At 60.5% G+C, this 134,353-nt stretch overlaps 8 protein-coding genes across 15 annotated transcripts; 6 read left to right on the top strand and 2 right to left on the bottom strand.

The window, feature by feature from the left end:
- Positions 1 to 4,170: 4,170 nt before the first annotated feature.
- Positions 4,171 to 6,901, top strand: LOC133753561 (male-specific submandibular salivary gland protein-like). The gene is made up of 6 exons (XM_062184251.1): positions 4,171 to 4,256; positions 4,335 to 4,474; positions 4,796 to 4,866; positions 5,376 to 5,486; positions 6,154 to 6,255; positions 6,466 to 6,901. Exons 1-6 carry the CDS (start codon positions 4,176 to 4,178, stop codon positions 6,480 to 6,482), a joined length of 522 nt encoding a protein of 173 aa, XP_062040235.1. The 5' UTR covers positions 4,171 to 4,175; the 3' UTR covers positions 6,483 to 6,901.
- A 13,242-nt stretch (positions 6,902 to 20,143) lies between these two features.
- Positions 20,144 to 22,294, top strand: LOC133752396 (lipocalin Cav p 2.0101-like). Its single transcript, XM_062182875.1, has 5 exons — positions 20,144 to 20,272; positions 20,594 to 20,664; positions 21,163 to 21,273; positions 21,941 to 22,042; positions 22,176 to 22,294. The coding sequence occupies exons 1-5, from the start codon at positions 20,208 to 20,210 to the stop codon at positions 22,190 to 22,192; spliced, it is 366 nt and encodes a 121-aa protein (XP_062038859.1). The 5' UTR covers positions 20,144 to 20,207; the 3' UTR covers positions 22,193 to 22,294.
- Positions 22,295 to 26,271: 3,977 nt separating this feature from the next.
- On the top strand, positions 26,272 to 29,823 carry LOC133752894 (lipocalin Cav p 2.0101-like). The gene is made up of 8 exons (XM_062183159.1): positions 26,272 to 26,546; positions 27,792 to 27,877; positions 27,981 to 28,105; positions 28,184 to 28,323; positions 28,629 to 28,699; positions 28,918 to 29,028; positions 29,501 to 29,602; positions 29,704 to 29,823. The coding sequence occupies exons 1-8, from the start codon at positions 26,272 to 26,274 to the stop codon at positions 29,718 to 29,720; spliced, it is 927 nt and encodes a 308-aa protein (XP_062039143.1). The 3' UTR covers positions 29,721 to 29,823.
- Positions 29,824 to 36,529: 6,706 nt separating this feature from the next.
- Positions 36,530 to 50,023, bottom strand: ARHGAP6 (Rho GTPase activating protein 6). 4 transcript variants are annotated; one of them, XM_062183445.1, is made up of 12 exons: positions 49,943 to 50,023; positions 43,940 to 44,099; positions 43,404 to 43,472; positions 42,998 to 43,221; positions 42,193 to 42,388; positions 41,232 to 41,287; positions 40,046 to 40,196; positions 39,809 to 39,957; positions 38,774 to 38,953; positions 37,969 to 38,066; positions 37,525 to 37,607; positions 36,530 to 37,436 (listed from the first exon to the last, which is right to left on the bottom strand). In XM_062183445.1, exons 2-12 carry the CDS (start codon positions 44,076 to 44,078, stop codon positions 37,162 to 37,164), a joined length of 1,620 nt encoding a protein of 539 aa, XP_062039429.1. In that variant the 5' UTR covers positions 44,079 to 44,099; positions 49,943 to 50,023; the 3' UTR covers positions 36,530 to 37,161. The 4 variants fall into 4 exon arrangements, with proteins under 4 accessions (XP_062039429.1, XP_062039428.1, XP_062039426.1 ...); XM_062183444.1 differs by lacking the exon at positions 49,943 to 50,023 and adding an exon at positions 49,573 to 49,694; XM_062183442.1 differs by lacking the exon at positions 49,943 to 50,023 and adding an exon at positions 46,303 to 47,724.
- A 9,381-nt stretch (positions 50,024 to 59,404) lies between these two features.
- Positions 59,405 to 79,251, top strand: FRMPD4 (FERM and PDZ domain containing 4). 4 transcript variants are annotated; one of them, XM_062182972.1, is made up of 15 exons: positions 59,411 to 59,477; positions 66,463 to 66,579; positions 67,294 to 67,454; positions 69,432 to 69,534; positions 70,347 to 70,392; positions 71,273 to 71,377; positions 72,468 to 72,575; positions 72,885 to 72,995; positions 73,810 to 73,929; positions 74,711 to 74,847; positions 75,328 to 75,454; positions 75,826 to 75,915; positions 76,086 to 76,268; positions 76,813 to 76,951; positions 77,873 to 79,251. In XM_062182972.1, exons 1-15 carry the CDS (start codon positions 59,419 to 59,421, stop codon positions 79,015 to 79,017), a joined length of 2,751 nt encoding a protein of 916 aa, XP_062038956.1. In that variant the 5' UTR covers positions 59,411 to 59,418; the 3' UTR covers positions 79,018 to 79,251. The 4 variants fall into 4 exon arrangements, with proteins under 4 accessions (XP_062038958.1, XP_062038956.1, XP_062038957.1 ...); XM_062182973.1 differs by having other exon boundaries at positions 72,864 to 72,995; positions 76,086 to 76,235; XM_062182971.1 differs by having other exon boundaries at positions 72,864 to 72,995.
- A 13,968-nt stretch (positions 79,252 to 93,219) lies between these two features.
- RAB9A (RAB9A, member RAS oncogene family) lies at positions 93,220 to 98,082 on the top strand. 2 transcript variants are annotated; one of them, XM_062183230.1, is made up of 3 exons: positions 93,220 to 93,326; positions 95,256 to 95,333; positions 96,742 to 98,082. In XM_062183230.1, the coding sequence occupies exon 3, from the start codon at positions 97,061 to 97,063 to the stop codon at positions 97,664 to 97,666; it is 606 nt and encodes a 201-aa protein (XP_062039214.1). In that variant the 5' UTR covers positions 93,220 to 93,326; positions 95,256 to 95,333; positions 96,742 to 97,060; the 3' UTR covers positions 97,667 to 98,082. The 2 variants fall into 2 exon arrangements, with proteins under 2 accessions (XP_062039214.1, XP_062039215.1); XM_062183231.1 differs by having other exon boundaries at positions 96,668 to 98,082.
- Positions 98,083 to 99,808: 1,726 nt separating this feature from the next.
- TRAPPC2 (trafficking protein particle complex subunit 2) lies at positions 99,809 to 103,288 on the bottom strand. Its single transcript, XM_062183232.1, has 5 exons — positions 103,189 to 103,288; positions 101,794 to 101,952; positions 100,822 to 100,965; positions 100,411 to 100,497; positions 99,809 to 99,984 (listed from the first exon to the last, which is right to left on the bottom strand). Exons 2-5 carry the CDS (start codon positions 101,884 to 101,886, stop codon positions 99,886 to 99,888), a joined length of 423 nt encoding a protein of 140 aa, XP_062039216.1. The 5' UTR covers positions 101,887 to 101,952; positions 103,189 to 103,288; the 3' UTR covers positions 99,809 to 99,885.
- Positions 103,289 to 104,050: 762 nt separating this feature from the next.
- On the top strand, positions 104,051 to 133,164 carry OFD1 (OFD1 centriole and centriolar satellite protein). Its single transcript, XM_062183621.1, is given in 23 exon segments — positions 104,051 to 104,202; positions 106,835 to 107,035; positions 109,890 to 109,958; positions 110,039 to 110,069; positions 111,165 to 111,250; positions 111,252 to 111,273; positions 112,132 to 112,268; positions 112,364 to 112,537; positions 113,212 to 113,318; positions 113,571 to 113,673; positions 113,676 to 113,695; positions 123,531 to 123,604; positions 123,988 to 124,079; positions 124,944 to 125,133; positions 125,651 to 125,781; positions 126,710 to 126,821; positions 127,857 to 128,426; positions 128,813 to 128,939; positions 129,604 to 129,704; positions 130,525 to 130,661; positions 131,247 to 131,399; positions 132,462 to 132,532; positions 133,049 to 133,164. Coding segments are annotated over 23 exon segments (2,844 nt in total). The 5' UTR covers positions 104,051 to 104,109; the 3' UTR covers positions 133,092 to 133,164.
- The last annotated feature ends 1,189 nt before the right edge of the window (positions 133,165 to 134,353 follow it).

The following is a 134,353-nucleotide window of genomic DNA, read 5'->3' as shown; positions in this document are numbered from 1 at the left end:
TCCACTCGGACCCGGGGCCCAGAATCCCCCGCGTCGGCCGGCACGGCGCTGTTCTGGAACGTTCCGGAACATTCCGGAACATCATGGCCGCCACGGAGCGCGTCCTGGGCCGTCAGGGGGCCCTCGGGGACGTGGTCAGAACGGTTTCTAGAAAGTTCCGGCTCCCGGCCAAGGACACAGACCGGCTTGGACCGGTTCCACAGCCTGGAATCCTCTCATCCCGGTCTCTGCTCCGCCCGCCCCAGGGCTCAGGCCGGCTCCGGCCAGAACAAACCGGCCAGGGGGCGAGGGCGGGGCCCCTCCGAGACCACCCGGGGTCGGATCTGGGACGTCCCGGGGCGCCCGGCTGTCTGGAATGTTCCGGAATGTGGGGGAATGTTCTCCCGGGAAATCCGTCTTCCTGACAGAGGCGCTCAGGGAAAAAAAATGTGAATTCCCACACACGTTTCTGTCAGGAAATCGGCCCCGGGACCGAGAGACGACTTTTCTGACAGGGACGCCCGCGGGTTTCTGTCAGAGAAATGTTGCCAGGACCCAAGATGGCGGCCGCTGCTGTCAGAAAAATTTGCCCGGATGGAACCCTGGGGACCAGGATGGAGCCCTGGAGAACAGGATGGAGGCTTAGAGACCCGGATGGAGTCAAGGGGGCGGGGCTCTCCACCAGGGGACAGGTCCCTGTTCCCTGGTTCGAGGAGGGTTCTGAGCCCAGGCGGCTCCTCCCTCCCTCCACTTCCGGGTTACTCAGTAACTTCCGGTCACCTCCAGCCCTTTTATTCCCATTTCCAGTCACTTCCGGACTTTGTATACAAATGTTTGGTACTTCCGGTCCACTTCTGGGTTCCCAGAGTCAGTTCCCAGGGGTCCCTGTTGGTCCCTGGGCGACTCTGGGGGTCCCAGGGACCTCAGCGGTTACACCTATCCGTCACCCATCACCCCTGCCCATTCCCCATCACCCCTGCCCATCCCCCATCACCCCTGTCAATCACTCAGAAAAAAAAATGTGAATTCCCACACAAGTTTCTGTCAGGAAATCGGCCCTGAATCCGAAAGACAAGTTTTCTGACAGGGACGCCCGCGGGTTTCTGTCAGAGAAATGTGGCCAGGACCCAAGATGGCTGCCACTGCCGTCAGAAATATTTCCCCGGATGGAGCCCTGGGGACTAGGATGGAGCCCCTGAGAGACCCGGATGGAGCCCTGGGGACCCTGATGGAGCCTTAGAGACCAGTATTGACCCCTATGAGAACCGGATTCAGTCCTAGGGACCCTGATGAAACCCTAGAGACCCGGATGGAGCCCTGGGGGACCCGGATGCAGCCTTAGAGGACCAGATGGAGACCAAGTGGAGCCCTGGGGACCCGGATGGCACAGGGACTGGCGGAACAAGAGCAATGGAGGCTGGAAATTTCTTTCAGAAAGGAAGGGGGGCTCTCAGCCCAGGTAGGGGGAGATATGAGCTCAGGGGCGTCCTCCCTCCCTCCACTTCCGGGTTCCTAAGTCACTTCCTGTTCACCTCCGGCCCTTTTATGCCCATTTCCAGTCACTTCCGGTCTCTGTATACCCATATCCGGGTACTTCCGGTCCACTTCCGGGTTCTCAGTCACCTCCCAGGGGTCTCTGTTGGTCCCTAGGGGTCTCTGGGGGGTCTCAGGGAACTCAGCAGGAACTCCTGCCCATCCCCCATCACCGCTGTCCATCGCTCAGAACTCCCCCCGCCTGGGCTGAGAGCCCCCCTTCCTTTCTGAAAGAAATTTCCGGCCTCCATGGCTCTTGTGCCCCCAGTCCATGTGCCATCCGAGTCCCAGGGCTCCATCCGGGGAAATATTTCTGACGGCAGCGGCAGCCATCTTGGGTCCTGGCACCATTTCTCTGACAGAAACCCGCGGGCGTCCCTGTCAGAAAAGTTGCCTCTCGGACCCGGGGCCGATTTCCTGACAGAAACGTGTGTGGGAATTCACATTTTTTTTCCCTGGGCGCCTCTGTCAGGAAGACGGATTTCCCGGGAGAACATTCCCCCACATTCCGGAACATTCCGGACAGCCGGGCGCCCCGAGACGTCCCAGATCCGACCCCGGGGGGTCTCGGAGGGGCCCCGCCCGCGCCCCCCTGGCCGGTTTGTTCTGGCCGGAGCCGGCCTGAGCCCTGGGGCGGGTGGAGCAGAGACCGGGATGAGAGGATTCCAGGCTGTGGAACCGGTCCAAGCCGGTCTGTGTCCTTGGCCGGGAGCCGGAACTTTCTAGAAACCGTTCTGACCACGTCCCCGAGGGCCCCCTGACGGCCCAGGACGCGCTCCGTGGCGGCCATGATGTTCCGGAATGTTCCGGAACGTTCCAGAACGGCGCCGAGCCGGCCGACGCGGGGGATTCTGGGCCCCGGGTCCGAGTGGAAATTCCCCGGCCGGGCACCACGGGCGTCCTGGCGCCCGGCCTGGGTGACATTTACCCAACACACACGGCCCGGGCGCCGAGGGGGCGTGGCCGCTGCGGGACGTCCCGTGCCCGTCTCTGGGGGCTGTGGAAACCTCCAGCCGATCGGGTGGGGCTCTGGGAATGGGCATAAAAGGTCCGGAGGTGACCGGAAGTGACCTGGGAACATGGAAGTGGGGGAGGGGAGGGCCCCCCTGAGCTCAGAACTCTCCCCGCCAGGACTGAGAGCCCCGCCCATCTTTCTGAAAGAAATTTCCGGGCTCCATGGCTCTTGTGCCCCCAGTCCATGATGATCCGGGCCTCTAGCATTTCATCCGGGTCCCCAGGGCTCCATCCGGGGAAATATTTCTGACAACCGCGGTAGCCATCTTGGGTCCTGGCAACATTTGTCTGACAGAAACCCACGGGCGTCCCTGTCAGAAAAGTTGTCATTCGAACCCGGGACCGATTTCCTGACAGAAACTTGTGTGGGAATTCACTTTTTTTTTCCTGAGTGATTGACAGGTCTCTGAGTGATGGAGAGGGATGATGGGGGATGGGCAGGGGTGATGGGGGATGGACAGGAGTCCCCGCTGAGGCCCCTGGGACCCCCAGAGACCCCTGGGAAGTGACTGTGAGAACCCGGAAGTGGACCGGAAGTACCCAGACGTTGGTCTAAAAAGACCGGAAGTGACTGTAATGGGTAGAAAAGGGCAGCCAGTGGACCGGAATTGACTTAGGAACCCGGAAGTGGAGGGGGGGAAGGACCTCCTTGAGCTCAGAACTCCCCCCGCCTGGGCTGAGAGTCCCCCTTCCTTTCTGAAAGAAATTTCCGGCCTCAGTGGCTCTTGTATCCCCAGTCCATGTGCCATCCGGGTCCCCAGGACTCCATGCGGGCCTCTAGGGTTTCATCAGGGTCTCTAAGTCTCCATCCGGGTCTCTCAGGGGTCAATCCGGGTCTCTAACGCTCCATCCGGGTCCCCTGGGCTCAATTCGGTTCTCACAGGCTCCATCCGGGTTTCCAGGGCTCCATCCGGGCAAATATTTCTGACGGCAGCGGCAGCCATCTTGGGTCCTGGCACCATGTCTGACAGAAACCCGCGGGTGTCCCTGTCAGAAAAGTCGTCTCTCGGACCCGGGGCCGATTTCCTGACAGAAACGTGTGTGGGAATTCACATTTTTCCCCCTGGGCGCCTCTGTCAGGAAGACGGATTTCCCGGGAGAACATTCCCCCACATTCCGGAACATTGCGGACAGCCGGGCGCCCCGGGACGTCCCAGATCCGACCCCGGGTGGTCTCGGAGGGGCCCCGCCCGCGCCCCCCTGGCCGGTTTGTTCTGGCCGGAGCCGGCCTGAGCCCTGGGGCGGGCGGAGCAGAGACCGGGATGAGAGGATTCCAGGCTGTGGAACCGGTCCAAGCCGGTCTGTGTCCTTGGCCGGGAGCCGGAACTTTCTAGAAACCGTTCTGACCACGTCCCCGAGGGCCCCCGACGGCCCAGGACGCGCTCCGTGGCGGCCATGATGTTCCGGAATGTTCCGGAAGGTTCCGGAACGGCGCCGAGCCGGCCAACGTGGGGGATTCTGGGCCCCGGGTCCGAGTGGAAATTCCCCGGCTGGACGACGTGGGCGAGTTGGCGCGCGGCCCGGCTGACATTTGCACACACACACACACATCACGTGACAACCCGGGCCCCGCCCACCCCGCCCCCCAGCCCCGGCTATAAATAGACGCCCGGTCCCCGCCGGCTCAGACAATGATGAAGACGATGGCGATGAAGATGAGGACGGTGACGAAGGCTCTCCTCCTCGCCCTCGCGGTGGGCGTGGCCTGCGCCGACGTCGACCCCGCCCAGGTATCCTGACTTCACATCACACACTCGCGCTGTGTCTGTGGCCATATCATTCATTCGCGTCATTTCTTCGCCTCCCAGATCTCGGGGCCCTGGCGCACCTTCGCCGTCGCCGCCGACAACCTGGACCAGGTCCAGGAGGGGGGGCCGCACCGCATGCTGCTCCGCCATATTGAGTGCCAGGAGGGCTGCAACGCCCTGAACGTCTTCTTCTATGTCAGGTGAGGGGGCGGGGCCAGGGCAGACAGGAGAGGCCAGAGACAGAGAGCCAGGGGGAGCAATCGAGCCCAGAGAACAGGGAAGCCAGGAGCAGCCGAGCCCAGAGATCCCAGAGAGAGCGAGAGAGCAGACAGGAGTCATCGAGCCCAGAGTCAGAGAGCAGGCGGGCTAGAGGGGAGTCACGGAGCTGGGAGAGAGCAGACAGGGCCAGCCGATCCCAGAGTCAAAGAGCAGGCCAGGGGGGACCAGGCGAGCCCAGAGGGAGAGCAGACAGGAGCAGTGGAGCCCACAGCGAGTGGCCATGTTCCTGGTCTCTTGTTCAGGAAGAACACGGTCTGCACCCCGCACACGGTCCTGGCCCGGAAGGACGCAGACGGCGGCTACATCACTGAGTGTGAGTACGGGGCGTTCCGGAGTGTTCCGTGGTGTTCTAGGACGTCCCGGAGACGCGCTGGAATGTTCTAGAACGTCCCGGACGGCCACGCTCCAGACCATCCCAGGATGTTCCGGAATGTTCCGGAAGGTTCCACGGTGTTCTAGAACGTTCTAGAACGTTCCAGACAACCCCTGGATGTCCCAGAATGCCACAGACTGCACCTCGGTGCTCTAGAATGTTCTAGAATGTCCCAGACGGTCATGCCCCACAGAATCCCAGGATGTTCCGGAAAGGTTCCGGAAGGTTCCATGGTGTTCTAGAATGTTCCAGACAAGCCCAGGTTGTCCCAGAATGCCCCAGGCAGCGCCTCGATGTTCTGGAATGTTCCAGACGGCCATGTTCCAGACAACCCCAGGATGTTCCGGAAGGTTCCATGCTGTTCTACAACGTTCTAGAATGTTCCAGACAACCCCGGAATGTCCCAGCATGCCCCGGCTCATCCCGCACACCCCCCTCTCTCCCTACAGTCGAGGGCCAGAACCACTTCAAGCTCCTGGGCGAGGACCCCGACCGGCTCGTCGTCATCAACAGGAACAGGGGGCCCAACGGCACCGCCACCCGCACCAGCTTCCTCTTTGGTGAGCCCCCCTCACGCACACATGTATACAGCCGGCGCCCACTAGGGACACGCACCGCGACCCGAGAGTCTGACCCCGACTGTATACAGGGAAAGGGGGGCTGCACGGCCATGGGTATACAGTTGGCGCCCACTATGTGGAGCGAGCATATACAGCTGGTGCCCATTATATAGACTGAGCGCATACAGTCGGCGCCCACTAGCTGGGGCAGGCGTATACAGTCGGCATCTACTAGATACAGTGAGTGTATACAGTCAGCGCATACTATATAACTCTAGTGTATACAGTTGGCGCCCACTCTATAAAGCGAGTGTATACAGTTGGCGCCCACTATATAAAAAAAGCATATACAGTCAGCGCCTGCTAGCTGGGGTGGGCGTATACAGTCAGCGTCTACTACATACACTGAGTGTATACAGTCGGCGCCCACTAAACTGTAAAGCGAGCGTATACTGTCGGCGCCTGCTGGCTGGGGCAGGCGTATACAGTCGGCGTCTACTGGATACAGTGAGTGTATACAGTCGGCACCCACTAGAGCAAGCGTATACAGTCAGCGCCCACTAGATAAAGCAAATGTATTCAGTCGACACCCGCTAGACGGGGCGAGCGTATGCAGTCTGTGCCCGCTAGAGCAAGCGTACACAGTCGGCGCCCATTCTGGCCACAGTCAGGTTGCGGGTCATGCACGAGGAGCGGATGGCGGAGTTCGAGAGGCTCACGGAGCAGCACGGGATCCCACGGGAGAACATCCTGCGCGTGGGCGACACGGGTGAGGCTTCCGGGTTGACCCGCACTGACCCTGCGCTGACCCTGGGTTGACCCTGGGTTGACCCCGCGCTGACCCCGCTCTGACCCCGCGCTGACCCTGCGCTGACCAGGCGCTGACCCCGCACTGACCCTGGGCTGACCCTGCGCTGACCCTGTGCTGACTCCATGCTGACCCCGCGCTGACCCGGCGTCTCCCCTCTCTCTCCCACAGACACCTGTCCGCCCTGAGGACGCCCGCCCCCCCCCGGAGAAGGTTCCGGAACATTCTAGAACATTCCGGAATCGAGCGTCCCCGGCTCCCCCTGCCTCCCGCTGATGCAATAAACTCGTCCCCGGCACGGTCCCCAGAATTTTATTATTCAGTCAACAGGCAGAGCGAGCTGGGTGTGTGGGGGGGAGACCCAGGGGACCGTGGGAAAATCCGTGGACCGTGGGAACATGGGTAGGAAACCCCACGCAGGCGCCCTAGGTTGCTAGGCAACGCCACACAGGGCGCTCATGTTTCATGAATTTATTTTTCATTATCTCTGAGGGCAGCGGCAGCCATCTTGGATCCTGGCAAATTTTTTCTGACAGGAGCGGCAGCCATCTTGGGTCCTGGCACCATTTCTCTGACAGAAACCCGCGGGCGTCCCTGTCAGAAAAGTTGTCTGTCGGACCCGGGGCCGATTTCCTGACAGAAACTTGTGTGGGAATTAAAGACTTTTTTTCCTGAGTGATTGACAGGTCTCTGAGCGACGGGCAGGGGTGATGGGGGATGGACAGGAGTCCCCGCTGAGGCCCCTGGGACCCCCCAGAGACCCCTGGGAAGCGACTGTGGGAACCCGGAAGTGGACCGGAAGTACCCAGACATGGGGATACAAAGACCGGAAGTGACTGGAAATGGGCATAAAAGGTCCGGAAGTGGACCGGAAGGGACTTAGGAACCCGGAAGTGGAGGGAGGGAAGGAAATGGGCATAAAAGGGCCGGAATTTGACCGGAAGTGACTTAGAAACCCGGAAGTGGGGGTGGGAAACAACCCCTAAGCTGAGTACTCCCCCCGCCTGGGCTGAGAGCCCCCCTTCCTTTCTGAAAGAAATTTCTGGCCTCCATGGCTCTTGTGCCCCCAGTCACTGTGCCATCCGGGTCTCCCAGGGCTCCATCCAGGTCTCCAGGGCTCCACCTGGTCTCCATCCGGGCCTCTAAGGCTCCATCCGGGTCTCTCAGAGACTCCAGTTGGGTCCCCTGGGCTCAACTCGTTTCTCACAGTGGTCAATCCGGGTCCCAAGGGCTCCATCCGGGTCCCCCAGGTCTCCATCCGGGGAAATATTTTTGACAGCAGCGGCAGCCATCTTGGGTCCTGGCACCATTTCTCTGACAGAAACCCGTGGGCATCCCTGTCAGAAAAGTTGCCTCTCGGACCCGGGGCCGATTTCCTGACAGAAACTTGTGTGGGAATTCACATTTTTTTTTTCTGAGTGATTGACAGGGGTGATGGGGGATGGGCAGGGGTGATGGGGGATGGACAGAAGTCCCCGCTGAGGCCCCTGGGACCCCCAGAGACCCCTGGGAACTGACTCTGGGAACCCGGAAGTGGACCGGAAGTACCCAACATTTGTATACAAAGTCCGGAAGTGACTGAAAATGGGAATAAAAGGGCTGGAGGTGACCGGAAGTTACTTAGTAACCCGGAAGTGGAGGGAGGGAGGAGCCGCCTGGGCTCAGAATCCCCCTCGAACCAGGGCTCTCCCCTGGTGGAGAGCCCCGCCCCCTTGGCTCCATCCGGGTCTCTAAGCCTCCATCCTGGTCTCCAGGGCTCCATCCTGGTCACCAGGGTTCCATCCGGGCAAATATTTTCTGACAGCAGCGGCCGCCATCTTGGATCCTGGCAGCATTTCTCTGACAGAAACCCGCGGGCGTCCCTGTCAGAAAAGTTGCCTCTCGGACCCGGGGCCGATTTTCTGACAGAAACTTGTGTGGGAATTCACATTTGTTTTCTCTGAGTGACGGACAGGGGTGATAGGGAATGGGCAGGGGTGATGGGGGATGGGCAGGGGTGATGGGGGATGGACAGGAGTCCCCGCTGAGGCCCCAGGGACCCCCAGAGACCCCTGGGAAGTGACTGTGAGAACCCGGAAGTGGACCGGAAGTACCCAGACATGGGTATACAAAGACCGGAAGTGACTGGAAATGGGCATAAAAGGGCCGGAAGTGGACCGGAAGTGACTTAGGAACCCGGAAGTGGATGGAGGGTGGATCCTCCTGAGCTCAGAACTCCCCCTACCTGGGCTGAGAGCCCCCCTTCGTTTCTGAAAGAAATTTCCGGCCTCCATGGCTCCTGTGCCCCCAGTCCTGTGCCATCCGGGTCGCCCAGAGGCTCCATCCGGGTCTCTAAGCCTCCATCCTGGTCTCTAGGGTTTCATCCGGGTCTCTAAGGCTCCATCCGGGTCTCTCAGTGGCTCCATCCGGGTCTCCAGGGCTCCACCTGGTCTCCATCCGGGCCTCTAAGGCTCCATCCGGGTCTCCCAGAGACTCCAGTCGGGTCCCCCTGGGCTCAATTCGGTTCTCACAGGGGTCAATCAGGGTCCCCAGGGCTCCATCTTGGCAAATACTTCTACGGCAGCGGCAGCCATCTTGGGTCCTGTCCCATTTCTCTGACAGAAACCCGCGGGCGTCCCTGTCAGAAAAGTTGTCTGTCGGACCCGGGGCCGATTTCCTGACAGAAACGTGTGTGGGAATTACATTTTTTTCCTGAGTGAGGGACAGGAGTGATGGGGGATGGGCAGGTGTGATGGGGGAGGGGCAGGAGTCCCCACCGAGACCCCTGGGACACCCAGAGACCCCTGGGAAGTGACTGTGAGAACCCGGAAGTGGACCGGAAGTACCCAGACATGGGGATACAAAGACCGGAAGTGACTGGAAATGGGCATAAAAGGGCCGGAAGTGGACCGGAAGTGAATTAAGTACCCGGAAGTGGAGGGAGGGAGGACCCTCCTGAGCTCAGAACTCCTCCTGCCTGGGATGAGAGCCCCCCTTCGATTCTGAAAGAAATTTCCGGCCTCCATGTCTCTTGTGCCCCCGGTCCATGTGCCATCCGGGTCCCTAGGGCTCAATCCGTGTCTCCCAGGGGTCAATCCCTGTCTCCCAGGGTTCTATCCGGGTCCTCAGGGCTCCATCTGGGAAAATTTTTCTGACGGCAGTGGCAGCCATCTTGGATCCTGGCACCATTTCTCTGACAGAAACCCGCGGGCGTCCCTGTCAGAAAAGTTGCCTCTCGGACCCGGGGCCGATTTCCTGACAGAAACTTGTGTGGGAATTACATTTTTTTTCTGAGTGACGGACAGGGGTGATGGGGGATGGGCACGGGTGAAGGGGGATGGACAGAAGTCCCTGCTGAGGCCCTTGGGACCCCCAGAGACCCCTGGGAAGTGACTGTGAGAACCCGGAAGTGGACCAGAAGTACCCAGACATGGGTATACAAAGACCGGAAGTGACTGCAAATGGGCATAAAAGGGCCGGAAGTGGACCGGAAGGGACTTAGGAACCCGGAAGTGGACGGAGGGAAGGACCCCCTTGAGCTCAGAACTCCCCCAGCCTGGGCTGAGAGCCCCCCCTTCGTTTCTGAAAGAAATTTCCGGCCTCAAAGGCTCCTGTGCCCCCAGTCCCTGTGCCATCCGGGTCCCCAGGGCTCCATCCCGGTCCCCAGGGCTCCACCTGGTCTCCATCAGGGTCTCTAGGGCTCCATCTGGGTCCCCCAGGGGCTCCTTCTGGGGATTTTTTTCTGACTGCAGCTGCCGCCATCTTGGGTCCTGGCAAATTTTTCTGACAGAAACCCGCGGGCGTCCCTGTCAGAAAAGTTGTCTGTCGGACCCAGGGCCGATTTCCTGACAGAAACTTGTGTGGGAGTTAACTTTTTTTTTCCTGAGTGATTGACAGGGGTGATGGGGGATGGGCAGGAGTCCCCGCTGAGACCCCTGGGACCCCCAGAGACACCTAGGGACCAACAGAGACCCCTGGGAAGTGACTAACCCGGAAGTGGACCGGAAGTACCCAGACATGGGGATACATAGACCGGAAGTGACTGTGAATGGGTATTAAAGGGCTGGAAGTGGACCGGAAGGGACTTAGGAACCCGGAAGTGGAGGGAGGGAAGGACCCCCATGAGCTCAGAACTCCCCCCGCCTGGGCTGAGAGCCCCCCTTCGTTTCTGAAAGAAATTTCTGGCCTCCATGGCTCTTGTGCCCCCAGTCCCTGTGCCATCCGGGTCTCTAGGGCTCCATCCGGGTACCCAGGGCTCCTTCCAGGGAAATTTTTCTGACAGCAGCGGCCGCCATCTTGTATCCTGGCAGCATTTCTCTGACAGAAACCCGCGGGCGTCCCTGTCAGAAAAGTTGTCTCTCGGACCCGGGGCCGATTTCCTGACAGAAACGTGTGTGGGAATTACATTTTTTTCCTGAGTGAGGGACAGGAGTGATGGGGGATGGGCAGGTGTGATGGGGGAGGGGCAGGAGTCCCCACCGAGACCCCTGGGACACCCAGAGACCCCTGGGAAGTGACTGTGAGAACCCGGAAGTGGACCGGAAATACCCAGACATGGGTATACAACAACCGGAAGTGACTGGAAATGGGCATTAAAGGGCCGGAAGTGACTTAGGAACCCGGAAGTGGAGGCAGGAAGGACTCCCCTGAGCTCAGAATTCCCCCCGCCTGGGCTGAGAGCCCCCCTTCATTTCTGAAAGAAATTTCCGGCCTCCATGGTTTTGTGCCCCAGTCCCAGTGCCATCCGGGTCCCCAGTGCTCCATCCGGGTCTCTCAGCGCTCCATCTGGATAAATTTTTCTCACGGCAGCGGCTGCCATCTTGGGTCCTGGCAACATTTCTCTGACAGAAACCCGCGGGCGTCCCTGTCAGAAAAGTTGCCTCTCGGACCCGGGGCCGATTTCCTGACAGAAACTTGTGTGGGAATTAACATTTTTTTTTCCTGAGTGATTGACAGGTATCTGAGTAACGGACGGGGGTGATGGGGGATGGACAGGGGGGATGGGGGATGGGCAGGAGTCCCCGCTGAGGACCCTGGGACCCCCAGAGACCCCTGGGGAGTGACTGTGAGAACCCGGAAGTGGACCGGAAGTACCCAGACATGGGGATACAAACACCGGAAGTGACTGAAATGGGCATAAAAGGGCCGAAAGTGGACCGGAAGTGACTTAGGAAACCGAAAGTTGGGGGGAAGGACCCCCCTGAGCTCAGAACTCCTCCTGCCTGGGATGAGAGCTCCCCCTTTCTGAAAGAAATTTCTGGCCTCCATGGCTCTTGTGCCCCAGTCCACGTGCCATCCGGGTCTCCAGGGCTACATCCGGGTCTCTAAGCCTCCATCCGGGTCCCAGGGCTCCTTCCAGGGAAATATTTCTGACGGCAGCGGCAGCCATCTTGGGTCCTGGCACCATTTCTCTGACAGAAACCCGCGGGCGTCCCTGTCAGAAAAGTCGCCTCTCAGACCCGGGGCCGATTTCCTGACAGAAACGTGTGTGGGAATTCACATTTTTTTTTCCTGAGTGATTGACAGGGGTGATGGGGGATGGACAGGGGTGATGGGGGATCGGCAGGGGTGATGGGGGATGGACAGGAGTCCCCACTGAGACCCCTGGGACACCCAGAGACCCCTGGGAAGTGACTGTGAGAACCCGGAAGTGGACCGGAAGTACCCAGACATGGGTATACAAAGACCGGAAGTGACTGGAAATGGGCATAAAAGGGCCGGAAGTGGACCGGAAGTGAATTAAGTACCCGGAAGTGGAGGAAGGGAGGACCCTCCTGAGCTCAGAACTCCTCCTGCCTGGGCTGAAAGCCCCCCTTCGTTTCTGAAAGAAATTTCCGGCCTCCATGGCTCTTGTGTCCCCAGTCCATGTGCCATTCGGGTCCCTAGGGCTCAATCCGGGTCTCCCAGGGGTCAATCCATGTCTCCCAGGGTTCCATCCGGGTCCTTAGGGCTCCACCCGGGCCTCTAGGGTTTGATCAGGCTTCCTAAGGCTCAAGCCAGTTCTCCCAGGGGTCATTCGGGTCTCCAGGGTGCCATCTTCGAAAATATTTCTGACAGCAGCGGCCGCCATCTTGGTTCCTGGCAACATTTCTCTGAAAGAAACCCGTGGGCGTCCCTGTCAGAAAAGTTGCCTCTCGGACCCGGGGTCGATTTCCTGACAGAAACTTGTGTGGGAATTAACATTTTTTTTCCTGAGTGATTGACAGGTATCTGAGTAACGGACGGGGGTGATGGGGGATGGACAGGGGGGATGGGGGATGGGCAGGAGTCCCCGCTGAGGACCCTGGGACCCCCAGAGACCCCTGGGGAGTGACTGTGAGAACCCGGAAGTGGACCGGAAGTACCCAGACATGGGGATACAAAGACCGGAAGAGACTGGAAATGGGTATGGAATGGCCGGAAGTGGACCGGAAGTGACTTAGGAACCCGAAAGTTGGGGAGGGAAGGACCTCCCTGAGCTCAGAACTCCCCACACCTCGGCTGAGAGCTCCCCCTTTCTTTCTGAAAGAAATTTCCTGCCTCCATGGTTCTTGTGCCCCAGTCCCTGTGCCATCCTGGTCTCTAGGGCTCCATCCGGGTCTCTAAGGCTCCATCCGGGTCCCCCAGGGCTCCATCTGGGCCTCTAGGGTTTCATCAGGGTCCCTAGGGCTCAATTCGGTTCTCACTGGGCTTAATCCGTGTCCCCAGGGCTCCATCCGGGTCCCCAGGGTTCCATCCGGGGAAATTTTTCAGACAGCAGCTGCAGCCATCTTGGTTCCTGGCAACATTTCTGACAGAAACCCACAGGCGTCCCTGTCAGAAAAGTTGCCTCTCGGACCCGGGGCCGATATCCTGACAGAAACTTGTATGGGAATTAACATTTTTTTTTCTGAGTGTTTGACAGGGGTGATGGGGGATGGGCAGGGGTGATGGGGGATGGACAGGGGTGATGGGGGATGGGCAGGAGTCACCGCTGAGGCTCCTGGGACCCCCAGAGACCCCTGGGAAGTGACTGTGAGAACCCGGAAGTGGACCGGAAGTACCCAGACATGGGTATACAAAGACCGGAAGTGACTGGAAATGGGCATAAAAGGGCCGGAAGTGGACCGGAAGTGAATTTAGAACCCGGAAGTGGAGGGGAGGAAGGACCTCCTTGAGCTCAGAACTCCCCCCGCATGGGCTGAGAGTCCCCCTTCCTTTCTGAAAGAAATTTCCGGCCTCAGTGTCTCTTGTGCCCCCAGTCCATGTGGCATCCGGGTCCCCAGTGCCTCATCCGGGCCTCTCAGGCTCCATCCGGGTCCGCAGGTCTCCATCCGGGTCCTTAGGGGCTCCATCCGGGTCCCTAGAACTCCATCCGGGTCTCCCATGGGCTCCATCCGAGTCCCAGGGCTCCTTCCAGGGAAATATTTATGACGGCAGCGGCAGCCATCTTGGGTCCTGGCAGAATTTCTCTGACAGAAACCCGCGGGCCTCCCTGTCAGAAAAGTTGTCTCTCGGACCCGGGGCCGATTTCCTGACAGAAACCTGTGTGGGAATTCAAATTTTTTCCCCCTGGCGCCTCTGTCAGGAAGACGGATTTCCCGGGAGAACATTCCCCCACATTCCGGAACATTCCAGACAGCCGGGGGCCCGGGACATCCCAGATCCGACCCCGGGTGGTCTTGGAGGGGCCCCGCCCGCCCCCCCTGGCCGGTTTGTTCTGGCCGGAGCCGGCCTGAGCCCTGGGGCGGGCGGAGCAGAGACCGGGATGAGAGGATTCCAGGCTGTGGAACCGGTCCAAGCCGGTCTGTGTCCTTGGCCGGGAGCCGGAACTTTCTAGAAACCGTTCTGACCACGTCCCCGAGGGCCCCCTGACGGCCCAGGACGCGCTCCGTGGCGGCCATGATGTTCCGGAATGTTCCGGAACAGCGCTGAGCCGGCCGACGCGGGGGATTCTGGGCCCCGAGTCCAAGTGGAAATTCCCCGGCCGGGCGCTGTGGGCGAGTTGGCGACCGGCCGAGCTGACATTTACCCAGCGCACACGGCCCAGGGGCCGAGGGGGCGTGGCCGCTGCGGGACGTCCCGTGCCCGTCTCCGGGGGCCAGGAAATCTCCAGCCGATCGGGTGGGGCTCTGGGAATGGGCATAAAAGGGCCGGAGGTGACCGGAAGTGACGTTGGAACCGGGAAGTGGGGGAGGGCAGGGCCCCCCTGAGCTCAGAACTCCCCCCGCCTGGGCTGAGAGCCCCCCATCTTTCTGAAAGAAATTTCCTGCCTCCATTGCTCTTTTGCCCAGTCCCTGTGCCATCCGGGTCCCCAGGGCTCCATCTGTGAAAATTTTTCTGACCGCAGCGGCCGCCATCTTGCGTCCTGGCACCATTTCTCTGACAGAAACCCGCGGGCGTCCCTGTCAGAAAAGTTGCCTGTCGGACCCGGGGCCGATTTCCTGACAGAAACTTGTGTGGGAATTAATTTTTTTTTTTTTTACTGAGTGATGGACAGGGGTGATGGAGGATGGACAGGGGTGAAGGGGGATGGACAAGAGTCCCCGCCGAGAACCCTGGGACCCCCCAGAGACCCCTAGGGACCAACAGAGACCCCTGGGAAGTGACTGTGAGAACCCGGAAGTGGACCGGAAGTACCCGGATATAGGTATACAAAGACCGGAAGTGACTGGAAATGGGCATAAAAGGGCCGGAGGTGAACAGGAAGTGACTTAGGAACCCGGAAGTGGAGGGAGGGAGGACTCCCTTGAGCTCATATCTCCCCCTACCTGGGCTGAGAGCCCCCCTTCCTTTCTGAAAGAAATTTCCAGCCTCCATTGCTCTTGTGCCGCCAGTCCCTGTGCCATCCGGGTCCCCAGGGCTCCATCCGGGTCCCCCAGGGCTCCATCTGTGAAAATTTTTCTGACCGCAGCGTCTGCCATCTTGGGTCCTGGCAACATTTCTCTGACAGAAACCCGTGGGCGTCCCTGTCAGAAAAGTTGTCTGTCGGACCCGGGGCCGATTTCCTGACAGAAACGTGTGTGGGAATTCACATTTTTTTTTCCTGAGTGATTGACAGGGGTGATGGGGGATGGGCAGGGGTGATGGGGGATGGTCAGGTGTGATGGGGGAGGGGCAGGAGTCCCCACCGAGACCACTGGGACACCCAGAGACCCCTGGGAAGTGACTGTGAGAACCCGGAAGTGGACCGGAAGTACCCAGACATGGGTATACAAAGACCGGAAGTGACTGGAAATGGGCATAAAAGGGCCGGAAGTGGACCGGAAGTGACTTAGGAACCCGGAAGTGGAGAGAGGGAAGGACCTCCTTGATCTCAGAACTCCCCCCGCCTGGGCTGACAAACCCCTTTCTTTCTGAAAGAAATTTCTGGGCTCCATGGCTCTTGTGCCCCCAGTCCCTGTGCCATCCGGGTCCCCAGGGCTCCATCTGGGGCTCTAAGGCTCCATCCGGGTCCCTAGAACTCCATCCGGGTCCTCAGGGCTCCATCTGGGAAAATATTTCTGACGGCAGCGGCAGCCATCTTGGTTCCTGGCACCATTTCTCTGACAGAAACCCGCGGGCGTCCCTGTCAGAAAAGTTGTCTGTCGGACCCGGGGCCGATTTCCTGACAGAAACGTGTGTGGGAATTCACATTTTTTTTCCCTGGGCGCCTCTGTCAGGAAGACGGATTTCCCGGGAGAACATTCCCCCACATTCTGGAACATTCCGGACCCGGGGCGTCCCAGATCCGACCCCGGGGGGTCTCGGAGGGGCCCCGCCCGTGCCCCCTGGCCGGTTTGTTCTGGCCGGAGCCGGCCTGAGCCCTGGGGCGGGCGGAGCAGAGACCGGGATGAGAGGATTCCAGGCTGTGGAACCGGTCCAAGCCGGTCTGTGTCCTTGGCCGGGAGCCGGAACTTCTAGAAACCGTTCTGACCACGTCCCCGAGGGCCCCCTGACGGCCCAGGACGCGCTCCGTGGTGGCCATGATGTTCCAGAATGTTCCAGAACAGCGCCGAGCCGGCCGACGCGGGGGATTCTGGGCCCCGGGTCCGAGTGGAAATTCCCCGGCCGGGCGCCGTGGGCGAGTGACGCCCGGCCCGGCTGACATTTACCCAGCGCACACGGCCCGGGCGCCGAGGGGGCGTGGCCGCTGCGGGACGTTCCTTGCCCGTCTCCGGGGGCCGGGAAATCTCCAGCCGATCGGGTGGGGGCGCTGGGAATGGGCATAAAAGGGCCGGAGGTGACCGGAAGTGACCTGGGAACCCGGAAGTGGGGGAGGGCAGGACCCCCCCTGAGCGGAGAACTCCCCCCGCCTGGGCTGAGAGCCACATTTCTGTCTGAAATTTGTGGTCTCCAAGGCTCTGGTGCCCCCAGTCCATGTGATCCGGGTCTCCTGGGCTCCATCCGGGTCTTTAGGGCTCCATCTGGGTCCCCAGGGCTCCATCGGGGCAAATATTTCTGACAGCAGCAGCAGCCATCTTGGATCCTGGGAATATTTCTCTGACAGAAACCCGCGGGCGTCCCATCAGAAAAGTTGTCTGTCGGACCCGGGGCCGATTTCCTGACAGAAACTTGTGTGGGAAATAACATGTTTTTTTCCTGAGTGATTGACAGGTCTCTAGTGATGGACAGGGGTGATGGGGGATGGGCAGAGGTGATGGGGGATGGACAGGAGTCCGCGCTGAGGCCCCTGGGACCCACAGAGACCCCTGGGAAGTGACTGTGAGAACCCGGAAGTGGACCGGAAGTACCCAGACATGGGGATACAAAGACCGGAAGTGACTGGAAATTGGTATTAAAGGGCCGGAATTGGACCGGAAGTGACTTAGAAACCCGGAAGTGGGGGTGGGAAGAAACCCCTTAGCTCAGTACTCCCCCCGCCTGGGCTGAGAGCCCCCCTTCCTTTCTGAAAGAAATTTCCAGCCTCTATGGTTTTGTGCCCATGTCCCTGTGCCATCCGGGACCCCAGGGCTCCATCCGGGTCCCCCAGGTCTCCATCTGGGGAAATATTTTTGACAGCAGCTGCCGCCATCTTGGGTCCTGGCAAATTTTCTGACAGAAACCCGCGGGCGTCCCTGTCAGAAAAGTCATCTCTCGGACCCGGGGCCGATTTCCTGACAGAAACTTCTGTGGGAATTCACATTTTTTTTTCCTGAGTGATTGACAGGTCTCTGAGTGATGGACAGGGGTGATGGAGGATGGGCAGGTGTGATGGGGGACGGGCAGGAGTCCCCACTGCGGGCCCTGGGACCCCCAGAGACCCCTGGGCAGTGACTGTGAGAACCCGGAAGTGGACCGGAAGTACCCAGACATGGGTATACAAAGACCGGATTGACTGCAAATGGGCATAAAAGGGCCGGAATTGGACCGGAAGGGACTTAGGACCCCGGAAGTGGGCGGAGGGAAGGACCCCCTTGAGCTTAGAACTCCCCCCGCCTGGGCTGAGAGACCCCCTTCCATTCTGAAACAAATTTCTGGGCTCCATGGCTCTTGTGCCCCCAGTCCCTGTGCCATCCGGGTCCCCAGGGCTCCATCCGGGTCTCTAAGCCTCCATCCGGGTCCCCAGGGCTCCATCCGTGTCCCAAGGGCTCCATCCGGGTCCCCCAGGTCTCCATCCGGGTCTCTAGGGCTCCATCCGGGTCCCCAGGGGCTCCATCCGGGGAAATATTTCTGACAGCAGCGGCAGCCATCTTGGGTCCTGGCACCATTTCTCTGACAGAAACCCGCGAGCGTCCCTGTCAGAAAAGTCTTCTCTCGGACCCGGGGCCGATTTCCTGACAGAAACGTGTGTGGGAATTCACATTTTTTTTTCCTGAGTGATTGACAGGTGTGATGGGGGATCGGCAGGGGTGATGGGGGATGGACAGGAGTCCCCACCGAGACCCCTGGGACACCCAGAGACCCCTGGGAAGTGACTGTGAGAACCCGGAAGTGGACCGGAAGTACCCAGACATGGGTATACAAAGACCGGAAGTGACTGGAAATGGGCATAAAAGGGCCGGAAGTGGACCGGAAGTGAATTAAGTTCCCGGAAGTGGAGGAAGGGAGGACCCTCCTGAGCTCGGAACACCTCCTGCCTGGGCTGAGAGCCCCCCTTCGTTTCTGAAAGAAATTTCCAGCCTCCATGGCTCTTGTGTCCCCGGTCCATGTGCCATCAGGGTCCCTAGGGCTCAATCCGGGTCTCCCAGGGGTCAATCCATGTCTCCCAGGGTTCCACCCGGGCCTCTAGGGTTTGATCAGGCTTCCTAAGGCTCAAGCCAGTTCTCCCAGGGGTCATTCGGGTCTCCAGGGCGCCATCTTCGAAAATATTTCTGACAGCAGCGGTGGCCATCTTGGTTCCTGGCAACATTTCTCTGAAAGAAACCCGCGGGCGTCCCTGTCAGAAAAGTCGTCTTTCGGACCCAGGGTCGATTTATGACAGAAACTTGTATGGGAATTCACATTTTTTTTTTCTGAGTGTTTGACAGGGGTGATGGGGGATGGGCAGGAGTCCCAGCCGAGACTCCTGGGAAACCCAGACACCCCAGGGAAGTGACTGTGAGAACCCGGAAGTGGAACGGAAGTACCCAGACATGGGGATACAAAGACCGGAAGTGACTGGAAATGGGTATGGAATGGCCGGAAGTGGACCGGAAGTGATTTAGGAAACGGATGTGGGGGAGGGAGCACCACCCCTTAGATCAGAACTCACCACGCCTGGGCTGAGAGCCACACATTTTGTTTCTGAAAGAAATTTCCGGCCTCCATGGCTCTTGTGCCCCAGTCCATGTGCCATCCGGGTCCCCCAGGGCTCCATCAGGGTCCCTAGGGCTCAATCCGGGTCTCACAAGGGTCAATCCGGGACTCTAGGGCTCCATCCTGGTCTCCCAGAGGCTCCATCCGGATCCCCAGGGCTCCATCCGGGTCTCCAGGGTCCACCTGGTCTCCATCCGGGCCTCTAAGGCTCCATCCGGGTCTCCCAGAGACTCCAGTCGGGTCCCGCTAGGCTCAATGTGGTTTTCACAGGGCTCCATCCGGGTCCCCAGGGCTCCATCTGGGAAAATATTTCTGCCGGCAGCGGCCGCCATCTTGGGTCCTGGCACCACTTCTCTGACAGAAACCCGCGGGCGTCCCTGTCAGAAAAGTTGCCTCTCGGACCCGGGGCCGATTTCATGACAGAAACGTGTGTGGGAATTCACATTTTTTTTTCCCTGGGCGCCTCTGTCAGGAAGACGGATTTCCCGGGAGGACATTCCCCCACATTCCGGAACATTCCGGACAGCCGGGCGCCCCAGGACGTCCCAGATCCGACCCCGGGTGGTCTCGGAGGGGCCCCGCCCGCGCCCCCAGGCCGGTTTGTTCTGGCCGGAGCCGGCCTGAGCCCTGGGGCGGGCGGAGCAGAGACCGGGATGAGCGGATTCCAGGCTGTGGAACCGGTCCAAGCCGGTCTGTGTCCTTGGCCGGGAGCCGGAACTTTCTAGAAACCGTTCTGACCACGTCCCCGAGGGCCCCCCGACGGCCCAGGACGCGCTCCGTGGCGGCCATGATGTTCCGGAATGTTCCGGAACAGCGCCGAGCCGGCCGACGCGGGGGATTCTGGGCCCCGGGTCCGAGTGGAAATTCCCCGGCTGGACGCCGTGGGCGAGTTGGCGCCCGGCCCGGCTGACATTGGCCCAGCGCGCGCACACACACACGTGACAACCCGGGCCCCGCCCACCCCGCCCCCAGCCCCGGGTATAAATAGACGCCCGGTCCCCGCCGGCTCAGACAATGATGAAGACGATGGCGATGAAGATGAGGACGGTGATGAAGGCTCTCCTGCTCGTCCTCGCGGTGGGCGTGGCCTGCGTCGACCCCGCCCAGGTATCCTGACTTTGCATCCCGCCCGCGCGCTGTGTCGGCGGCCATATCATTCATTCGCGTCATTTCTTCGCCTCCCAGATCTCGGGGCCCTGGCGCACCTTCGCCGTCGCCGCCGACAACCTGGACCAGGTCCAGGAGGGGGGCCGCACCGCATGCTGCTCCGCCATATTGAGTGCCAGGAGGACTGCAACGCCCTGAACGTCTTCTTCTATGTCAGGTGAGGGGGCGGGGCCAGGGCAGACAGGAGAGGCCAGAGACAGAGAGCCAGGGGGAGCAATCGAGCCCAGAGAACAGGGAAGCCAGGAGCAGCCAAGCCCAGAGATCCCAGAGAGAGCGAGAGAGCAGACAGGAGTCATCGAGCCCAGAGTCAGAGAGCAGGCGGGCTAGAGGGGAGTCATGGAGCTGGGAGAGAGCAGACAGGGCCAGCCGATCCCAGAGTCAAAGAGCAGGCCAGGGGGGACCAGGCGAGCCCAGAGGGAGAGCAGACAGGAGCAGTGGAGCCCACAGCGAGCGGCCATGTTCCTGGTCTCTTGTTCAGGAAGAACACGGTCTGCACCCCGCACACGGTCGAGGCCCGGAAGGACGCAGATGGCGTCTACACCGCTGAGTGTGAGTACGGGACGTTCCGGAGTGTTCCGTGGTGTTCTAGAACGTCCCGGAGATGCGCTAGAATGTTCTAGAACGTCCCGGACGGCCACGCTCCAAACCATCCCAGGATGTTCCAGAAGGTTCCACGGTGTTCTAGAACATTCTAGAACGTTCCAGAGAACCCCTGGATGTCCCAGAATGCCCCTGACTGCACCTCGATGCTCTAGAATGTTCTAGAATGTCCCTGACGGTCATGCCCCACAGAATCCCAGGATGTTCCGGAAGGTTCCGGAAGGTTCCATGGTGTTCTAGAATGTTCCAGACAAGCCCAGGTTGTCCCAGAATGCCCCAGGCAGCGCCTCGATGTTCTGGAATGTTCCAGACGGCCATGTTCCAGACAACCCCAGGATGTTCCGGAAGGTTCCATGCTGTTCTACAATGTTCTAGAACGTTCCAGACAACCCCGGAATGTCCCAGCATGCCCCGGCTCATCCCGCACACCCCCCTCTCTCCCTACAGTCGAGGGCCAGAACCACTTCAAGCTCCTGGGCGAGGACCCCGACCGGCTCGTCGTCATCAACAGGAACAGGGGGCCCAACGGCACCGCCACCCGCACCAGCTTCCTCTTTGGTGAGTCCCCCTCACGCACACATGTATACAGCCGGCGCCCACTAGGGACACGCACCGCGACCCGAGAGTCTGACCCCGACTGTATACAGGGAAAGGGGGGCTGCACGGCCATGGGTATACAGTCGGCGCCCACTATGTAGAGCGAGCATATACAGCTGGTGCCCATTATATAGACTGAGCGCATACAGTCGGCGCCCACTAGCTGGGGCAGGCGTATACAGTCGGCATCTACTAGATACAGTGAGTGTATACAGTCAGCGCATACTATATAACTCTAGTGTATACAGTTGGCGCCCACTCTATAAAGCGAGTGTATACAGTTGGCGCCCACTATATAAAAAAAGCATATACAGTCAGCGCCTGCTAGCTGGGGTGGGCGTATACAGTCAGCGTCTACTACATACACTGAGTGTATACAGTCGGCGCCCACTAAACTGTAAAGCGAGCGTATACTGTCGGCGCCTGCTGGCTGGGGCAGGCGTATACAGTCGGCGTCTACTGGATACAGTGAGTGTATACAGTCGGCACCCACTAGAGCAAGCGTATACAGTCAGCGCCCACTAGATAAAGCAAATGTATTCAGTCGACACCCGCTAGACGGGGCGAGCGTATGCAGTCTGTGCCCGCTAGAGCAAGCGTACACAGTCGGCGCCCATTCTGGCCACAGTCAGGTTGCGGGTCATGCACGAGGAGCGGATGGCGGAGTTCGAGAGGCTCACGGAGCAGCACGGGATCCCACGGGAGAACATCCTGCGCGTGGGCGACACGGGTGAGGCTTCCGGGTTGACCCGCACTGACCCTGCGCTGACCCTGGGTTGACCCTGGGTTGACCCTGTGCTGACCCGGCTCTGACCCCGTGCTGACCCCGCGCTGACCCGGCGTCTCCCCTCTCTCTCCCACAGACACCTGTCCGCCCTGAGGACGCCCCCCCCCCCCCGGAGAAGGTTCTGGAACATTCTAGAACATTCCGGAATCGAGCGTCCCCGGCTCCCCCTGCTTCCCGCTGATGCAATAAACTCGTCCCCGGCACGGTCCCCGGATTTTTATTATTCAGTCAACAGGCAGAGCGAGCTGGGTGTGTGGGGGGGAGACCCAGGGGACCGTGGGAAAATCCGTGGACCGTGGGAACATGGGTAGGAAACCCAGCGCAGGAGCCCTCGGTTGCTAGGCAACGCCACACAGGGCGCTCATGTTTCATGAATTTGTTTTTCATTTTCTGTGAGGGCAGCGGCAGCCATCTTGGATACTGGCAAATTTTTGCTGACAGGAGTGGCAGCCATCTTGGGGTCTGGCAGTGTGTTTTGGCCATCAGTGGCCGCCATCTTGCATCTTGGCATTTTTTTTAATGTCAGTGGCCGCCATCTTGGGACCTGGCAACATTTCTCTGACAGAAACCCGCGGGCGTCCCTGTCAGAAAAGTTGCCTCTCGGACCCGGGGCCGATTTCCTGACAGAAACTTGTGTGGGAATTAACATTTTTTTTCTCTGAGTGACGGACAGGGGTGATGGGGGATGGACAGGGGTGATGGGGGATGGGCAGGGGTGATGGGAGATTGGCAGGTGACCCCGCTGAGATCCCTGGGACGCCCAGAGACCCCAGGGAAGTGACTGTGAGAACCCGGAAGTGGACCGGAAGTACCCAAGACATGGGTATACAAAGAACGGAAGTGACTGGAAATGGGTATTAAAGGGCCGGATGTGGACCGGAAGTGAATTAAGAACCCAGAAGTGGAGGGAGGGAGGATTCTCCTGAGCTCAGAACTCCCCTCGCCTGGGCGGAGAGCCCCCCCACATTTTTATGAAAGAATTTTCCATCCTCCATGGCTCTTGTGCCCCAGTCCCTGTGCCATCCGGGTCCCCAGGGCTCCATCCGGGTCTCATGTGTTTCATCAGGGTCCCTAGGACTCAATCCGGGTCTCCCAGAGTCTCCATCCGGGTCCCCAGGGCTCCATCTGGGGAAATATTTCTGACGGCAGTGGCAGCCATCTTGGGTCCTGGCAACATTTCTCTGACAGAAACCCGCGGGCGTCCCTGTCAGAAAAGTCGTCTCTCGGACCCGGGGCCGATTTCCTGACAGAAACGTGTGTGGGAATTCACATTTTTTTCCCTGGGCGCCTCTGTCAGGAAGACGGATTTCCCGGGAGAACATTCCCCCACATTCCGGAACATTCCGGACAGCCGGGCGCCCCGGGACGTCCCAGATCCGACCCCGGGTGGTCTCGGAGGGGCCCCGCCCGCGCCCCCAGGCCGGTTTGTTCTGGCCGGAGCCGGCCTGAGCCCTGGGGCGAGCGGAGCAGAGACCGGGATGAGCGGATTCCAGGCTGTGGAACCGGTCCAAGCCGGTCTGTGTCCTTGGCCGGGAGCCGGAACTTTCTAGAAACCGTTCTGACCACGTCCCCGAGGGCCCCCTGACGGCCCAGGACGCGCTTCGTGGCGGCCATGATGTTCCAGAATGTTCCGGAACAGCGCCGAGCCGGCCGACGCGGGGGATTCTGGGCCCCGGGTCCGAGTGGAAATTCCCCGGCCGGGCGCCATGGGAGGGTTGGCGCCCGGCCCGGCTGACATTTGCACAGACACACACACACATGTGACAACCCGGGCCCCGCCCACCCCGGAAGTGGAGAAGGGCAGGACCCCCCTGAGCTCAAAACTCCCCGCGCCTGGGCTGAGAGCCCCCCTTTCTGTCTGAAAGAAATTTCTGGCCTCAGTGGCTCTTGTGCCCCCAGTCCATGTGGATCCGGGTCTCCCAGAGGCTCCATCCGGCTCCCCCAGGGCTCCATCCGGGTCCCCGAAGGCTCCATCCGGGTCCCCAGGGCTCCATCCGGGTACTCAGGGCTCCATCCGCGTCTCTAGGGTTTCATCCGGGTCCCCAGGGCTCCATCTGGGAAAATTTTTCTGACGGCGTCTGCAGCCATCTTGGGTCCTGGCAACATTTCTCTGACAGAAACGCGCGGGCGTCCCTGTCAGAAAAGTTGCCTCTCAGACCCGGGGCCGATTTCCTGACAGAAACTTGTGTGGGAATTGACATTTTTTTTCCCTGAGTGACGGACAGGGGTGATAGGGGATGGGCAGGATACCCCCTCTGAGGCTCCTGGAATCCCCGGAGACCCCTGGGAAGTGACTGTGAGAACCCGGAAGTGGACCGGAAATACACAGACATGGGTATACAACGACCGGAAGTGACTGGAAATGGGCATTAAAGGGCCGGAAGTGACTTAGGAACCCGGAAGTGGAGGCAGGAAGGACTCCCCTGAGCTCAGAACTCCCCCCGCCTGGGCTGAGAGCCCCCCTTCGTTTCTGAAAGAAATTTCCGGCCTCCATGGCTCTTGTCCCCCGTCTATGTGCCATCCGGGTCCCCAGGGCTCCATCTGGGTATCTCTGCGCTCCATCTGGATAAATTTTTCTCACGGCAGCGGCTGCCATCTTGGGTCCTGGCACCATTTCTCTGACAGAAACCCGCGGGCGTCCCTGTCAGAAAAGTTGCCTCTCGGACCCGGGGCCGATTTCCTGACAGAAACGTGTGTGGGAATTCGCATTTTTTTTGCCTGAGTGATTGACAGGTCTCTGAGCGATGGACAGGGGTGATGGGGGATGGACAGGTGTCACCGCTGATGCCCCTGGGACCCCCAGAGACACCTGGGAAGTGACTGTGGGATCCCGGAAGTGGACTGGAAGTACCAAGAAATGGGTACACAAACACCGGAAGTGACTGAAATGGGCATAAAAGGGCCGGAAGTGGACCGGAAGTCACTTAGGAAACCGAAAGTTGGGGGGAAGGACCCCCCTGAGCTCAGAACTCCCCCCACTTGGGCTGAGAGCCCCCCATTTCTGAAAGAAATTTCTGGCCTCCATGGCTCTTGTGCCCCAGTCCACGTGCCATCCGGGTCTCCAGGGCTACATCCGGGTCTCTAAGCCTCCATCCGGGTCCCAGGGCTCCTTCCAGGGAAATATTTCTGACGGCAGCGGCAGCCATCTTGGGTCCTGGCAGAATTTCTCTGATAGAAACCCGCGGGCGTCCCTGTCAGAAAAGTTGCCTCTCGGACCCGGGGCCAATTTCCTGACAGAAACGTGTGTGGGAATTCACATTTTTTTTTCCTGAGTGATTGACAGGGGTGATGGGGGATGGACAGGGGTGATGGGGGATGGACAGGAGTCCCCACCGAGACCCCTGGGACACCCAGAGACCCCTAGGGTCCCACAGAGACCCCTGGGGAGTGACTGTGAGAACCCGGAAGTGGACCGGAAGTACCCAGACATGGGTATACAAAGACCGGAAGTGACTGGAAATGGGCATAAAAGGGCCGGAAGTGGACCGGAAGTGAATTAAGTACCCGGAAGTGGAGGAAGGGAGGACCCTCCTGAGCTCAGAACTCCTCCTGCCTGGGCTGAGATCCCCCCCTTCGTTTCTGAAAGAAATTTCCGGCCTCCATGGCTCTTGTGCCACAGTCCCTGTGCCATCCGGGTCTCCCAGGGCTCCATCCGGGTCCCCAGGGCTCCATCCGGGCAAATATTTCTGACAGCAGCGGCAGCCATCTTGGGTCCTGGCACCATTTCTCTGACAGAAACCCGCAGGCGTCCCTGTCAGAAAAGTTGTCTGTCGGACCCGGGGCCGATTTCCTGACAGAAACGTGTGTGGGAATTCACATTTTTTTCCCTTGGCGCCTCTGTCAGGAAGACGGATTTCCCGGGAGAACATTCCCCCACATTCCAGAACATTCCGGACAGCCGGGCGCCCCGGGACGTCCCAGATCCGACCCCGGGTGGTCTCGGAGGGGCCCCGCCCGCACCCCCTGGCCGGTTTGTTCTGGCCGGAGCCGGCCTGAGCCCTGGGGCGGGCGGAGCAGAGACCGGGATGAGAGGATTCCAGGCTGTGGAACCGGTCCAAGCCGGTCTGTGTCCTTGGCCGGGAGCCGGAACTTTCTAGAAACCGTTCTGACCACGTCCCCGAGGGCCCCCCGACGGCCCAGGACGTGCTCCGTGGCGGCCATGATGTTCCGGAATGTTCCGGAACAGCGCCGAGCCGGCCGACGCGGGGGATTCTGGGCCCCGGGTCCGAGTGGAATTTCCCCGGCCGGGCGCCGTGGGCGAGTTGGCGCCCGGCCCGGCCGACATTTACCCAGCTCACACGGCCCGGGCACCGAGGGGGCGTGGCCACTGCGGGACGTCCCTTGCCCGTCTCTGGGGGCCGTGGAAACCTCCAGCCAATCGGGTGGGGGCGCTGGGAATGGGCACAAAAGGGCCGGAGGTGACCGGAAGTGACATGGGAACCCGGAAGTGGGGGAGGGCAGGGCCCCCCTGAGCTCAGAACTACCCCCGCCTGGGCTGAGAGCCCCGCCCATCTTTCTGAAAGAAATTTCCGGCCTCCATGGCTCCTGTGCCCACAGTCCCTGTGCCATCCGGGTCTCCCAGGGCTCCATCCGGGCCTCTAAGCCGCCATCCGGATCTCCCAGAGGCTCCAGCCGCGTACCCCAGGGCTCCATCTGGGAAAATATTTCTGACAGCAGCGGCCGCCATCTTGGGTCCTGGCAACATTTCTCTGACAGAAACCCGCGGGCGTCCCTGTCAGAAAAGTCGCCTCTCGGACCCGGGGCCGATTTCCTGACAGAAACTTGTATCGGAATTACATTTTTTTTCCCTGAGTGACGGACAGGGGTGATGGGGCATCGACAGGGGTGAAGGGGGACGGACAGGAGTCCCTGCTGAGGCCCTTGGGACCCCCAGAGACCCCAGGGAAGTGACTGTGAGAACCCGGAAGTGGACCGGAAGTACCCAGACATGGGGATTCAAAGACCGGAAGTGACTGGAAATGGGCATAAAAGGGCCGGAAGTGGACAGGAAGGGACTTAGGAACCCGGAAGTGGACGGAGGGAAGGACCCCCGTGAGCTCACGACTCCCCCAGCCTGGGCTGAGAGCCCCCCCCTTCGTTTCTGAAAGAAATTTCCGGCCTCCATGGCTCTTGTGCCCCCAGTCCCTGTGCCATCCGGGTCTCCCAGGGCTCCATCCGGGTACCCAGGGCTCCTTCCAGGGAAATATTTCTGACGGCAGCGGCAGCCATCTTGGATCCTGGCAACATTTCTGACAGAAACCCGCGGGCGTCCCTGTCAGAAAAGTCTTCTCTCGGACCCGGGGCCGATTTCCTGACAGAAACGTGTGTGGGAATTCACATTTTTTTCCCTGGGCGCGTCTGTCAGGAAGACGGATTTCCCGGGAGAACATTCCCCCACATTCCGGAACATTCCGGACAGCCGGGCGCCCCGGGACGTCCCAGATCCGACCCCGGGTGGTCTCGGAGGGGCCCCGCCCGCGCCCCCAGGCCGGTTTGTTCTGGCCGGAGCCGGCCTGAGCCCTGGGGCGGGCGGAGCAGAGACCGGGATGAGCGGATTCCAGGCTGTGGAACCGGTCCAAGCCGGTCTGTGTCCTTGGCCGGGAGCCGGAACTTTCTAGAAACCGTTCTGACCACGTCCCCGAGGGCCCCCCGACGGCCCAGGACGCGCTCCGTGGCGGCCATGATGTTCCAGAACGTTCCGGAACAGCGCCGAGCCGGCCGACGCGGGGGATTCTGGGCCCCGGGTCCGAGTGGAAATTCCCCGGCTGGACGCCGTGGGCGAGTTGGCGCCCGGCCCGGCTGACATTTGCACACACACACACACACATCACGTGACAACCCGGGTCTCGCCCACCCCGCCCCCAGCCCCGGCTATAAATAGACGCCCGGTCCGCGCCGGCTCAGACAATGATGAAGACGATGGCGATGAAGATGACGACGGTGACGAAGGCTCTCCTCCTCGCCCTCGCGGTGGGCGTGGCCTGCGCCGACGTCGACCCCGCCCAGGTATCCTGACTTCGCATCCCGCACGCGCGCCGTGTCTGCGGCCATATCATTCATTCGCGTCATTTCTTCGCCTCCCAGATCTCGGGGCCCTGGCGCACCTTCGCCGTCGCCGCCGACAACCTGGACCAGGTCCAGGATGGGGGGCCGCACCGCATGCTGCTCCGCCATATTGAGTGCCAGGAGGGCTGCAACGCCCTGAACGTCTTCTTCTATGTCAGGTGAGGGGGCGGGGCCAGGGCAGACAGAGAGCCAGGGGGAGCAATCGAGCCCAGAGAACAGGGAAGCCAGGAGCAGCCAAGCCCAGAGATCCCAGAGAGAGCGAGAGAGCAGACAGGAGTCATCGAGCCCAGAGTCAGAGAGCAGGCGGGCTAGAGGGGAGTCACGGAGCTGGGAGAGAGCAGACAGGGCCAACCGATCCCAGAGTCAAAGAGCAGGCCAGGGGGGACCAGGCGAGCCCAGATGGAGAGCAGACAGGAGCAGTGGAGCCCACAGCGAGCGGCCATGTTCCTGGTCTCTTGTTCAGGAAGAACACGGTCTGCACCCCGCACACGTTCCTGGCCCGGAAGGACGCAGACGGCGGCTACACCGCTGACTGTGAGTACGGGGCGTTCCGGAGTGTTCCGTGGTGTTCTAGAACGTCCCGGAGATGCGCTAGAATGTTCTAGAACGTCCCGGACGGCCACGCTCCAGACCATCCCAGGATGTTCCGGAGTGTTCCACGGTGTTCTAGAACGTTCTAGAACGTTCCTGACAACCCCGGAATGTCCCAGCATGCACCGGCACATCCCGCACACCCCCCTCTCTCCCTACAGTCGAGGGCCAGAATAACTTGCAGCTCTTCGTGCGGGACCCCGACAGCCTCGTCGTCACCAACTATAACGTGGGGCCCGACGACACCGCCACCCGCACCAGCTCCCTCTTTGGTGAGTCCCCGTCACGCACACATGTATACAGCCGGCGCCCACTAGGGACACGCACCGCGACCCGAGAGCCTGACCCCGACTGTATACAGGGAAAGGGGGGCTGCACGGCCAGGTGTATACAGTCGGCGCCCACTACATAAAGCGAGCATATACAGTCAGCGCCCATTATATAGACGGAGCGTATACAGTCGGCGCCCACTAGCTGGGGCGGGCGTATACAGTTGGCATCTACTAGATACACTGAGTGTATACAGTCGGCGCAACTAGATTATCAAGCGAGCGTATACATTCGGCGCCTGGTGGCTGGGGCGGGCATATACAGCCGGCGTCTACTGGATACACTGAGTGTATACAGTCGGCGCCCACTAGATAAAGCAAGTGTATTCAGTCGGCGCCCGCTAGACGGGGCGAGCGTATGCAGTCGGCGCCCGCTAGAGCGAGCGTACACAGTCGGCGCCCACTCTGGCCACAGTCAGGTTGCGGGTCATGAACGACGAGCGGCTGGAGGACTACGCGAGGCTCACGGAGCAGCATGGGATCCCGCGGGAGAACATCCTGCGCGTGGGCGACACGGGTGAGGCTTCTGGGCTGACCCGGCCCTGACCCCGCGCTGACCAGGTGCTGACCCCGCGCTGACCCCGCGCTGACCCGGCGTCTCCCCTCTCTCTCCCACAGACACCTGTCCGCCCTGAGGTCGCCTGCCCCCCCCCCGGGGAAGGTTCCGGAACATTCTAGAACATTCCGGAATCGAGCGTCCCCCATTCCCCCTGCTTCCCGCTGATGCAATAAACTCGTCCCCAGCACGGTCCCCAGATTTTTATTATTCAGTCAACAGGCAGAGCGAGCTGGGTGTGTGGGGGGGAGACCCAGGGGACCGTGGGAAAATCCGTGGACTGTGGGAACATGGGTAGGAAACCCCGCGCAGGCGCCCTAGGTTGCTAGGCAACGCCACACAGGGCGCTCATGTTTCATGAATTTATTTTTCATTATCTCTGAGTGCAGCGGCAGCCATCTTGGATCCTGGCAATTTTTTTATGACAGGAGTGGCAGCCATCTTGGGTCCTGGCAGCATTTCTCTGACAGAAACCCGCGGGCGTCCCTGTCAGAAAAGTTGTCTGTCGGACCCGGGGCCGATTTCCTGACAGAAACTTGTGTGGGAGTTAACATTTTTTTTCCTGATTAACAGGGGTGATGGGGAATGGACAGGGGTGAAGGGGGATGGACAGGAGTCCCCGCTGAGGCCCATGGGACCCCCAGAGTCCCCTAGGGACCAACAGAGACCCCTGGGAAGTGACTGTGAGAACCCGGAAGTGGACCGGAAGTACCCGGATATGGGTATACAAAGACCGGAAGTGACTGGAAATGGGCATAAAAGGGCCGGAGGTGAACAGGAAGTGACTTAGGAACCCGGAAGTGGAGGGAGGGAGGACTCCCCTGAGCTCAGATCTCCCCCTACCTGGGCTGAGAGCCAACCTTCCTTTCTGAAAGAAATTACCAGCCTCCATTGCTCTTGTGCCGCCAGTCCATGTGCCATCCGGGTCCCCAGGGCTCCATCCGGGTCTCTAGGGTTTCATCAGGGTCCCTAGGGCTGAATCCGGTTCTCATAGGGGTCAATACTGGTCTCTAAGGCTCCATCCGGGTCTCCCACGGAGCTCCATCCGGGTCTCCCACGGAGCTCCATCCGGGTCTCTCAGGGGGTCCATCCGGGTCCCCAGGGCTCCATCTGGGAAAATTTTTCAGACAGCAGTGGCCGCCATCTTGGATCCTGGCACCACTTCTCTGACAGAAACCCGCGGGCATCCCTGTCAGAAAAGTCGTCTCTCGGACCCGGGGCCGATTTCCTGACAGAAACGTGTGTGGGAATTCACATTTTTTTTCCTCAGAGATTGACAGGTCTCTGAGTGATGGACAGGGCTGATCGGGGATGGGCAGTAGTTCCCGCTGGGGCTCCCGGGACCCCCAGAGACCCCTAGGGCCCAGCAGAGACCCCTGGGAAGGGACTGTGAGAACCCGGAAGTGTAACGGAAGTACCCAGTAGTGGGTATAAAAGACCGGAAGTGACTGGGAATGGGCATTAAGGGGCCGGAAGTGGACCGGAAGTGACCTGAGAACCCGGAAGTGGGGGAGGGAGGTCCCCTCCTGAGCTCAGAACTGCCGCCCCCTGGGCTGAGAGCCCCGCTTTCTGTCTGAAAGTAATTTCCGGGCTCCATGGCTCTTGTGCCCCCAGTCCCTGTGCCATCCGGGTCCCCAGGGCTCCATCCGGGCAAATATTTCTCACAACAGTGGCAGCCATCTTGGATCCTGGCAACATTTCTGACAGAAACCCACGGGCGTCCCTGTCAGAAAAGTTGTCTGTCGGACCCGGGGCCGATTTCCTGACAGAAACTTCTATGGGAATTAACATTTTTTTTTACTGAGTGATTGACAGGTCTCTGAGTGATGGGCAGGAGTGATGGGGGATGGACAGGGGTGATGGGGGATGGGCAGGAGTCCCCGCTGAGGCCCCTGGGACCCCCAGAGACCCCTAGGGACCAACACAGACCCCTGGGAAGTGACTGTGGGAACCAGGAAGTGGACTGGAATTACCCAGACATGGGGATACAAAGACCGGAAGTAACTGGAAATGGGCATAAAATGGCCGGAAGTGGACCGCAAAGGACTTAGGAACCCGGAAGTGAAGGGAGGAAAGGACCCCCCTGAGCTCAGAACTCCCCCCGCCTGGCCTAGAGCCCCCCGTTTGTTTCTGAAATAAATTTCCAGCCTCCATGGCTCTTGTGTCCCCAGTCCATGTGCCATCCGGGTCCCCAGGGCTCCATCTGGGCCTGTAAGTCTCCATCCGGGTCCCCCAGAGTCTCCAGCCGGGTCTCTAGGGTTTCATCAGGGTCCCTAGGGCTCCATCCGGGTCTCCCAGGGGTCAATCCGGGCAAATTTTTTTCACGGCAGCAGAAGCCATCTTGGGTCCTGGCAACATTTCTCTGACAGAAACCCGCGGGCGTCCCTGTCAGAAAAGTTGTCTCTCGGACCCGGGGCCGATTTCCTGACAGAAACGTGTGTGGGAATTCACATTTTTTCCCCTGGGCGCCTCTGTCAGGAAGACGGATTTCCCGGGAGAACATTCCCCCACATTCCGGAACATTGCGGACAGCCGGGCGCCCCGGGACGTCCCAGATCCGACCCCGGGGGGTCTCGGAGGGGCCCCGCCCACGAGCCCCCTGGCCGGTTTGTTCTGGACGGAGCCGGCCTGAGCCCTGGGGCGAGCGGAGCAGAGACCGGGATGAGAGGATTCCAGGCTGTGGAACCGGTCCAAGCCGGTCTGTGTCCTTGGCCGGGAGCCGGAACTTTCTAGAAACCGTTCTGACCACGTCCCCGAGGGCCCCCTGACGGCCCAGGACGCGCTCCGTGGCGGCCATGATGTTCCGGAATGTTCCAGAACAGCGCCGAGCCGGCCGACGCGAGGGATTCTGGGCCCCGGGTCCGAGTGGAAATTTCCGGCCGGGCACCACGGGCGTCCTGGCGCCCGGCCCGGCTGATATTTACCCAGCGCACACGGCCCGGGCGCCGAGGGGTCGTGGCCGCTGCGGGCCGTCCCATGCCCGTCTCTGGGGGCCGGGGAAATCTCCAGCCGATCGGGTGGGGCTCTGGGAATGGGCATAAAAGGGCCGGAGGTGACCGGAAGTGACCTACGAACCCGGAAGTGGGGGAGGGCAGGACCCCCCTGAGTGGAGAACTCCCCCCTCCTGGGCTGAGAGCCCCCCTTCGTTTCTGAAAGAAATTTCCTGCCTCCATAGCTCTTGTGCCCCAGTCCCTGTGCCATCCGGGTCCCCAGGGCTCCATCCGGGTACCTCAGGGCTCCATCTGGGAAAATTTGACAGCAGCGGCAGCCATGTTGGGTCCTGGCACCATTTCTCTGACAGAAACCCGCGGGCGTCCCTGTCAGAAAAGTTGTCTTTCGGACCCGGGGCCGATTTCCTGACAGAAACGTGTGTGGGAATTCACATTTTTTTTCCCTGAGTGACGGACAGGGGTGATGGGGGATGGGCAGGGGTGATGGGGGATGGACAGGAGTCCCCGCTGAGGCTCCTTGGACCCCCAGAGACCCCTGGGAAGTGACTGTGAAAACCCGGAAGTGGACCGGAAGTACCCAGACATGGGTATACAAAGACCTATGTGACTGGAAATGGGTATAAAAGGACTGGAAGTGGACCGGAAGTGACTTAGGAACCCGGAAGTGGAGGGAGGGAAGGACCCCCCACCGATTCAGAAATCCCGCCGCCTAAGCTGAGAGCCCCCCTTCGTTTCTGAAAGAAATTTCCGGCCTCCATGGTTTTGTACCCCAGTCCCTGTGCACGGGTCCCCATTGCTCCATCCGGGTCTCCAGTGTTTCATCAGGTTCCCTAGGGATCAATCCGGGTCTCTAGGACTCCATCCGGGTCCCCAGGGCTCCATCTGGATAAATTTTTCTCACAGCAGCGGCAGCCATCTTGGGTCCTGGCAACATTTCTCTGACAGAAACCCGCGGGCGTCCCTGTCAGAAAAGTTGTCTTTCGGACCCGGGGCCGATTTCCTGACAGAAACTGTGTGGGAATTCACATTTTTTCTCCTGATTGATTGACAGGAGTGATGGGGGATGGGCAGGGGTGATGGGGGATGGGCAGGAGTCCCCGCTGAGGCTCCTGGGACCCCCAGAGACCCTTGGGAAGTGACTGAGAACCCGGAAGTGGACTGGAAGTACCAAGACATGGGTATACAAGGACCGGAAGTGACTGGAAATGGGTATAAAAGGGCCGGAAGTAGACCGGAAGTGACGTAGAAACCCGGAATTCGGGGAGGGAAGGACCCCCGTGAGCTCAGAACTCCCCCCACCTGGGCTGAGAGCCCCCCATTTCTGAAATAAATTTCCGGTCTCCATGGCTCTTGTGCCCCCAGTCAATGTGCCATCCTGGTACCCAGGGCTCCATCCGGGTCTCTAGGGCTCCATCAGGGTCCCTAGGGCTCAATCTGGTTCTCACAGGGGTAAATCCGGGTCTCTAGTGCTCCATCCTGGTCTCCCAGAGGCTCCATCCGGGTCTCCCAGAGGCTCCATCCGGGTCCCCAGGGCTCCATCCGGGTCTCCAGGGTCAACCTGGTCTCCATCCGGGCCTCTAAGGCTCCATCCGGGTCCCTAGAACTCCATCCGGGTCTCCCATGGTCTCCATCCGAGTCCCAGGGCTTCTTCCAGGGAAATATTTCTGACGGCAGCGGCAGCCATCTTGGGTCCTGGCAACATTTCTCTGACAGAAACCCGCGGGCGTCCCTGTCAGAAAAGTTGTCTGTCGGACCCGGGGCCGATTTCCTGACAGAAACGTGTGTGGGAATTACATTTTTTTTTCTGAGTGATGGACAGGGGTGATAGGGGATGGACAGGGGGGATGGGGGAGGGGCAGGAGTCCCCGCTGAGGCCCCTGGGACCCCCAGAGACCCCTGGGAAGTGACTGTGAGAACCCGGAAGTGGACCGTAAGTACCCAGACATGGGTATACAAAGACCGGAAGTGACTGGAAATGGGCATAAAAGGGCCGGAAGTGGACCGGAAGTGACTTAGGAACCCGGAAGTGGATGGAGGGAGGATCCTCCTGAGCTCAGAACTCCCCCTACCTGGGCTGAGAGCCCCCCTTCGTTTCTGAAAGAAATTTCCGGCCTCCATGGCTCCTGTGCCCCCAGTCCTGTGCCATCCGGGTCGCCCAGAGGCTCCATCCGGGTCTCTAAGCCTCCATCCTGGTCTCTAGGGTTTCATCCGGGTCTCTAAGGCTCCATCCGGGTCTCTCAGTGGCTCCATCCGGGTCTCCAGGGCTCCACCTGGTCTCCATCCGGGCCTCTAAGGCTCCATCCGGGTCTCCCAGAGACTCCAGTCGGGTCCCCCTGGGCTCAATTCGGTTCTCACAGGGGTCAATCCGGGTCCCCAGGGCTCCATCTTGGCAAATACTTCTACGGCAGCGGCAGCCATCTTGGGTCCTGTCCCATTTCTCTGACAGAAACCCGCGGGCGTCCATGTCAGAAAAGTTGTCTGTCGGACCCGGGGCCGATTTCCTGACAGAAACGTGTGTGGGAATTACATTTTTTTCCTGAGTGAGGGACAGGAGTGATGGGGGATGGGCAGGTGTGATGGGGGATTGGCAGGAGTCCCCACCGAGACCCCTGGGACACCCAGAGACCCCTGGGAAGTGACTGTGAGAACCCGGAAGTGGACCGGAAGTACCCAGACATGGGGATACAAAGACCGGAAGTGACTGGAAATGGGCATAAAAGGGCCGGAAGTGGACCGGAAGTGACTTAGGAACCCGGAAGTGGAGGGAGGGAAGGACCCCCCTGAGTTCAGAACTCCCCCAGCCTGGACTGAGAGCCCCCCCTTTGTTTCTGAAAGAAATTTCCGGCCTCCATGGTTCTTGTGCCCCCAGTCCCTGTGCCATCCGGGTCTCCAGGGCTCCATCCGGGCCTCTAGGGTTTCATCAGGGTCCCTAGGGCTGAATCCGGTTCTCACAGGGGTCAATACTGGTCCCCAGGGCTCCATCCGGGCAAATATTTCTGACAGCTGTGGCAGCCATCTTGGATCCTGGCACCATTTCTCTGACAGAAACCCGCGGGCGTCCCTGTCAGAAAAGTCGTCTCTCGGACCCGGGGCCGATTTCCTGACAGAAACGTGTGTGGGAATTCACATTTTTTTTTCCTGAGTGATTGACAGGTCTCTGAGTGATGGACAGGGGTGATGGGGGATGGGCCAGGGTGATGGGGGATGGGCCGGAGTCCCTGCTGTGGCCCTTGGGACCCCCAGAGGCCCCTGGGAAGTGAATGTGAGAACCCGGAAGTGGACCGGAAGTACCCAGACATGGGTCTACAAAGACCGGAAGTGACTGGGAATGGGTATAAAATGGCCAGAAGTGAATAGGAACCCGGAAGCAGGAAGGAGGAGCCCCCTGAGCTCAGAACCCCTTTGTACTGGGGCTCAGGGCCCTGTCCCTGGAGGAGGGCCCCGCCCCCTTGGCTCCATTTTTGTCCCCAGGGCTCATTCGGGTCTTTAGGGTCCCATCTGGGTCCCCAGGACTCCATCCGGGCAAATATTTCTGACAGCAGCATCCGCCATCTTGGGTCCTGGCACCATTTCTCTGACAGAAATCCGCGGGCGTCCCTGTCAGAAAAGTCTCTCGGACCCGGGGCCGATTTCCTGACAGAAACTTGTGTGGGAATAAGCATGTTTTTTCCCTGAGTGATTGACAGGGGTGATGGGGGATGGGCAGGTGTGATGGGGGATGGGCAGGAGTCCCCGCTGAGGCCCCTGGGACCCCCACAGACCCCTGGGAGGTGACTATGAGAACCCGGAAGTGGACCGGAAGTACCCAGACATGGGGATACAAAGACCGGAAGTGACTGGGAATGGGTATAAAAGGGCCGGAAGTGGACCGGAAGTGACTTCAGAACCCGGAAGTGGGGCAGGGAGGGCGCTCCCCCTCACACTGAGAGCCTGGGGACACGGCCAGTGCGTGAGCGTTTATTCCCGAGGGCGCGAGATTCCAACCTGGGGACGCAGAACGTCCCCACGGCAGCGTGTTTACAAAAAACAAAAAAACGATACACTTTTCCCTTCTGAAGTGAAAAATACAAAAAAAATAAAATACTGACACGGACCGCCCCCTGCTGGCCACACGCCAGACAGCGGTCGAAAAATATGGCTTCTCGGCTTGTGCTCTCTGGAACGTTCTAGCGTCCGTCCCCACCTTGGACGTTGGAGGTGTCCGCCATCTTGGACGGCGCCATCTTGGATTTTGGAGTCTGCCATCTCGGATGGCGCCATCTTGGATGTTGGAGTCGGCCGCCATCTTGAATGGCGCCATCTTGGATGTTGGAGTCAGCCATCTTGGACGGCGCCATCTTGGATGTTGGAGTCGGCCGCCATCTTGGGCGGCACCATCTTGGATGTTGGAGTCGGCCGCCATCTTGAATGGCGCCATCTTGGATGTTGGAGTCAGCCATCTAGGATGGCACCATCTCGGATGTTGGAGGCGGCCGCCATCTTGGATGGTGCCATCTTGGGCACGGGGAGGCAGCCGCCATCTTGGATGGTGCCATCTTGGGCACGGGGAGGCGGCCCCGGCGCCGGCCCTCACACCAGCGTCTCGGGCAGGGCGTCCGGGCCGTCACCAGACAGCAGCTCCCAGATCTCCCAGCGCTCGCGCCGCCAGTCGAGCCAGGCGCCCGCCCCCAGGTCCTGCCGGCCCCGCCCCCCGGGGGGCTCCCGGGGGCCCGGGTACGGGGGCGGCGGCCGTGGCTCAGCCCGGCCGGGGTCCGGGTCCCCGAGGCTGCGTGGCCGGCGCGGCCAGTCCAGGGTCAGGGGGCGGGGCCGCGGGCGGAGCGAGCCGGTTTCCCAGATGTGGGGGCCTGGGAGAGAGACGGGAAGGGGCGGAGTCTGTGTGGGCGGGGCTAAGGAGGTGGGCGGGGCTGAAGGAGGCGGGCGGGGCTGGCTTACCTTCTCCGGACTCGGCCGGCTGCCGGGGGCGATCGGGCAGCTCCGGGGAGGCCTGGGGGGAGGGGGCGGTGCCGGGCGGGTCCCTGGAACCGACACAGGGGGCGGGAGGACCGGGGGGGCCGGCCGCCATCACAGCGTCCCCAAGATGGCTACTCCCTCCCAAGATGGCCGCCATCTCACACCCAAGATGGCCACCAACTCCCTCCCAAGATGGCCGCCATCTCTCAAGATGGCCGCCATATCACTTCCAAGATGGCCGTCACCCTCCCAAGATGGCCATCTCACTCCCAAGATGGCCACCATCTCCCTCCCAAGATGGCCGCCATCTCTCAAGATGTCCGCCATCTCCCAAGATGGCCACCATCACTCTCCCAAGATGGCGGCCATCTTACTCGCGTCCCCCAGAGCGCCCAGCAGGGGGCGTGACCCGGGGGCGGGACTCACGTGGGCGGGGCCGCCTTCCTGCGCAGCAGGTAGTCCACCACGTCGGGGTCGGTCTCCAGCAGGCTGAGCAGCACCTCGTTCTGGAGGGCGGGAGGGACCTGGGCGCCGAGAGGAAGCGGGCCTGAGGGCGACGGCGGCCATCTTGGGGGAGCGGCGGCCATCTTGGGGAGATGGCAGCCATCTTGGGGGGAGACGGCGGCCATCTTGGGGAGACGGTGGCCATCTTGAGAGAGATAGTGGCCATCTTGGGGGAACGGCGGCCATCTTGGGGAGACGGTGGCCATATTTCGGGGAGACGGCGGCCATCTTGGGGGAGTGGCGGCCATCTTGACAGAGATAGTGGCTATCTTGGGGGAGACGGCAGCCATCTTGGGGAGACGGCGGCCATCTTGGGGGAGTGGCGGCCATCTTGACAGAGATAGTGGCTATCTTGGGGGAGACGGCGGCCATCTTGGGGAGATGGCGGCCATCTTGGGGGGAGACGGCGGCCATCTTGGGGAGACGGTGGCCATCTTGAGAGAGATAGTGGCCATCTTGGGGAGACGGCAGCCATCTTGGGGGAGACGGCGGCCATCTTGGGGAGACGGTGGCCATATTTCGGGGAGACGGCGGCCATCTTGGGGGAGTGGCGGCCATCTTGACAGAGATAGTGGCTATCTTGGGGGAGACGGCGGCCATCTTGAGGAGACGGCGGCCATCTTGGTGGTTGATGGCGGCCATTTAGTACTGAGATGGGGGCCATCTTGGGGGAGACGGCCGCCATCTTTTCCCCTGAGACGCCCCGCGCCCGAGCAGGCCCACCCACCATGAACAAGGCCTCGTGGTTCTCGATCATCTCCTTCACCACGGCGATGACGGCCGTGCTCTCCTCGGCCCGGGCCGGGCTCTGCACCGAGAACTCCCGGTCCGACGACTTCTGCTTGTGCAGCAGGTTGGGCCCGAAGATGGTGGCCAGGTTCAGGGACGTCATCTTATTCCCGGGGACCTGCGGGGGAGGGGAACGCGAGGCCGGCTCTCAGCTCTGGCCGAACGCCTCCCAAGATGGCCGCCGTCTCGCCCCAAAATGGCCGCCATCTGCTCCAAGATGGCCGCCGTCTCCCCTAAGATTGCCATTCAGTCCCAAGATGGCTACCCTCTAAGTACCAAGATGGCTGCAGGCTGCCTTGCAAGATGGCCGCCGCCTCAGTCCCAAGATGGCCGCCATCTCCTTCCTTCCCGGCTTCCTATGAGACGGTGAGCAAACAGAACCCAAACCCAAGACCTTAGATCTCGGGAGGGAGATGGCGGCCATCTTGGCAGATGGTGGCCATCTCAGAAGTGAGATGGCGGCCATCTTGAGAGACGGCGGCCATCTTGAGAGACGGCGGCCATCTTGGGAGATGGCGGCCATCTTGGGAGTGTGATGGCAGGCATCTTGAGAGATGGCGGCCATCTTGGGAATGAGACGGCGGCCATCTTGGAAATGAGACGGCGGCCATCTTAAGATGGCGGCCATTTTGGGAATTGGCGGCCATCTTGGGAGTGAGATGGTGGCCATCTTGGGAGTGAGATGGTGGCCATCTTGGAAATGAGACGGCGGCCATCTTGAGAGATGGCGGCCATATTGGGAGTGTGATGGCAGCCTTCTTGAGATGGCAGCCATCTTGGGAATGAGATGGCGGCCATCTTGGGCGGCAGTGGCCATCTTGGAAGTGAGATGGCGGCCATCTTGTGATGGCGGCCATTTTGGGAATTGGCGGCCATCTTGGGAGTGTGATGGCAGCCATCTTGAGAGACGGCGGCCATCTTGAGACGGCGGCCATCTTGGGGGCGGCAGCCGCCTCGCGCTCGGGCGCCTCACCTCTCGCCCGTCGCGGCCCACGTGGTCCTGGGCGTGCCGGGCCACCAGGGCCAGGAAGTGCAGCAGGCGCCGGAGCGTGTCGCAGTTGCAGGGGGGCAGCAGGCAGACGAGGAGGCGCAGGGCCCCCAGCCGCGCCCCCGGCTCCAGCACTGGGGGGGGAGGGGAGGGGCGGGGTCACTCGGCCGCCGAGCTCGGACCCGAGCCCGGCCGGGGCGCGCGGGGGCGGGGCGCACGCACGCAGGGTGTCGATGAAGGCCGCGTACAGCTCCCGCGTCAGCAGCGGCTCGGCCATGTCCCGCAGGAACTCCTTGAGCAGGGCCGCCACGTCGTGGGCGCTGCGCTCCGCCTCCAGGGCCACCTCGGCGCCGCGGTCGAACTCCGCCCGCAACTGCAGAGAGAGGGGGGCAGGGGGAGGGAGGGCGGGCTCACCCCAAGATGGCCGCCGGCTCCCAAGATGGCCGCCGGCTCCCTCCCAAGATGGCCATCTCCCTTCCAAGATGGCCGTCCGCCTCCCAAGATGGCCGCCATCTCTCAAGATGGCCGCCATCTCCCTTCCAAAATGGCCATCTCAATCCCAATATGGCCGCCGGCTCCCTCCCAAGATGGCCGCCATCTCCCTTCCAAGATGGCCACCGTCTGCTTCCCAAGATGGCCGCCATCTCTCAAGATGGCCGCCTTCTCACTCCCAAGATGGCCGTCTCACTCAAGATGGCCACCATCTGACTCCCAAGATGGCCGTCTCACTCCCAATGTGGCCGCCATCTCTCAAGATGGCCGTTGTCCCCCTCCCAAGATGGCCATCTGACTCCCAGATGGCCAACATCTCACTCCCAAGATGGCCACCGGTTCCCAACATGGCTGCCATCTCCCTCACAAGATGGCCGCCGTTTCTCAAGATGGCCACTGGCCCCCTCCCACAATGGCTGTCTCACTCCCAAGATGGCCGCCAGCTCCTAAGATGGCCACCAGCTCACTTCCAAGATGGCCACCATCTCATTCCCAAGATGGCTGCCATCTCCCTTCCACTGTCTCCCAAGATGGCCGTCTCACTCAAGATGGCCGCATCTCCCTTCCAAAATAGCCATCTCCCAATATGGCCACCATCTCCCAAGATGGCTGCTGTCCCCCTCCCAAGATGGCCGCCACCTCTCAAGATGGCTGCCGGTTCCCTCCCAAGATGGCTGTGTCACATCCAAGATGGCTGCCACCTCCCAAGATGGCCACTGTCCCCCTCCCAAGATGGCCGCCCGGGCCACAGCAGGGAGCGGCCTGTGTCCTGCGTCCCCTCGCCCGAGTCACCCCAGGGGCTGTGTCTCCGGACCTGAGCGCCCTGAGGGCTGACCCCTGGGCCCGAGTGCCGCTGGACGCCACCGCCCTCCCGGGAGACAGAGTCGGCCCAAATGCGCGCGTCCGCGGGGCCTACCTGCCGCACTCGCTTTTTCGAGCTCCCGACTCGGAAAATCCCCACCGTGCGGAGGCCTGGAGACGGGCGCGCGAGGTCAACGGGAGACTCGGCTCTGCCCCCAGGATGGCCGCCGGCTCCCTCCAAGATGGCCGCCATCTCATCATCCCCAAGATGGCCGCCATCTCCCTCCCAATGTCTCCTTCCCAAGATGGCCACCATCTCCTCCCAAGATGGCCGCCATCTCCCTCCCACCATCTCCCAAGATGGCCGCCATCTCCCACCAAGATGGCCACCGGCTCCCAAGATGGCCGCCATCTCCCTCCAAGATGGCCGCCATTTCATCATCCCCAAGATGGCCGCCATCTCCCTCCCAAGATGGCCACCATCTCCTCCCAAGATGGCCGCCATCTCCCTCCCACCATCTCCCAAGATGGCTGCCATCTCCCACCAAGATGGCCACTGGCTCCCAAGATGGCTGCCATCTCCCTCCAAGATGGCCACCATATCCCTCCCAACGTCTCCTTCCCAAGATGGCTGCCATCTCCCACCAAGATGGCCACCGGCTCCCAAGATTGCCGCCATTTCCCTCCCAAGATGGCCGCCATCTCCCTCCAAGATGGCCGCCATCTCCCTCCCAATGTCTCCTTCCCAAGATGGCCACTGTCTCCCTCCAAGATGACCGTCTCCCTCCAAGATGGCTGCCATCTCCCTCCCACCATCTCCCAAGATGGCTGCCATCTCCCACCAAGATGGCCTCCGGCTCCCAAGATGGCCGCCATCTCCCTCCCAAGATGGCCGCCATGTCCCTCCCACCATCTCCCAAGATGGCTGCCATCTCGCTCCAAGATGGCCGCCATCTCCCTCCCAACATCTCCTTCCCAAGATGCTCGCCATCTCTCTCCCAAGATGGCCGCCTCCCAGGCCGCAGCAGAGAGCTGGCCTGGTAGAGCAGCGGCCGGGACTCGAACCCGGCACGCACCGTGCCTCTCCAGGTGGTCGCAGCAGCTGTCCACGAGCCGGGGCACCTGCCGGCACACGGGGTTCAGGCTGAGCCGCTGCGCCCGGGCTTTGTCCTTCCGGCCCGGGGCCGCGGTCGGCAGCGACAGCTGCAGGGCCTCCAGCAGCCGCGAGGGGTCCTCGTCCAGGTCGGTGATGGAGTCCACGGACACGGCGCCCTGACGCGGCGGGCCGAGAGGGAGGGGCGCGGTGAGGCCCCCGGGCCCGCCGTCTTGGCCCGTCTCCCTCCCAAGATGGCCGCCATCTCTCAAGATGGCCGCCGTCCCCTCCAAAGATGGCCGCCATCTCTCAAGATGGCCGCCGTCCCCTCCAAAGATGGCCGCCATCTCTCAAGATGGCCATTTCACTCCCAAGATGGCCGCCGTACCCCCCAAGATGGCCGCCAACTCCCTCCCAAGATGGCCACCATCTTACTCCCAAGATGGCCGCCATCTCCATCCTAAGGTGGCTGTGTTCCTCCCAAGATGGCCGCCATCTCCCAAGATGGCCACCATCTCCCTTCCAAGATGGCCACCGTCTGCCCCCCCAAGATGGCCACCGTCTCCCTCCCAAGATGGCTGCCCCCTCCAAGATGGCCGTTACCTCCAAGATGGCCACCATCTCCCTTCCAAGATGGCTGCCATCTCCCACCATCTCCCTCCCAAGATGGCCACCCCCTCCAAGATGGTCGCCCCCTCCAAGATGGCCACCATCTCCCCCCATCTCCCTCCCAAGATGGCCACCATCCCCTCGCCGCCTCCCTCCAAGATGGCCGCCGGCCGGCTCACCCTCCTGCGGGCCCGCGGCGGCGCCTCCGGGGAGCCGGGCGTGGCGGCCTCGGTGGGCGTGTCCGGGGCGGAGCTGAGGGAGGAGCTGCTGCCGGAGAGGTCGCGGCGGGGTCGCGGCGGGGTCACGGCGGGGTCGCCGGCCGGCTCCTCCCTGCGCCGCCTGTGGGCCCGGTCGTTGGCGATGACCTGGCTCAGGGTCATCCCGAAGGCCCGGGGCGCGGGCTCTGGGTGCGAGAGACGACGGGAGGGAGCGCGGGAACGAGGGAGGGGGCGGGGCCATTGGAGGGGCGGGAGGTACTTGTGGGCGGGGCCGTGGGAGGGGCGGGAGGCACTTGTGGGCGGGGCTGTGGGCGGGGCAGGAGGCGGGCGTGGGTGGGGCCGGGGCCGTGGGCGGGGCCTCGCTCACCTCCCTCCCGGGTTTTCTCTTTGCCCAGCGAATCCAGCTTCTTCCGTAGCGACTTCCGCTTCCGGCCGCCTGCGGAGGGGGAGGGGCGGCGGCCATCTTGGGGGGACGGCGGCCATCTTGGGAGGAGATAGCGGCCATCTTGGGAGTGATACAGCAGCCATCTTGGGAGATGGCGGCCATCTTGGGAGGGAGACGGCGGCCATCTTGGAGCGGATGGCCATCTTGGGAGGGGGATGGTGGGAGGGAGATTGCAGCCATCTTGGAGGGAGATGGTGGCCATCTTGGGGGTGCGGTGGCCATCTTGGGTGGATGGCAGCCATCTTGTGGGGAACGGCGGCCATCTTGGGGGGACGGCGGCCCCCCGGCGGCCATCTTGGGAGGAAGACGGCCATCTTGGGAGGTTGGCTGCCATCTTGGTGGGGACAGTGGCCATCTTGGGAGGGAGCCGGCGGCCATCTTGGGAGGAAGACGGCCATCTTGGGAGGGAGACGGCGGCCATCTTGGGGCTGGACCCAGGGAGGAGGGCGGGGCCGTACCTTTGGGGATGGCGATCGGGCAGCTCAGGTCTCCCTCCTGCTGCAGCCGGGAGAACGCCACCTCCTGCAGCCGGGCTCGCTCCAGCTCCGAGAGGCTCTGGATGGGCACGGCCCTCAGCCGCACGGCGCGGCCGGACATGGTGTGCCAGGTGAAGTCGCCCTGCGGGCCGAGAGAGAGAGAGAGAGAGAGAGAGAGGGGAGGGGCTTCCTTCTGTGCGTTCAGCCCCCAAGATGGCCGCCGGCTCCCAAGATGGCCACCATTTCACTCCCAACATGGCCGTCTCCCTTCCAAGATGGCCGCCGTCTCCCAAGATGGCCGCCGGCCCCTCCCCTCCCCTCCGCACACAGCCCCCCCCCCCGCCCCAGCAGCTGCCGGGTAATTACAGCCCCGGCCGCCCGCGCCCGCACCCCGCACTTAGCCGACGCCGCAGCCGCCAATTACAGCCGCGCCCAGCACCGTCAGCTCCTCCGGGCCGGCCCCTCCCCCACCCAGAATGCACTGCGGCCCCGCACAACCCGCTGAGCTCAGCCCCCCCCCCCCCCCGGCCGTAATGAGAGACCCGCGAAGCCCTGAGCCAGCGGGATTTTCCCCCGACTCAGCGCCCCCGGCTCGCACACCGGCGCCTGATTGGCCGGCCCGGAGGCCGCGCGCGGCATAAAAACGCGGCCCGGGGCGTCGGAGGGCAGCCGAGCGGGGATCCGGCGCGCCCGACGTCCAGAACCTTCCACGGAGAAGCCTGCCCAGGTACGCGGCCCTTGTGCCCCCCCAAACCCCGAAAATGCTGTTTGTTTTTTCTTCGGATGAGCTCAGGGCCGGGCTCGGGTTGCAGCTTCGAGGGGCAAACCCGAGGCAGGAGCTGCTGTCCGGCGGCCATCTTAGCCGTGAGCACTCTGGCCCCAGTGCCAGCCCTGAAGGCCGAGGGCTTGTGCACCGGAAGTGAGGCCGCCCCTAACGGAAGAGAGCCTGCCCCTACCGGAAGTGAGCTTTTGCCACTACCGGAAGCGAGCCCGCCCCTACCGGAAGTGAGCCCGAGCCATTAAGGCCGAGGGCCCGTGCACTGGAGCCCTCCCGCCCCTACCGGAAGCAAGCCCACTCTACCGGAAGTGAACCTGCCCATACCGGAAGTTGCCCCGCCACTACCGGAAGTGAGCCAGCCCCTACCGGAAAGTGAGCCCCGAGCCCTTAAGGCCAAGGGCCCGTGCACCAGAGCCCTCTCACCCCTGCTGGAAGAGAGCAAGCCCTACCGGAAGTGAGCCTGCCCCTACCGGAAGTGGGTCCACCCCCTACCGGAAGCGAGCCTACCCCTACGGGAATTGAGCCATCACAGTTGCCCTGCCCCTACCAGAAGTGAGCCCGCCCCTACCGGAAGTTGCCCTGCCCCTACCAGAAGTGATCCCGCCCCTACCGGAAGTGGCCGCAGCCGCCCCCCGGGTTTGTTTTTTCTTGTTTTCCCGGGTAACGAGGGGGCGGGGCTTGCGTTGCAGCGCCGTGCAGACATGGGGACCTGGATCCTGCTCGCCTGCCTGCTGGGGGCGGCCCTCGCCATGCCGCTGCCGCCGCACGCCGGCCACCCCGGCTACATCAACTTCAGCTACGAGGTAGGGCCGGGCTCCTCTGGTTTTGTTTCCCACCCACTTCTGACCCCTTGGTGCGCGTGGGGAGGAGGCGCGGAGCGGTGTAGACGCGGTAGGCGTCGGCCTGTGTAGACACGGTAGGCGTCGGCTCCTCCCCGGGCCGCGACTGTGAGCTGCCGAGGAGTACTGAGCGCCCCAGCACCCCCAGGAGTACTAAGCGCACAGCACCCGAGTAGTACCGAGCACCTGAGCACCCCAGGTGTACCGAGTGCCCTAGTATCCAGTGTGCTAGCACCACCCTGGAGTACTGAGTGCCCCATCCAGCACCTATCAGGAGTACTGAGCACCCCAAGGAGTACTTAGCGCACAGCACCCCAAGTAGTACTGAGTGCCCCAGCACCTCAGGTGGTCTTAGAGCACAGCACCCCGAGTAGTACTTAGTGCCCAGCACCCCCTAGGAGTGCCGAGCGCCCCAGCACCCAGGAGTACTTAGCGCACATCACCCCCGAGTAGTACCGAGCACCCTATCCAGCACCTCATAGAAGTACTGAGCGCCCCAGTACCTCAGGAGTGCTTAGCGCCCAGCACCCTCCCCAGGAGCACCGAGCGCCCCAGCACCCCACGAACGCGCGCCTCTTCTTTCTCTCGCAGAGATCTCAGTCTCAGGCCGCCCACTTGGCCAGCGCCGCGGTAGTGAGTGTGCGCCCCCCCACCGCGACTGCCCCCCGCGGGAGGACGCGGCCGCCCCCCCCACCCGCGCTCATGTCTCTCTCCGTGCAGGTGCTCACCCCGCTGAAGTGGTACCAGAGCATGGTGCGGCAGCCGGTGGGTACCCGCGTGGGGCCCGGGGGGGCGGGAAACGGGGCCGGGGACGCTGTGGCATCAATGGTTAATGCTACAGGATCAACGAGTAACGCCGCAGCATCAATGAGTATCGTTGTAGCATCAACGAGTAACATGGTAGCATCAATGAGTAACGTTGTAGCATCAACGAGTAACCCTATCGGGAGAAAACGAGTGATCCTATAGCTGGTTAATGCTACGGCAACAATGAGCAATGCTGTAGCATCAACGAGTAACACTACAGGATCGATGAGCAATGCTACTGGGACAATGATTAATGCTATGGGAACAACGAGCAATGTCTGTAGCATCAACGAGCAACAGGATCAATGGTTAAGGCTATAGCAACAATGAGTAACACTATGGGATCATTGAGCAGTGCTACAGGGACAAGGAGTAACGTTGTAGGATCAATGAGTAACACTGTAGCATCAATGAGTAACGTTGAAGCATCAATTTTTAATGCTATAGGAACAATGAGTAGTGTTATGGGATGAGTGAGTCATGCTATAGGAACAAAATAAGTGATCCTACAGATGATTAATGCTATAGGACCCACATCAGTAATACTACAGGAAAAACGAGTAACACTCTAGGATGAATGAATAATAGTACAAGAAAAATGATTAATACTACAGATGATCAATACTATAGGAACAATGACTAATACTACAGTAATGATGAGCAACGCTACAGCAACAACGAGTAACAATGAGCAATGTTGCAGGAACAACGATTAATAAATACTACAGGATGAATGAGAAACGCCATAGGAGGAAGTTGAGTGATCCTACAGATGATCAGTGCTACAGGAACAAGGATTCATGCTGTAGTAACAATGGCTGACGCTGCAGTAACAATGAGTAATGCGATAGTAACAAGATGATCGACACCATAGGGTGAACGATTAACGCTATAGCAACAGTGCGTGATCCTATAGGTGATCAATGCTATAGGAACAATGATCATATAGGATGAGTGGGTAACGATATAGGAGGAAATGATGCTACAGAGGATTAATGCTACAGGAACAATGGTTGCTGCCATGGCAACAAGATGAGCGATGCTAGAGGAACAATGAGTAACAATGAGCAATGCGACAGGAAAGTTGATTGATGCTATAGCAGCAATGACCGCTGCTAGAATAACAATGCTAGAGCAACAACAGGCAATGCTGCAGTAACAATGCTAGAGGAACAATGAGTAATGATGACCAACGCTACAGGAAAGTTGATCGATGCTATAGCAGCGATGGCCGATGCTACAGTAACAATGAGTAATGCTACAGGAACCAGACGATCGATGCTATAGGGTGAATCATTAATGCCGTAGTAACAATGCTAGAGTAACAACGCTGGAGGAACAGCGCCCCGGCCGACCCGCCTCCCCCCCTGTCTCCCCAGTACCCGGCCTACGGCTACGAGCCCGTGGGCGCCTGGCTGCACCACCCGGTCGTGCCGGTGCTGCCGTCGGCCCAGCACCCCCCGGGCGCCGCCCTGCCCCCGCCGCCGCCGCCGCCCGCGCAGCCGCTGCCGCCGCACCTGCACCTGCCCGCGGCCCCGCCCGCCCCGGCCGCGCCGCCCCAGCAGCCCCTGCTGCCGCACGCCCCGCCCCCGCCGCACGCGCGCCTGCCCCAGCCGGCCCCGCCCCCCGCCTTCCCGCCCGCCCCCGCGCTGCTGCCCGTGTTCCCCGCGCAGCCCCTCCCCCCGCTGCTGCCCGACCTGGCGCTGGAGGCCTGGCCGGCCACCGACAAGACCAAGCGCGAGGAGGTGGTGAGCGCGGGGCCGGGGGGGCGGGGGGGTACTGTGGGAGTATCGAGAGTACTGGGGAGGACCGGGGGAGTGCTCAGAGCCATGTAGAGGACTGAGTGCCCGGGGAGTGCCCAGGGGGTGCTCGGAGTACTGGGGGAAGTACCACGCCATGTAGAGTACTCAGAGTACTTTGGCAGTACTGTGCTATGTAGAGCACCGAGAGTATCCGGGGAGCACTCAGAGTACTGGGCGAGTACTGAGGGAGTACTCTGAGTACCTTGGGAGTACTGTGCTATCTAGAGTACCCGGGGAGTACCTAGCAGGTACGCGGAGTCCCAGGTGTATGCCGCACAACATAAATACTCCAGTACCGAGGGAGTACTCACAGTATCAGGGGCAGTATTGGGAGAGTACTCAGAGCACCTTGGGAGTACCGCGCTATGTAGAGTACTGAGAGTACCAGGGGAGTACTCAGGGGGTGCTCGGAGTACCGGGGGAGTACTGAGCTCCGTAAATACTGCAATACTGAGTTGGTACTCAGAGTACCAGGGGAGTACCGCACCCCAGAGTACTCGGGGAGTACCGTGCCGCACAAGTACTTTGGTGCCTACGGGTACTGCGCTCCAGAGTACTCGGGAGTACTGCGCTATGCAGAGTACTTGGGGAGTACCATGCCGCACAAATACTGCAGTACCCGCGGAGTACTGCGCCCTCTGTGACCGCCGCCATGTTTTCCAGGACTGAGCGGCGCCGGCGAGGACGCGCGGACTCGCACCCGGGCCCGAAAATAAAACCCGCGAACCCGGCGCTGAGTCCGACTGTGCTTCCGCCCCGGGGAACTCTGGGTAATCCGCCCCCCCACCCGTGGAGCCCCAGTGGGCGGAGCCGGGGACACAGAGCCAGGCTGCGGGGCCCCGCCCCCAGAGCCCAGGCCCCGCCCCCATCTCCTAGGCCCCGCCCCTGTCACTCACAGTCCTGTAAGCCCCGCCCACAACGACCAGGCCCCGCCCCCACTTCCCAGACCCCGCCCCTGCAACTCATAGTCTTGTAAGCCCCGCCCACAACTCCCAGGCCACGCCTGAGACCCCGAAGCTCCACCCCCATCTCCCAGGCCCCGCCCCTGCCCCTCCAAGGGTGGCCAAGGAGCAGCGAGGGCCCAGGCCATCTCAGGCCCCGCCCACAGCTCTCAGGCCCCGCCCCTGTACTCCGCCCCGGCCGCAAAGCCCCGCCCCCTACTCTCCGGCCCGCCCCGCCCCGGCCGCGAAGCCCCGCCCCCTACTCTCCGGCCCGCCCCGCCCCGCGCGCATCCCCAGTGACTCTAGGCGCCGCCCCCAACTCCCAGGCCCCGCCCCCGCCCCGCGCTCCCTTGTCACTCACCGCGGGCGGCCCAGCGCTCGCCACGCCCCTTCCGGGTTCCCCCAGGCCCCGCCCCCGGCCCGCTTGCCCCGCCCCCCTGTCACTCACCCCCGGGCTCAGCCGCGTCCTCTCGGCCGGGGCCCCCATGACCCCGCGCGGCCCCTCCCCCCCTACTGCGCCGCCATCCGCGGGGGGGCTGGAGGGGGGGTCGGGGCGGCGGCGCAGGGCGGGGGAGGGGGAGGGGGAGGAGGAGGAGGAGGAAGAAGAGGAAGAAGAGGAAGACGCGCGGGCGCCACCCGCGATGGCGCGCGCCCCTCACAGCCGCCCGGCCACCGGCTCCGCCCGGCCACGCCCCCAGGCCACGCCCCCTGCGGCCGCTTAACCCCTTCAGCGCCGGCTGCGAGGACGCCGGCCTCCTCCCCGGTGCGGGCGCAGGGCCCCAAGGGAGCCTGGGAAAACCCGAGCCCGGGACTCGAACCCGTGCCGTGTCAATGTGCTGCCAATAAAATGTCTGCCGCACATCGTGTCTGGACTGGCGTGGCCGCTGAGGGCTTAGCGGGGCGCGCGCGGGGCTGGGCTCGGGCGCTTCATGCACTGGGCGGGGGGCGGTATGCACAATCAGTCTAGAAACTTCCACTCCATCTCCCTGCCCTTCCCGGGACACTGCGCCGCCACCGGAAGTGAACGCGCCCCTACCAGAAACGATTCCGCCCCTACCGGAAGCGATCCTGCCCGTACCAGAAGTGAACCTGCCACTACCGGAAGTTTCCTTGCCCATACCGGAAGTGAGCCTGCCCCTACAGGAAGTGGCCGCCCACACCGTGTGGGATGGCGCTTTGAGGTTAAGAGTGGAAAATAAAAATCCTCCAGGCTCGGGCTGCGGCTCCGAGGAGCAAACCGAAGGCTGGAGCTGGAGTCCGGCGGCCATCTTAGCCGTGAGCACGCTGGCCCCAGTGCCAGCCCTGAAGGCCGGTGCACCGGAAGTGAGCCCGCCCCTACCGGAAGTGAGCCCGTAGGTCCTAGGACGCCGAGGGGGCGGGGAGACAGGCAGCTTGGGGACCCGGATTGAGCCCTTGGGACCCGGATGGAGGGGACTTGGGGGACGCAGCGACCTTGGCGGCGGCTGCCCGGGCACCCGGGCTTTGTGCGGCTCAGGGCCCGCGGGGAGCCGCAAGGCTAGGCGATTCGCTTTCTATTTATAGCTTGGAGTGCAGGGGTGGGGGAGGGGAAGGAGGCGGGCGCCCGGACGTCGTGGTGGCCGCCGCCCGTCAAACCTTCCCACTTCCGGTGGCGTGACCGCCCCGAGTGCCGGTTCCGGCCGGCGCGATCGGGGGCTCAGGGCGTTATCACTTCCGGTTCCCCATCCGCCCCGAGTGCCGGTTCCGGCCAGCGCGATCGCGGGCTCGGGGCGTTCTCACTTCCGGTTCCGCGTCCGCCCCGAGTGCCGGTTCCGGCCAGCGCGATCGCGGGCTCGGGGCGTTCTCACTTCCGGTTCCGCGTCCGCCCCGAGTGCCGGTTCCGGCCGGCGCGATCGCAAGCTCACGGAGGGCGGGACGCGCGGCCCCAGCCCGCGCCGCCCAGGACGACGCCCCCGCCCGTCGGACCCAGCTCCCCAACCCGGGCAGTTTTGGCCGCTTTAGGGCGCCCGTGGAGGGGGGCGGGGGGGCCTCTGCCGAGCAGGAGGCAAAATGGCGGAGCGGAAGGACTACAACTCCCAGCAGCCTTAGCGGCGGCGAACTCTGCGTCTGGGCGGAGCTCGCTAGAATGACACCCGGGCCAGCCAATGGCTTCCAGCGGTCGCAGACGCGGGGACCATTCAGAGGCGCGGGGGGCGTGCACTTCCGGTTTCGGAGGTCGGGGCGGAAGTGGTTTCGAACCGCGGTTCACCCCGGCTCTCTCCTTTTAAACAATAAAGCTGAATGACCTCATTTTTCGGACCTAAATTATCATTTTTCTGTCGTCTGTCGGCCATGTTGCCCGGTGTTTTGAAGGTTCAGCCCCGGGACTACAACTCCCGGAAGCCTCAGCGGCGACGACGCTCTGCGTTAGGGCGGGGCTCGGCTGAGTGACAGGTCCTCCAGTCAATGGCTTCCCGCGGTCCTAGACACCGGGGCCAATCAGACTTCGGTGGGCGGGCACTTCCGGTTTTGGCGACTCGGGGCGGAAGTAGAGTACAACCGCGCTTCCTCCCGGGTCACTGGTTGATTTTCTTCTATAAAAGCTCAATGATCTCATCTTCGGACCCAAGTTATCATTTTTGTTTCACCATTTTTGGGCCGTATTTCCTGGTTTCACATTGTCCGGCTTCGCGGGAATCAGTCGGCGGATCGGGGGGGACTACAGCTCCCAGAAGCCTCTGCGCGGGCGCGCTCAGCTTCTGGGCGGGGCTCTTCTGATTGACAGGTCCGCCAGCCGCCGGCTTCCCTCGGTCTCGGACTCGTCAGCCAATCAGACGCGGTTTGGGCGTGCACTTCCGGTTTCGGAGGTCGGGGCGGAAGTGGTGCGGACCCGCGGTTCACCCCGCCTCTCTTCTTTGTTTCTTTTAAAAAAACTTCAAAAATCTAAATTTTCGGGATTTTAATTTTTCTCATGTGTCGGCCATGTTGCCTGGTTTCACATTGTGCGGCCTCGCTCTGCCTGCCCCGGGCGGAGCGCGCGGACTACAACTCCCAGAAGCCTCCGCGGCGCCCGCGCACTGCGTCCGGGCGGGGCTATCCTGAGTGACAGGTCCCCCAGCCAATGGCTTCGCGCGGTGTCCGACTCCGGACCAATCAGACGCGCGGTGGGCGTGTCCGTGACTCCCGCCTGCAGGTCGCCGCCGCGGTTGTCGGCAAAGACGTAAAAGGTCGTGAAAGCCCGGCGTCCCCGACCCGGACGGTGAGTGCGGCCCCCGGGCCCGGCGCCAGAGCCCCGCGCTCCGCCCGCGGTGTAGACGGCGGCGCGCACGGCCGCACTTCCGGTCCCTGCTGTGTCCGAGCGGCCCGCGGAATTCTGGGAAAAATCTGACACCCTGGTGGTGGTGGTGGGGGCCGGGCGCCCTCGTGTCCCTCGGAGCCTCTGTCCGCGGGTTCGAGCCTTGGCGGCGCCACTTCCGGTCGGACGGAGGCCCCCCTCCCCCTCCCGCACCGGCGGCCATCTTGGGAGAGGACGGCCATCTTGGGTGTGAGACAGCGGCCATCTTGGGAGGGACCTGCGGCCATCTTGGGTGTGAGGTGGCGGCCATCTTGGGAAGGGAGCAGTGGGGTGGACCCCTCCCCCTCTGCCAGCCTCCATCTTGGAAGGGGAGGGGGGAGGCCCCTCCCTCCCCCTCCCCTCCCTCCTCCTCCCCCACCCCCACCATCTTGGAGGACACCAGTCCTTAGAAGACCCCTCCCCCCCTCCCCCGTTGCCCGGCGCTGCCGCCCACCGTGAACTCTCGCGACACCAGGAGGAGCCCGGGAGGACCCGGCCGAGGCCGCCAACACAGGAGGGGAGCGACAGAGCCGTGAGTGCATGCAGCGGCCATCTTGGCCTCCTTCTCCCCCCGGCGGCCATTTTGGCCACCTTCACGCCTTGGCGGCCATCTTGGCTACTGTGTCCCCTCGGCGGCCATCTTGGCCTCCGTCTCCCCCCGGCGGCCATCTTGTGTCCTCCACGATGCCTCTGGTCTGGCGGGGGCCGGGTCCTCCCGGGTGACGGCGCCGTCCATGTCCCGGCCCCGCAGAGCCGTCTGTGCACAGCCACTCGTCCTCGCCCGACCCCCTGACGCCCGGCAAGGACGGGGCCGCGGTGCCCGCCAGCCTGGAGGGGAGGAGGAACAACGAGACCAACGAGGTGACCGGCCCGGGGCTGGGGGGGTGGGGGGGGTGTCGAGCCACCTCCCAAGATGGCTGCTGGCTCCCAAGATGGCCGCCATCTGCCTCCCAAGATGGCCACCGTCTCACAATATGGCCACCGTGACTCGCAATGGCCGCCGTCTGCCTCCCAAGATGGCTGCCGTCTCCCAAGATGGCCGCCTCCCGGGCCACAGCAGAGATAGACAGTGAGAGAGAGAGAGACAGAGAGAAAGGTCTTCCTTTGCCGTTGGTTCACCCCCCCAAGATGGCCGCCAGCTCCCAACATGGCTGCCATCTCCCAAGGTGGCCACCATCTTACTCCCAAGATGGCCGCCGTCTTCCCCTAATGTTAAATACTTTTTTTTTTCTTCTTAATGCAGTCAAACTCCCAGAAATCCTCGGGAAGACGTCGTTTTCCGAGAAGAACCTGAAGGCCCTCCTGAGGCACTTCAACCTCTTTCTGAGGTAAGGGCGTCATGGCCGCTCCCGTGGGACTGTCATTATTACATAGGGGTTATTACATAGATTATTATGTAGAGATTATTATTACACAGATTATCATATAGAGAGTATTATATAGAAATACATAGAGATAATGTAGGGATTATTACATAGAGATTATTATAGAGATTATTATGTAGATATTATTTTACAGATTATTATACAGTGGTGATTATGTAGAGATTATCATATAGAAACATAGAGATTATATAGGGATTATTACATAGAGATTATTACATAGAGATTATTATAGGAATATATAGAGGTTACATAGACATTATATAGGGATTATCACAGAGATTATTATACAGAGATTATTGGAGATTTACACACAGATTATTATGGAGATTATTATGTAGAGATTATTTTACAGATTATTAATACAGGTTATTATGTAGAGATTATCATATAGGAATATATAGAGATTATGTAGGGATTATCGCATAGAGATTATACATAGAGATTATTATAGAGAGATTATGTAGAGATTATTAGAGACTTACAGGTTATGTAGAGATTCTCATATAGGAATATATAGAGATTATCACATAGAGATTATTATACAGAGATTGTTATATGGAAATATATAGATTACATAGGAATTATTATATAGAAATTATTATATAGGGATTGTTACATAGAGATTATTATATGGAGATTATTATACAGATTGTTAAGAGATTAATATAGAGATTATGTAGAGACTATTTTACAGATTATTATATAGAGATTATTATATAGAAATATATAGAGATTATATGGGGATTATCACATAGAGATTATTACACAGATTATTATGTAGAGATTATGTAGAGATTATTAGAGATTTACAGATTATCATGTAGAGATTATTATAGAGATTATTATATGGAGATTATTGTAAAGGAATATATAGAGATTACATAGAGATTATTACATAGGGATTATCACATAGAGATTATTATACGGAGATTATTATAGAGATTATACAGAGATTATGTAGGAGAATCCCGTAGAAATCGTTACAGAAGAATACAGGAATCCTAGAGATTATCATGTGGGGATTACAGAGAAATCCTGAGGGAAGCCGTTAGGTGGAGATTATTACATGGGAATCGTGTAGGAATCACGTGGGAATTATTTAGGAATCGTGGGAATTACTAGAGATTATTATGTAGGGATTCTATGGAGATTGTTACGTAGAGATTATACAGTATTAAATAGAGATTATACAGTATTAGAGATTATTATACGGAAATAGGTGATTATTATATAGAAATTACCGTATAGAAATTAGAAGAGATTATAGAAATTATTCTATAGAAATTATTATGTGGAAATCGTCACATAGAAGTTAAATAGAAATTATGTAGAAATTATAAAGTGTAACATAGAGATTGTTATGCAGAAATTATTATATAGAAACTACCATGGAGAAGTTATTACATAGAAATTACTGTAGAAATTATATAGAAATTATGAGATTATTACACAGAAATTACTATAGAAACCATATGCAAATTATATGGAAATTATGTAGAAATTATACAGAAATTATCATACAGAAATTATGTGGAAATTATTCTATAGAGATTATTCTATAGAAATCATTATATAGAAATTACTATGTGGAAACCATCACATAGAAATTGTTATAGACAAATTATAAAGTGTTATATAGAGATTATTTTGTAGAAATAGATTGTTATTATATAGAAATTATGTAGAATTTATTACATAGAAGTCATATAGAAATTATTAAATTGAGATTAATACATGGAAATTACCATAGAAATTATATGCAAATTATTATGTAGAAATTATACAGAAATTATGTAGAAATTATTCTGTAGAGATTATTCTATAGAAGTTATATAGAAATTATTATGTAGAAACCATCACATAGAAATTAAATAGAAATTATTATAGACAAATTATGAAGTGTTATATAGGGATTACTATATAGAAATTACCCTATAGGAAGTATTACATAGAAGTCATAGAAATTATCACATACAGATTATTAAATAGAAATTATTATATGGAAATTACATAGAAATTATTATATGGAAATATAATTATATAGAAATTATATAGAGACTATTATATTGAAATCTTAAACATCATAGAAGTTGTTATACAGGAATTATTATCTAGAAATATGTGGAAATCATATAGGAAATATATGGAAATGTAGGAATTATGTAGAAATTATTCTATAGAGATTATTGCATAGGGATTATAAATTATGTAGAGATTATTCTATAGAAATTATTATGTGGAAATCATATAGAAGTTATTACATAGAGATTATTATATAGAAATTACCATAGAAATTATATGGAAATTATTATGTGGAAATTATACAGAAATTTTCACATGGAAAGTATGTGGAAATTATTCTATAGAGATTATTGTATAGGAATCTATATAGAGATTATGTGGAAATCATCACACAGAAATGAAATAGAAATTGTTATGTAGGAATTACGAAGTGTTATATACAGATTATTATATAGAAATAGATTGTCATGACATAGAAATTACCACATAGAAGTTATTACATAGAAATCCTAGAGATTATATAGAAATTATTAAATAGAAATTATATAGAAATGATCACATAGAGATTATTATATAGAGATTATGTAGAAACCATCACATAGAAATTGAATAGAAATTGTTATATGCAAATTATAGAGTGTTATATAGGGGTTATTATATAGAAATTACCCTATAGAAAGTATTACATAGAAGTCATAGAAATTATCATATAGAGATTATTAAATTGAGATTGATACATGGAAATTACTATAGAAATCATATGCAAATTATTATATATAGAGAGATTATACAGAAATTATCATATGGAAATCATGTAGAGATTATTCTAGAGATTATCCTATAGGAATCATAATATAGAAATTAAATAGAAATTATGTAGGAATTATAAAGTGTTATATAGAGATTGTTATGTAGAAATAGATTATTATTATAGAAATTACCACATAGAAGTTATTACATAGAAATCCTAGAAATTACGTAGAAATGATCATATAGAGATTATATAGAAGTTACGTGGAAATCATCACATAGAAATGAAATAGAAATTGTTATATGCAAATTATAAAGTATTATATGCAGATTATTATATACAAAGATTATTATTACATAGAAATTACTATATAGAAATTATTACATAGAGATCATATAGGGATTATTATATAGAAATTATTAAATAGAAATTATTACATAGAAATTACCACAGATATTATATGGAAATTATTATATAGAAATTATGTAGAAGCCATATAGGAATTATATGGAAACCAAGTAGAAATTATTCTATAGAGATTATAATGTGGAAACCATCACATAGAAATGAGATAGAAATTATTATGTAGGAATTATAAAGTGTTATATACAGATTATTATGTAGAAATAGATTATTATATAGAAATTACCACATAGAAGTTATTACATAGAAATCCTAGAGATTATATAGAAATTATATAGAAATGATCATATAGAGATTATTATATAGGGATTATGTAGAAACCATCACATAGAAATTAAATAAAAATTGTTATATGCAAATTATAGAGAATTATATAGGGATTATTATGTAGAAATAGGTTATGATTATATAGAAATTACCATAGAAATTATATGGAAATTATCCTACTGAAATCACTATAGAAATCACTGTAGGAATTATAGGGAAATTATCATATAGAAATTATCTAGTAGAAATTATTGTGTAGAAATCATCACATGGAAATGAAATAGAAATTGCATATGCAAATTATAAAGTATTAAATAGAGATTATTATGTAGAAATAGATCATTATTTAGAAATTACCATAGAAATTATAGGGAAATCATTCTGTATAAATCATATGCAAATTACCACACAGAAATTACAATATGCAAATTACATGCAGATTACCACGCAGGAGCCATTGTCCTCCCGCAGACGTTGTGGAAGTTATTATTATAATCATTATTATTATTAATTAGTGTTATTGTTCTGTAGAGATGGTATGCAAATTATCATATGCAAATTGCGCGCCCGCCACAACCTCACCGCCCCGGTTTCGCTCCGTCCCCAGGTTCCTGGCCGAGCACCACGACGACTTCTTCCCCCCGGTTGGCCCCAGGGCCCCGAGCTGACCACGTGACCACGTGACCGCGCGGCCGCGGACGTCCGGAGCCCCCCGTGCCCGCGGCTGTGTGCGGCGCTTAAATAAAACGCTCGTGTATTCGATCAACACACACGCTGCAGGCTGGGTCACCCCCCCCCACACACACACACACACACACACACACGTGGCCGCGATGGCCGGAGCCAAGGAGACGGCGGCCATCTTGGGAGTGGGACGACAGTGCACTGGGTCCCTGCCCCGTTCCCACAATACACTGGGGTGCCTGCTCCATGTCCCACAGTGCACTGGGGCCCCTACTCCGTATCCCACAGTGCACTGGGCCAAAAAAAAATACCCCCAAAAAAACAAAATTGTTGATTTTGTGCCATTTTGGACAAAAACAAAAAATACCCCCCAAAAATGATAATTTTGTGCCATTTTTGCAAAAAAAAAAAATTGGTGATTTTGGGCAAAAAATGCAAGAAAAAAATTGCACATTTTATGCCATTTTGGGCAAAAAAAAAATTGCTTATTTAGTGTCATTTTGGGTAAAAAAAAATTGGTGATTTTTGTGCCATTTTAGCCAAAGAAAAAAATTGGTGATTTTGTGCCATTTTGGTAAAAAGTGCCAGAAAAAAAATTTGATTTTGTGTCATTTTGGCCAAAAAAAAAAAAATTGGTGATTTTGTGCCATTTTGGGCAAAAAACGCCAGAAAAAAGAATTGCAAATTTTGTGCCAATTTGGCCAAAAAAAAAAAAACCCGAAAAAAATTGCTGATTTTGTGCCATTTTGGGTAAAAAAAAAATTGTTGATTTTGTTTCATTTTCGCTAAAAAAAAATTTCTGTCTGCGCTCGGGCCTCCCAGGCTGCCCCGGGCCCGGGGACCCCAGACCGGACCAGACCGGCCCGGCCCGGCGACCGCGGCTTCACGGATGGGGAGGGCAGGGAGGGGCGGGGCTATGGAAATGAGGCGCGGGGAGCGGGTGGGGTTATGTAAATGAGGCGCGGAGCCTCCGACAGTAACGCGGGAGGGAGCGGGTCATGGAAATAAAGCGCGGGGGCGGGGCTATGCAAACGAGGCGCGGAATCTGGGTTATGTAAGTGGGGCGAGGGGCGGGGCTATGCAAATGATGCCCGGGTCGGGGCGGTGCTATAGAAATAAGGCCGGGAGCCGGCGAGTGGCGGGGTTATGGAAATGAGGAGCGAGTCCGGGGCGGTGCTATGTAAATGAGGCGCGGGGCGGGGCTATGTAGATGAGGCGCGGGCGTGGCTATGTAGATGAGGCGCGCGGCTGGGATCTGGCGGGGGCGTGGCTATGTAGATGAGGCGCACGGCTGGGAGCTGGCATGGGGCGTGGCTATGTAGATGAGGCGCACGGCTGGTAGCTGGCGGGGGCGTGGCTATGTAAATGAGGCGCGCGGCGCTCCGGCGGGGGCAGGGCTATGTAGATGAGGCGCGCGGCGCTCGGGCGGGGGCGGGGCTATGTAGATGGGGCGCGGGCGGGGGCGGGGCTATGCTAACGAGGCCGGGCCGCTGCATGGCTGCCGCCGCCCGCGGGTCGCTCTGCCTGAGGTGAGCGCGCGGCTCTCCGGGTTTTTTTTTTTATTTTTTTATTTTTATTTTATTTATTTATTTTTTTGTGTGCGGGGAGGAGGGGGGGGCGACTTCCGGTGCGAGCGGCGGCGCCCCCTCCCCCGTGCCTCGCGCTCCGGGCGGGTGGGGGAGGGGCGCTCGGCGCGGGCTGCCTCCCCCTCCCCCACCCGCGCTGTCTCCTCTCGGGTCCGCGCCGCTGTCGCCGCCGCCGGGGATCGCGCGGAGCTGCGGCCATGGCGGCGCCGCCCTGAGGAGGAGGAGGGGGGGGAGGGGCGCCCGCATGGCCGCGCTCTGCTCCCGCAGGACCGCGCGGCCGCCGCCCAGGTACGGGGGGGAGGGGCGGGGGGGGAGGGGCGGCCCGGGTGACCCCCCCCAACCCCTCCCCCACCCCCCGAGGTCACAGCTCCGCCCTAAGGGTTTGTCAATCGCATTTGCTTCCTTTGCACCGTGAGGTTTGTTGATTGCATCACGACCGTCCTCCTCCCGCACCTAAGATGGCAGCCGCCTGCCTCCCAAGATGGCCGCCGCGGCTTCCTCCCGGGTCTCCCACGCGGGTGCAGGGGCCCAAGCTCTTGGGGCCGTCCTCCCCCGGCTTCCCCTGGGCCACAGCCGGACTGGAAGTGGAGCCGCCGGGACTCGAACCCGTCAGCGCTACAGCACCCGCCCACAGCCTTGCCTATTTTTTGGGTTTTTTTTTGGATTATCGCGGTTTTTCCGTTGCGGAGTAAGTGCACAGTGGATCGTGTTGTTGACTGAACAAAGATTTTTTTTTTTTTGGGCAGCGCTCGCCAGGTCTCCTTCGGTTTTTTTTTTTTTTTTTGGTTTTTTTTTGTTTTTTTTCCACCACACTGCCAGGTGAGCGATGATGTGGTTTCCGGTTGCCAGGAAGTTTCTGTTGTCAGCGGCCATCTTGGCTTGGACTGGTCACCTGAGCGGCCATCTTGGGAGGGAGCTGGCGGCCATCTTGGGAGGGAGATGGCAGCCATCATGGGAGGGAGACGGCGGCCATCTTGGGAGATGGTGGCCATCTTGGGAGTGAGATGGCAGCCATCTTGGGAGTGAGATGGCGGCCATCCTGGTCGCTTGGGCTCCATCCGGGTCCACAGGGCTCCATACGGGTCCCCAGGACTCCATCAGGGTCTCCAAGGCTCCATCCGGGTCCCCAGGGCTCCATCCGAGTCTGGGGAGATGGGGAGACGGTGGCCATCTTAGGAGTGAGATGGCAGCCATCCTGGGAGTGAAACAGCGGCCGTCTTGGGAGTGAGACAGTGGCCATCCTGGACTCTCGGGCTACATCCGGGTCTCCAGTGATAATTCCGGTCTCAAGCTGGTGCACAGGGCTCCATCCGGGCAAATATTTTCTGACAGCAGTGGCAGCCATCTTGGATCCTGGCACCATTTCTCTGACAGAAACCCGCGGGCGTCCCTGTCAGAAAAGTTGTCTGTCGGACCCGGGGCCGATTTCCTGACAGAAACTTGTGTGGGAATTAAAATTATTTCCTGAGTGATTGACAGGGGTGATGGGGGATGGACAGAGGGGTGATGGGGGATGGGCAGGGGTGAGGAGGGATGGACAGGAGTCCCCGCTGAGGCCCCTGGGACCCCCAGAGACCCCTGGGAAGTGACTGTGAGAACCCGGAAGTGGACCGGAAGTACCCAGACATGGGGATACAAAGACCGGAAGTGACTGGAAGTGGGTAGAAAAGGGCCGGAGGTGGACCGGAAGTACCCAGTAGTGGGTAAAGACCGGAAGTGACTTAGGAACCCGGAAGTGGGGGAAGGAGGAGCCCCCTGAGCTCAGAACCTCCTCGAACCGGTGCTCAGGGCCTTGTCCCCTGGAGGTGAGCCCCGCCCCGTTGGCTCCATCCGGGTCCCCAGGGCCAAATCCGGGTCACCCAGGAGCTCTATCCGGGTTGCCAGGGCTCCATCCGAGGCTCTAGCGGTTGCAAAGGGCTCCATCCGGGTCACAGGAGTTCCATCCGGGTGTCCATGGCTCTATCCGGGTCTCTAGCAGGTGAACAGGGCTCCATCCGGGTTCCCAGGGCTCCATCCGGGTCTTTATCCAGGTCTCTAGGGCTACAACCGGATCTTCTGGGCTCCATCGGGCCTCTCTGTCTCCATCCGGGTCCCCCTGTGCTCCATCAGGTTCCCCAGGGCTCCATCCAGGTCGCTAGCAGGTGCACAGCGCTCCATCCGGGTCCCCAGGGCTCCATCCGGGTCGCTAGCAGGTGCACAGGCCTCCATCCGGGTCTCTAGGGCTCCATCCCTGTCTCTAGCAGGTGCACAGCGCTCCATCCGGGTCCCCAGGCCTTCATCCGGGGAAATTTTTCAGACAGCAGTGGCCGCCATCTTGGGTCCTGGCACCATTTCTCTGACAGAAACCCGCGGGCGTCCCTGTCAGAAAAGTTGTCTGTCGGACCCGGGGCCGATTTGCTGACAGAAACTTGTGTGGGAATTCACATTTTTTTTTCTATCCGGGTCTCCAGTACTCTATCCGAGTCTCTAGCAGGTGCGCAGGGCTCCACTTGGGTCTCCCAGGGCTCCATCCGGGTCTCTAGCAGATGCACAGGGCTCCATCCGGGTCACCCCACCCTCCGGGTGTCTAGGGCTCCTTCCAGAGCTCCATCCGGGTCTCCAGAGCTCCATCCGGGTCCCTAGGGCTCCATCCGGGTCCCTAGGGCTCCATCCCGGACTCTAGCAGGTGCAAGGTCTACATCGGTGTCTCTAGGGCTCCATCCGGGTCGCCAGGGCTCCATCATGGTCTCCATGTCTCTATCCGTGTCTCTAGCAGGTGCACAGGGCTCCATCCGGGTCCCCAGGGCTCCATCCGGGTCTCCCTAGGGCTCCATCTGTGTCTTTATCCGGGTCTCCAGGGCTACAACCAGGTCTCCTGGGCTCCATCCGGGTCTCTATGGCTCCATCCGGGTCCCTCAGGCTCAATCCGAGTCCCCAGAGCTCCATCCGGTTCCCTTGGGCTCCATCCTGGTCTCCATCAGGGTCCCCAGGGATCCATCCGGGTCTCTAGGGCTCCATCCTGGACAGGAAGTGACTTAGGACCCGGAAGTGGGGGAGGGAAGGACCCCCGTGAGCTCAGAACTGCCCCCGCCTGGGCTGAGAGCCGCACTTTCTTTCTGAAAGAAATTTCCAGTTCCTTGGCTCTTGTGCCCCCAGTACCTGTGCCATCCGGGTCTACAGGGCTCCATCCGGGCCTCTAGGTCTTCATCAGGGTCCCCCAGGGGCTCCATCAGGGGAAATTTTTCTGACAGCAGCGGCAGCCATCTTGGATCCTGGCAAAATTCCTCTGAGAAAAACCCGCGGGCGTCCCTGTCAGAAAAGTTGTCTGTCGGACCCGGGGCCGATTTCCTGACAGAAACTTGTATGGGAATTAAATTTTTTTTCTCCTGAGCTACGGACAGGGGTGAAGGGGGATGGACAGGGGTGATGGGGGATGGGCAGGGGTGATGTGGGATGGACAGGTGACCCCGCCGAGACCCCTGGGACCCCCAGAGACCCCAGGGACCAACAGAGACCCCTAGGAAGTGACTGTGAGAACCCGGAAGTGGACCGGAAGTACCCAGTAGTGGGTATAAAAAGACCGGAAGTGACTGGAAATGGGTAGGATATGGGCGGAAGTGGACCGCAAGTGACTTAGGAACCCGGAAGTGGAGGTAGGGAGGAGCCCCCTGAGCTCAGAAGCCCCTCGAACCGGGGCTCAGGGCCCTGTCCACTGTGGAGGGCCTAGCCCCAATGTGTCCATCCGGGTCCCCAGGGCTCCATCATGGTCTCCATGGCTCTATCTGGGTCTCTAGCAGGTGCACAGGGCTCCATCCAAGTCTCCATCCTGGTCCACTGGGCTCCATCCGGGTCGCTAGCTGGTGCACAGGGCTCCATCTGGGTACCCTGGGCTCCTTCAGGGTCCCTCGAGCTCAATCCGGGTCCCGAGGGCTCTATCCGGGTTCCGAGGGCTCCATCCGGGTCCCCAGGCCAACATCCAGGCAAATATTTTCTGACAGCAGCGGCAGCCATCTTGGATCCTGGCACCATTTCTCTGACAGAAACCCGCGGGCGTCCCTGTCAGAAAAGTCGTCTGTCGGACCCGGGGCCGATTTCCTGACAGAAACTTGTGTGGGAATTAAATTTATTTTTCCTGAGTGATTGACAGGTCTCTTTGAGGCTGACAAGGGTGATGGGGGATGGGCAGGGGGATGGCGGATGGACAGGAGTTCCCGCTGAGACTCCTGGGACCCCCAGAGACCCCAAGGGACCAACAGAGACCCCTGGGAACTGACTCTGGGAACCCGGTAGTGGACTGGAAATACCCAGTAGTGGGTATAAAAGACCGGAAGTGACTGAAAATGGGTATTAAAAGGCTGGAGGTGAACCGGAAGTGACTTAGAAACCCGAAAGTGGGGGAGGGAATGGCCCCCCTGAGCTCAGAACTCCCACTACCTGGGCTGAGAACCCCCCTATCTTTCTGAAAGAAATTTCTGGGCTCCTTGGTACTTGTGCCCCCAGTCCATGTGGCATCCGGGTCCCCAGGCCTCCATCCGGGCAAATATTTTCTGACAGCAGCGGCAGCCATCTTGGGTCCTGGCAGCATTTCTCTGACAGAAACCCGCGGGCGTCCCTGTCAGAAAAGTCTGTCGGACCCGGGGCCGATTTCCTGACAGAAACTTGTGTGGGAATTAAAGTTTTTTCCTGAGTGATTGACAGGGGTGATGGGGGATGGGCAGGGGTGATGGCGGATGGAGAGGAGTCAAATCCGGGTCTCCCAAGGGCTCTATCCGAGTCCCCCGGGCTCCATCCGGGCCTCTAAAGCTCCATCCGGGTCTCCGAGGGGCTCTATCCTGGTCTCTCAGGCTCAATCCGGGTTCCCACAGCTCCATCCGGGTCTCTAGCAGGTGCACAGGGCTCCATCCAAGTCTCCCGGGCTCCATCCGGGTCCCCAGGGCTCCATCCTAATCTCTTAGGCTCCATCCGGGTCCCCAAAGCCAAATCCGGTTCCCCAGGACTGCATCCGGGCCTCTAGCAGGTGCACAGGGTTCCATCCAGGTCCCCAGGGTTTCCATTTTGACTCTAGGGCTCCATCCGGGTCTCCAGGGCTCCATCCGGGCAAATTTTTCTGACAGCAGTGGCCGCCATCTTGGATTCTGGCAACATTTCTCTGACAGAAACCCGCGGGCGTCCCTGTCAGAAAAGTTGTCTGTCGGACCCGGGGCCGATTTCCTGACAGAAACATGTGTGGGAATTAAATTTATTTTTCCTGAGTGATTGACAGGTCTCTTTGCGGCTGACAAGGGTGATGGGGGATGGACAGGGGTGATGGGGGATGGACAGGAGTCCCCGCTGAGGCCCCTGGGACCCCCAGAGACCCCAAGGGACCAACAGAGACCCCTGGGAACTGACTCTGGGAACCCGGTAGTGGACTGGAAATACCCAGTAGTGGGTATAAAAGACCGGAAGTGACTGGAAATGGGTATAAAAAGGCCTGAGGTGAACCGGAAGTGACTTAGGAACCCGGAAGTGGGGGAAGGAAGGACACCCCTGAGCTCAGAACTCCCCCCGCCTGGGCTGATAGCCCTGGCCCCTGGACTGAGAGCCCCGCCCATCTTTATGAAAGAAATTTCCGGTTCCTTGGCTCTTGTGCCCCCAGTCCCTGTGCCATCCGGGTCTCTCAGGGGCTCCATCCGGGTGCCCAGGGCTCCATCTGGGCAAATATTTCTGACAGCAGTGGCAGCCATCTTGGATCCTGGCACCATTTCTCTGACAGAAACCTGCGGGCGTCCCTGTCAGAAAAGTTGTCTGTCGGACCCGGGGCCGATTTCCTCACAGAAACTTGTGTGGGAATTCACATTTTTTTTCCTGAGCGACAGACAGGGGTGATTGGGGATGGACAGGGTTGATGGGGGATGGACAGGAGTCCCCGCCGAGACCCCTGCGACCCACAGAAACTCCTAGGGACCAACAGAGACCCCCTGGGAAGTGGCTGTTGGAACCCAGAAGTGGACCGGAAGTACCCAGACCTGGGTATAAAAAGACCGGAAGTGACTGGAAATGGGTATAAAAAGGCCTGATGTGAACCAGAAGTGACTTAGAAACCCGGAAGCGGGGAGGGAAGGACCCCCCCTGAGCTCAGATCTCCCCCTACCTGGGCTGAGAGCTCCCAAATATGAAAGAAATTTCTGGTTCCTTGGCTCTTGTGCCCCCAGTCACTTTGCCATCCGCGTCTCCCAGGGCTCCATCCAGGCCTCTGAGGCTCCATCCGGGTCTCCCAGTGCTACATCCGGGTCCCACAGCCTCAATCCGAGTCCCCAGGGCTCCATCCGGGCAAATTTTTTTGACAGCAGCGGCAGCCATCTTGGATCCTGGCAACATTTTCTATCAGAAACCCGCGGGCGTCCCTGTCAGAAAAGTTGTCTTTCAGACCCGGGGCCGATTTGCTGACAGAAACTTGTATGGGAATTAAAGTTTTTTTCTCCTGAGTGATTGACAGGGGTGATGGGGGATGGACAGGAGTCCCTGCTGAGGCCCCTGGGACCCCCAGAGACCCCCCAGGGACCAATAGAGACCCCTGGGAAGTGACTGTGGGAACCCGGAAGTACCCAGACATGGGTATGAAAAGACCGGAAGTACCCAAACATGAGTATAAAAAGACCGGAAGTGGACCGGAAGTATCCATTACCGGGTATAAAAGACCGGAAGTGACTTAGGGACCCAGAAGTAGCGGGAAGGAGGAGCACCCTGAGCTCAGAACCCCCTCGAACCGGGGCTCAGGGCCCTGTCCCTTGCAGGAGATTCTGCCCCTTGGCTTCATCCGGGTCTCCCAGGGCTCCATCCTAGTCTGGGAGAGAGGGGGAGACGGCAGCCATCTTGGGAGTCAGACGGCGGCCATCTTGGGACCTCTGGCGCTAGAGAAGCCGCGTTCTGGGTCAGGCGCCATGACGCTTTGTTTCTCTTTTTGCAGCCACAGAACGAAGTCTCCCGGCTGGCCGCCGCCCGCGGGAACCTGGGCCTGGAACCCGGCGCCGCCGTATGGATGGGAGACGATGACCGCCCGCGACGGCCGGGACGTCTTCATCAGGTAGGTTGGCGACACGGCGCGCACGACCGTGTTCAACGTAGGCGATTGGAGGCGCCAGGCGGCCATGATTTTTGTTTCTTTTTTTAAATTTTTGACAGGCAGAGTGGACAGTGATAGAGAGAAAGGTCTTCTTTGGCCGTAGGTTCGCCCACCAAGATGGCCGCTGGCTCCCTCCCAAGATGGCTGCCGTCTCCCTCCCAGGATGGCCGCTGTCTAACTTCCAAGATGGCCTCCATCTCCCAAGATGGCCGCCTCCCGGGCCACAGCAGAGTTAGACACAGAGAGAGAGAGAGAGAGAGAAAGGTCTTCCTTTGCTGTTGGTTCACCCTCCAATGGCTTCCTCTCCCTCCCAAGATGGCCGCCATCTCCCAAGATGGCCGCTGTCTCACTCCCAATATGGCCGCTGTCTCCCAAGATGGCCACCGTCTCCCTCCTAAGATGGCCTCCACGTCCCAAGATCGTCACCATCTCCCTCCCAAAACCGGCCACCGTCCCCCTCCAAAGATGGCCGCCATCTCCATCCCAAGATGGCCACTTTCTCACGCCCAAGATGGCCGCCATCTCCCTCCCAATTTGGCCACCTTCTCACGCCCAAGATGGCTGCCGTCTTCCAAGATGGCTGCCGTCTCATCCCAAGATGGCCGCCGAGCTCCCCCACGCCCAACGCGCACGCACTGACCTCCCCCTCTCTCGCGTGTGCGTCTCTCCCCACAGTCACGTGGCGCAGGCGGACCCGGGCGACGCCCCTCAGCCGGAGAGCGGCCCCGTCCTCCCGCCGGCGCCGCGCACGGTGGCGATGCGCAGGGACCCGGTGCTGGGCTTCGGGTTCGTGGCCGGGAGCGAGAAGCCGGTGGTCGTGCGCTCGGTCACACCAGGTAAGCGGCCGGCGGCGCGGGTCCGGGCCCGGCGGGCACCGGGAGGGGCGGCTTTGCCGACGCCCGAAGACCCCAGGGAGGCCAGGACGGCCCCTCCGGCCCGGTGGTCGGCTGCCGATGCCGTCACGTGACCTGGGTCCGAAAACACAGGTCCAACCTGTTGGGAGATGGTGGCCATCTTGGGAGGTGGTGGCCATCTTGGGAGGTGGTGGCCATCTTGGGAGGGAGATGGTGGCCATCTTGGGAGGGAGACGGCGGCCATCTTGGGAGAGGGACCGTGGCCATATTGGGAAGGAGATGGTGGCCATCTTGGGAGGGAGACGGTGGCCATCTTGGGAGGGAGATGGCGGCCATTTTAGGAGGGAGATGGCGGCCATCTTGGGGAGACAGTGGAATCTTGGGAGTGAGGTGGTGGCCATCTTGGGAGGGAGGTGGCGGCCATCTTGGGAGGGAGACAGCAGCCATCTTGGGAGACAGCAGCCATCTTGGGAGTGAGACGGTGGCCATCTTGGGAGTAAGAAGGTGGCCATCTAGGGAGGGGGATGGCGGCCATCTTGGGTGATGGTGGCCATCTTGAGAGGGAGACAGACCTCATGGGAGACAGATGGCGGCCATCTTGGGTTTGAGAAGGTGGCCATCTTGGGAGTGAGACGGTGGCCATCTTGGGAGACAGCGGCCATCTTGGGAGTGAGACGGTGGCCATCTTGGGAGGTGGCAGCCATCTTGGGAGGGAGACGGCGGCCATCTTGGAGGGTGAGCCAACGGCCAAGAAGACCTTTCTCTCTGTCTCTCTCTCCCTCTCTCCCCCTTTCAGGATCTAATCCACAGAAAACAACCCCTCTCCCTCGCACTCGCGCCCCGCGTGCCTAACGCAAGGCAAACCAGTGCAGCGAGCGCTGCCCGCCACCCCTCCCCCGGGACGCCCTGTGGCCCCGACCGCGAGCCTCTGCCTGCTCGCACCCTGCACATCGGGGCCGCTCGGTTCCCATTGGCCGGGGCCCAGGTCGTCACAGCTGTGGCTGCTGGGCGTGGACGCTTGTGATTGGCTACCGGAGAATCCCTTCTTCTGGCGCTCTCACGGCTGGACCTCCCTCCCAAGATGGCCGCCGTCTCCCTCCCAAGATGGCCGCTGTCTTCCTCCCAAGATGGCCACCACCTCACTCCCAAGATGGCTGCTGTCTCCCCAAGATGGCCGCCATCTCCCTCCTAAAATGGCCGCCATCTCCCTCCCAAGATGGCCACCACCTCCCAAGATGGCCACCACCTCCCAAGATGGCCACTGTCTCCCTCCCAAGATGGCCACCATCTCCTTCCCAAGATGGCCACCATCTCACTCCCAAGATGGCCGCTGTCTCCCTCCCAAGATGCCACTGTCTCACTCCCAAGATGGCCGTCTCACCCTCAAAATGGCCTCCATCTCCTTCCCATGGTGGCCCTCTCCCTCCCAAGATGGCTGCCATCTCCCTCCCAAGATGGCCGCCATCTCAATCTCAAGATGGGAACCAGCTCACTCCCAAGATGGATGCTGTCTCACTCCCAAGATGGCCCCCTGTCACTCCCAAGATGGCCGCCATCTCACGCCCAAGATGGCGAACGTCTGCCACCCAGGATGGCCACCATCTCCCAAGATGGCCACCGTCTCACTCAAGATGGCCGCCGTCTCCATCAAGATGGCCGCCATCTCATTCCCAAGATGGCCGCCTTCTCACTCCCAAGATGGCCGCTTTCTCCGTCCCAAGATGGCCGCTGTCTCCCTCTAGATGGCCACCGTCTCCTTCACAAGATGGCCGCCGTCTCCCTCCCAAGTTGGCCGTCATCTTCCAATATGGCCACCATCTCCTTCCCAAGATGGCCACCATCTCCTTCCCAAGATGGCCGCCTCCCCCAAGATGGCCGCCTGCCCCCTCGCCTGGGCCCGGGTTTCCCGCGTGAGCGACGCCGCGGGGGTCTCACCGCGCCTCCTCCCCTCCCCCGCAGGTGGCCCCTCGGAAGGGAAGCTGATCCCGGGCGACCAGATCGTCGCCATCAATGAGGAGCCGGTGGGCGCGGCGCCCCGCGAGCGCGTCATCGACCTGGTCCGGTGAGTCCGCCGGGGTCGTCCCGGGGTTCACTCGCCGTCCGAGCCCGGGAGCTCAGATTTCTAATAGTCGGTTAAATGGCGCATGGCCAGCGTCCGAGGCTGAAGCCAGGGCGGCGGGAGAGGCGGGCCCGGCGCGTGGGTTCGCGGTCGGCTGGAGGCGGCGCCAGTAGCGGGGGAAGCCACCGCCTGTACCGCCGGGCGCCCACGTGGGCGCGGGTTCGAGTCCCGGCTGCTCCTCTTCCGGGCCATCTCTGCTGGGGCCCGGGAGGCGGCCATCTTGGGAAGGAGATGGTGGCCATCTTGGGAGTGATAGGGTGGCCATCTTGGGAGGGAGATGGCGGCCATCTTGGGAGGGAGACGAACATCCTGGGAGGGAGACGGTGGCCATGTTGGTAGGGAGACAGCCATCTTGGGAGACGGTTCCCATCTTGGGAGTGAGACGGCGGCCATCTTGAGATTGAGATGGCGGCCATCTTGGGAGGGAGACGGTGGCCATCTTGAGATTGAGATGGCGGCCATCTTGGGAGTGAGATGGTGGCCATCTTGGGAGTGAGACGGCGGCCATCTTAGGAGATGATGGCCATCTTGGGAGGGAGACGGCCATTTTGGGAGGGAGCCGGCGGCCATCTTGGGAGGGAGACAGCCATCCTGGGAGCCGGCGGCCATCTTGGGAGACGGTGGCCATCTTGGGAGGAGCCCAAGAAACGTGTTCCGACGCCTCGCACGCTCTGTTCCCGGGCAGAGGCTCCGTGTCCACGCTGGCTCCGTGTCCAGGCCGTAAGTTTCTCTGTTTTTTCTGTCGTTTCTTCCAGAAGCTGCAGGGAGTCCATGCTGCTCACGGTCGTTCAGCCCCACCCTGTGAGTGTCTGTGAGTAACAGCGCCGCCCGCTGGGCCCGGCCGCCCCTGCTCGCTCGGCGCGGGGGACCCACCACGACGCCGAGCGGCGGGGACACAGAGTACCATTGCGGTCCGAGCATCAGATCCTGGAGTATTAGTACCTCACACCCCACCGGCACAGTATGAGCGGAAGATCTCGGAGTATTTGGCCTTCGCACTCCTTCTCAGGCCCCCAAGATGGCCGCCGTCTGCCAAGATGGCCGCCGTCTCCCAAGATGGCCGCCATCTCCCAATATGGCCGCCATCTCACTCCCAAGATGACCGCCATCTCCCAAGATGGCCGCCTACCAGGCCACAGCAGTGTGGACTGTGAGAGAGAGAGACAGAGAGAAAGGTCTTCCTTCTGTGGGTTCACCCCCCAAGATGGCCGCCATCTCACTCCCAAGATGGCCACCATCTCACTCTCAGTCTCTGTCTCTCTCTCTCTATCTCTACTGTGGCCCGGGAGGCGACCATATTGGGAGATGACAGCCATCTTGGAAGTGAGACGGCGGCCATCTTGGGAGTGAGCGGCGGCCATCTTGGGAGCGAGATGGTAGCCATCTTGGGAGTGAGACGTTGGCCATCTTGGAAGTGAGACATCGGCCATCTTGGAAATGAGATGGTGGCCATCTTGGGAGATGACAGCCATCTTGGGAGTGAGCCGGCGGCCATCTTGGCAGACGGCGGCCATCTTGGCAGGCGGCGGCGTGGCAGGGTTTCCGTTGCGTCCATCATCATCGTTTCCTCCTCGCGTCGCGCGTCTGTCTGTGCCAAATCGTTTGCTTTTGCGCCGTTTATTCCGGCCTGGGCGAGCGCGACGGCGTCCGTGGTGAGGCCGGTTCTCTCCTCTCCTCGCAGTCCCCCAGGTCGGCCTTCATCAGCGCTGCCAAAAAAGCGAGGCTGAAGTCGAACCCGGTCAAGGTGCGCTTCTCCGAGGAGGTCACCGTCAACGGCCAGGTGTCGGTGAGTCCGCCGGCACGGCCGGGTCAGATTCGGGATCGCCTGGTTCTGTCTGAGGGACGGGGCCGCCGTCTGCCTCCCAAGATGGCCGCCGTGTCCCTCCCAAGATGGCCGCCGGCTCCCTCCCAAGATGGCCGCCATCTCCAAAGATGGCTGCTGTCTCACTCTGAAGATGGCCGCCGTCTCCCAAGATGGCTGTCATCTCACTCCCAAGATGGCTGCCGTGTCCCTCCCAAGATGGCCGCCGGCTCACTCCCAAGATGGCTGCTGTCTCACTCTGAAGATGGCCGCCATCTCCCAAGATGGCCGCTGCCTCACTCTGACGATGGCTGCCGTCTCAATCTCAAGATGGCTGTCATCTCACTCCCAAGATGGCCACCGTGCCACTCCCAAGATGGCTGCCATCTCCCAAGATGGCCGCCTCCTGGGCCACAGCAGAGTTAGTTAGACAGTGAGAGAGAGAGACAGAGACTGGGAGTGAGACGGCGGCCATCTTGTAGGGTGAACCAACAGAAGGAAGCCCTTTCTGTCTCTCTGTCTCACTGTCTATCTCTGCTGTGGTCTGGGAGGCGGCCATCTTGGGAGTGAGAGGGTGGCCATCTTGGGAGTGAGACGGCAGCCATCTTTGGTGTGTGATGGCAGCCATCTTGGGAGTGAGACGGCAGGCATCTTGGGAGATGGTGGCCATCTTGGGAGTGAGATGGTGGCCATCTCAGGAGTGTGGAGCGGCTATCTTGGGAGAGGGCTGGCGGCCATCTTGGGTGTGTGGTGGTGGCTATCGGGAGGGAGCCGGTGGCCATCTCAGGAGACTGTGGCCATCTTGGGAGGGAGCTGGCGGCCATCTTGGGAGGTAGCGGCCATCTTGGGAGGGGGCTGGCGGCCATCTTGGGAGCCGGCGGAAATCTTGGGAGGGTGTTGGCGGCCATCTCGGGAGACGGTGGCCATCTTGGGAGATGGCGGCCATCTTGGGAGGGAGCCGGCGGCCATCTTGGGTGTGCAACGGCGGCCATCTCGGGAGCCGGCGGCCGTCTCGGGAGGGCGCCGGCGGCCGCCCCGCCCCACCCCCACCCCCGTGCCTCCCGTCGCGCCGCAGGAGGCCGCGCGGGACAACGCGCTGCTCTTCATGCCCGACGTGCTCAGGGTCTTCCTGGAGAACGGGCAGACCAAGTCCTTCCGCTTCGACGGCCGCACCTGCATCAAGGTAAGATGGCCGCCGCATCCGGGGTCTCCCCGGGGACACGGCAGGGGCGCCGCCCCCCCCGCGGCCCCATCCGGGTCTGCCCTCCCCCCACATCCGGGTCTCCCCTCCCCCCCCGCGGTCCCATCCGGGTCTCCCCTCCCCCCCCGCGGCCCCATCCGGGTCTCCCCTCCCCCCCGCGGTCCCATCCGGGTCTCCCCTCCCCCCCGCGGTCCCATCCGGGTCTCCCCTCCCCCCCGCGGTCCCATCCGGGTCTCCCCTCCCCCCACATCCGGGTCTCCCCGCCCCCAGGACGTGATCCTGACGCTGCAGGACAAGCTGTCCATCAAGGGCATCGAGCACTTCGCGCTGAGCCTGGAGCGGGCGGCGGGCGGCCCGGGCGCCGAGCTGCTGCTGCTGCACGAGCAGGAGACGCTGTCGCAGGTGGGCGCCGCCGCCGCCGCCGCCGGGCAGCCCGCCGGGCTCCGCCCACGCGGGAGAGGCTTTCCCGGCAGCTCCGCCCGGCGCGCACGCACCCCGGGTCTGGGAGTGAGCTGGCGGCCATCTTGGGAGGGAGACGGCGGCCATCTTGGGAGTCAGATGGAAGCCATCTTGGGAGACAGTGGCCATCTTGGGAGTGACAAGGCAGCCATCTTGGGTGAGAGATGGTGGCCATCTTGTGAGTGAGACAGTTCCCATCTTTAGAGACGGCAGCCATCTTGGGAGACAGCAGCCATCTTGGGAGTGAGAAGGCGGCCATCTTGGGAGGGAGACGGAAGCCATCTTGAGAGTGAGAAGGCGGCCATCTTGGGAGTGAGAGGGCGGCCATCTTGGGAGGAAGATGGTGGCCATCTTGTGAGTGAGACAGTTCCCATCTTTTGAGAAGGCGGCCATCTTGGGAGTGAGATGGCGGCCATATTGTGAGATGATTGCCATCTCGGGCGATAGTGGCCATCTTGGGAGATGGCGGCCATCTTGGGAGAAAGGTTTTCCTTTGCTGTTGGTTCACCCCCTAAGATGGCCACCGTCTCCGTCCCAAGATGGCCGTCGTCTCCCAAGATGGCCGCCGCCTCACTCCCAAGATGGCCGTCCTCTCCCAAGATGGCCGCCCTCTCCCAAGATGGCCGCCCTCCGGAGCACAGCACACAGCTGGCCCGCACGAGGGGCACTGGGGCCAGAACCCCGGGGTGTGCCGGCGCCCTGGGCCGCCGCTCGGCCCCCTGGGAGCGCTGCAGGAGCCCGCGTGCTCGGCCCGCAGGTGACGCAGAGGCCCAGCTCGCGCGCGATGCGCTGCCTGTTCCGCGTCAGCTTCGTCCCGAAGGACCCGCTCGACCTCCTGCGCCGGGACCCCGTGGCCTTCGAGTATCTCTACGTGCAGGTGCGGCGCCAGCCCGCGGGGCCCCGCCCCCTCCCAGAATTCCCTGTCTCCCCCTGCGGCCGCGCACCCCCGGCCCACGGACTTATCCGAGTCTCGCCGATGGTGCCCCGAGGTTTTGTATTTAGTCTCCCTCCCAAGATGGCCGCCGGCTCACTCTCAAGATGGCCGCCGGCTCACTCCCAGTCTCTGTCTCTCTCTCTCTCTCACTGTCTATCTCTGCTGTGGCCCAGGAGGCGGCCATCTTGGGAGAGAGATGGCGGCCATCTTGGTAGTGAGATGACAGCCGTCTTGGGAGGGAAATGGCAGCCATCTTGGGAAATGGTGGCCATCTTGGGAGTGAACTGGTGGCCATCTTGGGAGTGATAAGGCGGCCATGTTGGGAGTTGACGGTGGCCATCTTGGGAGTTAGAAGGTGGCCATGTTGGGAGAGAGACGATGGCCATCTTGGGAGGGAGACAGAAGTATCTTGGGAGACGGTGGACATCTTGGGAGTGAGAAGGTAGCCATCTTGGGAGAAGACAGCCATCTTGGAAGTGAGATGGCAGCCACCTTGGGAGATGGCGGCCATCTTGGGTGATGGGGGCCATCTTGGGAGGGCTATGGTGGCCATCTTGAGAGTGAGATGGCGGCCATCTTGGGAGAAGGCAGCCATCTTGATGGGAGCCGGCGGCCATCTTGGGGGGAGCCGGCGGCCATCTTGGAGCGAGGCCCCTGGCGGTCCCCTGCGCCCCCCCCCCCGGCCCGTGCGCTGACCGGCCGCGCCCCCGGCGTCTCTCCCCAGAGCTGTAACGACGTGGTGCGGGAGCGGTTCGGGCCGGAGCTGCGGTTCGACGTGGCCCTGCGCCTGGCCGCCCTGCAGATCCACGTGGCGGCCGTGAGCGCCAAGCAGACGCAGAAGTTCTCCCTCAAGTACATCGAGTGAGCGGCCGGGCCGGGCGCCGGGGCCGCCAGACCGGAAGTGCCCACCATGGGGCGGTGCCATCATGCCGGAAGTGTCCACCAGGGGGCGGGATGCCATAGCGGAAGTGCCCATCAAGGGGCGGGACCGCCAGACCGGAAGTTCCCACCAGGGGCGGGGCCATCATACCGGAAGTGCCCTCCAAGGGGCGGGGTTCCATACCGGAAGTGTCCACCAGGGGCCGGGATGCCATAGCGGAAGTCCCCATCAAGGGGCGGGACCTTAACACCGGAAGCGCCCACCAGGGGGCGGGGCCACCATACCGGAAGTGCCCAAGCGGGGCCGCCAGACCGGAAGTGCCCACCAGGGGGCGGGGCCGTCATACCGGAAGTGCCCACCAGGGGCCGCCAGACCGGAAGTGGAAGCCAGCAGCCGCCATAGCGGTTAGTGAACTTCGGGAACGTTTCCGTTATTGTTACTGATCGCTGTTGTTTTCGCAGGAAGGAGTGGGGCCTGGAGACGTTCCTCCCGTCCGCGGTGCTGCACAGCATGAAGGAGAAGAACATCAAGAAGGCCCTGACGCACCTCGTCAAGGCCAACCAGAACCTCGTGCCGCCGGGCAAGAAGGTAGCCCCAACCCGTCTCGTTTTCTCCCAAGATGGCCGCCGTCTGCAAGATGGCCGCTGCCTCCCTCCCAAGATGGCCGCCGTCTCCCAATATGGCTGCCGTCTCCCTCCCAAGATGGCTGCTATCTCTCAAGATGGCCGCTGTCTCCCTCCCAAGATGGCCGCCATCTCCCAATATGGCTGCTGTCTCCCTCCCAAGATGGCTGCCTTCTCCCAACATGGCCACCACATCCCTCCCAAGATGGCCGCTGTCTCCCAAGATGGCCACCGTCTCCCTCCCAAGATGGCCGCCATCTCCCTCCCAAGATGACCCCGTCTCACTCCCAAGATGGCCGCCGTCTCACCCCCAAGATGGCCGCCCTGTCTTCTCAGCTCTCGGCCCTGCAAGCCAAGGTCCATTACCTGCGGTTCCTCAGTGACCTCAGACTCTACGGGGGCCGGGTGTTCAAGGCTACGCTCGTGGTAAATTTCTTTTCTAATTGATCGACTCACAGAAAGGCGCGCTTCGTATCCGGTTCTTGTCGTTGATTTTGATGATAATTGATCGACTCACAAAAATGCGTGATAATTGATCGACTCACAAAAGCGCGTGATAATCGATCGACTCACAAAAAGGCGCTTCTGGTTCTCAGCAGCCGGAAAAGCGCTCCGAGGTGACGCTCCTGGTTGGGCCTCGCTACGGCATAAGCCACGTGATCAACACCAGAACCAACCTGGTGGCTCTCTTAGCCGACTTCAGCCACGTGACCAGGATCGAGATGCTGGCCGAAGAGGAGGCGCTGGTGAGGGTGGAGCTCCACGTGCTGGACGGGAAGGTCCGTGTCTCAGCGGTGGACACGCCCCCTCCGGGTCCGACAACTCATTTGGGGTCCCAGAGCAGGCCCGGGTTCGTGTGGGTGCAGGGCCCTCCAAGATGGCCGCCGTCTCCCAAGATGGCCGCCGTCTCCCCCCCAAGATGGCCGCCATCTCCCCCCAAGATGGCCGCCATCTCCCTCCCAAGATGGCCACCGTCTCCCAAGATGGCCGCCATCTCCCTCCCAAGATGGCCGCCGTCTTCCAAGATGGCCGCCGTCTCCCTCCCAAGATGGCCGCCATCATTCCCAAGATGGCCACCATCCCACTCCCAAGATGGCCACCATCTCGCCCCCCAAGATGGCTGCCGTCTCCCAAAATGGCCGCTGTCTCCCCCCAAGGTGGCTGCCGTCTCCCCCAAGATGGCCGCCGTCTCCCCCAAGATGGCCACCATCTCACTCCCAAGATGGCCGCCGTCTCCCAAGATGGCCGCCGTCCCCCCAAGCGCAGGTGCGGCCGTGGGCCCTCCTCGTGCCCTCTGACCTTACCCGCCGCCCTCGTGTGCAGCCCATCGCGCTCCTCATGGAGCCGTCGGACGCCATGAACCTGGCCTGCCTGACGGCCGGGTACTACCGGCTGCTGGTGGACTCCAGGCGGTCGATATTCAACGTGGCCAGCGAGACGGCGCCCGGGCCCCAGGACCCAGGTACTGGCTGGGTCAGAGCACCCGGGGGCCCTGACCCCACGTCCACGCCCAGCCCATCCCCGGATGGCAAGTCTGCCGTCCGCTTGTAGCGCGGGCCAAGATGGCCGCCGTCTCCCAAGATGGCCACCGTCCCCTCCCAAGATGGCCGCCCTCTCCCTCCCAAAATGGCCGCCCTGTCCCTCCCAAGATGGCCGTCTCCCACCCGAGATGGCTGCTGTCTCCCAAGATGGCCGCTCCCTCCATCCCAAGATGGCCGCCCTCTCCCTCCCAAGATGGCCACCATCTCCCTCCCAAGAGGGCCGCCCTCCTCCTCCCAAGATGGCCGCTGTCCCCTCCCAAGATGGCCATTGTCTCCCTCCCGAGATGGCCTCCATCTCCCAAGATGGCCGCTGTGTCCCTCCCAAGGTGGCCATCTCCCTCCCAAGATGTCCACCATCTCCCTCCCAAGATCCAAGATGGCTGCCGTCCCCTCCCAAAATGACCCTCTCCCAAGATGGCTGCCGTCTCCCAAGATGGCCACCCTCTCCATCCCAAGATGGCCACTCTCTCCCTCCCAAGATCCCAAGATGGCTGCCTTCCCCTCCCAAGATGGCCGCTGTGTCCTTCCCGCAATGGCCGCCATCCTCCAAGATGGCTGCCATCCCCTCCCAAGATGACCCTCTCCATCCCAAGATGGCCACCCTCTCCCTCCCATGATGGCCACCGTCCCCTCCCAAGATGGCCACCCTGTCCCTCCCAAGATGGCTGCCATCCCCTCCCAAGATGCCCGCTGTGTCCCTCCCAAGATGGCCGCCCTGTCCCTCCCAAGATGGCTGCCATCCCCTCCCAAGATGGCCGCCCTGTCCCTCCCATGATGGCCGCCCCTCCCAGGAGAGCGGGCAGCGCGGGGTCGTTTTCTCCCATGATTCTCTGCGTCTCCAGGGGCCGAAGCCAAGGACCAGCACCGCCCCCTGCTCGGCCCGGACTGGGGCCCCGCGCCCCCCGTGACCACCTTCCTCGGCGAGGACGTCTACACCGGCGGCGGCCACGACCTGGGCTTGGACCAGCTGAGCGACGTCTACACCGGCGGCCATGACATGGGGCCGGACCGGCCGAGCGACGTCTACACCGGCGGCGACCACGACCTGGGGCCAGACTGGCCGAGCGATGTCTACACTGGTGGTGGCCATGACCTGGGCTTGGACCAGCTGAGCGACGTCTACACCGGCGGCCATGACATGGGGTTGGACCAGCCGAGCGACGTCTACGCGGGCGGCGGCCATGACAGGAAGACTCTGGGTCTTGGTCTGGACGTCACAGACGGGTTGGACCGGCCGAACGACGTCTACACCGGTGGCGGCCATGATGTGGGCTTGGACCAGCTGAGCGACGTCTACACTGGCTGCCATGACCTGGGCCCGGACCGGCCCAGTGACGTCTACACGGGCGGCGGCCATGACGGGAAGACCCTGGGTCTCGCTCTGGACGACACGGACGGCCTGGACCTGCTGAGCCACGTCTACACCGGCGGCCATGATGTGGGCTTGGACCACCTGAGCGACGTCTACACTGGCGGCCATGACAGGAAGAGCCTGGGTCTTGGTCTGGACGCCATGGACGGGTTGGACCAGCCGAGCGACGTCTACACCGGCGGCCACGACCTGGGGCCGGACCAGCTTAGTGACGTCTACACCGGCGGCGGCCATGACACAAGGAGCCTCGGTCTCGGTCTGGACGACACGGACGGGCCGAGCGACGTCTACACCGGCGGCCATGATGTGGGCTTGGACCGGCCGGGCGACGTCTACACCGGGGGCGTCCGCGCGCGCCGCCGGGCGGCCATCTTGCGTGCGGGCCCCGCCCCCGCCGCCATCGTGGACCTCACGGCGCTGCCCCCCCCGGAGGGCGACGGCGCGGACGACCAGGACCTCCTGCTGCGCTCGCTCAACGCGGCCATCGCGGCGCCGCCGCCCGGCTTCGGGGACGACGACGCCCAGGACGCCCGGGACCGCGTGCCCGTGTCGCTCATCGACGCCGAGTGCGAGGGGGCGCCGGGCGCCGACGCCGGGGGCCCAGGTTCTCCGTGATGCGCGGGCGCAGCCGGCCCGGGGTCTCGTTCTTGTTCTGTGCGACGGGCGGGTGTAGCCATCCCATGTTTTCTTTTTTTTTTTGTCATACGAAAACGTGTTTTTTTTTTTTTCTTTTTTTTGTCATATGTGAATTTGTGTTTTTTTTCCTTTTTTTTGTCCTATGTAAACTTGGTATTTTTTTTCTTTCTTTTTTTTTTGGTCATATGTAAATTTGTTGTTTTTTTCTTTTTTTTGGTCATACATAAATTTGGTTTTTTTTTCTTTTTTTTTGGTCATACGAAAATTTTTTTTTTCTTTTTTTTTGTCATACATAAATTTTTTTTTCTTTTTTTTTTGGTCATACAAAAACTTGATTTTTTTTTTGTCACACATAAATTTGTATTTTTTTTCTTTTTTTTGGTCATACAAAAATTTGGATTTTTTTTCTTTTTTTTTGTCCTATGTAAACTTGGTATTTTTTTCTTTTTTGGTCATATGTAAATTTGTTGTTTTTTTCCTTTTTTTGGTCATACGTAAATTTGTATTTTTTTTTCTTTTATTTTGGTCATACGAAAATGGTATATTTTTTTTCTTTTTTTTTGTCATACATAAATTTGTTTTTTTTTTTTTTTTCTTTTTTTTTGGTCATACGAAAATTTTTTTTTTCTTTTTTTTTGTCATACATAAATTTTTTTTTCTTTTTTTTTGGTCATACAAAAACTTGATTTTTTTTTTTGTCACACATAAATTTGTATTTTTTTTCTTTTTTTTGGTCATACAAAAATTTGGATTTTTTTTCTTTTTTTTGTCATACATAAATTTGGTGTTTTTTTTCTTTTTTTTTTTTTTGGTCATACAAAAACTCGGTATTTTTTTTTCTTTTTTTTCGGTCACACGTAAATTTGCATTTTTTTTCCTTTTTTCCTGTCACACGGCGCACTGCCGCTCCCTGGCCCCGGCCCGGCCGGCCTGACCGCTCTCTCGTTTCTGCGCTGCGCAGGTGTGGCCGCGCCCCGGGCTCCCAGCCCCGCGTCCTCGTCCGACTCGGGCAACGAGACCAACTCCTCCGACCTCACCGACGGCTCCGAGCCGCCCGCCGCGCACAAGCCGCCCGCGAGCCTCGCCCAGGCGCCCCCGGCCGCAGCGCAGACGGCGCCGGAGCCCGCGCCCCACGGCGAGTCGACGCCATCTTGGCACGTGGGGCCGCCATCTTGGAATGCGGGGCCGCCACTCCGCCCTCCAGTGGCGACCGTCCCCGACGCCCCCGGGGAGGCCGTGGGCCCCGAGGAGGACGGAGCCGCCGGTCCTGCCGGCCACGGAGCCGGCCCCAGGGAGACGTGTCCGCGGACGGCGGCGGCCCCCCTCGACGAGGCCGCGCACGCCGACTCCGTGATGGGCGCCCTGCGGGACGGAAGCCACCGGCTGCCCAAGATGAAGGAGACCACAGGTACGGCGGCCACGGCGGAGCGGGCACTCTGGGTCACACCCGCCGGCTCCCTCCCAAGATGGCCGCCTCCCGGGCCACAGCAGAGAGCTGGCCTGGAAGATGGGCAACCGGGACAGGATCCGGCGCCCCGACTGGGACTAGAACCCGGTGTGCCGGCGCCGCAAGGTGGAGGATCAGCTTAGTGAGCCGCGGCGCCGGCCCCCAAATTCTCTTAATTTTCTCTCTCACTGTCTAACTCTGCTGTGGCCCGGGAGGCGGCCATCTTGGGAGTGAGACAGTGGCCATCTTGGGAGATAACGGCCATCTTGGGGGGGAGATGGCAGCCATCTTTGGGGGAGCCGGCGGCCATCTTGGGACATGGCGGCCATCTAGGGAGGGAGCCGGCAGCCATCTTGGGAGATGGTGGCCATCTTGGTGGGGATATGGCAGCCATCTTGGGGGGAGCCGGCGGCCATCTTGGGGCTGACCCAGCGGCACAGAGGAAGACCTCTCCAGGCGGCCACCTGCCAGATGCCTAACGGTTGTCTCTTGTCTCTCCCTGCCGCCCCCAGTGTAGCTCTGACAGAGCCCGGGCAGGAGAGGCCGGCGGCTCCGAGCCGACAGCCCGCCCCGCCGCCGTCGGACATTCGCTCGCGACCCCAGGTGCCGACTCGGCGTCGAGAGCCTCACGATTCCGCCCGGGGACGCCGGGCCGGTTCTCAACGCGACGTCCGACTGCCACGGCCGATGCTGGACCGTCATGGCCGACGTTGGACCGTCATGGCCGACGTTGGACCGTCATGGCCGACGTTGGACTGTCATGGCCGACGCTGGACTGTCATGGCCGACATCTGACCATCATGGCCGACGTTGGACTGTCATGGCCAACATTGGACTGTCATGGCTGACATCCGACCATCATGGCCGACGTTGGACTGTCATGGCCGACGCTGGACTGTCATGGCCGACATCCGACCATCATGGCCGACGTTGGACTGTCATGGCCGACATTGGACTGTCATGGCCGACATCCAACCATCATGGCCGACGTTGGACTGTCATGGCCGACATTGGACTGTCATGGCCGACATCCAACCATCATGGCCGACATTGGATTCTCAACGTGACACCTGACCACCATGGCCGACGTTGGACTGTCATGGCCGACGCTGGACTGTCATGGCCGACGTCCGACCATCATGGCCGCCATGGCCGCTCGCACACGCACACGTTCTCCCAAGATGCCTCTCCACCGGTCGGCGGGAAGGCCTCGTCGCGCTCCACCTTGCAAAGCCATACGCGATGGGCAGGGGTCCCCTCCTCTCTGTATATTTTGTTGTTTTGTGGGCCGCTGTCTCCCTCCCAAGATGGCCACCGTCTCACCCTCAAGATGGCCGTCATCTCCCAAGATGGCTGCCGTCTCACTCCAAGATGGCCGCTGTCTCACTCCCAAGATGGCCACCGTCTCACCCTCAAGATGGCCGCCGTCTCCCAAGATGGCCACCGTCTCACCCCAAGATGGCCGTCGTCTCCCTCCCAAGATGGCTGTCATCTCCCAAGATGGCCCCCGTCTCACCCCAAGATGGCCGTCATCTCCCAAGATGGCCGTCGTCTCCCTCCCAAGATGGCTGTCATCTCTCAAGATGGCCGCCGTCTCACCCCAAGATGGCCGTCATCGCCCAAGATGGCCGCCGTCTCCCTCCCAAGATGGCCGCCACCTCACCCCGCGGACACGTGGAGGCCATGTTGTTCAGTTTGAGGAATAAGAAACAACAACAAACCCCACGGTTACATGAACCGGTATTTATGTTTTAACTCTGATTTTTAAGCACCGGGAAGAGCAGGCGAGACGTTCGGGATTCAGGAAGCGACCGCGGACCAGAGAGACGAGGAATAAATTCGCTTTTGTTCATAGCGCTTGGTCTTGGGTGCTTTCTGCCACAAACCCCACGTTTAACTTGGGGCTACGAGCGGGGGAGGGGGTGGGGTCGGCGCCAACGCGCTTCACGGCGTTTGTGGAACGAAACGTCTTCCTTTGCCGTGGGCTCGCCGCCCAAGATGGCCGCTGTCCCTAAAAATGGGAACCGTCTCACTCCCAAGATGGCCGCCGTCTCACTCCCAAGATGGCCGCCATCTCTAAAGATGGGAAACTTCTCACTCCCAAGATGGCCGCCGTCTCACTCCCAAGATGGCTGCCGTCTCCCAGGCTGGCCTTCTGCCTCCCAAGATGGCCGCCGTCTCCCTCCCAAGATGGCCGCCGTCTCCCTCCCAAGATGGCCGCCGTCTCACTCCCAAGATGGCCACCCTCTCACTTCCAAGATGGCTGCCGTATCCCAGGCTGGCCTTCTCCCTCCCAAGATGGCCGCTGTCTCCCTTCCAAGATGGCCGCAGTCTCACTCTCAAGATGGCTGCCGTCTCCCAGGCTGGCCTTCTCCCTCCCAAGATGGCCGCTGTCTCCCTCCCAAGATGGCTGCCGTCTCCCAGGGTGGCCTTCTCCCTCCCAAGATGGCCGCCGTCTCCCTCCCAAGATGGCCGCCTCCCGGGCCCCAGCAGAGTCAGACAGTGAGGGAGACAAGGAGGGGGAGAGGGGAGCGGAGCAGAATTCTCACTCAGTTCCTGGGAGCTGCTTCTCCTCTGGGCTGAACGCGGCTCCAGGTGAGCGGACCCGGGCGCCAGGTGTGGGGGCGGAGCTGCCCGGGGAGGGGAGAGGAGGAGGAGCCGGGGAGGGGGAGGGTGAGGGCGAGCGGGCGGCAGGGCCGTGGGAGGAACAGGAACTCCGCACCGGGAGCCAAGATGGCCGCTGCAGGAAGGTGTACCATGTCCAGCGAGGGGCTTCCTGACCGCCCTGGCCTGTTGCCTCGACTCCCCGGGTGCCCGGATGTTCTGCTGTGAGAGACAGAACCCTAAGGAGTCACCGGGACCCTGGTGGGTGTAGACGGCAGGCAAGACCGTTCCCGGGCTGGGAGCCGAGTTCGAGTCCTCCCTCCTCCAGTCTGTGTGATCAGAGGCGCCGGGCTGGGAACCGAGTTCGAGTCCTCCCTCCCTCCATTCCACGCAGCGACCAGACAGCGACAGGGCTCCGAGCCTCAGTTTCCCCGCCCGCACACCTGGCCCAGGAGAGGCCATGGGCGCGAACCGGGGGAGAATTCGAACGCAAAACCTCCGCTCCCAACGCCGGAATCTCAGAAGCCGCGGATCAATAGGAGCGCATGCAAATGACATGCAAATGACATGTAAATGATATGCAAACAACATACAAATGATATGCAAACGATACAGAAGTGACACGTAAATGATATGTAAATGATGTACGTGCAAACTATATGCAAATGACATGTAGATGATGCACAAGCAAGTGACATGCAAATGATGCACATGCAAACGATATGTAGATGATATGCAAATGATCCTGAATACCCGCGGTAACAGAGGCTGCAGCGTCTGGATTCAAACCCGGGGCCGGCGGCGGCCGGTTCTGTGATCCGCGCAGGCCGGGACCCGCAAGGCGAGGGACTTCCGCATAGCGGCGGCCATAACTGAGTGACAGCCGGTGTGGTGACGTCACCTCATTTGCATAGCGGCGGCCATAACTGAGTGACAACCGGTGCGGTGACGTCACCTCATTTGCATAGCGGCGGCCATAACTGTGTCTCCGCGCTTCTCGGGCTCCATCGCCTCGCTCGGGTGAGTCCCGGGGTCCGTGTAGACGCTGGGGGATTCGGTCAGAAACACGATTTTTTTTTTCTTAAAAAATGATTTTTTTTAAAAAAATCTTTTTTTGGAAAAAATGTGTTTTTTGTCTCCGGGGGGCGGGGTCTCGGGTCTCAGCTCCCTCCCCGCCCTGGGACCCGAACTCCGGGGGGCGTGGTCTCCGAGGGGCGGGGCCTCTGGGGCGTGGTCTCGGGTCATAGGATTTTTAATAGGATTTTTAATGGGATTTTCACAGGATTTCTCCTCCCTCGCCTGTCTCCCCTCGTTTTTTTCTTTTTCTCATTTTTCGTCTTTTTCTCTATTTTTCGTCTTTTCCCGCCGCAGCCGTCGAGCAGGAGCAGCGGGCGGGCGCCTCGTGATGGCCGCCGCCCCTCCCCCTCCCAGCTGGGTGCGGTTCGGTCCGGTTCGGTCCGGTTCGAGCGACGGCGCCGCCCCTCCCCCGTGCAAGACATTGACCGTCGGTGGAGGCCACGCCCACCTCCCCCTTCTGACCGGCAGGGCGGCCACGTGACCACATCGAGGGGCGGGAACAGCCACGCTGCGGGCTGTCAATCACCCGGCACCATCTTTCTTTTATGCAAATGGTTTTAACGACTGCAACCGTTTTTTTAATATGCAAATAAGGTCTTGAGACCCGGATGTGGTGAGCGGTGTCTGGGAGGAGGGGAGAGCATCGGCCCAGTGCAGGGCGGTGTAGACACGGAGACGTCGTCCCAGTGCAGGGTGGTGTAGACAAGGGAGGCGGCCATCTTGGGAGTGAGGTGGCGGCCATCTTGCGAGTGAGACAGTGGCCATCTTGGGAGTGAGACAGCAGCCATCTTGGGAGATGGCAGCCATCTTGGGAGTGAGGTGGCGGCCATCTTGGGAGGGAGACGGCGGCCATCTTGGGGCGTGAACCAACAGAAGGAAGACCTTCCCCTGTCTCTCTCTCTCACTGTCCACTCTGCCTGTCCAAAAATAAAAAATAAAATCAATAAACGCCAAGGTCAGACCACTCAGAGTCCGCTGAGGGAGCGACAGTGTCTACACTGAGCTCTGGGGCGAAGAAAAGTGATACAGGGGTGACCATGGGCCGACCCGCGCCGGCGCCGGCTGCAATCCTTCCCGAAGTTTCCCGAGACACGAGCGCCTCCGTGCGAACGCCATCTTTGTTCCCCACGCGTTCACGGAGCGACTGCTCGATGGCTTAGTGGCCGGGTCCGCAGCCCACGGCCGTCACCACAGCCCGCTGACCCCTGACCTGGCGCTCGTTGCTGCTCGCGTCGGCCGGGGGCTCTCGTGTCGGCCTCTCCCCCCCACCCCACCCTCGGCTTTCCATGCCCACAACGCTCTCCTGGGCTCTCCGGCCGGATCCGAACGCCTTAAGGGCTGACCCTGAGGCCAGAGTGCCGTTTGGGACGACTGCCATTCTGTGCGCCAGACTCACCCCGCCCCAAAGGCCAGCGGTGACCCGCGGGCGTCCCTGTCAGAAAAGTCGTCTGTCGGACCCGGGGCCGATTTCCTGACAGAAACGTGTGTGGGAATTAAAGTTTTTTTTTTCCTGAGTGATTGACAGGTCTCTGAGTGATGGACAGGGGTGATGGGGGATGGGCAGGAGTCCCCGCTGAGGCCCCTGGGACCCCCAGAGACCCCAGGGACCAACAGAGACCCCTGGGAACTGACTCTGGGAACCCGGAAGTGGACCGGAAGTACCCAGACATGGGTATACAAAGACCGGAAGTGACTGGAAATGGGTATAAAAGGGCCGGAAGTGACTTAGGAACCCGGAAGTGGGGGAGGGAAGGACCCCCCTGAGCTCAGATCTCCCCCTGCCTGGGTTGAGAGCCCCCCCGCCATCTTTCAGAAAGAAATTTCCGGGCTCCTTGGATCTGAAGCCCCCAGTCCATGTGGCATCCGGGTCCCCAGGGCTCCATCCGGGTCCCCAGGGCTCCATCTGTGTTTCCCAGGGCTCCATCAGGGTCCCCCAGGGCTCCATCCGGGTCTCTCAGGGCTCCATCCGGGTAAATATTTCTGACAGCAGCGGCAGCCATCTTGGGTCCTGGCAACATTTCTGACAGAAACCCGCGGGCGTCCCTGTCAGAAAAGTTGCCTTTCGGACCCGGGGCCGATTTGCTGACAGAAACTTGTGTGGGAATTCACATTTTTTTTTCCTGAGTGATTGACAGGGGTGATGGGGGATGGGTAGGGGTGATGGGGGGTGGACAGGAGTCCCCGCTGAGGCCCCTGGGACCCCAGAGACCCCCCAGGGTCTCCCCCCACCCCGGGCTGACAGCCCCCACCCCCCTTTTCTTTAAATTCCCAGCATCCTTGGCTCTTGTCCGCCCAGTCCATGTCCCATCCGGGTCCCCAGGGACTCCAGCAGGTGCACGGGGTCCGCAGGAGCCTTGACCTGGCTGTTTCCATAGCAACAGAAGTGCAGGTGATTGACGGCTCTGGGGACCACGGAACATTCCGGAAATTTTTTTTTTTTAGTTTTTTTTTTAATGGAAAACTTTTGATGATTTTTTTTTTACTTTTTTTCTGTCAGAAAAACAGATTTTCTGACAGAAACAAGATTCTAGAATGTTCTAGGAATCGCTTCGATGCCAATTGTAGGTCCCTAGGCTGGTTTTGCTCATTTAAAAAAAAAAATTTCTGTCAGAAAAACAGGTTTTCTCACTGAAAAATCATTCTAGCACATTCTGAATTTTTTTTTTGAAGATTTTTTTTTTCATGAAAATTCCTTTTTTTAACTTTTCCGCTCAGGAAAACAAAGCTTTCTGACCAAAAAAAAAAAAAATGTTCTAGAAAGTTCTGGAGTGTTCCAGAAATCACGTTCATGTTGACTGTGTCTCATTAGGCTGTTTTTTTTTTTGCCTTTTTTCAAAACTTTTTCTGTCAGAAAAGCCGGTTTTTGTATGAAAAGGGAATCTTCTCGACCTTCTGGAACATTCTGGAACATTCCAGAACCTTTTTTTGGAAGATTTTTTTTTCCCATGGAAAACTCGTTTTGGGTCATTTTTTTTGGATGTTTTTCTGTCAGAAACGTGGATTTGCTGACTGCAGGAATGTTCTAGAATGTTCTGGAGGTCGGGTTCCACGGTCGCTGTCCCTGGGCTGTGGTCAGTGTCCGGCATTTTCACGTCAGAAAGACGGATTTCCTGACAGGAACAGGATTCCACACGCGTTCTGGAACATTCCAGAAGCGTCTAGAACATCCCGGAGCGTGTCGGAAGCCAGAAACGCCGGAGAATCTTCCAGATTCGATGCTGTGTGGTCTCCGGGGGGGGGGGAGGGGCCCGCACACACTCCCACGCTGCCCCCTGGCCGGTTTGTGTTGGGCCGGAGCCAGCCGGAGCCCCGGGGCGAGCGGGGCGGGACATGGGATTAAAAGGATTTCACGCTGCAAAACCGGTCCGGTCCGGTTTCTGTCCTTGGCCGAGAGCGACCCAGAGTGACCTTCCCGGAGCTCTCAAGGTTGTGCCTGGGACCCCCCCCCCACCCCCCGGGCGTGGAAAAGCCAGATTCTGGCGCATCCCAAGGCGTTCTAGAATGTTCCGGAACGTTCTAGAATTCTCCCCAGGGCGCGTCTAGAATCTCCAAGCATGGACGCCACTAAAAAACAAAAAGTTCCAGGATGTTCTAGAATGTTCCGGAATGTTCCGGAACGCCGCCGAGCGAGCCAGGGGGGATTCTGGGACGCAGGCCCGAGTGGAATTTCCCGGCCGGGCACCCCGGGCGTCCTGGCGCCGCGCCCGGCCCGGCTGACATTTACCGAGGGGGCGTGGCCGTGCCCGTGTCCGGGGGCCGTGGAAATTTCCAGCCGCCCGGGTGGGGGCGCTGGGACCCCCGGGGTGCCCGGCGGGCGTTCTAGAACGTTCTAGAGCCTCCGAGAGCGTTCCGGGCCGTTCTGGGCCGGTCCGAGCCCCCGGGAACCCACGGCGGAAGCGCCTGGAACCTTCCAGAACGTCCCGGAACCTCCTCCCGCCCCCGGCGCCAACCCGGATGTGTGCACAGCCTGGCCCCGCCCACCCCGCCCCCAGCCCCGGCGATAAATGGACGCCCGGGCCCGGCCGGCTCAGACGCCGACGCCGACGCCGACGAGGATGATGATGGTAATGACGAAGGCTCTCCTCCTCGCCCTCGCGGTGGGCGTGGCCTGCGCCGCCGACCCCGACCAGGTACGGTTCTCTCGGGTCGTGAGATCGCATCCTTCATTCACATCATTGATTCACATCATTAATTCATATCATTGATTCGCATCATTAATTCATATCATTGATTCGCATCATTAATTCATATCATTGATTCATATCATTGATTCACATCATTCATTCGCATCATTAATTCATATCATTAATTCATATCATTGATTCATATCATAATTCACATCATTCATTCGCATCATTAATTCACATCATTAATTCGCTCGTCTCCTCCCCAGGTCTCCGGGCCCTGGCGCACGGTCGCCATCGCCTCCGACAGCCCCGGCCTCACCGCGGACGGCGGCCCCCTGCGCGTGCTGCTGCGCCGCCTCCAGTGCAGCGAGGGCTGCCGGGAGCTGACGGTGGACTTCTACACCAGGTGAGCGAGCCGAGCCCAGAGCCGGGGAGCCAGGGAGAGCAGTCGAGCCCAGATCAGGGAGCCAGGGAGAGCAGTCGAGCCCAGAGCCGGGGAGCCAGGGAGAGCAGCCGAGCCCAGATCAGGGTCAGGGAGTGCAGCCGAGCCCAGATCAGGGTCAGGGAGAGCAGCCGAGCCCAGATCAGGGTCAGGGAGAGCAGCCGAGCCCAGATCAGGGTCAGGGAGCGCAGCCGAGCCCAGATCAGGGTCAGGGAGAGCAGCCGAGCCCAGAGCTGGGGAGCCAGGGAGTGCAGCCGAGCCCAGATCAGGGAGCCAGGGAGAGCAGCCGAGCCCAGATCAGGGAGCCAGGGAGAGCAGCCGAGCCCCGATCAGGGAGCCAGGGAGAGCAGCCGAGCCCAGATCAGGGAGCTGACGGTGAGCTTCTACACCAGGTGAGCGAGCCGAGCCCAGATCAGGGAGCCAGGGAGAGCAGCCGAGCCCAGATCAGGGAGCCAGGGAGAGCAGCCGAGCCCAGATCAGGGTCAGGGAGCGCAGCCGAGCCCAGATCGGGGTCAGGGAGAGCAGCCGAGCCCAGAGCCATCCTCCTGGCCCGTTCTCTCCCCTCCCCCAGGCAGAACGGGGCCTGCGTCCCTCACTCGGTCGTGGCCCAGACCAACGAGGACGGCGTCTTCGTCGCCGACTGTGAGTGCGGGGGGGGGGCGGGTTCTGGGACGTTCCGGAACATTCCGAGATGTTCCAGCGGTGGGGGCGGGGGTGGGGCCGTCTGTGCACAGCCCTGGGGGGTGGGGCGGGTCCCTGGTGACTCTGGGAGACGTTGCGGGGAGAGCTTCGCGGAATGTTCTAGAATGTTCCGGAATGTTCCGGACGATCGCACGGCGCTCTAGAATGTTCTAGAACGTTCCGGAAACGCCCCGGAGCCCCCAGCTTCGCTCCAGACAATCCTGGGACACTCCAGAAAAAAAATTCCGGAAATGTTCTAGAACGTTCCGGAATGTTCTAGAATCTTCCGGACGATCCCGCGACGCTCTAGAATGTTCTAGAATCTCCTGGGGACGCCCAGGAGCCCCCAGCTCCGCTCCAGACAATCCCGGGACACCCCAGAAATGTTCTAGAACGTTCCGGAATGTTCTAGAAAGAGCTTCTAGAATGTCCCGGGATGTCCCAGCATGCCCCGAGATGTCCCAGCATGCCCCGGCTCGACGCCCGCCTCTCTCCTCCCCCCCCCGCAGTCGAGGGCCGGAACTACTTCAGGATCCTGGAGCAGAGCGACGGCCACCTCGTCTTCTACAACGAGAACGTGGACGCCGACGGCACCGTCGCCCACATCACCCTGGCCGCCGGTGAGCCCCCGCCCCTGCGAGCCCACCAGAGAGGGACACGCACCCCGACCCGCGCGCCTGGCCCCGGCCGTACACCGTCGGCGCCCACCAGAGAGGGAGAGCCGTTCTGACCCTGCCCGTATGCAGTCGGCGCCTACTAGGTAGAACGACCTCGACCCTGGTGCGTCCCGGAGCGGCTTGGCCGGCTGTATGCAGCCGGCACACGCTGGAGAGAGCCTGACCCCGTATACAGTGAGCGCCTACTAGATACAGAAACCTTGACCTTGGCGCACCCCGGAGTGGGGGGGGGCCTCGGATGGCTGTATACAGTTGGCGCAAACTAAGTAGACCCCCTCCTGTCCTGGGCCGGCTTGGCCGACTGTATGCAGTCGGCACCCACCAGGTAACGAGAGTGTATACAGTTGGCGCCCGCTACATAGGGCGAGCATATGCAGTTGGCGTCTACTAGATACCCAAGGGCGGGTTTCACTGAATGCATGCAGTTGGCGCCTACTAGATACAAAAGCGTTGCCCCTGGCGCAACCCGGGGGGGGGTTCAGCTGGCTGTATACAGTCGGCGCATACTAAGTAGACTCCATCTTTTCTGGGGCGGGCTTGGCTGACTGTATACAGTCAGCGCCCACTAGAAGGGGTGAGCGTGTATAGTCAGCCCCTGCTGGATATCCTGGGCGGGTTTCACTGGATGTATACAGTCGGCACTTACTGAGCAGAGCCATCCCAGCCCCGTCCTATCCTGGGTGATTGTGGTTAACTGCATGCAGTCGGCACAAACTGGACAGAATCATGCTGACCGTGGCTGTATACAATTGGCGCTGACCCAGGCGGTACGCAGTGGGCGCCCTCTAGACAGAGGCTCCCTGGGTGCACGCCATCGGCTCTGAGCCCGTGCTGCCCCGGGTGCGTCTGGCCGGATGTATACAGTCGGCGCCCGCGAGACGGGGTGAGTGTATACAGTCGGCGCCCACTAGATAGAGTGAGCGTATACAGTCGGCGCCCGCGAGACGGGGTGAGTGTATACAGCCGGCGCCCCCCCGCAGCCCGGGATCAGCAGCTGAGTGACGAGCACCTGGCGCGGTTCTCGGCGCTGACGGAGGAGAAGGGGATCCCCCGGGAGAGCGTGGAGCGCGTGGCCGGTACGGGTGACTCGGGGGCGTGGCCGGGGTTGGGGGCGTGGCCTGGGTTGAGGTGTGGCCAGGGGTGGGTGGGGCCCGGGCGGGGCGTGCCACGGGGTCCCAGAAAAAAAAATCTAGAAACTTCTAGAACGTTCTCGTCCCCGACAGACCCCTGTGCCCAGTGACGTTCGCTGACGCCAACCGGAACGTTCTCAACGACTCCAGGATGTTCCGGAACTTTTCCCCCCCCACACGCCCCCGACAGGAAGACAGCTGAGACGCTGCCCCTGCCCCTCACAGTCACCACCGGAAGCTTCCGGAATGTTCTAGAATGTTCCAGAATGTTCTAGAATGTCCCAGAAGCCTCTGTTCCCCAGCTCGCTTGCTCTCTCTCTCTCTGTTCCTGTCTCGCTGACGCCATAAAATGATTGCACACGACTGGGTTCTGTGGTCTTTCTGGAACGTTCCGTGGCTGGGCCCCCCCGCGTCTGGTTCCCAGAAGCCCCTGGGGCCCCCATTTCTGGCTCCCAGAATTCCCTTGGAGATGCAACACCCCCACTTCCGGCTCCCAGAATGCCCTGAGACCCCCCCACCTGCACTTCTTCCCAGAATTCCCTTGGAGATGCCACGCCCTCACTTCCGACTCCCAGAATCCCCAGGGGAGCAGCCACACACCCCCCCCACATCTGGCTCCCAGAACCCCCTGGGTCTCCCACTCCCGCACCATCTTCTCCCCCATCACCTGCACCTTATGGGAACTCGAGGTCCGGGATCAGGGCTGTCAATCACCACAGCCCCGCCCATTTCCAGGTCCCGAGTCTGCACCAGGGGCTCCATCCGGGTCCCCAGGGCTCCATCCGGGTAAATTTTTGTGACAGCAGTGGCAGCCATGTTGGAGTCTGGCAAATTTCTTCTGAGAGGAGTGGCCGCCATCTTGGATCCTGGCACCATTTCTCTGACAGAAACCCGCGGGCGTCCCTGTCAGAAAAGTTGTCTGTCGGACCCGGGGCCGATTTCCTGACAGAAACGTGTGTGGGAATTCACATTTTTTTTCCCTGAGTGACGGACAGGGGTGATGGGGGATGGGCAGGGGTGATGGGGGATGGGCAGGGGTGAAGGGGGATGGACAGGAGTCCCCGCTGAGGCCCCTCAGAGACCCCTAGGGACCAACAGAGACCCCTGGGAAGTGACTGTGAGAACCCGGAAGTGGACCGGAACGTTTTAATTCCATTGACCGTCGAGGGGGGCTCCAGCCAAGCCCCTCCATCCGGGTCTTCAGCCGGACTGTCAGTCAGGGAGGGCGTGTGGGCGGGGCGGGGCCTCGAGTGCAGGCTCCGCCCTCCTCAGGGCCCCCGGCTTCTCCCGGGTCCGCCTTCCGGATGCTCCTCCCCGGGCTCCGCTCCTCGGAGCCCCGCCCCCTCCGGGCCTGGCCCCGCCCACTGCCCTGCTCTGCGCCGGCCCTGGCCCCGCCCCCGGCCCCGCCTACCCGCCGCCATGTTGTCCGCTCCGCTCCGGACCTGAGCCGCCGCAGCCGCCTCCTCCGCCGGGGTCCGGACCGCCTGCTCCTCCGTGTCCACGCGAGGCGAGCGGGGTCGGGGCTGCTCTCAGGGTCCTGCCCTGGCCCCGCCCTGCTGGTCGCCATGTTGTTCCCTCCGCCCGCCGGCCCCGGCTCCGGCCGCCATGTTGTCCGCTCCGCTCTGCCCGCCCCGGCCCCGCCCCCGGCCGCCAGGTTGTCCCCCTCCGCCCCGCCCCGGCCCCGCCCCGCCGGCCCTGGCCCCGCCCCCATGTTGTCGCCTCCGCTCTGTCCGCCCCGCCCCCGGCCGCCATGTTGTCGCCTCCACTCTGTCCGCCCCGCCCCCGGCCCCGCCCCCGGCCCCGCCCCCGGCCGCCATGTTTTCCCCTCCGCTCTGTCCGCCCCCGCACCCGGCCCCGCCCCCGGCCGCCATGTTGTCCCCTCCGCTCTGTCCGCCCCCGCCCCCGGCCCCGCCCCCAGCCGCCATGTTGTCCCCTCCGCCCCGCCCCCCCGCCCCGGCCGCCATGTTGTCCGCCCCGCCCCCGGCCCCGCCCCCGGCCGCCATGTTGTCCGCTCAGGGCCGGAGCGGCCGGAGCCGAGCCGGGCGCCGCAGCCTCCGCGTCCACGCGAGGTGAGCGGGCCGGACCTGCCCGTGTCCACGCGAGGTGAGCGGGGTCCACGGGGGCCGGGGCGGTGTGGACGGAGCCCGGGGATTCACGGGGGGCGGGACCGCGCGCGCCGGGCGTCCGGTCGGCGAATCCGCTTTTCTGACAGAAAAAACTCCGGAAAACGCCGGAAAAAACCGGAAAAAACCGGAAAACGCCGGAAAACGCCCGAAAACGCCCGAAAACGCCCGAAGCGCGCTCTTTTCTGAGCAACTTTGAGGACCGAGGCGACGGGAGGGCCTGTGACGCCGCCGCGCGCCTGGGAGACCAAGTTTTGTTTTTTTAAAGTCACGTGACCACGGCGCTTTTTTTTGAGTGACGACACGTCACGTGACCGCGGTTCTTTTTTTTTTTTTTTTTTTTTTTTATTAAACTTTTCTTGAATGAATATAAATTCCCAAAGTGCGGCTCAGGGGTCACCATGGCTGCCCCTCCCCCCCCCTCCCCCAAAACTCCCCTCCCGCGCCCGCGCCCCTCCCCCCTCCCCGGAGGAAAAACGCGCAGAATCTGGATCGCGCCTGGGGAGGTCGGGGGTGTGTGACTCCCCCCCCCCTCCCGTGGCTGGCACTTCCGGTTTGCCTTTTCCCGTGTCTGGCACTTCCGGTTTGCCTTTTCCCGTGTCTGGCACTTCCGGTTTGCCTTTTTCCGTGGCTTGCACTTCCGGTTTGACTTTTTCCGTGGCTTGCACTTCCGGTTTGACTTTTTTTCGTGTCTGGCACTTCCGGTTTGACTTTTTTCCGTGGCTGGCACTTCCGGTTTGCCTTTTTCCCTCATGTACGTTGTAGTAAAATTTTTTTTTTTTTTTTTTTTTTTTTTTTTACTTCAGGGTTTGTGGCTCGGTGTCTCATTTTGGAAACTTGTACTTCGGGGTTGTTGTTTGCTGACTGAATTCTTATTGCTCATTATTATTACTGCCTATCGGTATTATTGCTCATTATTATTACTGCTTATCGGTATTATTTTGCTTATTATTATTGGTTATTATTGCTTATTATTATTATTGTTGTTGTTTATTATTATTATTTCTAATTATTATTGGTTATTATTATTTATTATTATTGCTTGTTATAATCGTTTATTATTGTTTATTATTATTGTTTAGTATTATCGTTTATTATTATTATTTTTCATTATTATTATTGTTATTATTGTTTATTATTATTGTTTATTATTATTATTATTATCGTTGTTGTTGAGAACCGGGCTGCACAGGTGGGCGCTCACTGGACGCCGTGGCCTGGAGCTCCGGTTCTCGAGGCCGAGGCCTCCCCGCGCGGCCCCGGCTCCGATTTCTCTTCCTCGTTTTCCTCGGTTCCGGAAATCGACTTTTTTTATTCTCTGTGTCCACACTGGGCGCCAGAGAACCCATTTTTTTTTTTTTAATTTAATATTTATTTGTGTTTTCAATTCTACACGCGCCGGTGGGCGGAGTCCATACAGAGAGGAGGCCGGGGAGGGGGCGGAGCCCGGGGAGGGGGCGGAGGCCGGGGAGGGGGCGGAGTCCATACAGAGAGGGGGCGGGGCCCGGGGAGGGGGCGGAGTCCATACAGAGAGGGGGCGGGGCCCGGGGAGGGGGCGGAGTCCATACAGAGAGGGGGCGGGGCCCCGGGGAGGGGGCGGAGGAGGCTGGGGAGGGGGCGGAGCCCGGGGGGCGGAGGAGGCCGGCAGAGGGGGCGGAGTCCATACAGAGAGGCGGCGGGGCCCGGGGAGGGGCGGAGCCCGGGGAGGGGGCGGGGCCCGGGGGGGAGGGGCCCGCCGGGAGGGGGCGGAGTCCATACAGAGAGGGGGCGGGGCCCGGGGAGGGGGCGGAGGAGGCCGGGGAGGGGGCGGGGCCCGGGGAGGGGGCGGAGCAGGCTGATCTGCCCGCCGCTCGGGGTCGATGGCGGACGCGGCCACAGCCGTCGCGGTGACTTTGTGCTTCGCCCGCAGGGACCTCAGCCGTGACGAGCGCCGCCCCCGGTCACCGTTCCCGGCCGGCCGAGCGGTTCTGCCCAGCGACGCCGGGAGGTGGGTACCTGGGTGTCCCCGGGGCCGGGAGCCTGGTCTGGGGTCCACGGGGCCGGGAGCGGAAGTGGAGCAGCCGGGCCTCGAACCGGCGCCCACGTGGGAGGCCGACGTCACAGGCGGTAGCCTGCCCGGTCACGCAGCCGAGCGGCCCCGACGTTGTGTTTTTATCACACACGGGAGCTCTGTCACTTCTGCCGGGACGGCCCAGGGCTTCCGCTGGGTGACGCCGGGCTTAGGCCCCGCCCCACATTTTTCTTTTTTTTTTTAGAATTTTTTTTTTTTAATAAATTTTTGACAGGCAGAGTGGACAGTGAGAAAGACAGAGAGAAAGGTCTTCCTTTTGCTGTTGGTTCACCCCCCGAGATGGCCGCCACCTCACTCCCAAGATGGCCGCCTCCTGGGCCACAGCAGAGATAGACAGTGAGAGAGAGAGAGACAGAGAGAAAGGTCTTCCTTTTGCCGTTGGTTCACCCTCCAATGGCCGCCGCGGCCGGCGCACCGTGCTGATCCGATGGCAGGAGCCAGGTGCCTCTCCTGGTCCCCCGTGGGGTGCAGGGCCCAAGCACTTGGGCCACCCCAGCTGCCTCCCCGGGTCTGGGTTGGCAGGAAGCCGGAGTTCGGAGCCGTAGCCAGAAATCAAACCCGGGTCCTGCAGTGTGCGATGCCGGCAGCCGAACCACCAGACCCGGCACCTGTTCTCCGGCCCAGGTTCTCACCAGCGCACAGAGCGTGGGACTCGAAATGCAGAATTGTTGCCCATCATGGAAATGTTTGATTCTGTTATAGTAGATGTATTTAAAGTTTAATTATATTATATTAGATATATTTAATGTTTAACTATATTATATCATATATTTGACTATAACTGAACATAACTGGGAGATAATCAGTGTGGCCATCTTGGGAGTGAGACGGCGGCCATCTTGGCAGTGAGACGGCGGCCATCTTGGGAGTGAGACGGCGGCCATCTTGGCAGTGAGACGGCGGCCATCTTGGGAGTGAGACGGCGGCCATCTTGGGAGTGAGACGGCGGCCATCTTGGGAGTGAGGTGGCGGCCATCTCGGGGGGTGAACCAACGGCAAAAAGGAAGACCTTTCTCTCTGTCTCTCTCTCACTGTCCACTCTGCCTGTCAAAAAAATAAATAAATAAATAAATAAAAAGCTTTGGGCGGTCACGGTGCCCCCACCGGCACACAGACGCGGACGGCACCAGCACACGCAGGCTCCCGTCTGCCGGGGGTCCGGGCTGTGCCGCTGAGCTCTCCCGGGTCTCCCGTGCCGGAGCGTGAGATCCGGTTAGAACTCCCACCGCCCGGGGCACCGATTCTCACAGATGCACATTGGCGTTGGTAATGAGGACGCTGAAGTCTGTCGCTCAGCGGTCGGTCTCTGTGAATTCACTCGCAGACCAGCGAGCCTGGCTCCGGTGCTCCCGGTCTCTGAGGAGAGGAGGGGTCGAGATCCGCATGGGGGCCGCCATCTTGGAACGCCGCCATCTTTAGAAGGGGTCCAGATCCGCACGGGGGCCGCCATCTTGGAACACCGGCATCTTTAGAAGAGGTCGAGGGCCGCACGGGGGCCGCCATCTTGGAACGCTGACATCAGAAGGGGTCGAGGGCCACACGGGGGCCGCCATCTTGGAACGCCGCCATCTTTAGAAGGGGTTGAGGGCCGCCATCTTGGGACGCCGGCGCCCCCCCCTCCCCCAGGGGTCCCGCGCGCGGCCATGGCGGCCAAGGGGGCGCTGCTCAAGGTGATCCTGCTGGGCGACGGCGGGGTGGGGAAGAGCTCGCTCATGAACCGCTACGTGAGCGGCCGGTTCGAGGCCCAGCTGTTCCACACCATCGGCGTGGAGTTCCTGAACAAGGAGCTGGAGGTGGACGGCCATCTTGTCACGGCGCAGATCTGGGACACGGCCGGCCAGGAGCGCTTCCGCAGCCTGCGCACGCCCTTCTACCGCGGCTCCGACTGCTGCCTGCTCACCTTCGGCCTGGACGACGCCCAGAGCTTCCGCAACCTGGGCAGCTGGCGCCGCGAGTTCCTCCACTACGCCGACGTGCGCGAGCCCGAGCGCTTCCCCTTCGTGGTGCTGGGCAACAAGCTGGACGTGCGCGCGCGCCAGGTGTCGGCCGAGGAGGCCCGGGCCTGGTGCCGCGACCACGGCGGCCTCCCCTACTTCGAGACCAGCGCGCGCGACGCCACGCACGTGGCCGCGGCCTTCGAGGAGGCCGTGCGCAGGGTGCTGGCCGCCGAGGACCGCGCGGACCACGTGATGGCCGCGGACACGGTCAGCCTGCGCCGCGAGCCCCGGCCCGGCTCGTCCTGCTGCTGACGGCCCGGGGGGTTCTGGGCGTCCGGGCGGCGTCCGCATCCGGGGACCCGCGGGCCTGGCTGCCGTCTGATTGGCTGGCGGGGGAAGGGACCCGCCCACCACGCCCGCGCCGGAGCAGCCATTGGACCGCGTCATGGCGCCCGGCCTTCACCAGTCGTAATGGCTGACGTCTAATTTAAATATGTAAATCGGAGCTAACGGATGAGGCGACTCTGATCGTAATTAAAAACTTGACTACAACCAAGACGTTAATTATAATTAAAAACTTGACTATGGGTTGGTTTTTTCCCGGGAAAATGGAGAATCACGTTTTTCGTGTATTTTTGGGTGACGGGCGCTCTTGGTTCGGGGGAGAACGTTTCCTACAGCGATAATTTGAATATTCAACATTAAAAATCTAACGTCTTTGCAGGCGATGCCGTGTTGCTGGTTTTTTTTTTTCATTGGGGCGCCGGTTCGAGTCCCGGCTGCTCCACTTCCGGTCCGGCTCCCTGCTGTGAGCTTGGGCCCCTGCACCCGCGTGGGAGACCTGAGCTCCTCCCAAGATGGCTGCCATCTGCCAAGATGGCCGCCACCTCACTCCCAAGATGGCCGCCTCCCGGGCCACAGCAGAGAGCTGGCCTGGAAGAGGGGCCACCGGGACAGGATCGGTGCCCCGACCGGGACTAGAACCCGGGGTGCCGGCGCCGCAAGGCGGAGGATTAGCCTGTTAAGCCACGGCGCCGGTAGCCTGTGATCTGTCTACACATCCACCACACACGGAGACGACGTATAGGCCATCGACTCCACCCCCTGCCCTGTGATCTGTCTACACACACGGAGACGACGTATAGGCCATCGACTCCACCCCCTGCCCTGTGATCTGTCTACACACACGGAGACGACGTATAGGCCATCGACTCCATCCCCTGCCCTGTACTGTGATCTGTCTACACACACGGAGACGACGTATAGGCCATCGACTCCACCCCCTGCCCTGTGATCTGTCTACACACACGGAGACGACGTATAGGCCATCGACTCCACCCCCTGCCCTGTGATCTGTCTACACACACGGAGACGACGTATAGGCCATCGACTCCACCCCCTGCCCTGTGATCTGTCTACACATCCACCACACACGGAGACGACGTATAGGCCATCGACTCCACCCCCTGCCCTGTGATCTGTCTACACATCCACCACACACGGAGACGACGTATAGGCCATCGACTCCACCCCCTGCCCTGTGATCTGTCTACACACACGGAGACGACGTATAGGCCATCGACTCCATCCCCTGCCCTGTACTGTGATCTGTCTACACACACGGAGACGACGTATAGGCCATCGACTCCACCCCCTGCCCTGTGATCTGTCTACACACACGGAGACGACGTATAGGCCATCGACTCCACCCCCTGCCCTGTGATCTGTCTACACACACGGAGACGACGTATAGGCCATCGACTCCACCCCCTGCCCTGTACTGTGATCTGTCTACACATCCACCACACACGGAGACGACGTATAGGCCATCGACTCCACCCCCTGCCCTGTGATCTGTCTACACACACGGAGACGACGTATAGGCCATCGACTCCACCCCCTGCCCTGTGATCTGTCTACACACACGGAGACGACGTATAGGCCATCGACTCCACCCCCTGCCCTGTGATCTGTCTACACACACGGAGACGACGTATAGGCCATCGACTCCACCCCCTGCCCTGTGATCTGTCTACACATCCACCACACACGGAGACGACGTATAGGCCATCGACTCCACCCCCTGCCCTGTGATCTGTCTACACACACGGAGACGACGTATAGGCCATCGACTCCACCCCCTGCCCTGTGATCTGTCTACACACACGGAGACGACGTATAGGCCATCGACTCCACCCCCTGCCCTGTACTGTGATCTGTCTACACACACGGAGACGACGTATAGGCCATCGACTCCACCCCCTGCCCTGTGATCTGTCTACACACACGGAGACGACGTATAGGCCATCGACTCCACCCCCTGCCCTGTACTGTGATCTGTCTACACACACGGAGACGACGTATAGGCCATCGACTCCACCCCCTGCCCTGTACTGTGATCTGTCTACACACACGGAGACCACACGCGGACGTTTCCAGGCCGTTTAATCGATCACCTACAGCGCACACGGCCCCGAGGACGCCCCGCCCCCCTCCCCCCGCGGCCGCGCTGTCCCAGAATTCCTCCGCCTTCAGCCCAGAAGGTGTTTCTTCCCGAGAAACTGCACTTTCCTGTCGAACGCGCTCGAGCGGATCGGAGAATTCGGCTCGTAGAACGGGTTCATCGCGAACTGGGAGAGGAGGAGGCGCCCGTGAGCGCCGCGAACCAGAGGCCGACGAGGCAGAACCAACGGCAAAGGAAGACCTTTCTCTCTGTCTCTCTCTCACTGTCTATCTCTGCTGTGGCCCAGGAGGCGGCCATGTTGGGAGATGGCAGCCATCTTGGGCGTGAGACGGCGGCCATCTTGGAGGGTGAACCAACGGCAAAGGAAGACCTTTCTCTCTGTCTCTCTCTCTCACTGTCTATCTCTGCTGTGTCCCGGGAGGTGGCCATCTTGGGAGTGAGGTGGCGGCCATCTTGGGAGTGAGACGGCAGCCATCTTGGAGGGTGAACCAACGGCAAAGGAAGACCTTTCTCTCTGTCTCTCTCTCTCACTGTCCACTCTGCCTGTCAAAAAATAATTAAAAAAAAAAAAAAAGCCTAGCGCACACCGTACCTTTATGTACAGGTCGTAGACGTCGGTGAAGAAGTTCTTGATGCCGTCTTCCTGCCTCACGTCGTGCAGCATCAGGAACCTCATATGTGACGTCGCTAAGGGAGACCAGCGCTCGGGAAGGAAATGAGAAGCTATCACCTTCCTCTCTGTCTGTCTATCTCTGCTGTGGCCCGGGAGGCGGCCATCTTGGGAGTGAGGTGGCGGCCATCTTAGGAGTGAGGTGGCGGCCATCTTGGGAGTGAGGTGGCGGCCATCTTGGGAGTGAGGTGGCGGCCATCTTGGGAGTGAGATGGCGGCCATCTTGGAGAGTGAACCAATGGCAAAAAGGAAGACCTTTCTCTCTGTCTCCCTCTACTGTCCACTCTGCCTGTCCAAAAAAATAAAATAAAATAAAATAAAGGGAAGGATATGGCCGGCGGTGACGAACGCCGACACGAACCACTCGTTGAACTTGTCCACGGTCTTCAGGTACATGCTGTTCGACAGCCACATGTTCTCGTCCACCAGGTCCAGGGCCGCGTGCGCGATGAACTGGTTCAGGTGACGGTGGTCGTCCTAGACACCGCGCACGGCCACAGGTGAGCGTCGCCACACGGCGCCGTGACCAGGACGACGTCACGACACCCTGGCCACCACTGTGATTCTGTTTATGGTTTTTTTTTTTTTTTTTGGGGGAGGGGGGCAGGAGACAATGGTCGGCTTTTACCTCGTTTATTATTTTCATAAGACATAAAAGATCTTTTTTTTAATGTAATTTAAAAAAAATTTTTTTTGGACAGGCAGAGTGGATAGTGAGAGAGAGAGACAGAGAGAAAGGTCTTCCTTTCCCTGCACCCCATGGGAGACCAGGAGAAGCACCTGGCGGCCATCTTGGAGGGTGAACCAATGGCAAAGGAAGACCTTTCTCTCTGTCTCTCTCACTATCTCTGCTGTGGCCCGGGAGGCGGCCATCTTGGGAGTGAGAGGGTGGCCATCTTGGGAGTGAGGTGGCAGCCATCTTGGGAGTGAGACGGAGGCCATCTTGGAGGCTGAACCAACGGCAAAGGAAGACCTTTCTCTCTGTCTCTCTCTCTCACTGTCTATCTCTGCTGTGGCCCTGGAGGCGGCCATCTTGGGAGTGAGAGAGTGGCCATCTTGGGAGATGGCAGCCATCTTGGGAGTGAGACGGCGGCCATCTTGGGAGTGAGACGGTGGCCATCTTGGGAGCAAGACGGCGGCCATCTTGGAGGGTGAACCAACGGCAAAAAGGAAGACCTTTCTCTCTGTCTCCCTCGACTGTCCACTCTGCCTGTCAAAGACTCGGAAGGGCACGTCCGGTTCTAGAATTCCGGCGTCACCACGGCACAGACCCGCCCGCCCGCGGGGTCCACGGCCCCTACGCACCTTGGACTCCGCCCGCCCGGCCGGCAGGAACTCCATCTCGAACACCGGGTTGTCGTGGTGGCCGACGATCACGAAGTAGAAGCTCCCGGACATCGTCCGCACCGCGCGGTCCCCGGCCGACGACCAACAGGGCTCGCTTCCGGCGTCCACACCGGAGACCTGGAGACAGGAAGCCCACAATTCGTCTCATCGACCCAGAGCCGACCTGGGAGGGGAAGGCGGCCCGGGGTCCGCACGGCTTCCGGGACCCCAGAGAGACATGGCCGCCGGCCACACGGGTTCCAGGCCGGGACGAGGGCGGTCGTGTCCACGGGGAGGCTGGAGGCCTCGGATGTGAGACCGTCATCGCCGTTAGAAGTCTGCCTTCCTCTCTGTCGCCCTCTGCTGTCCGCTCTGCCCGTAGGCGGGCCGGCCGTGCTGGTCCGCGCCGGGCGACGCCCACGGGGACCAGTCTGGGGCTCTCAGTTCCACGGGGGCGGGGTTCTAGGTGCTGACTGACAGGAGCCCGGTCCACTCAGGGCGGGCTGGGGGACAAGGGGGCGGGTTCTGGCGGCAGACTGACAGGAGCCCGGTCCACTCAGGGGCGGGCTGGGAGGACGAGGGGGCGGGGCCTGGCCGCAGACTGACAGGAGCCCGGGCCACTCAGGGGCGGGCTGGGAGGACGAGGGGGCGGGGTTCTGGCCGCGGACTGACAGGTGCCCGGTCCACTCAGGGGCGGGCTGGGGGACAAGGGGGCGGGGTTCTGGCCGCAGACTGACAGGTGCCCGGTCCACTCAGGGGCGGGCTGGGGGACAAGGGGGCGGGGTTCTGGCGGCAGACTGACAGGTGCCCGGTCCACTCAGGGGCGGGCTGGGAGGACAAGGGGGCGGGGTTCTGGCGGCAGACTGACAGGTGCCCGGGCCACTCAGGGGCGGGCTGGGAGGACAAGGGGGCGGGGTTCTGGCCGCAGACTGACAGGTGTCCGGGCCATCAGGGGCAGGCTGGGAGGACGAGGGGGCGGGGTTCTGGCGGCAGACTGACAGGTGCCCGGTCCACTCAGGGGCGGGCTGGGAGGACGAGGGGGCGGGGCCTGGCCGCAGACTGACAGATGCCCGGGCCACTCAGGGGCGGGCTGGGAGGACGAGGGGGCGGGGTTCTAGGTGCTGACTGACAGGTGTCCGGTCCACTCAGGGGCGGGCTGGAGGACAAGGGGGCGGGGTTCTGGCCGCAGACTGACAGGTGCCCGGTCCACTCAGGGGCGGGCTGGGAGGACAAGGGGGCGGGGCCTGGCCGCAGACTGACAGCTCCGGTCGCTTTCCCAGACCCCAGCATTCGGACCCGCGCTCACCCGTCCCCCCCACGGCTCCCAACCCCGAGCAGAGCCGAGCGCCGCCCCGCCCCGGCCCCCCCCCCTACCTGGAGCAGCGAACGCGGAGCAGGCGACGCCCAGCCCGGCCCCGACGCGAACACCCGGCCCGCGCGATCCGGCAGGCACTCGCGCAGTTCTCGCGAGACTCCGCAGTCCGCTCTCGCGGGGTCTGGGCGGGACGTCCGGGTGGCCCCCAGGCACGGGCGCTCTGCTCCGCGAGCTTCCGGGAGGGGCGGGCTGGCTGTCGTTCTCGCGAGACGCCGTCGGTCCGCTCTCGCGAGGTCTGGGCGGGACTTCCGGTTGGGGCGTTCAGCGGGCGCTCTGCTCCGCGAGCTTCCGGGAGGGGCGGGCTGGCGCGTCGTCCTCGCGAGACTCCGCAGGGCCGCTCTCGCAGGGTCTGGGCGGGACTTCCGGCTGGCGCGCTCAGCGGTACCGGCCCCCAGGCACGGGCGCGCTGCTCCGCGAGCTTCCGGGAGGAGCGGGCGGGCTCGTCGTCCTCGCGAGACTCCGCAGGGCCGCTCTCGCGAGGTCTGGGCGGGACTTCCGGCTGGCGCTGTGCTCAGCGAGCTTCCGGGAGGAGCGGGAGGGCTCGTCGTCCTCGCGAGACTCCGGAGAGCCGCTCTCGCGAGGTCTGGGCGGGACTTCCGGCTGGCGCGCTCAGCGAGCTTCCGGGAGGGGCGGGCTGGCGCGTCGTCCTCGCGAGACTCCGCAGGGCCGCTCTCGCGGGGTCTGGGCGGGACTTCCGGCTGGCGCGCTCAGCGCGCGCCTGCGCGGTAGCGGCTTCCGGGAGGGGCGGGCTGCCTCGTCTTCCTCGCGAGACTCCGCAGTCCGCTCTCGCGGGGTCTGGGCGGGACTTCCGGCTGGCGCGCTCAGCGCGCGCCTGCGCAGTAGCGACTTCCGGCTGTTCAGACCTTCGCGGCCTCCGTGTCCACCAGGTCGCCCGCCGCCATCTTGTGTCCCGGCCCGCCATGGCGCCCAAGTGCGACGCGTTGACCCCGGACGATCTGCGCAAGAAGCTGTACCAGACGTTCAGGGACCGGGGGGTGCTGGACGCGCTGAAGGTCAGTTTTGGGGACATCCGCGGGTCACGTGACGCGTGACAGGTCGGCCATGGTGAATTCCACACACGGGTTTTGTTTTTTTTTAAGATTCATTGGGGCGGCGCCGCGGCTCCCTGGGTTCATCCTCCGCCCACGCGGGCGCCGGTTCGAGCCCCGGCGGCTCCACTTCCGGTCCCGCGCTCTGCCGTGGCCCGGGAGGGCAGTGGACGGCGGCCCGGGTCCTGGGGTCCCCGCACCCGCACGGGAGACCATGACTCGGCCTCGCAAATACGTCAATAAAATAAATAAATAAAAATAAAATAAATTAAAAAAAATTAAAATATATTTTAAAAAAAAGATGTTATCGATGTATTTGAAAATCCGAGTCCGAGGTCTTCCGCCCACGGGTCCACTCCCAAGATGGCCGCCGTGGCCGGGCCGGGGCCAACCGGAAGCCAGGAACTGCTTCCGGGTCTCCCCCATGGGGTGCAGCGGCCCGAGGACTCGAACCCTCGTCCACTGCCTTCCCGGGCCACAGCAGAGAGCGGGACCGGAAGTGGAGCAGCCGGGACTCGAACCGGCGCCCGTGTGGGTTGTGAACGCTGCAGGCCAGACCTCCGCTGTGCCACAGTGCTGGCCCCTAGGCTTTTTTTTATTTTTATTTTATTTATTTTTTAATTTTTATTTTATTTTGTATTTTATTTTTATTTTTATTTTATTTTTTTCTTCTTATTTTTATTTTATTTTTTAATTTTTATTTTATTTTTTTACTTTATTTTATTTTTTAATTTTTATTTTATTTTATTATTTTTTTTTCTTCTTATTTTTATTTTTTTTTAGTGGCTCCATGATTCCTTTGGGCTGAAGGAGGTGGTTGACCGGGTCACCCCACGCCAGGCCACGTTTCCGCTGACCCCGACTCAGTGGTGCTGCGGGCTTAGTCCACCTTGTCCACGGTGCTGCGGGCTTAGTCCACCTTGTCCACGGTGCTGTGGGCTTAGTCCACCTTGTCCATGGTGCTGCGGGCTTAGTTCCTTAATTTTTTTTCTTTTAATTTTTAATTTTTTTTAAAGATTTTTTTTCTTTTAATTTTTAATTTTTTTTAAAGATTTTCTTTTCTTTTAATTTTTAATTTTTTTTAAAAATTTTTTTTAAAGATTTTCTTTTCTTTTAATTTTTAATTTTTTTAAAATTTTTTTTTAAAGATTTTCTTTTCTTTTAATTTTTAATTTTGATTTTTTTTAAGATTTTTTTTTCTTTTTATTTGTAAGAGTAGGGAGGCAGAGACAGAGTGGAGTCCGTCTCTCCCGATGGCTGCGACGGCGGGGGCTGGGCCGGGCTGACGCCCTCTGCTGGTCCACTCCTCCCACGGCGGCCAGCGCTGGGCCGGGCTGAGCCCGGGGGCTTCACCCGGGTCTCCCGCGTGGGCTCGGACGCTCGGGCCGTCGCTGACCGCCTTCCCCAGGCCGTTAGCGGGGAGCGAGGTAGCTGGAACGCGACCCGGCTCCGTGTGGGGTGTGGGTGCCACGGGCCGCAGTGTAGACCCCCCCTCAACTTTATTTTATTTTATTTTTTTTAATTTTTGACATGCAGAGTGGACAGTGAGAGGGAGACAGAGAGAAAGGTCTTCCTTTTGCCATTGGTTCACCCCCCAAGATGGCCACTGGCTTGCTCCCAAGATGGCCGCCGCCTCACTCCCAACATGGCCGCCTCCTGGGCCACAGCAGAGAGAGACAGTGAGAGAGACAGACAGAGAGAAAGGTCTTCCTTTTGCTGTTGGTTCACCCTCCAAGATGGCCACAGGCTTGCTCCCAAGATGGCCGCCGTCTCACTCCCAAGATGGCCACCGTCTCACTCCCAAGATGGCTGCCATCTGCCAAGATGGCCACCCTCTGACTCCCAAGATGGCCGCCTCCTGGCCACAGCAGAAAGCTGGCCTGGAAGAGGGGCAACCGGGACAGGATCAGTGCCCCGACCGGGACTAGAACCCGGTGTGCCGGCGCCGCAAGGCGGAGGATTAGCCCAGTGAGCCGCGGCGCCGGCCGGTATTCTACCATTAAGCCGCTAACACGGACTCATAGAGAAAAAACAAAGTCCGCAAGTCGGCCGACTCCCAGTTCCCGGGGAAGCTGGGAAACGGAAACCTTTCCCACGGCCCACTTGGTCGTCCCACGGGAAAGATCGTACAGGAGACCCCTGGCGCCTGGCCGTGGTCTGGACCCCTCCGGGAGACGGGAGGGTTCCCGGTGACGAGCCGAGCCTGCGTGCCCCTCCGCTGAGATAATCCTGTAGTCTGTCCATCGTAATCCCGTAATCTCCATCGTAATCCCGTAATCCGGCCGGCGTGTGTGTCAGTGATATAATCCCAGGTCTGTCCGTCGTAATCCCGTAATCTCTGTCGTAATCCCGTAATCTCCGTCGTAATCCCGTCATCCGCCCGGCGTGTGTGTCAGTGATATAATCCCAGGTCTGTCCGTCGTAATCCCGTAATCTCCGTCGTAATCCCGTCATCCGCCCGGCGTGTGTGTCAGTGATATAATCCCAGGTCTGTCCGTCGTAATCCCGTAATCTCCGTCGTAATCCCGTAATCTCCGTCGTAATCCCGTAATCCGCCCGGCGTGGTTGTCACCGTGTCCGTCTTTGTCCCGAGCAGACGCAGCTCCGGAACCTGCTGGTGCACGAGCTGATGGGCCCGGTGCTGCGCGGGGAGCTGCGGCCCCGCTCGGTCCCCGTGGAGGGCAGCGCCCTGCTCCTGGGAGCCTCCAACGCGCTCGTGGCCGACCACCTGCGCACGTGCGGCTACGAGTACTCGCTCTCGGTGTTCTTCCCAGAGAGCGGCTTGGCGAAGGAGAAGGTAAAGTCTTTGTTTTCCTGGTTTTGAATTCCTTTTTTTATTTATTTTTTTATTTTGGACAGGCAGAGTGGACAGCAGAGGGAGACAGAGAGAAAGGTCTTCCTTTTTGCCGTTGGTTCACCCCCCAAGATGGCCGCCGTCTCGCTCCCAAGATGGCCGCCGTCTCGCTCCCAAGATGGCCGCCGTCTCGCTCCCAAGATGGCCACCGTCTCACTCCCAAGATGGCCACCCTCTCACTCCCAAGATGGCCGCCGCCTCACTCCCAAGATGGCTGCCATCTCCCAACATGGCCGCCTCCCGGGCCACAGCAGAGAGCTGGCCTGGAAGAGGGGCAACCTGGACAGGATCGACCACTAAAACATTTTCTTTATTTTTTTTAAAGAATTACTGGGGAGGCAGAGGTGCGGGCAGAGAGCGCGGAGACGTCTTCCATCCGCCGGTTCGCTCCCCAGACGGCCACAGCGGCCGGAGCCGCGCCGATCCGGCGCCGGGAGCTTCTCCCGGGGCTCCCATGGCAGGCGCGGGGGCCCCGGGGACCTGGGCCGTCGTCTGCTGCTCTCCCGGGCCACAGCGCGGAGCTGGACCGGACGTGGAGCCGCCGGGACTCGAACCCGCGCCCGCGTGGGATGTGGGCGCTGCGGGCCGGGGCGTTCACCCGCTGCGCCACAGCGCCGGCCCCAACCGTCTGTCACTTTGAAGGCAGACGTGGCAAACCGTGTGTGTGTGTGTGTGTTTGTGTGTGTGTGTTTGTGTGTGTGTGTCTGTGTGTGTGTGTTTGTGTGTCTGTGTGTGTGTCTGTGTGTGTGTGTTTGTGTGTGTTTGTGTGTTTGTGTGTGTTGACTGCAAGGAGTTGGCATGGACCCGTGGCCCCCCCCACACACGGACACAATTCTGCCCCTCCCCCACACACGGACACAGTTCTGCCCCTCCCCCACACACGGACACAATTCTGCCCCTCCCCCACACACGGACACAGTTCTGCCCCTCCCCCACACACGGACACAGTTCTCCCCCTCCCCCCACACACGGACACAGTTCTCCCCCTCCCCCACACACGGACACAATTCTGCCCCTCCCCCACACACGGACACAGTTCTCCCCCTCCCCCCACACACGGACACAGTTCTCCCCCTCCCCCCACACACGGACACAGTTCTGCCCCTCCCCCACACACGGACACAGTTCTGCCCCTCCCCCACACACGGACACAGTTCTGCCCCTCCCCCACACACGGACACAGTACTCCCCCTCCACCCACACACGGACACAGTTCTGCCCCTCCCCCACACACGGACACAATTCTGCCCCTCCCCCCCACACGGACACAGTTCTGCCCCTCCTCCACACACGGACACAGTTCTCCCCCTCCCCCACACACAGACACAGTTCTGCCCCTCCCCCCACACACGGACACAGTTCTCCCCCTCCACCCCACACGGACACAATTCTGCCCCTCCCCCACACACGGACACAATTCTGCCCCTCCCCCACACACGGACACAATTCTGCCCCTCCCCCACACACAGACACAATTCTGCCCCTCCCCCACACACGGACACAATTCTGCCCCTCCCCCACACACAGACACAATTCTGCCCCTCCCCCACACACGGACACAATTCTGCCCCTCCCCCACACACGGACACAATTCTGCCCCTCCCACACACGGACACAATTCTGCCCCTCCCCCACACACGGACACAGTTCTGCCCCTCCCCCACACACGGACACAGTTCTGCCCCTCCCCCACACACGCACACAATTCTCCCCCCGTCAAATGTATGCGTTGGGCCGGGCCATTTCTTTCGTTCACTCCTCTCTCACCCAAGAATTTTTTTTTTTTTTAAGTTAATGAGGATCTCGTCATTATTTGAATGAAAATTTGAAGCTCCAACATGGCTGCATTTGTCCGTTAACAACCTCGTTTTGTTTGTCAGCGTTAGGAGTTCGTCTCTGTCACCCGCGAGCTTCGTGATGATACAAAACCGTCTGGAAACACGTGTTCTCGGCGGGTCAGGGCAGACGCGGCAGACGGCGCCATAGCAGACGTGTGTGTGAGACACGGCTTCCCACGGCGCCCGTGCTGTCTCCCTCTCTCTCTCTCTGTCTAACTCTGCTGTGTCCCGGGAGGCGGCCATGTTGGGAGATGGCAGCCATCTTGGGAGTGAGGTGGCGGCCATCTTGGGAGTGAGGTGGTGGCCATCTTGGGAGTGAGACGGTGGCCATCTTGGGAGTGACAGAGTGGCCATCTTGGGAGTGAGAAAGTGGCCATCTTGGGAATGAGGTGGTGGCCATCTTGGGAGTGAGACGGTGGCCATCTTGGGAGTGAGATGGCGGCCATCTTGGGGGGTGAACCAATGGTGAAAAGGAAGACCTTTCTCTCTGTCTCTCTCTCTCTCTCACTGTCTATCTCTGCTGTGTCCTGGGAGGTGGCCATCTTGGGAGTGAGGTGGTGGCCATCTTGGGAGTGAGGTGGCGGCCATCTTGGGAGTGACAGACTGGCCATCTTGGGAGTGAGAAAGTGGCCATCTTGGGAGTGAGGTGGTGGCCATCTTGGGAGTGAGACGGCGGCCATTGGAGGGTGAACCAACGGCAAAGGAAGACCTTTCTCTCTGTCTCTCTCTCTCACTGTCTCTCTCTGCTGTGTCCCGGGAGGCGGCCATGTTGGGAGATGGCAGCCATCTTGGGCCCTCTTCGCCTCCGTGTATTCATTACGTCCTCACTAGCGTGGGTTTTAGTTTTGCGTTATCAGCGTAATTACCTCAAGCACGACGGTTCATTTCATGGAAACGTCTGAGTTTATCATTTACCGTGGTAACCGTGGCCGCCTCATTATTTTTTTTTTCGCCCTAAGGTCTTCACCATGCAGGATCTGCTACAGCTCGTTAGAGTCGACCCCGCGTCCCGGCTCTACGAGTCCCTGGTAGGGTCGTCCCGCTCTGGCCGGCGTGGGTGTGTTGGTTACGGTTGAACAGAAGAATAAAAACTGTCTTCTTCTTGCAGATCTCTGGACTTGACAAAGAAAATAGAAAAGGTGGGAGCCCACTTCTGTGTAAGATAGCGTTTCTGTGCGTCATTGGAGGGTGAACCAACGGCAAAGGAAGACCTTTCTCTCTGTCTCTCTCTCTCTCTCACTGTCTATCTCTGCTGTGGCCCGGGAGGCGGCCATCTTGGGAGTGAGACGGCGGCCATCTTGGGAGTGAGATGGCGGCCATCTTGGGAGTGAGACGGTGGCCATCTTGGGAGTGAGGCGGCGGCCATCTTGGGAGTGAGACGGTGGCCATCTTGGAGGGTGAACCAACGGCAAAGGAAGACCTTTCTCTCTGTCTCTCTCTCTCACTGTCTATCTCTGCTGTGGCCCGGGAGGCGGCCATCTTGGGAGTGAGACGGCGGCCATCTTGGGAGTGAGATGGCGGCCATCTTGGGAGTGAGACGGTGGCCATCTTGGGAGTGAGGCGGCGGCCATCTTGGGAGTGAGACGGTGGCCATCTTGGAGGGTGAACCAACGGCAAAGGAAGACCTTTCTCTCTGTCTCTCTCTCTCACTGTCTATCTCTGCTGTGGCCCGGGAGGCGGCCATCTTGGGAGTGAGACGGCGGCCATCTTGGGAGTGAGATGGCGGCCATCTTGGGAGTGAGACGGTGGCCATCTTGGGAGTGAGGCGGCGGCCATCTTGGGAGTGAGACGGTGGCCATCTTGGAGGGTGAACCAACGGCAAAGGAAGACCTTTCTCTGTCTCTCTCTCTCACTGTCTATCTCTGCTGTGGCCCGGGAGGCGGCCATCTTGGGAGTGAGACGGCGGCCATCTTGGGAGTGAGATGGCGGCCATCTTGGGAGTGAGACGGTGGCCATCTTGGGAGTGAGGCGGCGGCCATCTTGGGAGTGAGACGGTGGCCATCTTGGAGGGTGAACCAACGGCAAAGGAAGACCTTTCTCTGTCTCTCTCTCTCACTGTCTATCTCTGCTGTGTCCTGGGAGGTGGCCATCTTGGGAGTGAGGAGGCGGCCATCTTGGGAGTGAGGTGGCGGCCATTGGAGGGTGAACCAATGGCAAAAAGGAAAAACTCAGGTTGTGTGAGCAGGCGCCGGGCGTGGCCGCTGAGGTCCGACGCTGTCCACCGCGCGGTCCAGGTTTCCTCGTGGAGTTCCTGAGAGAACTGGCGGAGCAGCACCAGGCCGGAGAGACCCGCGCCATGGCGACCCAGACGGACGCGCCCCGCGCCGGACAAGGACTCTCTCGGTAACGCCCGTCGCCCGTGTGTGTGTGTGTGTGTGTGTTCTGATAAAACTTTATTGGCAACAAGAGACAGTGGGCCAGATTTGGGCTCTGTGTGTGTGTGGTTGTTGTTGTTTTTGTTTTAAGATTCATTTTATTTGGGAGGTAGAGGGAGGGAAGGAAGGAGGTGGCGGCCATCTTTGGAATGAGATGGTGGCCATCTTGGAGGGTGAACCAACGGCAAAGGAAGACCTTTCTCTCTGTCTCTCTCTCACTGTCTATCTCTGCTGTGGCCCGGGAGGCGGCCATGTTGGGAGTGAGATGGCGGCCATCTTGGAGGGTGAACCAACAGCAAAGGAAGACCTTTCTCTCTGTCTCTCTCTCTCACTGTCTATCTCTGCTGTGGCCTGGGAGGCGGCCATCTTGGGAGTGAGAGGGTGGCCATGTTGGGAGTGAGGTGGCGGCCATCTTGGAGGCAGAACCAACAGCAAAGGAAGACCTTTCTCTCTGTCTCTCTCACTGTCCACTCTGCCTGTCAAAAACATTTAAAAAAAAAAAAGAAAATCTGAACGTTTTGCCGTGAGTCTTGTTAACCGATCGCCTGGATTCCAGTGTGGACGTGCGGCCCCCTTGCTCCGCCCCTCCCCTTTCCCTCCGTGTAGACGTCGCGGTTCTCTGGGGCCGTGCGTGCGCCTGCCCGGGGTCATAGCTCCTAATTCAATGTGGTTTTTTTTTTTTTTTTTTTTTTTTTTTTGGTTTTTTTTGTGTGTGTGTGTGTTATTTATTTATTATTTTTTTGTGTGTGTGTGTTATTTATTTATTATTTTTGTGTGTGTGTGTGTGTTATTTATTTATTTTTTTTTTGTGTTGTTTTTCCGGTAGCCGAGAAGCTACAGCTGATCGACGAGGCGTTTGCGGACCAGCGCGCTCAGCGCCCGAGGGCGGAGTCTTTGGAGACGAAACTGAACGAGTACAAGAGAGACGTCGAGGAGCGGCTGCGGGCGGAGCTGGGCCAGCGGGTGAGCCCAATCCCGGCCCGGCCGCAGACAGAGCGTCTGTCTCTGTGTCTCCAGGAATCGATAAACAAAATCAATATCTCGTGATCGATTCGCAGCTGAACCACCTGAAGGAGACCGAGATCGCAAAGGTCAAGATGGAGGAGAAGCGGAGGCACGAGCAGGCGCTGGCCGAGGTCCGGGCTGGGCTGGAGACGGCCTGGCGCGCGAAATCCGCGTCCCTCGTCGCCCGGGAGAAGGAAATGGTCGAGAGCGTCAGGAGGCACCAGGAGGTGAGGGTTCTAAGATGGCCGCCGGAGCGGGCGTCGCCTTCATTGTCGTGGGCTGAACCCGCATGCGGGGCTGAGCCGGGGTGGGGGGTGGAACCAGGCCCCAGGACACAGGAGCGGCTGGGACCGGGGGTCGGAACGGAAGGATGGCGGCCGGCGCCGCGGCTCCACAGGCTGATCCGCCGCCCTGCGGCGCCGGCACCCCGGGTTCTGGTCCTGGTCGGGGCGCCGGATTCTGTCCCGGTTGCCCCTCTTCCAGGCCAGCTCTCTGCTGTGGCCTGGGAGGTGGCCATCTTGGCAGATGGCAGCCATCTTGGGAGTGAGGCGGCGGCCATCTTGCGAGCGAGACGGCAGCCATTGGAGGGTGAACCAACGGCAAAGGAAGACCTTTCTCTCTGTCTCTCTCTCTCACTGTCTATCTCTGCTGTGTCCCGGGAGGCGGCCATCTTGGGAGTGAGGTGGCGGCCATCTTGGGAGTGAGACGGAGGCCATCTTGGAGGCTGAACCAACGGCAAAGGAAGACCTTTCTCTCTGTCTCCCTCTACTGTCCACTCTGCCTGTCCAAAAAAAAAAAAAAAAAAAAAAAAAACACCGTGCTTCAAGACCCGGCTGGAGCGTCACCGTGGCGACTCCGTCTTGTTTTTTCGTTCGCTCAAAGTCAACGTTTCCCAAAACAGATCGAAGCCAAAGAAATTTATGCCCAGAGGCAGCTTCTGCTGAGAGACATGGAGGTGCTGAGAGGGCGAGAGGCGGAGCTGAGGCAACGGGCTGAGGCCTTCGAGCTGTAAGTGGTGCGGGGGTGGCGGCCATCTTGGGTGTGAGAGGGTGGCCATCTTGGGAGTGAGGTGGCGGCCATCTTGGGAGCAAGACGGCGGCCATCTTGGGAGTGAGACGGCAGCCATCTTGGGAGTGAGGCGGCGGCCATCTTGGGTGTGAGAGGGGTGGCCATCTTGGAAGTGAGAAGGTGGCCATCTTTCGCCTCGGTGCGTGATTTCCGACGTCGCGGCCGATGGCCTCGTGTTCTCGTCCGTTTCAGGGACCGGAGGCTCCAGGAGGAGAACAGCAGACGCGCGTGGCGACGCGCTCGGGCGCCGGGAGCAGGCGGTGCAAGCGCAGCGGAGGAGACCTTCGACCAGCGGCTCTCCGGAGCGAACTCCTGCGGTGAGTGTGCACGCTGGCCGGGGGAGGGGCTTGACCGGGGTGTGGGGGGGGGCGGGGGCGGAGGCCGACGGGGTCGTCCGTTGTGGACGGGGGTCTGTGTGGACGGGGTCGTCTGTGTGGACGGGGTCTGTGTGGACGGGGTCGTCTGTGTGGTCGGGGTCTGGTTGTGGACGGGGGTCGGTCCGTGTGGACGGGGGTCGTTTGTTGATGGGACTCGTCTATGTGGACGGACCAGGACCCGGGGTGCCGGCGCGGCCCAGGTGGGAGGGTCAGCCTGTTGAGCCGCGGCGCCGGCCGGACGTTTCTGTCCCCGGTGAGCGTGGCCGTCCGGCTCCCACTGGGGCCGTCGGCGTCCGCTGTGCAGTGAGTTTGGCTTCGTTGCCTTCTCTGTTCTCGGCGCCCGTGGCGGCCATCTTGAAAGGAATTGCCGCCGGCGCCTGCGGACCGCGCGGTCTCCCTCTCGTGGTTCGCGGCCTGAGCCCCGCGGAACAGCCCGGGGCCGCGTGTGCCAGCGTCGCTCACGTCGTCGCCTCACGTCCCTCACATCCCTCAGTCCCTCACGTCCCTCAGTCCCTCAGTCCCTCAGTCCCACAGTCCCTCAGTCCCCTCAGTCCCCTCAGTCCCTCAGTCCCTCAGTCCCTCAGTCCCTCACGTCCCTCCTCAGTCCCCTCAGTCCCTCAGTCCTCAGTCCCTCAGTCCCTCAGTTCCCTCAGTCCCTCAGTCCCTCAGTCCCTCACGTCCCTCAGTCCCTCAGTCCCTCAGTCCCCTCAGTCCCTCAGTCCCTCAGTCCCTCAGTCCCCTCACGCCCCTCAGTCCCTCAGTCCCTCAGTCCCTCAGTCCCTCAGTCCCTCAGTCCCCTCAGTCCCTCAGTCCCTCAGTCCCTCAGTCCCTCAGTCCCTCAGTCCCTCAGTCCCTCAGTCCCTCAGTCCCTCAGTCCTCAGTCCCTCAGTCCCTCAGTCCCTCAGTCCCTCAGTCCCTCACGTCCCTCAGTCCCCTCAGTCCCTCAGTCCCTCAGTCCCTCAGTCCCTCAGTCCCTCAGTCCCTCAGTCCCTCAGTCCTCAGTCCCTCAGTCCCTCAGTCCCTCAGTCCCTCAGTCCCTCAGTCCTCAGTCCCTCAGTCCCTCAGTCCCTCAGTCCCTCAGTCCCTCAGTCCCTCAGTCCCTCAGTCCCTCAGTCCCTCAGTCCCCTCAGTCCCTCACGTCCCTCACGTCCCTCAGTCCCTCAGTCCCTCAGTCCCTCACGTCCCTCAGTCCCTCAGTCCCTCAGTCCCTCAGTCCCTCAGTCCCTCAGTCCCTCAGTCCCTCAGTCCCTCAGTCCCTCACGTCCCTCAGTCCCTCAGTCCTCAGTCCCTCAGTCCCTCAGTCCCTCAGTCCCTCAGTCCCTCAGTCCCCTCAGCCCCTCAGCCCCTCAGCCCCTCAGCCCCTCAGCCCCTCAGTCCCTCAGTCCCTCAGTCCCTCAGTCCCTCAGTCCCTCAGTCCCTCAGTCCCTCAGTCCCTCAGTCCCTCAGCCCTCAGTCCCTCAGTCCCTTCAGTCCCTCAGTCCCTCAGTCCCTTCCCCACATCCCTCAGTCCCTCACGCCCCTCACGTCCCTCAGTCCCTCTGTCCCTCAGTCCCTCAGTCCCTCAGTCCTCACGTCCCTCAGTCCCTCAGTCCCTCAGTCCCTCAAGTCCCTCAGTCCCTCAGTCCCTCAGTCCCTCAGTCCCTCAGTCCCTCACACCCCCAGTCCCTCAGTCCCTCAGTCCCTCAGTCCCTCAGTCCCTCAGTCCCTCAGTCCCTCAGTCCCTCACATCCCTCAGTCCCTCACGTCCCTCAGTCCCTCAGTCCCTCAGTCCCTCAGTCCCTCAGCCCCTCAGTCCCTCAGTCCCTCAGCCCCTCACGCCCCTCACGTCCCTGCAGTCCCTCAGTCCCGTCAGTCCCTCAGTCCCTCAGTCCCTCAGTCCCTCACACCCCTCAGTCCCTCAGTCCCTCAGTCCACGTCCCTCAGTCCCTCAGTCCCTCAGTCCCTCAGTCCCTCAGTCCCTCAGTCCCTCAGTCCCTCAGTCCCTCAGTCCCTCAGTCCCTCAGTCCCTCACGTCCCTCAGTCCCTCAGTCCCTCAGTCCCTCACGTCCCTCAGTCCTCAGTCCCTCAGTCCCTCAGTCCCTCACGTCCCTCAGTCCCTCAGTCCCTCAGTCCCTCAGTCCCTCAGTCCCTCAGTCCCTCAGTCCCTCAGTCCCTCAGTCCCTCAGTCCCTCAGTCCCTCAGTCCCTCAGTCCCTCAGTCCCTCACGTCCCTCAGTCCCTCAGCCCTCAGTCCCTCAGTCCCTCAGTCCCTCAGTCCTCACGTCCCTCAGTCCCTCAGTCCCTCAGTCCCTCAGTCCCTCAGTCCCTCAGCCCCTCAGTCCCTCAGTCCCCTCAGTCCCTCAGTCCCTCAGTCCCTCAGTCCCTCAGTCCCTCAGTCACGTCCCTCAGTCCCTCAGTCCCTCAGTCCCTCAGTCCCTCAGTCCCTCAGTCCCTCACGTCCCTCAGTCCCTCAGTCCCTCAGTCCCTCAGTCCCTCACGTCCCTCAGTCCCTCAGTCCCTCAGTCCCTCAGTCCCTCACGTCCCTCACGTCCCTCAGTCCCTCAGTCCCTCAGTCCCTCAGCCCCTCAGTCCCTCAGTCCCTCACATCCCTCAGTCCCTCACGTCCCTCAGTCCCTCAGTCCCTCAGTCCCTCAGTCCCTCAGTCCCTCAGTCCCTCACGTCCCTCAGCCCCTCAGTCCCTCACGTCCCTCACGTCCCTCAGTCCCTCAGTCCCTCAGTCCCTCAGTCCCTCACGTCCCTCAGTCCCTCAGTCCCTCAGTCCCTCAGTCCCTCAGTCCCTCACGTCCCTCAGTCCCTCAGTCCCTCAGTCCCTCAGTCCCTCACGTCCCTCAGTCCCTCAGTCCCTCAGTCCCTCAGTCCCTCACGTCCCTCAGTCCCTCAGTCCCTCAGTCCTCAGTCCCTCAGTCCCTCAGTCCCTCAGTCCCTCAGTCCCTCAGTCCCTCAGTCCCTCAGCCCTCAGTCCCTCAGTCCCTCAGTCCCTCAGTCCCTCAGTCCCTCAGCCCCTCAGTCCCTCAGTCCCTCACATCCCTCAGTCCCTCACGTCCCTCAGTCCCTCAGTCCCTCAGTCCCTCAGTCCCTCAGTCCCTCAGTCCCCTCAGCCCCTCAGCCCTCAGCCCTCAGCCCCTCAGTCCCTCAGTCCCTCAGTCCCTCAGTCCCTCAGTCCCTCAGTCCCTCAGTCCCTCAGTCCCTCACGTCCCTCAGTCCCTCAGTCCCTCAGTCCCTCACGTCCCTCAGTCCCTCAGTCCCTCACGTCCCTCAGTCCCTCAGTCCCTCAGTCCCTCAGTCCCTCACGTCCCTCAGTCCCTCAGTCCCTCACGTCCCTCAGTCCCTCAGTCCCTCAGTCCCTCAGCCCCTCAGTCCCTCAGTCCCTCACATCCCTCAGTCCCTCACGTCCCTCAGTCCCTCAGTCCCTCAGTCCCTCAGTCCCTCACGTCCCTCACGTCCCTCAGTCCCTCAGTCCTCAGTCCCTCAGTCCCTCAGTCCCTCAGTCCCTCAGTCCCTCAGCCCCTCAGTCCCTCAGTCCCTCAGTCCCTCAGTCCCTCAGTCCCTCACACCCCTCAGTCCCTCAGTCCCTCAGTCCCTCACGTCCCTCAGTCCCTCAGTCCCTCAGTCCCTCAGTCCCTCAGTCCCTCAGTCCCTCAGTCCTCAGTCCCTCAGTCCCTCAGTCCCTCACACCCCTCAGTCCCTCAGTCCCTCAGTCCCTCAGTCCCTCAGTCCCTCAGTCCCTCAGTCCCTCAGTCCCTCACGCCCTCAGTCCCTCAGTCCCTCAGTCCCTCAGTCCCTCAGTCCCTCAGTCCCTCAGTCCCTCAGTCCTCAGTCCCTCACGTCCCTCAGTCCCTCAGTCCCTCAGTCCCTCAGTCCCTCAGTCCCTCAGTCCCTCAGTCCCTCACGTCCCTCAGTCCCTCAGCCCCTCAGTCCCTCACGTCCCTCAGTCCCTCAGTCCCTCAGTCCCTCAGTCCCTCAGTCCCTCAGTCCCTCAGTCCCTCACGTCCCTCAGTCCCTCAGTCCCTCAGTCCCTCAGTCCCTCAGTCCCTCAGTCCCTCAGTCCCTCAGTCCCTCAGTCCCTCAGTCCCTCAGTCCCTCAGTCCCTCACGTCCCTCAGCCCCTCAGTCCCTCACGTCCCTCACGTCCCTCAGTCCCTCAGTCCTCAGTCCCTCACGTCCCTCAGTCCCTCAGTCCCTCAGTCCCTCAGTCCCTCAGTCCCTCAGTCCCTCACGTCCCTCAGTCCCTCACGTCCCTCAGTCCCTCAGTCCCTCAGTCCCTCAGTCCCTCAGTCCCTCAGTCCCTCAGTCCCTCAGTCCCTCAGCCCCTCAGTCCCTCAGCCCCTCAGCCCCTCAGCCCTCAGTCCCTCAGTCCCTCAGTCCCTCAGTCCCCTCAGTCCCTCAGTCCCTCAGTCCCTCAGTCCCTCAGTCCCTCAGCCCCTCAGTCCCTCAGTCCCTCAGTCCCTCAGTCCCTCAGTCCCTCAGTCCCTCACATCCCTCAGTCCCTCACGCCCCTCACGTCCCTCAGTCCCTCAGTCCCTCAGTCCTCAGTCCCTCAGTCCCTCACGTCCCTCAGTCCCTCAGTCCCTCAGTCCCTCAGTCCCTCAGTCCCTCAGTCCCTCAGTCCCTCAGTCCCTCAGTCCCTCACACCCCTCAGTCCCTCAGTCCCTCAGTCCCTCAGTCCCTCAGTCCCTCAGTCCCTCAGTCCCTCAGTCCCTCACATCCCTCAGTCCCTCACGTCCCTCAGTCCCTCAGTCCCTCAGTCCCTCAGTCCCTCAGCCCCTCAGTCCCTCAGTCCCTCAGCCCCTCACGCCCCTCACGTCCCTCAGTCCCTCAGTCCCTCAGTCCCTCAGTCCCTCAGTCCCTCAGTCCCTCACACCCCTCAGTCCCTCAGTCCCTCAGTCCTCACGTCCCTCAGTCCCTCAGTCCCCTCAGTCCCTCACGCCCCTCACGCCCCTCACGTCCCTCAGTCCCTCAGTCCCTCAGTCCCTCAGTCCCTCAGTCCCTCAGTCCCTCAGTCCCTCAGTCCCTCAGTCCTCAGTCCCTCAGTCCCTCACGTCCCTCAGTCCCTCAGTCCCTCAGTCCCTCACGTCCCTCAGTCCCTCAGTCCCTCACGTCCCTCAGTCCCTCAGTCCCTCAGTCCCTCAGTCCCTCACGTCCCTCAGTCCCTCAGTCCCTCAGTCCCTCAGTCCCTCACGTCCTCACGTCCCTCAGTCCCTCAGTCCCTCAGTCCCTCAGCCCCTCAGTCCCTCAGTCCCTCACATCCCTCAGTCCCTCACGTCCCTCAGTCCCTCAGTCCCTCAGTCCCTCAGTCCCTCAGTCCCTCAGTCCCTCACGTCCCTCAGCCCCTCAGTCCCTCACGTCCCTCACGTCCCTCAGTCCCTCAGTCCCTCAGTCCCTCAGTCCCTCACGTCCCTCAGTCCCTCAGTCCCTCAGTCCCCTCAGTCCCTCAGTCCCTCACGTCCCTCAGTCCCTCAGTCCCTCAGTCCTCAGTCCCTCACGTCCCTCAGTCCCTCAGTCCCTCAGTCCCTCAGTCCCTCACGTCCCTCAGTCCCTCAGTCCCTCAGTCCCTCAGTCCCTCAGTCCCTCAGTCCCTCAGTCCCTCAGTCCCTCAGTCCCTCAGTCCTCAGTCCCTCAGTCCCTCAGCCCCTCAGTCCCTCAGTCCCTCAGTCCCTCAGTCCCTCAGTCCCTCAGCCCCTCAGTCCCTCAGTCCCTCACATCCCTCAGTCCCTCACGTCCCTCAGTCCCTCAGTCCCTCAGTCCCTCAGTCCCTCAGTCCCTCAGTCCCTCAGCCCCTCAGCCCCTCAGTCCCTCAGTCCCTCAGTCCCTCAGTCCCTCAGTCCCTCAGTCCCTCAGTCCCTCAGTCCCTCAGTCCCTCAGTCCCTCACGCCCCTCACGTCCCTCAGTCCCTCAGTCCCTCAGTCCCTCAGTCCCTCAGCCCCTCAGTCCCTCAGTCCCTCAGCCCCTCAGTCCCTCAGTCCCTCAGTCCCTCACGTCCCTCAGCCCCTCAGTCCCTCAGCCCCTCAGTCCCTCAGTCCCTCACGTCCCTCAGTCCCTCAGTCCCTCAGTCCCTCAGTCCCTCAGTCCCTCAGTCCCTCAGTCCCTCAGTCCCTCAGTCCTCAGTCCCTCAGTCCCTCAGTCCCTCACGTCCCTCAGTCCCTCAGTCCCTCAGTCCCTCAGTCCCTCACGTCCCTCAGTCCCTCAGTCCCTCAGTCCCTCAGTCCCTCAGTCCCTCAGTCCCTCAGTCCCTCAGTCCCTCAGCCCCTCAGCCCCTCAGCCCCTCAGTCCCTCAGTCCCTCAGTCCCTCAGTCCCTCAGTCCCTCAGTCCCTCAGTCCCTCAGTCCCTCAGTCCCTCACGTCCCTCAGTCCCTCAGTCCCTCAGTCCCTCACGTCCCTCAGTCCCTCAGTCCCTCACGTCCCTCAGTCCCTCAGTCCCTCAGTCCCTCAGTCCCTCACGTCCCTCAGTCCCTCAGTCCCTCACGTCCCTCAGTCCCTCAGTCCCTCAGTCCCTCAGCCCCTCAGTCCCTCAGTCCCTCACATCCCTCAGTCCCTCACGTCCCTCAGTCCCTCAGTCCCTCAGTCCCTCAGTCCCTCACGTCCCTCACGTCCCTCAGTCCCTCAGTCCCTCAGTCCCTCAGTCCCTCAGTCCCTCAGTCCCTCAGTCCCTCAGCCCCTCAGTCCCTCAGTCCCTCAGTCCCTCAGTCCCTCAGTCCCTCACACCCCTCAGTCCCTCAGTCCCTCAGTCCCTCACGTCCTCAGTCCCTCAGTCCCTCAGTCCCTCAGTCCCTCAGTCCCTCAGTCCCCTCAGTCCCTCAGTCCCTCAGTCCCTCAGTCCTCACACCCCTCAGTCCCTCAGTCCCTCAGTCCCTCACGTCCCTCAGTCCCTCAGTCCCTCAGTCCCTCAGCCCCTCAGTCCCTCAGTCCCTCAGTCCCTCAGTCCCTCAGTCCCTCAGTCCCTCAGTCCCTCAGTCCCTCAGTCCCTCAGTCCCTCACGTCCCTCAGTCCCCTCACGTCCCTCAGTCCCTCACGTCCCTCACGTCCCTCAGTCCCTCAGTCCCTCACATCCCTCAGTCCCTCACATCCCTCAGTCCCTCACGTCCCTCAGTCCCTCAGTCCCTCAGTCCCTCAGTCCCTCACGTCCCTCACGTCCCTCAGTCCCTCAGTCCCTCAGTCCCTCAGTCCCTCAGTCCCTCAGTCCCTCAGTCCCTCAGTCCCTCAGTCCCTCAGTCCCTCACGTCCCTCAGTCCCTCAGCCCCTCAGTCCCTCAGTCCCTCAGTCCCTCAGTCCCTCAGTCCCTCACATCCCTCAGTCCCTCAGTCCCTCAGTCCCTCAGTCCCTCAGTCCCTCACGTCCCTCACGTCCCTCAGTCCCTCAGTCCCTCAGTCCCTCAGTCCCTCAGTCCCTCAGTCCCTCAGTCCCTCAGTCCCTCAGTCCCTCACACCCCTCAGTCCCTCAGTCCCTCAGTCCCTCACGTCCCTCAGTCCTCAGTCCCTCAGTCCCTCAGTCCCTCAGTCCCTCAGTCCCTCAGTCCCTCACGCCCCTCACGCCCTCAGTCCCTCAGTCCCTCAGTCCCTCAGTCCCTCAGTCCCTCAGTCCCTCAGTCCCTCAGTCCCTCACGTCCCTCAGTCCCTCAGTCCCTCACGTCCCTCAGTCCCTCAGTCCCTCAGTCCCTCAGTCCCTCAGTCCCTCAGTCCCTCAGTCCCTCAGTCCCTCAGTCCCTCAGTCCCTCACGTCCCTCACGTCCCTCAGTCCCTCAGTCCCTCAGTCCCTCAGTCCCTCAGTCCCTCAGTCCCTCAGTCCCTCAGTCCCTCAGCCCCTCAGTCCCTCAGTCCCCTCAGTCCCTCAGTCCCTCAGTCCCTCACATCCCTCACGTCCCTCAGTCCCTCAGTCCCTCAGTCCCTCACGCCCCTCACGTCCCTCAGTCCTCAGTCCCTCAGTCCCTCAGTCCCTCAGTCCCTCAGTCCCTCAGCCCCTCAGTCCCTCAGTCCCTCAGTCCCTCACGTCCCTCACGTCCCTCAGTCCCTCAGTCCCTCAGTCCCTCACGCCCCTCACGTCCCTCAGTCCCTCAGTCCCTCAGTCCCTCAGTCCCTCAGTCCCTCAGTCCCTCAGTCCCTCAGCCCCTCAGTCCCTCAGTCCCTCAGTCCCTCACGCCCCTCACGTCCCTCAGTCCCTCAGTCCCTCAGTCCCTCAGTCCCTCAGTCCCTCAGTCCCTCAGTCCCTCACGTCCCTCAGTCCCTCAGTCCCTCACGTCCCTCAGTCCCTCAGTCCCTCAGTCCCTCAGTCCCTCAGTCCCTCAGTCCCTCAGTCCCTCAGTCCCTCAGTCCCTCAGTCCCTCACGTCCCTCACGTCCCTCAGTCCCTCAGTCCCTCAGTCCCTCAGTCCCTCAGTCCCTCAGTCCCTCAGTCCCTCAGTCCCTCAGCCCCTCAGTCCCTCAGTCCCTCAGTCCCTCAGTCCCTCAGTCCCTCACATCCCTCACGTCCCTCAGTCCCTCAGTCCCTCAGTCCCTCACGCCCCTCACGTCCCTCAGTCCCTCAGTCCCTCAGTCCCTCAGTCCCTCAGTCCCTCAGTCCCTCAGCCCCTCAGTCCCTCAGTCCCTCAGTCCCTCACGTCCCTCACGTCCCTCAGTCCCTCAGTCCCTCAGTCCCTCACGCCCCTCACGTCCCTCAGTCCCTCAGTCCCTCAGTCCCTCAGTCCCTCAGTCCCTCAGTCCCTCAGTCCCTCAGCCCCTCAGTCCCTCAGTCCCTCAGTCCCTCACGCCCCTCACGTCCCTCAGTCCCTCAGTCCCTCAGTCCCTCAGTCCCTCAGCCCCTCAGTCCCTCAGTCCCTCAGTCCCTCACGCCCCTCACGTCCCTCAGTCCCTCACGTCCCTCAGTCCCTCAGTCCCTCAGTCCCTCACGCCCCTCACGTCCCTCAGTCCCTCAGTCCCTCAGTCCCTCAGTCCCTCAGCCCCTCAGTCCCTCAGTCCCTCAGCCCCTCAGTCCCTCAGTCCCTCAGTCCCTCAGTCCCTCAGTCCCTCACATCCCTCACGTCCCTCAGTCCCTCAGTCCCTCAGTCCCTCACGCCCCTCACGTCCCTCAGTCCCTCAGTCCCTCAGTCCCTCAGTCCCTCAGTCCCTCACGTCCCTCAGTCCCTCAGTCCCTCAGTCCCTCAGTCCCTCAGTCCCTCAGTCCCTCAGTCCCTCAGTCCCTCAGTCCCTCAGCCCCTCAGTCCCTCAGTCCCTCAGTCCCTCAGTCCCTCAGTCCCTCACATCCCTCAGCCCCTCAGTCCCTCAGTCCCTCACGTCCCTCAGTCCCTCAGTCCCTCAGTCCCTCAGTCCCTCAGTCCCTCAGTCCCTCAGTCCCTCAGTCCCTCAGTCCCTCAGTCCCTCACGTCCCTCACGTCCCTCAGTCCCTCAGTCCCTCAGTCCCTCAGTCCCTCAGTCCCTCAGTCCCTCAGTCCCTCAGTCCCTCAGTCCCTCACATCCCTCAGCCCCTCAGTCCCTCAGTCCCTCACATCCCTCAGCCCCTCAGTCCCTCAGTCCCTCACGTCCCTCAGTCCCTCAGTCCCTCAGTCCCTCAGTCCCTCAGTCCCTCAGTCCCTCAGCCCCTCAGTCCCTCAGTCCCTCACGCCCCTCAGTCCCTCACGTCCCTCAGTCCCTCACGCCCCTCACGCCCCTCAGTCCCTCACGTCCCTCAGTCCCTCAGTCCCTCACGCCCCTCACGCCCCTCACGTCCCTCAGTCCCTCAGTCCCTCAGTCCCTCGCGTCCCTCACGTCGCTCACGCCCCTCACGTCGCTCACAGCCCGCCGTCTCTCAGGTGTCAGCTCGAGCTGAAGGACGACCACATCGCTCGCACCCGGCGGCTGCTGGAGGAGGAGCAGAAGAACAGAGGTGCCCGCGGGGGCCGCGCGTCCTCGTGTGGGATCCGGGCGGGGGCTCAGACCGCGGCCTGGCGGGTGTGCCCCCCCGATGCCGCCACGGCCAGGCCGGGGCCGACCAGAGCCGGGGGCGCCATGGGGACCTCCGGCGTGGGAGGACGGGGCCCGGGGTGACCGACGCCCACGTCACTCGTTGGGTGAAGGTATCTCCTCCCGGCCCGCCAGGTCTCTGGCCCCCGTGTCTGTCACTCGCGGGATCACGGTCCGCGGGTCGGACGCCCCGGCCGTGGGTGGCGATGGCCGCCGGGCTCCGCGGGTCGGACGTCCTGGCCCATGGCGATGGCCGCCGGGCTCGCTGGGAGACCCCGCGTGTCAGTGGTGGGCGTCTCCTTTCAGAGAACGCCGTGCGTCTGCAGGAGGAGCTCGCGGCTGTGAGCGCGACACGGGAGGAACTCGGCCGATCCCAGAGTCGCGTGAGGGACCTGGAGGTGAGCGCTGAATTTTTTTTTTTTTTTTTTTTTTTTAAAAATGTGAATTTCCGTTTTCGTCACATAATTTCTTTAGCCAGTGAGAAGGTGATGGCTTACGTGACCCCGGTCATCATTTCAGTGTCACACGGGACTGTGTAGACGGGGCTTTGGGGCCTAGGGTCCTTAGCGGTCCTAACCCACTGTGACCTGTGACCCGGACCGCCGTGATGCGTGACCTAGACCGCCGTGACGCGTGACCTAGACCACCGTGACCTGTGACCCGGTCCGCCGTGACGCGTGACCTAGACCGCCGTGACGCGTGACCTAGACCGCCGTGACGTGTGACCCGGACCGCTGTGACGCATGACCTAGGCCATGTGACCCGGACCGCCGTGACGTGTGACCTAGACCGCCGTGACCTAGACCGCCGTGACGCGTGACCTAGACCGCCATGACGTGTGACCTAGACCGCCGTGACGTGTGACCCGGACCGCCGTGACGTGTGACCTAGACCATGTGACCCGGACCGCCGTGACTGTGACCCGGACCGCCGTGATGTGTAACCCGGACCGCCGTGACGTGTGACCTAGACCATATGACCCGGACCGCCGTGACGTGTGACCTAGACCATGTGACCCGGACCGCCGTGACGTGTGACCCGGACTGCCGTGACATGTGACCTAGACCATGTGACCCGGACCGCCGTGACGTGTGACCTAGACCATGTGACCTAGACCGCCGTGACGTGTGACCTAGACCATGTGACCTAGACCGCTGTGACGTGTGACCTAGACTATGTGACCCTGACCCCCGTGACGTGTGACCTGGACCGTGTGACCCGGACCGCCATGACGCGTGACCTGACTCCTTTGCCGATGGCAGCTCGAGCTGGAGGCTCTGAGGGCCCAGGTGTTGACGCTGACGGAGCAGAACCGCGCGCTGAGCGAACGGGTCCAGGACACGCGGGATCACTCGCGGCTGCGAGAGGAGAAACGGGAGCTGCAGGCACAGAACCGGTCGCTTCGCCAGCAGCTGGAGGACGGCAGGCAGGAACACGCGCGTCTCCTGAGCCGTACGTCGATATGTCGTCTGACGCGCGCGTTTTCGTTCAACCTCCAAGATGGCCGCCATCTCCCAAGATGGCCGCCACCTCACTCCCAAGATGGCTGCCATCTCCCAACATGGCCGCCTCCCGGGACACAGCAGAGTTAGACAGAGAAACAGAGAAAGGTCTTCCTTTACTATTGGTTCACCCTCCAAGATGGCCGCCATCTCCCAAGATGGCTGCCACCTCACTCCCAAGATGGCTGCCATCTCCCAACATGGCCGCCTCCCGGGACACAGCAGAGTTAGAGAGACAGAGAGAAAGGTCTTCCTTTGCCGTTGGTTCACCCCCCAAGATGGCCGCCACCTATCTCCCAACATGGCCGCCTCCCGGGCCACAGCGGAGTTTCTCACGAATACAAACAAACAGAACGGCCATCTTGAAGCCCTGGGCGCCTCTTAAATGAAACAGGAAACGTCCGGTGGTGACGGGGGCTTCTTTTTTCTGTCTTTTTTCTGTTTTTTTTGTTTTTTAACCCGTTTAGGCATCGCTCATCCGGCCCCCGAGCTCCTGATGTTCCAGGAAGAACTGAAGAAGGCGGAAGACGCGGTCGCCTCGGAGCACAGGCAGTTCGAGGCGCACAGGCAGGCGCTCCAGACCCAGCTGCGGAGCGAGGTGGGTGCCCGCGCTGTCCAAGGCCACCGTCAGCCAGGCCACACGGGCCGGGGCCGGAGGTCGGCCGTCGCACGGCAGAAATCCGGTTTGTTTAATGTCAGATAATGGCTCCTCCACATATGCTAATGGTATGCAAATTCTGAGTGAATTCTCCAACTTTTTTTTTTTTTTTTTTTTTGACAAGCAGAGTGGACAGTGAGAGAGAGAGACAGAGAGAAAGGTCTTTTTGCCGTTGGTTCACCCGCCAAGATGGCCGCCACTCACTCCCAAGATGGCCGCCACCTCCCAAGATGGCCGCCACCTCACTCTCAAGATGGCCACCTCCTGGGCCACAGCAGAGACAGAGAGAGACAGAAAGGTCTTCCTTTGCCGTTGGTTCAGCCTCCAAGATGGCCGCCGTCTCACTCCCAAGATGGCCACTGACTCCCAAGATGGCCACCATCTCCCAAGATGGCTGCCTCCCGGGCCACAGCAGAGATAGACAGTGAGAGAGACAGAGAGAGACAGAGAGAAAGGTCTTCCTTTTTGCCGTTGGTTCACCCTCCAAGATGGCCACTGTCTTGATCCCAAGATGGCCACCGTCTCAATCCCAAGATGGCTGCCATCTCCCAAGATGGCCACCTCCCTGGCCACAGCAGAGAGCTGGCCTGGAAGAGGGGCAACCGGGACAGGATCCGTTGCCCCGACCGGGACTAGAACCCGGTGTGCCGGCGCCGCCAGGCGGAGGATTAGCCTAGTGAGCCGCGGCGCCGGCTGCGGATGCTCTGATGCTGTGTGACTCCCGTGGTGACACGTGTGTGTGTGTGGTGTGTGGCGGTCGCTGTGGGGGCCCCGTAGCTGGCTGGTGTGCGGCGTCTCCATAGCGGGTTTTCCCTGTGGGGGACACCGGCCGTGACCTCCAAACGCCCTTCCCGTCTGATCCTCCCAGGTCGAGCGCTCGGCGCGGCTGCAGGCCCAGGTGTCGGACTACGGCGTCTCCGTGAGGAGGTTGACCGCTCGCGTGGCCGATCTGGAATCCCAGCTGAAGGACACGCAGGCTGGTGAGAGACGACGCTGACCCATGGGTGGCGTGTGTGTGTGTGTGTGTGTGTAACTGTGTCTCTGTGTGTGTGTGTTTGTGTGTGTGTCTGTGTGTCTCTGTGTGTGTGTGTAACTGTGTGTGTGTGTCTCTCACTGTCTATCTCTGCTGTGGCCCGGGAGGCGGCCATCTTGGGAGGGAGAGAGTGGCCATCTTGGGAGTGAGGTGGCGGCCATCTTGGGAGTGAGACGGCAGCTATCTTGGGGGGTGAACCAACGGGAAAGGAAGACCTTTCTCTCTGTCTCTCTCACTGTCTATCTCTGCTGTGGCCCGGGAGGCGGCCATCTTGGGAGTGAGAGGGTGGCCATCTTGGCGGATGGCAGCCATCTTGGGAGGGAGACAGCAGCTATCTTGGGAGACGGCGGCCATCTTGGGAGTGAGACAGCTGCCATCTTGGGAGCAAGACGGCAGCCATCTTGGGGGGTGAACCAACGGCAAAGGAAGACCTTTCTCTGTCTCTCTCTCTCTCACTGTCTAACTCTGCTGTGTCCTGGGAGGCGGCCATGTTGGGAGCTGGCAGCCATCTTGGGAGTGAGGTGGCGGCCATCTTGGAGGGTGAACCAACGGCAAAGGAAGACCTTTCTCTCTGTCTCTCTCTCACTGTCTATCTCTGCTGTGGCCCGGGAGGCGGCCATCTTGGGAGTGAGAGGGTGGCCATCTTGGCGGATGGCAGCCATCTTGGGAGGGAGACAGCAGCCATCTTGGGAGACGGCGGCCATCTTGGGGGGTGAACCAACGGCAAAGGAAGACCTTTCTCTCTGTCTCTCTCTCTCACTGTCCACTCTCGCTGTCAAAAAGTAAAACAAAAACCTATATTCTGAGCTCGAGCAGGAAGCGCCCCGGCTCCGCCATCTTGGACGCTCTCTGTGGTGTCAGTGGTCACCAGTCCGGCTTCGGGAGATCTTGAATGTGCGGGTTTGTGTGATGTCCGAGACCCCCGGTCCGTCTGTGTCCCCCTGCCCGCGCGCCGTCCTCCGGTCACCTCTGTCGTCCACAGCCCTGGAGATCGAAGTGAACCGCGGCCCGGCGCCGCGTGTGCCCGGCCGTCCTGCCGGGGCGCTCACCGGGGCCGAAACGCCGCCTCCGCACGGCGACTTCCGCGGCGACGTCCCCACCGGCCCCCTCTGGGAGCCGGAGGTCGCGGCCGCCGCCCCGAGCACCGCACGGCGTCCGGCGTCGGAGGGCGGCTCCCCCGACTCCGACCTGGAGTTTGTGGCCAACACCAAGGCCAGGGTGCGGGAGCTGGAGCGCGAGGCCGACCGCCTGGACAAGGCCTTCCGGAGCTACCGCCGGCGGGCGCCGAGAAAACCCGCCAGGAGCCCGGCCCCGCCCACCAGCCCGCCCAGGAGTCCAGCCACGCCCACCAGCCCGGCCCTGCCCAGAAGTCTGGCCCCACCCACGAGCCTGTTCCCACCCACGAGCCTGGCCCCGCCCTCGAGCCTGGCCCCACCCACGAGCCCGCCCACCAGCCAGGCCCCGCCCACCAGCCCGCCCTCCCTGCGCTCCGGGCGCCTCTCGTCCACGCCGCGGCCGGAAGCAGAGAGAAGCCTCGGGGAGGAGACGGAAGGTGAGCGCGGGGTGGACCCACAGCAGAGATAGAGACAGAGAAAGGTCTTCCTTGGCCGTTGGTTCACCCTCCAAGATGGCTGCCATCTCACTCCCAAGATGGCCGCCATCCGCCAAGATGGCCACCCTCTCCCTCCCAAGATGGCCGCCTCCCGGGCTACAACAGAGAGCTGGCCTGGAAGAGGGGCGACCAGGATAGAATCCGGCGCCCCGACCGGGACTAGAACCCGGGGTGCCGGCGCCGCAGGGCGGAGGATCCGCCCGGTGAGCCGCGGCGCCGGCCGCACTCGGCTCTTTGCCGAGCTGACAGAGTGCGTGTCCACACCGAGCGCTCTGTGGAGACACGCGTGTTGTCACGTTCTCGCCCTGGTTCCCTCTGCTCCTTAGGTCAGAGCCGGTCACACATGGCCGCCCCCAGCCCCTGTCTGCACAAAACACCCCGGCCGGCGCCCGCCGAAGCCAGCCACAGCCCCTCCGTCCGGCCCCCTGCCGGCCCTCCAGAGGACCCGATCCGGTGAGTACCGGTTCAGACCGGGTCCCGCGGAATCGTGGGAGCCGAGGTCTGGGCCTGGACCTGTGTGGGTTTTTTGGGTTGGTTTCCGGGTGGTGTCGGAGATCGCGTGGCCACGCAGAATTCGCATTTTACTGTGAAATGAGGGGTAGCCTGTCCGTCCTCCGAATTGTCTGGGCGGGAATCGGCATTTGGTGTCGGTGAGCATCTTTGCCGTCTGACGCTTGGTTTATACAGATAAAAAAAATTGAGGGCCGGCGGCCATCTTGGGAGTGAGGTGGCGGCCATTGGAGGGTGAACCAACGGCAAAAGGAAGCCCTTTCTCTCTGTCTCTCTCTCTCACTGTCTATCTCTGCTGTGGCCCGGGAGGCGGCCATCTTGGGAGTGAGAGGGTGGCCATCTTGGGAGATGGCAGCCATCTTGGGAGTGAGGTGGCGGCCATCTTGGGAGTGAGGTGGCGGCCATTGGAGGGTGAACCAACGGCAAAGGAAGCCCTTCCTCTCTGTCTCTCTCACTGTCTATCTCTGCTGTGGCCCGGGAGGCGGCCATCTTGGGAGTGAGACGGCGGCCATCTTGGGAGTGCGAGGTACCCGAGGGCACAGAGGCCGTTTGTCGTCTCGCGCTCTCGGGGTTTCCCGTTCTCACGTCTCCTTCCTCCGACCTCCAGGGTCGACCCCAGACAGACCGAGCCTGAAGCAAACGCGGAGTTTTCGGACACGGACGGGAACGTTTCCAGGAACCATGAGGAACCGGAGTCGGCCCGTGGCTGTGAGTTCACGCGGCCCCGTGTGCCCTGGCTTTTACGTTTGTTTTATTTTCCTCTTTGAACGAGCGACAGAGGGAGAGGAGGAGAGGGGTCTCCCACTTTTTTTTTTTGACAGAGTGGACAGTGAGAGAGAGAGAAAGGTCTTCCTTTTTCCCGTTGGTTCACCCCCCACGATGGCCGCCATCGCACTCCCAAGATGGCTGCCATCTCCCAAGATGGCCACCCTCTCACTCCCAAGATGGCCGCCTCCCGGGCCACAGCAGAGATAGACAGTGAGAGCAATCGGGCTTCTCCCCAAGGCCGCAGAATCCATGCCGCGGCGGCCATCTTGGGAAACCATGGTGAAAAGTGGAAATGACGGTTAATTCTCGCTGAGTACGAGTTGTTCTCCGTGTGTTGGCTCAGTTCATGTGAGCTCGATGTGACGATCTGCGGGAATCCCGGCTCCCGGGGCCGCGGAAGGCTGCCGGCGCCGGGCTCACCTGTCCCTGGCCGATCGCGTCGTCCTCCCTGCTCTCCCCGGCACTCACTTCCCTCACTGCAAGTTGGGGGACACACACTATCTCTGCTGTGGCCCAGGAGGCGGCCATCTTGGGAGTGAGGTGGCGGCCATCTTGGGGGGTGAACCAATGGCAAAAAGGAAGACCTTTCTCTCTGTCTCTCTCACTGTCTAACTCTGCTGTGTCCTGGGAGGCGGCCATGTTGGGAGATGGCAGCCATCTTGGGAGTGAGATGGCGGCCATCTTGGGTCTTGGCGAAGGGTTCCTGCTCTCTCTCTTGCTCTTCCGTGAGAACGTTGATCGTCTGCCCTGTCACGTGCAGATCAGACACAGATCGGAGACCAGGAGGAAGACGACGAAACGCGGGAACAGGGGCGGCGAGAAGAACGCAGGCGCGGTGACCCCAAAGACGCTGTGGAGAGGGAGCGGAGAGAACTGGAGAGACTGGACCGGCAGAGGGTAACGAGTGCGGCTTAGTCCCTGTGCTGGGTTCTCCACGGGAACCCAAGTGCTTGGGCCCTGCACCCCATGGGAGACCAGGAGAAGCACCTGGCTCCTGGCTTCCGATCAGCACAGTGCGCCGGCCGCGGCGGCCATTGGAGGGTGAACCAACGGCAAAGGAAGACCTTTCTCTCTGTCTGTCTCTCTCTCACTGTCTATCTCTGCTGTGGCCCGGGAGGTGGCCATCTTGGGAGTGAGAGAGTGGCCATCTTGGGAGTGAGGTGGCGGCCATCTTGGGAGTGAGACGGCGGCCATCTTGGAGGGTGAACCAACGGCAAAAAGGAAGACCTTTCTCTCTGTCTCTCTCACTCACTGTCTAACTCTGCTGTGTCCCAGGAGGCGGCCATGTTGCGAGTGAAAGAGTGGCCATCTTGGGAGTGAGAGGGTGGCCATCTTGGGAGTGAGGTGGCGGCCATCTTAGGAGTGAGAGGGTGGCCATCTTGGGAGTGAGGTGGCGGCCATCTTAGGCGTCAGAGGGTGGCCATCTTGGGAGTGTGTTGAAAAACGCACTTCCCGCTTCGTCGCCCGTCTGTGTTTTTTTAGCGGATGATCGAGGAGTCGTTGAACATCAAAACGGAGAAGGAACTAGAAACGAGCGGTGCGGACGCGGAGGACAGAGCTGTGCGTGGCGACGGCCCCTTAGAGAAGTACATGCGGCTCCTCCAGCGCGGGCGAGAGCGGCGGTCACGTGACCAGGTGCCGGTCCCGGGCGGGGCGTTGTGGGTGGGCGGGGCGTTGTGGGTGGGCGGGGCGACCTGAGGTGGGCGGGGCGACCTGCGGGTGGGCGGGCCGGGGGCGTCCGGGCTGTAGCGCCGGCAGACGACCTGTAGTCTGCACAAAGAGGTTCGAAGAGAACCCGGGATCTTTCAAACACGCGTGTGACGCTCTCGGCGGGATTTTCTGACGTCCGCTGGGGCCACAGGGGGACGCGCGCGGGGTCTGGCGGAGTTCGTAAACGTTGGGTTTGAGAACGGGAGAAAATGAACGACCTGGTACGCGATAGAAGTGCATTCGTACGCAGACCTCAGTGTTTTCTTTTTTTATATTTATTTTTTATTTATTTTTGACAGGCAGAGGGGATAGTGAGAGAGACAGAGAGAAAGGTCTTCCTTTTTGCCGTTGGTTCACCCCCCAAGATGGCCGCCATCTCGCTCCCAAGATGGCCGCCGTCTCCCAAGATGGCTGCCATCTCCCAACATGGCCGCCTCCCAGGACACAGCAGAGTGGACAGTGAGAGAGAGAGACAGAAAGGTCTTCCTTTTTGCCGTTGGTTCACCCCCCAAGATGGCCGCCATCTCGCTCCCAAGATGGCCGCCGTCTCCCAAGATGGCTGCCATCTCCCAACATGGCCGCCTCCCGGGACACAGCAGAGTGGACAGTGAGAGAGAGAGACAGAGAGAAAGGTCTTCCTTTTTGCCGTTGCTTCACCCTGCAATGGTCGCTATGGCCGGCGCACCGCGCCGATCCGATGGCAGGAGCCAGGTGCTTCTCCTGGTCTCCCATGGGGTGCAGGACCCAAGCACTTGGGCCATCCTCCACTGCACTCCCTGGCCACAGCAGAGAGCTGGCCTGGAAGAGGGGCAACCGGGACAGGATCGGTGCCCCGACCGGGACTAGAACCCGGTGTGCCGGCGCCGCCAGGTGGAGGATCAGCCTAGTGAGCCGCGGCGCCGGCCGGACATCAGAGTTTCGATCTTGGGGAAGCTGACGCGTGCCCCGAGGGCCGTGCGTGTCTGACGCCGAGCTCCTCTCGTTCAGAGCCCGGAAGACACCGTCAAAGGCGGCTCCTCCCCAGTGGAGACTCTGCCGTCCGGGGAGCACGAGGAGAGGTGAGGGCCCCGACGCCGCGTGTTTTATTGGGAAGACAGAGATGGGGATCTGGGGTCTGCCGGCGCACACCTGACCCACACCGTGGCCTGCGCCAGCTGGGGGTGGGCTGGGGCCAACACCAGAAGCCAGGGGACTCGGTGTGTCGGCTGCCGGGACCCAGCCGGCATCGGTGAACACCCTTGGGCCATCCCTGTCGCCACCAGGGGTACCGGCTCGCGGGAGGTTGGAGTTGGGGACGGAGCCGGGACTTGAACCCCGGCCTGACAGGGCATAGGGCGCCCCCGGCGACGTCTACATCTCCGCTCACCGCCTCCAGACACTGTTTGCTGAACCATTGAGGCTCATTTTTGTCTGCCGAGGGTCCCCAGCATTCGAGACGGCCTTTTAGGAAATTGCCGAATCGGTCAAGACGGGGACTGAACAAAAAATTTTTTTTTTTTTTTTTTTATGAGCCGGGGCAGGGTTGAGGACGTTGATGAACACTCAGAACCCACGTTCACGTTCCCCTCATTTAGCTCCACAGGCTTCTCCCGCGACGAAACCGAGGACTTGTGGTGATGCCGTCGGCTGGTCCTCCCGCGGGTCTCTGTGCTCGCACACAATCCTCAATAAAAATGTGGAGAAAGCCGGCGTGATGTTTTTTTGTTTTTTTGTTTTGTTTTCTACTATAATCTGTTCCGGTGAACCCCTGCCTCACGCCGTCTTCCCGGCCAACCACGTTGTGAACCGGAAGTGGTTTCCTTCCTGTCAGGAGCTGGGGTACCACAGCCGGCGTGGCGGCCATGTTCTCTCTCCGTGTCCGGTGTCAGGAGCTGGGTGTGGCGGCCATGTTCTCTCACCGTGTCCGGTGTCAGGAGCTGGGCTACCACTGCCGGCGTGGCGGCCATGTTCTCTCGCCGTGTCCGGTGTCAGGAGCTGGGCTACCACGGCCGGCGTGGCGGCCATGTTCTCTCGCCGTGTCCGCTCGGTTCCTGGCAAACCAGGCTCCGGAGGTGGCGCGTTGGCCGTCACCTACGGGTCGAGCACGTGTCCCTCCGCGTCCCGGGTTCAAACCTACGCCCCGGTGTGTGACGAGATGACCCCGGTGTGTGACGAGATGACCCTCTCTGGGAAGCGAATCCAACGCGCGTGGGCGGAGCCCGTGTGGACGGGACTGGCGCTGTCGCCGCAGGGCGGGAGGGAACCAGCTCCCCCGCCGCCGCCGCCGCTGCCCCCTGGAGGCCGCGGCGAGCAGCAGGTGCCATCGGGGAGGCGGAGGACGAAGTCGCCGAGCCGGCCGGAGCCTCGGTGTTGGCCGACTTCCCGGCGTCCAGGACGACCAGCGATGGTCCCGCCGTTGCCCAGGTACGCGGTCACGGCGGCAGGGGTGGGCGGAGCTAACACGGTTTACACGGCCCGGCTGGAGCCCTTCTGGCTGTGGGCGGGTCCGTTACCGTGTATCCGGGCGCCTCCCGGCTCAGGTGGCACAAAACCGGTCGGCAAACAGCAGGCGCCACATAATGGGGCCTTTGCCTGCTGCGCCCGAGGGAAGGGGGATGGAGGTCACCGGACGATGGCGACTGGCCGGTCCCAAGAGTCACATGTGGGTTCCAAAACCGGAAATGGACAAGGACAAAGCGACAGTGCAGCTCTGCTGCTGTAGAGCCGTGTTTTTTTTTTTATGTTATTATTTTTTTAATTTTTGACAGGCAGAGTGGACAGTGAGAGAGAGACAGAGAGAAAGGTCTTCCTTTTTGCTGTTGGTTCACCCCCCAAGATGGCCGCCGTCTCACTCCCAAGATGGCCGCTGTCTCACTCCCAACATGGCCGCCATCTCGCAA

The sequence above is a fragment of the Lepus europaeus genome, chromosome X, assembly GCF_033115175.1.
Source record: "Lepus europaeus isolate LE1 chromosome X, mLepTim1.pri, whole genome shotgun sequence".
Lineage (NCBI taxonomy): Eukaryota > Metazoa > Chordata > Mammalia > Lagomorpha > Leporidae > Lepus > Lepus europaeus.
The sequence above is the reverse complement of the archived record's forward strand: the minus strand, read 5'-3'. Positions and strand labels throughout refer to the sequence as shown.

Excerpts from the sequence above, each read along its gene's own strand:
- FRMPD4 (XM_062182971.1), top strand. The coding sequence starts at position 59,419 with ATGCTAACGAGGCCGGGCCGCTGCATGGCTGCCGCCGCCCGCGGGTCG. Across the intron at positions 71,378-72,467 it reads CCGTCAACGGCCAGGTGTCG|GAGGCCGCGCGGGACAACGC; the intron begins GTGAGTCCGCCG and ends GTCGCGCCGCAG. Across the intron at positions 72,996-73,809 it reads AGCAGGAGACGCTGTCGCAG|GTGACGCAGAGGCCCAGCTC; the intron begins GTGGGCGCCGCC and ends CTCGGCCCGCAG.
- TRAPPC2 (XM_062183232.1), bottom strand. The coding sequence starts at position 101,886 with ATGTCCGGGAGCTTCTACTTCGTGATCGTCGGCCACCACGACAACCCG. Across the intron at positions 100,966-101,793 it reads CCGGGCGGGCGGAGTCCAAG|GACGACCACCGTCACCTGAA; the intron begins GTGCGTAGGGGC and ends CGCGGTGTCTAG. Across the intron at positions 100,498-100,821 it reads CGGCGTTCGTCACCGCCGGC|CATATGAGGTTCCTGATGCT; the intron begins CATATCCTTCCC and ends TTAGCGACGTCA.
- ARHGAP6 (XM_062183442.1), bottom strand. The coding sequence starts at position 46,668 with ATGCTACAGACATTGCTCGTTGTTCCCATAGCATTAATCATTGTCCCA. Across the intron at positions 43,473-43,939 it reads CCCGATCGCCATCCCCAAAG|GCGGCCGGAAGCGGAAGTCG; the intron begins GTACGGCCCCGC and ends CCCCCTCCGCAG. Across the intron at positions 37,608-37,968 it reads AGGAAGGCGGCCCCGCCCAC|GGACCCGCCCGGCACCGCCC; the intron begins GTGAGTCCCGCC and ends TGTCGGTTCCAG.
- LOC133752396 (XM_062182875.1), top strand. The coding sequence starts at position 20,208 with ATGCTGCTCCGCCATATTGAGTGCCAGGAGGACTGCAACGCCCTGAAC. Across the intron at positions 20,273-20,593 it reads AACGTCTTCTTCTATGTCAG|GAAGAACACGGTCTGCACCC; the intron begins GTGAGGGGGCGG and ends TCTCTTGTTCAG. Across the intron at positions 21,274-21,940 it reads CCGCACCAGCTTCCTCTTTG|TCAGGTTGCGGGTCATGCAC; the intron begins GTGAGTCCCCCT and ends TTCTGGCCACAG.
- LOC133753561 (XM_062184251.1), top strand. The coding sequence starts at position 4,176 with ATGAAGATGAGGACGGTGACGAAGGCTCTCCTCCTCGCCCTCGCGGTG. Across the intron at positions 4,475-4,795 it reads AACGTCTTCTTCTATGTCAG|GAAGAACACGGTCTGCACCC; the intron begins GTGAGGGGGCGG and ends TCTCTTGTTCAG. Across the intron at positions 4,867-5,375 it reads CGGCGGCTACATCACTGAGT|TCGAGGGCCAGAACCACTTC; the intron begins GTGAGTACGGGG and ends CTCTCCCTACAG.
- RAB9A (XM_062183230.1), top strand. The coding sequence starts at position 97,061 with ATGGCGGCCAAGGGGGCGCTGCTCAAGGTGATCCTGCTGGGCGACGGC.
- LOC133752894 (XM_062183159.1), top strand. The coding sequence starts at position 26,272 with ATGTTCCGGAACAGCGCCGAGCCGGCCGACGCGGGGGATTCTGGGCCC. Across the intron at positions 28,324-28,628 it reads AACGTCTTCTTCTATGTCAG|GAAGAACACGGTCTGCACCC; the intron begins GTGAGGGGGCGG and ends TCTCTTGTTCAG. Across the intron at positions 29,029-29,500 it reads CCGCACCAGCTCCCTCTTTG|TCAGGTTGCGGGTCATGAAC; the intron begins GTGAGTCCCCGT and ends CTCTGGCCACAG.